This window comes from Xiphophorus maculatus, chromosome 6 (genome assembly GCF_002775205.1).
Source record: "Xiphophorus maculatus strain JP 163 A chromosome 6, X_maculatus-5.0-male, whole genome shotgun sequence".
NCBI lineage: Eukaryota > Metazoa > Chordata > Actinopteri > Cyprinodontiformes > Poeciliidae > Xiphophorus > Xiphophorus maculatus.
In genome coordinates, this window is record NC_036448.1 from 16,329,457 (window position 1) to 16,439,101 (window position 109,645).

At 38.6% G+C, this 109,645-nt stretch overlaps 3 protein-coding genes across 4 annotated transcripts; 2 read left to right on the plus strand and 1 right to left on the minus strand.

The window, feature by feature from the left end:
- Nucleotides 1-234: 234 nt before the first annotated feature.
- Nucleotides 235-46,054, plus strand: LOC102227841 (phosphatase and actin regulator 1-like). Of its 2 annotated transcripts, none has more exons than XM_023335837.1 (12): nucleotides 235-454; nucleotides 21,987-22,151; nucleotides 29,024-29,104; nucleotides 29,976-30,179; nucleotides 30,576-30,906; nucleotides 32,711-32,910; nucleotides 33,203-33,359; nucleotides 37,325-37,380; nucleotides 38,311-38,372; nucleotides 40,234-40,374; nucleotides 42,569-42,645; nucleotides 43,811-46,054. In XM_023335837.1, exons 1-12 carry the CDS (start codon nucleotides 343-345, stop codon nucleotides 43,824-43,826), a joined length of 1,602 nt encoding a protein of 533 aa, XP_023191605.1. In that variant the 5' UTR covers nucleotides 235-342; the 3' UTR covers nucleotides 43,827-46,054. The 2 variants fall into 2 exon arrangements, with proteins under 2 accessions (XP_023191605.1, XP_023191604.1); XM_023335836.1 differs by lacking the exon at nucleotides 235-454 and adding an exon at nucleotides 18,626-19,221.
- Nucleotides 46,055-48,235: 2,181 nt separating this feature from the next.
- LOC102225687 (PH domain leucine-rich repeat-containing protein phosphatase 1-like) lies at nucleotides 48,236-99,319 on the plus strand. Its single transcript, XM_014472538.2, has 17 exons — nucleotides 48,236-50,132; nucleotides 78,808-79,004; nucleotides 79,856-79,981; nucleotides 82,125-82,273; nucleotides 87,627-87,773; nucleotides 89,498-89,725; nucleotides 90,193-90,395; nucleotides 90,719-90,779; nucleotides 91,836-91,931; nucleotides 92,532-92,687; nucleotides 93,430-93,630; nucleotides 94,061-94,223; nucleotides 94,309-94,439; nucleotides 94,655-94,768; nucleotides 95,637-95,831; nucleotides 96,474-96,702; nucleotides 96,784-99,319. Exons 1-17 carry the CDS (start codon nucleotides 48,530-48,532, stop codon nucleotides 98,101-98,103), a joined length of 5,319 nt encoding a protein of 1,772 aa, XP_014328024.1. The 5' UTR covers nucleotides 48,236-48,529; the 3' UTR covers nucleotides 98,104-99,319.
- On the minus strand, nucleotides 99,317-106,817 carry mep1b (meprin A subunit beta). Its single transcript, XM_005796107.2, has 14 exons — nucleotides 106,677-106,817; nucleotides 106,544-106,562; nucleotides 106,399-106,449; nucleotides 106,252-106,295; nucleotides 106,090-106,168; nucleotides 104,355-104,472; nucleotides 104,008-104,186; nucleotides 103,258-103,476; nucleotides 102,936-103,088; nucleotides 102,160-102,375; nucleotides 101,585-102,052; nucleotides 101,316-101,495; nucleotides 100,415-100,565; nucleotides 99,317-99,778 (listed from the first exon to the last, which is right to left on the minus strand). The coding sequence occupies exons 1-14, from the start codon at nucleotides 106,749-106,751 to the stop codon at nucleotides 99,550-99,552; spliced, it is 2,181 nt and encodes a 726-aa protein (XP_005796164.1). The 5' UTR covers nucleotides 106,752-106,817; the 3' UTR covers nucleotides 99,317-99,549.
- Nucleotides 106,818-109,645: the final 2,828 nt, after the last annotated feature.

Sequence of the window (109,645 nt, forward strand, 5' to 3'; positions counted from 1 at the left end):
ATTCTTATTATTTATTGTGACCGAATCACTTCATTTTAGTGTTTTTTTAATTCTATTTAAAGTAGCTGATTCCCAATCACAATATTAGTTTATTTACTACTACTTTTGTGTTTAAAAAAAGAATTTTTAATTTTTTTTTTTTTTTTTTTTTTTACTTTTTTATCATTTCACACCAACGCCTCTTCCTCCCGCTCCCTCTCTCCCTCTCTTGCCTTCTTCTCCAGTGCATGTGTACTCCCTCCTCCTCTTCATCGATCGCTGCCTCCCAGCGCGCGAGTGGCCGTGCGGCTCTGCTTCTGTCCCAGTCGGCCAGCAGTCATCTCTGGACACTGGCTCAAATTGATGGCGACCACACCGGCCAGCAATTCAGACCGAAGACCGCTCAGGAGGCTCCGCTCCACGAGCGACATCCCATATCTGGTTGAAGCCAGAAGATCTTTCAATCTGCGGACAGGTAGGAGCACATGCCCGCCCTGCGCTCTGATCCTCAGTGTTAGACGCACGCCAGATTTCGCGGTGTCCACTGGGGTAGTTGTCATGGTTCAATACGCCCCTGTTTTAAGCGAGGAAAACGACCGCATCTTATTTTCCCCTCGTGGACCGGTGTTAACAGTTGTGCGGTGAGGTTTATTCCTCCAGAAATTATCAATGGGCAGCGACGCTTGTTGGTAATCAGAGGGGTAGTGACTGAAATGTTATGCAACTTTATGGACCGACACTAAAGGCAATTTGCTTCCTCAGTGCAAAAATAAATAACACGTGAACATTTCTTTCTAATCGCGTGAACAACGGTTTTGTGTGGATTTTGCTATTACCGCCACTGTTGTTGAACGCAATTACATAATACGAAGAAGCGCTCCAACGTGGCCTGCAGTGGCTCAGGCTTGTGATGCATAAATCCAGAATGGACAAACGAGTTCTTTTTATGTTTTTATTTCCAGTTATTAGTCATAACTGTCAACATTCCCCACATTTTAATTTCAGTTTTCAACTTGCAACAAAGATACGACAATAGCTCTCTGTGTCCATCATCCATGTGTGTTGCATACTCTGTTACCATGGTGACTTGGCATTTTATGCTGACTGAGTCAACAGGATTCAGATCTTTTGCACTACAGTGAAATTGGGACACATGCTGCAGCCAGCAGCGTGTTTTAAATCTCATGGAAGTCCTTCCTGTGATTTACTCAACTCAACCAAAATTTAGATTTTTTTTGACACATTTAAAATTTGTTTTTCTATGCTTACTTATTGTATCTAATAACTAAGAATGACATTATAAATATGATGCTTCTTCTTTAAAAATGTCCATAATAACCTGTACCAATTCATCACATGCAAGAGGTGCTGTGTCTACATGCAGCAACAGTACTATGCAAAATATTCATAACTTTTTCCACATTTGTCACATTACAGCTACAGACTTTGTTCCTTGCACTATATCCTAGAATTGTATGTGTCCGATGAACACAAAACATTGATCTGTCATTGATCTGAAATTTTGAAAATCTTGTGGTGCCCGTACGGATTCAATGCTATTAAAGCTGAAAGTACCGGTATTTGGAGTTTTGTCTGTTCAATTTAATTAAATTCAGTTTATTTATATGGAACATTTTTCAACAAACGTCATCTTAAGGCACTTCATAAAAAAGTAATTTCAATTCATTCATACATACATTGCAATAGATCCTTAATATGAAACAGTGCGCTAAGCTCAGTTTATTATTCAAATTAGTTTAAACAGTTTTCTTTCTAAGGAAATCCAGCAGTCTTTGAAGCATTCTCTGCGCCTGGAATTTAGCAACAGCAGACAGTTGCGTTGTGTCATTGACTTTACAGCAATTTCTCATATTGAGCATGCATGGAGCGACAGTGGGGACAAAAACCTTCCTTCAACAGGAAGAAATTTTCAGTTCTCCAAGAGCTATCTTATTAAAACATAAGATTTTTATTTGTCATTAGGTTCCTAGAACATAACAAAATAGCAGTGTTACCCTCAGTGATAAATAAATGAAATTATGAAACATATAAATATCTGTTGCTAAAGTCTCAATCAGTCCTTGCTTAGTGCAGCAAATGGGTGTGAGTGTGTCTGCATAGGCAGAGTGGATGGGAGCTGGACAGATGGATTTTACAGCTCTTGGGAAAAAGCTTTTTCCCAAGAGCTTTTTGGTCTTTTCTGAAATGGTAAAGGTATTTCTACATCTTTACCATTTCCCAAATATAGCTATTTCAGTTATAAACTTGATCAAAAACTAAAGTTTTAGTCCTTGTCTTCATAGTCAGGGTGTCTCCCTCATAGACTAAAACTGAGAGCTGGTTCCACATGAGAGGAGCCTGATAGCTAAATAATCTGCCTCCCTTTCTACTTTTTCAGATTCTAGGAACAACCATTAAACCTGCAGTTTGAGAGCAAAGTGCTATAATGGAACAATGGAACATAATGGAATAATCAGATCTCTGATATATGACAGAGCTTGATTGAGGGCTTTAAATGTGAGAAGGAGGATAATATTAAATTCCATTTTGGATTTAACAGGGAGCCAATGAACGGAAGCTAAAACGGGGAAATATTATCTCTCTTTTTAATTTTCATCAAAAAATAGCATTGCAGCATTTTGGATCAGCCGAAAGCTTCTACCGTAGATTTCAGAATATAAGCCGCCACTTGTTTTCCCACATTTTGAACCATGCGGCTTATAGCCCGGTGCGGTTTTCCTGTGGATTTTTCTTTAACCGCAAGGGGGCTCTTTAGCAGGAAGTGAATCATTGGAAGTCAAAATTGGAAATGAAAGTAGAAAGAGATGTTTTTCATTATAAACAAGTACATGCTAGCAGCAGGCACGACGGAGAAATGTTTTCAAACTCATACCCCCTCATCATGGAAACAACACAAAGAATGTTCATATGATGCAGCTTTTAAGTTGGAGGCTATCGATAGCCGCTGCACGTAAGCTCGGCGTGAACAAATCTATGGTTCCACGTTGGAGACGCAGGGCTGCGTCCTTAAGCAGATAAATTGGAAAACTAAGAGTGGCGGAGATACCAGCGGTTTATAGCCCGGTGGCTTATACATGTTTCCAGTTTTTTGTTTTTTGTTGGGTTTTTTTTAACTTTGTGGGTGCGTCTTATAGTGAGGTGCGCTCTATAGTCCGGAAAATACGGTAATTACATTTTATGGACTTTCTGATAGTAAAGAATTGCAGTAATCTGGCCTTAAAGTTACAAATGCATGGAGTAGTTTTTCAGCATCACTCCTGGATATTGGAAAGGATGCCAATAATTAGCTTCCTACCTTTGCATATTGAGGGAACTTCTCTAAGTCTGGAATTTGACTCAGCCGTTATCACATACATGTGCTCTGATCCAAGCCATTCCATTGTGCTTTTCCTTAAAAGGGAATGTTTCTGGGGAGCATAGCTCACAATTATGTTGCCAAAAGTTTCTCTCACCTGAACTGTGGTTCTCTAAAGGGCCTTCCAGCTTTATCATGGGCCTTTTGGCAGCTTTTCTGTCATTTTAGGTGGACATATTCTAATATTTTGGCATGTTTGCAGTTATGCAGACCTCTTTCCATTTCCGACAGTAGATCACATAGCCCTTTATGAAAATTTCCAAGCTTAAAATATTTTTGTTATAACCTAATCCTGCTTTGAAACTCTCCACAGCGTTATCTCTGACCTGTCTGATGTGTTGCTGCCTGGTGTATGTGCAACTTTATGTTGCTCGATTTCATAAAATCCCAGTAGTTTGTGGCAAAATGTGAAAAAGGGCTTCTGAATACTTTTACAAGGCACTGCATGTACTAAGCAGAGCATGATTCTAAACATTCCCAAAAGTTTAAATAGTAATTATGTTCAAAAAAATATGCAGGTTCCAAGATAAAAGATTTTAGTTCATCATTTGAAATGCTGCATAATGGAATTGAATAATTAACTAATGATTTTGTGTCAGGTATATTCTCTTGTCCTACTGGGAGGACAATAATCTGAATTTATATGATCGTAAATAAGAAGGAAAACCTATGGCTCCTGTGCAGCTTTTCATTTGCCAACAATTTGTCAGCTGTTTTAAAAGCTCCTGTGACTGCTTCATGAGCCTAGGCATCAGCTGAAAGGATTTGTGCATTCTTGATCAATGAATGAAAGGATGCTTCGAGGCTAAGCACGCTGGTGCCAGGGAGTGTTTTGCCTGTGGAGAAACGCTGCTGTCGATTACAACAGACTGTCATTTGTCTCTGTGCTCCTGTTTTTGTTCCAGTTTTCTCTGTGCTCCACAACTAGCTCATGCGAAAGCGTTAGGATGGTACGGGGGCGATTTGTACAACAGCTCGCTTGACTCACTTCCACCTGAAGAAGTGGAGCAGGATTTAGCTTGCTTATTGCCAAGGAAACCAAAAGTCAAGTGGTTATGTGGTGAGGTGCTTAGCAATAATAAATAACCTAGGCTGCTGGGGATGCAAAACAAGAACCAAGCAATTAGTTCTCAGAGCAGGGCAATTGTTTTGATTCCTGTTGATGTTTTTCTTTAATGATGCTCATAAATAAGTATATTTGCCATTGTAAAGAGTGCAAGAGATGAATCCCATCTCTTACAGACCAGTTAAATATTTTGTTATTAAATCAATGGTTTTTATGCATAATAGCATCTTCATAAAGAGTAGACCATGTACATTTAATACCACACCAGTCGATTTATGACATGCTTTGAGTAATTTGCTACTGCTTACATGATTTATAGTTAATCAGTCAACCCTGTAGGAGCCTGCTCCTTGTGACAACACTATCTTCCAAGGCCGTAGCACAAATGACAGATATCCTGTGGCTTCCTAATGAAATAAAAGAGCATGGATTTATTGGAGTAGCCTGCTTAGAGTCACCACTAAACTAATTTGTTCAACAGTTAACCAGCTCTGCACACAGACATAAAGACATAATCCACCCTAATGGAATCATTCAGTGCACAGCTTTCAACAATTGTGTGATTTGCCGTAAAACACAGAAGGCCGGAGGTGAGGATGGATGGATGACCTAGTTAACGTTGTTTGATTTCAATCATCGTTAAGCATCGTAAAGCTTTATGTCATTAGCGATCTCACACACAAACAAGAGCATAGCAGCTGAGAGCCTACGCTCTATGTGGAGCTTGCCAGGAATAGTAGTTTGTTTTTTTCTCCTTTGGGTGGAGGGGTTGGTTGCTGAAATTAAGAGAGATTGGCAATTGAAATAAAGTCAATATGCACTTTGCTGAGCACACAATAAATGTGCTTAAATGCAAATTTCCTGTTAGTGTGCTATGGGATGCATGCTGATGCAGCATTTATTTTGACGGTGAGGTTGTCTGAGTGTTCTTATTTGTCTATTTGTCAAAAGCTCATCTCAGCAGCAATGAGATTTCTGTCTGCAGACTCATGTTTTACACAATAAATTCAACAAAGGGCTCTGACAAAAGGACTAGACATTTATAGGTTTTGAAACAATTGTTTAGGTTTTATATATAATTGAACCAGAGGTTTACATACACTTTATGAAACCCTAAAAAGCTTAAGGAACTGCAACCTGTGGGGATTAGTTCACGACACGATGAAATTTAACTTGTGTTACTATAAATCCTGCTTTTTCCCCAACGGCTGATATTTGTCTTTTAATCTGTTAGACTTTGATCATATATCATTCCACAAGCTTTTCACAATAATTTGCTGGAATTTTGATCTATTCCTCTGGATTGAACTGATGATACAGAGCCAGTTTTGTTTACCAACTTGCTCACACACAGTTATTTTTAGTTCTGCCCACAAATTGTCTGTCAGTCTGAAACCAGGGCTATGTCATTATGGCCAAACACTTAAATTTTAATTTAAACAGCCCACAGAAAATGTTACCCAAAATGGAGTGCTGTGTTCCTGGATGCATTTCTGGCTGCATTTCTAAACTGTAATGGGAGTTTTTTATGGTGCTTTTTGAGCAAATGCTTCTTCCTCGTTGAGTCGCCTTTGGGGTCAAGCTGGTAAAAGACTTATTTCACTGTGGATAAGAAAACCCTATTAGCAGCTTCAGCCAGCATCTCCACAAGGACTTTTGCTTTTGTCTGGGTATTGATGCACACATTTTTACACAAAAAACACATGTTCACCTCCAGAACACAGAACCCATCTTCTTCCTAAACAATAAGATGACTGGATATTTTTATGCTATTAACTTTAAAGTAATTGTCTGAACAGATGAACTTTGCACCCTTTCGGACAGAGATCCACAGTTCTCTCCCTTATATCTTGGCTGATAACATAAGTTGGTTTCCAATTATTGTCGCACAAGGAAGCAGTATGTTTGAGGCTCCGACTTAATATTTATTTACCGGTGTGCGATCAATTAAATCAGATGTTGTGAGATAAACAATTAGAAACTTACAAAGTTCTGACATCATCATCTGGGCTCTTCCACATGGTTTAAAATTAGTATAAAATTCTGAAACTGAAAAAAGTAATATAAAATTGTTTAAGGATACTAAATACAATTACCGTAATTTAGGTCATTTTAAAGTAAAGATTTCGCCTAACTTATTCCCAGACAGTCAAAAAGCCCTTGTGTCTTTTTCATAAACGCACAGTTTAAATCGTCCGTTTAAACTGTGTTAAAACTGTGTTAAGACTATATCGTACAGCATTTGAAAACAGTGAATAACAAATGAAACAAAATAAAATGATCTTTTCAATTTCAGTCACTTCATTTTGAATTGTTTGGGCAAGAGCGCTATCTTATTTCAGTGTGCAGATAAAATGAGTAAATGAAGAAAAAAAAAGGTTTAATGAATGACTCGTAGAGTAGTCTGCTACATAATACAACATAATTTGCGCTTGCTGGACCATGACATTTTACAACAAGCAAAAATGTTACTGATCATGATGGCTCACACGTTTAGCAAAAATAACATTTAGAAAACAAACAATAACAGATGCAAAACACTTTCCCAGAAAATTGAACAACATTGCAATGGCATTGAACAGCAGACAGGGAAAAAAAACAATATTTTACAAATTACTTTTGAAAATAAATCACAGAGCAAAACGTATCAAATAGTGTCCATGAAAACGAGACTTGGCTTCTGTTCATAACTTTCTATTCTCATCTGAATTATTAAAGGGACCATATTTGGTGTCAGTTTGTTTGTGTGCCAGCTGTTCTAAACATCTGGAACATGAGGGGGTATGTGCCAGAAGCTGGAGCTCCCTCATTTATAATATGCTAATGCTGGGCTGCATACAATGAGGCAAAGTCCCAACCCGGACTTGGCTGCTTTGGGGATGTTGTAGAGATAAAATAGCATGGTGTATTACAGGAATGTGTATTTGCATGCAGGCATACTACATGCATACCTTGTATTCCAATTTCTGATCAGAGCAATTGTTGATATGAAACAAATGCAAAGAAAGATATAAACCTGGAATGTGTTACATGTGTGTTTATTGTAATGCAGCCACAACAAGCAGGGGGAAAAGAATCTAAACTCCTCTCATTCACCACCCACCTCTCCCTCCTTCACTACTTCTGTTGCAGTTCCATCATAGAGTGAGCTTGGCTGCCTAAAAGAAAACAATCAATACACACCAGATGCATATTAGGTCATCGTTTCATAGCACTCTGTGTTACCCAGCACTACAATACCGCATACAAAATTAGCTGATGCACAAACTAATCTTGTGTTTTGCGTATATCTGGTCAGATCAAATATCTGGTTTAGGAATACAAATTACAGTTACAAGTGTCTAGGGTACAAACAGACTCTAGTCATCAATCCAAGCTGTCAAATGTTTTTTTTTTCTCAAACGGAAAGGGAATTTCTCATTACGCAGCTGAGCTGGAGCCAGTTGAATTTGTAATGTTTTTAGCTGTTTGTCGTGACACTGGATGCTGTTTGCAAATCTGGTGAACAAAGTGGCAATAATTAGAAGCAAGACATGTATACCAGTTGTCAGTTTCTGTTTCAAATTGTTCCTCCTTGTCACAAAGCACCTGACTGGCACTAAAAAAGATGATCATGGGACGGACAGAAGCACAGAAGCCAAGCACCCAGCATCCGTACTTGGCATCAAATAGACCTTCTTGTACTGAAGCATCCTGAGTTTGAATAAAACATGAGTGGGAAAATCAGAGTAAAAAATAGCAGCACCACATCAAGGACCCTTGCTGCTCACAATTTCAATCAACCGTCTGTGCCACCTGGCCAGAACATCTACCAACCCCTGTAGCAAGATGGTTAAAGCTGAGAGGCTGTTTAGTACGTGTTGAGGGAAGATGTTTGGCTGTGATGTGCTTTCTACATGAAGGACGATATGTAAATGGTTGTTTCTGAATGCCTCTGAAAGCAGCATGATGGCGTACTTATGGCTCATATTTATAGAAACTATGAATGCACGCTGAGCAGAAAGAAGAAAAGAAGGCTGAAATGCTGCAGAGAGAGCATCATATTTTACTCTCTAATGCTGCTTTCAAGTGCTTTAAGACAACATGCATTTTATTTACTCTTGTGAAAAAAGACATTTAAATGTTCAATGACTGGGAACGATGTTAGATATTTTCAGTGAGGGCAAAATGTATATATTGTTTGGACAAGAATTTCATGCATCACGCAGATGATGAATGTTTAAACACAGGCATTAGTTGCAGGTGTCACCAGTGCAGTTCCCATGGCGCAGTAGCTCTTTAGGACCATTCTGCTGACTAAGTGCCTTCTCAGAGTCAGACTCCCCTCAATGCAGCTGCAAACCTGAGACGAGTTCAATCGAAGCTGCACTGCAGCATTCAGCACTCCCTCCAAACTGTGCCATAAATCCCAGGATTCATTTGGGAACTAAAACATTTGGGCATAAAGCCCTTGACCGTACCTAATGCATTGGATGGTACTCTCTTGTACATGTTTTTTTTCTCGTCAAGTAAAATAAAAATCAAACCAGTTTTGTTGTGTGCTCATACACTGGTAGAAAGGTTAGATATAATTGGCAGGAATGCACTATTAAGTTTGTTTTTAATGATTCATAGATTTTTGGGGGGGAGGTGGGATGATATACTGTTTAAAAATTCAATAAATTTTAAAACTAAAATTTGGGTGAACTACTTGTGATTTAATGTAAATTTCCTCAAATCTACACGAAGGGTTGTGCCATGTAAACAGACTCAGATATTTACATTCAGCCCCGCTAATGTTTATATAAAAAATACCCTAGAAAGTCACACTTTGACTAAACCTTTTGTAATCTGTGGCTATATTGGCACAGTGTTGTTTGCCAAGCCTCTGGAGTTTTATTACAGGAGGATAAATTAATTGTGGTCACAGAAAAAAAATAGCTCATACTTTAGAAATTGTAATTGACAAACCAACCAAAGCCTCATGTCATGTGGTGATAGGCATAATAGTTAAAGCAGATAAACCTCACAACATCAGTGAAACATGTATGAATGGAAGATCAAGAATAGCTAGAGTTAGCCCGCTAGTTAATTGAAAACATCTAATTTAGACAAAGTCTGAAAAAAAATTCAATTCAGATACTCTAATATGAATTTAATTTCACGCTGTTCATACTTGTAAAGCCTTTAGCGAGCCTGAATAAAAACACATCTGCAAAGAAGTGTGAGCCAAAATTTCTTAGCAATCATGTTAAAGACTCATCGCTACAAACTCTTATTGCCAGCTGTTGTTTCTGGCAAGGGCAGTGCAACAAGTTAAAAGGTTTAGGGTCAATTACCTTTTCAAACAGGCCCTGATTTTTTTGAAAAGTTTTTCCCCATAATGCATCAAATCATTTGAAAACTTCCTTTTGTGTTTACTGAGGTTATATATCCAAATATGCTTGATGGCCTGAAACAACTGAGTATAACCCCTCCACCCCCCAAAAAAGAAAGAAATTTTTAAGGGAGAAACACTTTTTAGACAACTGTAGTTAAAAATCTTACACAATATTTAATTGCTCAAAGTAGTGCAGCAACTCCTGTTTGTCTCATTTATTAAAAAATAAAATAGCAATAATAGATCAGCAAACAAATATATATATTTCAGTTATTTCCTTCAGAAACGAGGCTCTAAAATATATATAATTTTAGAACTTGGAGATTAGGTTGGAAGCATCTTCTTAATGGATGTGGGAGGAAAGTATTGCAGTGTAAATTATTATGTTGTAATAACTGAAATTATGAAGATATATTGTAGGAGCTACAGGCCATTTCTAAACAGAAGGAAGAAAGATTATGTAATGTCACCTGTGCCTGAAACAAAGAGCGATATTAACTTTAACTTCAGCAGAGCAAAATGAGGTCAAGGGAAACCTGAACTTCTCTGAGATTTTGTTCCTCCCAACAGTGTGGTGCTTATTAAGCAGAAAAAAATTAAATGTCTGTCAAAGAAACAAAAGCATCTGTGCAGATAGAGACCGTCTCAGAGCAATGGTGCAGTTCTGCCTGTCAGTATAACTATGTGGCCGAGCTTGCAGGAGGTTGCTTTCATTTTTCGCAATTTCTTGGCTTTTGATTTTCACTTGCCTCCTGTCAAGTGATGTGATTGCATCGAGATTTGGTTGCCTGGACGCAACCTGTTCAGAAGGCTGTGGCTGCAGAGAAAAAGGAAGGCAAGCATTGTTCACTTTCGACTTCACTGCACCTTTCATTATATGACACCAGCACAGACTGTGCTTTCCTAACAGAGATGTTAATTTCCTCCTTTCCGAGTCAAGCTGGTGCCTGTGATTCTTAATCACCTCGCCTGAAACTCTCTGTCTAAATTACACCAATTTAGCCAAACGGGCTTAGAATTTAAAATGACAAATACTCTGCTGTAAGTATCCTTACACTGGACACCAAAAATATGAGAGAAAGACTTTTAATTTATAGATCAAATCAAAAATTTAACAGCCTGAGACTTTAGTCCTGAAAGTTGGTTTTTAATCCCTAATAGTTTTCAATATGAAATTGTTTCATAAAGCTGCCATATAAGCAAACTTGGTAGATTGGTTGCTTGTTTGAATTTCAGTAATGGTAACCTGTAAAATTTTAAATAACTTAGAAAATGGATGATATTCATTATAGATAAACTTGTGAGTCTACGTAGATTGTGAAGTTTATGCAAGCCTTGGGGCAACACTGCTCTCTAGTGGAGTTTTTTTTTATATCACTTCCTCCTGTATAGACAGACACAAACAGACAAAGCTCACCAGCTTTTTAATAATCAGATAAAAATAACTAAAAAATAATGGTAGTAGGAAATTGTCCTTAATTTAAATTTTTTTTTTTTGCAATTTTCCTAAACTTCATCATTATCCATTGTCAATAGATAACGATAAAAAAAAGATCTCAAACAGCTTGATAAGTCATGACTTGCAAAATCATTTCACCAGAAACTGTTAATGATCGGTAAAATGTTTTTTGTGGGAACATTAAGATCCCGATGGAGTTATAGTAACAGTAGGTTCTTTATCTTCTTTATTAGCTTTTTGTATCAAGCAGTTTCCAGTAGTAGACAACAGGCAGTATCACATTTACAATACTATTAAAGCTCTTACAGTTTGTTTTATTTTTATGTTGTTTTACTAGCAGTTTATTTCTTATAATTCATAAAGCCTAGATATGGAAAACATGTTTTGGAAGGACCAACATTGTATATATTTTTTTCTTTTCATAAAGTAATTAGCAAAACCTTAACATTGCTTTCTTCTTTTCTTCAGAACAACATACAAGTCACATGAGTTAGAGTATTATCGTCACATGAGAGAGGTTCTAAGCTAATCCTTCTTTCACATGTTGAGATTTATTCCCTCTGCCATCTGTACTGTAGTGTGTCAAAGAGTTGCAGTTTCACTTTCTCCTTGCTGCAGAACTTCACTCAGCAGGAACCTCACTGCCTTTTTTTTAACAATCTGGACATTGCACACATTTATTTCAAAAAGGTGTGCGTTGAGTTGTATTTTTTTCCTTCACTAATTATCTGGTTTTTAACACTTGCTAAACCTTGTCCACATTCATGGCCTTACAAACGCATTCATACCTGATATACTTTTTTCTCATTTTGAAACATTAGAGCATAAAATCTTGTTGTTATTAAGTTGTGAGATAGATGGATGGAAAAACTCACCTGGATCTAATTTTACTCTTTACAAAATAACAGTCTAAATTGTGGCATGTATTTCCTTACAGACACAATCTGAAGTGTGGTATGTATTTCCTTACAGAAATACTTTCCCACATTTCTTCAGAATTGCAGTGTCTTTAGCTCTTTTAGTTTTTCTCTTACTTTTGACCAGCTTTTCTGTGCCTTCTTAAAATGAACCCCACAGCATGACCCCGTCACTACTATGTTTAGTCTTGATGACAACATGTTCAGGGTGATGTGCAGTGTTTGTTTTCTCCTGCATGTACCCCTCTCCAGGCAGGCCATAAAGGTTACATTTGTTTACAGTGCTCTCTGAGATGTTTGAGCTTTGGAAAATTACTTTTCTACTCCAGCCCTGACTTTACCTTTTCAATAACTTTATCCCAGTCCTGTCTGCTGTCTTACTTGGTCTCCATGTTGTTTGATTACTTTCTAACAAGCCTATGAGATATTCACTACTTGATTTATTTTACTAAGAATAAATTAAAACAGGTGGACTCTGTTTCCTAATTAAGTGACCTCCTTATACAGTTGGAAGCACTTATGTAATTTTATTTAGGGGTATCAGACCACATGGGGCTAAATCTAAGTACAAACTACACATTTTTGATTTTGTTTAAGGAAGTTTTATGAACCATGTATAATTTTTCTTCCATATCACAACTATGCACAACTGTGTGTTTTGCTATCACATAAAACCTCAATAAACGAGACTGAAGCTTTTGGTTTAAGGCATACTGAATGCTTCAGGAAGGCACTATACCATATTCTTTTAACAAGATGTATGACCTGAAACAAATGTATTCTGTGTTATGCTTTTTTTGTGTTGTATGAAGCTCCCCTGAGAATATATTCTTTGCCTGCAGATGTTGCTTTGAAACTTGGCATTTACCTTTCTGGTGATGCATGTACTTTTGAAAGTATCAAAGTCTTCCCTGGAACAGCATTACATTTGAGGACAGTTGTTAGTTTGGTTTCTCCTCTGTGTTTTTCAAGATATCAGAGTTAGTAAAATATATTCCCTGTAAGAGGAAAATGCACTGCCGTTCCTTCTAAACCACACAAAAGATTTCAGTCGCTGCAAAGCTGGTTCCAGCTTTCACCAACTTGAGCCTTGTTGTGTCTGTTGTTTAGCATTGACTGTACAATTTATTGAGTAGGTAAGAAAAAGCCTTTCCACAAACAAAACCTGATCATTTCAGGGAAAACTGGATGTTGTTGTTTAGAGAGTAAGACACAATTTCACTTTTTTATTTATTTATTTTTTGCTTATTCTAGTGCAAATCTTTACTGTAGAATGCAGTTTAATGTTCTTCCTTCTTTTTAAGAAGGCTTATTTTTATTATCATAATCAAACTTTTCTCTTTTTTAGAGTAGGGTAGTGTAGTCATATGAACTCTAAATTACCTTTTTGCAGACATTTCCCCCTCTCTCCAAGACATTTGAGGAAAGTTTACATAGTGATATTAATTTGAACTTATATAATTTTATATTCCACAAATAATGTTGCTGAGATTATTAAAAACATATTGTTTATTAACCTAAAGCTGTGATGGACAGAATATGACTACTTAAATACCTGCCAAAATATTTTGTATAGTAAATAATTTTTTCTGTTAGCTTACTCAGGAACATTTTGAAATTATTCAAATTAATTCGAATTAATTCATTAGTTTTATCATTCAGAGTTGGCCGAAAGGAAAACTACTCACTGAGTTTGTTCCTTCTATTGAATGAATGACTAAATACAGTTATTTAGTCATTTATTTATTTATGGACAGAAATGCTCATTTTAATGTTTAACTTTTTTTTCCTGAGTGTAAATTTGTTTTCTGATTTTTCTAAGTAATTTAAAATAGAACAGATTTTCAATTCCATTTTCTCCGATTTTTCTTTGTTTGTTGTTTTCTTTTCAGTTTTTCTATTCTTCTAAATAAGAACTTATGTGGGTACCTAAACAACATTCAGGGCTCACAGTTGAGTGATTAACATATAAAGGGATTTGTTAAAACCACACTTATTTAGGGAACATTTTGCACAAAACATAGGGTATGAGTGTCATACCAACAATTTGAACCTGCAAAACTGATTAAAAATTTCTCAGCAGTTTCTGCATTTTTTATGTTTTGTAAAGCACGGAATGTCTGTCCCCAAATTAGGATTTCTAACATTTTAAAACTTCCAAATTAACGTCAACTGTATTTGCTACAATATTATCAACTATAGCCACTAGAGGGCGACATCTTAACAGTCAGATCCATATGCTGAGCAGCACCGCAGTGAGCATCATTTCACATTTTCTGTGCTTTTAACTGTTTGTAGCAGAATAACTGTAGCACAGAATATTAATGAGATATTTGTTATTTAATCAACTTTATTATTAATGAATATAGTTTTTTTAGATTATTATTCCTCACAATCAGTTAAAAGTCTTTCACTGAACTATATACAATTTCAATTAATGGACTTATACACAAAAATGAAAAGTTGCTTGCATTTATATGAAAATGAAGAAAGTCACATTCATATTTAGATAGACTAAAACAGAAAGACTAAAGCTCTAAATGATAACAGTACTGAAAAATTAATATCCTTCTGCTTATTCCACTGGGAAGTAATAGTCAAACAGCTAAGCACAGTCCCTAACAGTTAGCAACAGCATTTTTGTATTTTTCTGTTGGTGTCAGTGGTTGAGCTGAATAATATTCACGGTGACTAATAATGTCAAGAGAGAGAGATGTTGTGCTGATAAAAAGCAGATACATTTTATCTCCCAGTTATTTGTCATTTCTGCTCTACTTGTTCTGTTTAGCTTCTCGTCTGAATAAAAATGTCCAGATTTTTGCAAGCATTTCCATCTGCTTCACATAATATAAATCTACTGTCTGACAAACTGAAGCTGACATCACAGAAGGTGGAGACAAAACCATCATCAAAAGGCTGTGAAAATAGTCATATTCTGAAGATAAATCTATATTCAATATCTTTTTATCTTATGTCATTTAGACTTTGTCATAGAATTGTGTTATATTCTTACATTGAGTTAGACAGAGAATAACGCAGAGAGCAAATGACAGATGGGAAGAGACAGAGAGATAGCATGGCGAATGGGTACAGCAGATTTATAGTGACAGGCTGCTCTGTCGGAAGTTGTAAGATTGTTTCACCCAAAACCTGCATCACAGCCATGGAAACCAGTTAAATCTAGAATCTGTCCTTCAAGTAAAATACATGGTAAAAGAACACTGAAAATCCTTATGCAGGTCAAGTAGGATTAGCTGCAACTTCTTAGAGACTTCCTGGAAGACTAAAAGTACACTTAAAGTTAAGTATTTGACTGTTATGTATCTGATCAGTGATGTGTTAACAAAGAGAGTCCAGTGACATGGCAAGCTTCCAGTTATTTTATGAGACTTTTTGGAATAGATACATAATGTGACTATGTTCCTGACCAAGGCATTTGCAGCTTAATGGAATAGTTGGTATCACTGGTACTTTACAGGAAGAGGTTCTTGGGTTTGAATCTTAGTCTTGTTATGGATTCTGTGTTTTCCTCTCTCTCTTTTATCTGCTTACACGCACACTGCTACAGCTAACACAACCATGTTTGTGTGCGACTGTCGCCAGTCATACATAAACATACTGAAACTGATTAGACTACCCTTTAGGGAGGGTACAGATTACTTAGAAGAATAAAAGCTAAACTCGCGCTACAATCTTTGCCTCACTTGGTGTTACCCCTAAGGAGTGCTAAGTGACGCCCAGCGCTGGATGTTGAATGCCACTCTATATCTGTTGCATTTGTATGACTTGTATGGCTTGAAACATTTGGCTATTTTTAGTCAAATCTCTTAACCAAATCTCATTATTTCTCAAGATAACAACACTGAAGCGTTCTGGTAGGGTCTTGAAACTGGCAAACAGACCTGGGTTGTATACAGAGATAAAAATGATTGAACTACAACAGTCTGTATGAAGCCTTGGAGTTTGCATGTACTCCCTGTAAATGTGTGGGTTCTTTCAGGCTATTCCTGCTTCCTGCCAGAGTCCAAAAACTAAGCTTTAGGTTAATTAAACCTAAATTGAATACTCTAAATTGTCCTTACTCTAAACTGACTACTATGTTGCACTAGCCTGGTTGTTTGTCCTGTGTGTCCCTATGTTGTGATAGACTGGAAACCTGTCCAGAGTGTACCCTGCTTTTTTGCCGAGTAATCACTGGCAACAACAACCAACCTCCTTTCGGCCCTGCAAGAACACCCAGATATAGACAAGGAATAGATGGAAAAGCATTTTCGTCATTCTGGTCAAAAGAATACACATTAAATCAATTTCGTAACCTTCTCAAATAGTTTACAAATGAGCTCTGGCTTAGAAGAAGCTCCCTTTTTCACAAATTTCTGAGTTTAAAAGTGTAGCAAGACACAACATATCACCTTTTTTGTCATAAAGTAGGCAACTGACGGCAAGTCAATGCAAGCACTGCATTGCAATGTGATGGGAGTAGATGTGTGTGCCTCCACCTCATTTCAGAGAGAGCTTTGATGCCACTGGAATAAGCTGGGGCTCATTGTGGGAACATCAAAGACACTCCCTCCTCCCCCACAACAATCCCATCTCAGCCCTCAGTCCATTATCAGTCACTGCTCTACAGGAAATGTGCTGGGATGTGCCCTGGGGGTCCCATGTCTTTTGCATTGTTAATGGGTCATTAATGGACCGTTAATATTTGCAAGGCTCACAAGAATTTACACAAAACGCTTTTGGAATCAAATTAGTGGGTATTTGAAATTTTTGAAGAATGATATTATTCAAAGTCTCTTTAGTGAGGGGTCTATTATTTTAAGATTAGTAATTTCCCATTCGAAATGTTAGTGCTATTGTTTCTTATGAGCCTTTAATTATTTCATTTATACATTTTGCCTTTAGAATGGCTCCTCATATAAGTTTTAGATACTCAGATCGTGGAGCATCATGCAGCAGATGTAAAACAAGCATGGGTGTAAATAAAAGCAGTTCAAATAAAATAACCATCTCATCGCCTTAATTCTTAAATTACTTGATGGTTCTTATTGGATCATGCTCCCGCAGGATTTATTGAATCTAGTGATGAGATTCTCCATTCGCTTTCCATATTTCTATATCAGCAGTATGCTGTGATTAAGTAATTATACACCAAAATATAGAACGACAGTCAGTGTCATAGTAGTACATAGTAGTATGCAGTAGTATGTATTCTACTGAATACATTCCACCTGAATGTATTCAGGTGGAATACATTCAAACTCTGCTTTTCAATAACGTGTTTTGAAGCTGTTTGTTTATTGCTAAGAGGAAATGCAACCATTGATGGTAATTTTACCTCTTTAGTTCATTTCTTTGTCATTTTGGTTTCAACATCAACAGCTCTTTGTAGATTTTATACACAGGGCATTCGAGAATGTTTGCCATCCTCAAGGTGGATTGTCATAGTTTGCTGCAAGGAAATTTGGTAATGTGACTCAAATAAAAAATATATATGTACAGCATCAATGTGTGCAATATTGGAACTTTGCTTGAATGCAATATTTGACAGTATAAGGAATTTCAGGTGGAATCCATTCAAACTCTGCTTTTCAATAATGTGTTGTGAAGTACCTAGATGGTCCTTTACCACTGATCAAGATCGAAAAGCTCAGGGACAGTGGTGGAGATAATGTGATGTCGGAAATAAAAGAAGGAAGAGAACGAGATGTGGGTTAATCATAAGCGATATCACCATATCAAACAATACAATATCCACATGCTGATGTTATAATACTGTACTGTGCAACCATACCACTCAGAAATACAAAACTATACAAAATGGTTGAGTACATAGTACAAACAGATTTTCTATGAGAGTAAAATGGAAGGAGGTTGAGGCAAAATGTGTGGTTACAGGATGAGATGGATGAGAAAGGGTTAAATGACCTTTGAACTGTTATAATGATTTGTATTTATTGTGAAGGAAAATGCAATAATGCAGCAGGAAATAAAAAATATATTACAAATAACAACAAAGTGAGACATAACAGGCAATTAAGCAGAAAAGGAAGATTTTACCATGCATACAAAGCATTCATTTTAAATTGTTTAAGTTATTATATTTGTTTATTTCTATGTTTAAAAAAAACAATTTCTCCAATTTTTCTTTTTTATGTATGTATTTATTTTTGTCTGTGCTGATTTATGCAAATCAGTGAGTGTCAGAATTAGGTTTATTCATGTCGTCTCCTGAATGTGGTGATCGCTGTAATTTGTTGTGCTGACGTTTTGTTAATTGAGAAATAATCTTAGTACTGATTTAACATAACAGAAAAATGATCACAATATGTAGGATGGTGCAGCTTGGCGACCTGTACAGTAGATGGAGAACAACCAACTTTTGCTCCGTTCACACAGGGTTGTTACAGGAGCGCACTGCGCAGCCAATCAGCTGCAGCCAGTGCTCACATCCGTTAATCGTGGATTAGCCACAACCTACTGCAGTCCACAGCACAAGGAGGGAGAGATAGTCACTGCCATTCACTACTCAGACTCTCTTATTATTAGCTTTCTTGGATCTGCCAGCAGCTGCGACTTTGCGCAACAGAATCTACCCCAGAGCACAATACGGATCTCAGGTAAAAAAGGTGTGGAATTACGGAAGAGCGATCGACTCGGGATCCACGGAGTAGGTCAGGTTGGACTCGAAAGATGGCCCTTTAAATTGAATCCCCGCATCGTAGTAACATCGCTCCGATTTTATTTTTTTTTTCCTCGTCCGTATGTTTAAGACGGCAAATTACGCGGCGGTGGATCCCGCGTTTACCATCATGCACGGCGCTTGGCTTCCCACGGGGTACCGAGAAAACACGCCCGTGGCGGTGGAGAAACCTAAGAAAAAGGCGTTCAGCCTGGTCAAAATAATGTCTCTGAGTAACAAGAAGGACCGCGGCCAGAATCCGCACCAGCAGCAGAACCACCACCACCACAATAACAACATGCCTTTCACCATCCACTGTCAGATCGGGAAGGAAATCAAGCACATTTGCAGCAACTGCAGCCGTGGAAATAACACGCAGGACGGTGAGTAGGCTTGCGGGGCTTCGCCCTTAGCAAGCCGTGCGGTTTGACTGCACCTCAAGGCTCTATAGGGGCGTTTGATGGGCAGATAGGTCTCTCTCAAACAGTTCATTGCTTTATTTAGAGTGGCTCGATTTCTAATAATGTCATTAAAGTGAAAAGAATTTGTCTGAGTAGAGGACAACTTCACGACTGCTTTGCTTTCCAACAAAAATAGACATTCAGATGAAGTAATTTGAAATATTTCAATAGTTTCCCCTCCCCTGTTTTACTCCATAGAGGCCATGCAGCTTTTACAGCCTGTTTGCTTCAAGCATTTCCTAATTCAGTCATTACATCATCACTCAGCCATCTTGGTAGGCAAACAAGTGTTTTTAATTAAAAGTAGACACATTGTAGGACTGCAACAGGGGAAGAGTGTAGTGTGGATCTTGATGAAGACAAAACGGGAGAAAATGCTGGGGTCAGTGATCGCCTGTCTTGAAGGAACCTCGGCACTTTAACCACGTTACTAAGAGATAAATTGTAAATTTTTCCTCAGTCTCCTTTCATTTTGCAGATACTCTGTCTCATCTGCCAGGATCTTGAACAGATTGTAGAACGTTGCACCATCACAGTGACCGCTCAACGTGTGGTCACGTGTTTCCTACTTGAAAATTCTCCAGTTTGTTTATTTGAAGACCTCTTGGGTGGAGAATATATTTAATCTTAATCGCTTTGAACTCATTTCAAACCTACTCTTGCACCCAAAGTGTCATTCATATTACAGTGATGAAGCCTTTGAAGGTGTTTGATGTACCAAGCCATCACTCGGACTTTAGTGAAGTTTCTAAAACAAAAAAGAAAAGAAAAAATGGCACACCATCATGTGGGTATTTAAAGTCACTCTGCTTCAAGTTGTTATCTGTCTCTAGACATCTAATGAAGAAAATTTTAAAAATCAGCACCCATTGTGAAGTTATTTATAGATCAGCAAACAAGTGAGATTGCACTCGGTATCAATCTGTTGGAGATATGTGTACACTGCATTACTGTCAGATTATTTATCCAGCCATCCCTTTTCCTGAGGGATAAGGCTGGAAAGAAACAAATTCTTTTATGTCAAGATTAACTGAAAGAATGTCATGGATGAAATCTGATCTTGCTAGAGGTCATCTTTTATAAACAGAGGACTAACTCTTAACCTTTTTATTGCTCCAATTTTTTAGGACATTGATATTTTGTTATGAATACATCTAAAAATCATACCTACATAAAAATAAATCCAGTTAGTTAACCAATCTATTCAGCAACCCAACTATTTCCCAGTATAAAAATAAATGATTGGCAGTGTCTGACTTTAAGGTTGTTAAGGTTAATTTGTGTAAAACAAACAAACAAACAAAAAAACCCCCAAGATATTAATCTCCATTAGTCGATTGAGTTTGAGTTGATTTATACCCTACAAGAAAAAAATGCCCAATTACAATCACATTTACTCTTTGGATTTAGTGAAATAAATTTTTCTGATTTAAATAAAGTTTGCTACTCAGGTGGGAAAACTGTTCACACAGTAAAAGCTCGCTTTGAGTTCAAACAGATGTTTTTGGGAAAATGATGAGCAGCAGGTGGATTTTTTTATTATTATTATTTTCAAGAAATCCAAAAGAAGTCCTGTTTAAAGTTTGCTCCAATATTTGTTGCGTACATGCCAAACGTGGAAGAACATATTCTTCAGATTAGACAAAAATGAAGCTTTGTTGCATGCTCGCAGTCATTTGCTGCAGGGTTGCTTTTCTTGGGGTGGGACGGTAATTCTGGTCAGAGGTGGTCTTTTTAACTGCTGGGTAATCTTGTTAGAAAACTTATTAGAGACTTCAAAAGACTTGAGACCAGGATGAAACTAACAGGACAACAAGCCTAAATATTTAGATCTAAAGATATTTTTCTAAGAACAACCCAGTCAAAGTCCAGACCGAAATACAATTGAATTTATGTGGCAATAGTTGCAAATTAAGTGGCAGGCATCTTACAGCAATTTGACAGAGCTTGATATCGTGAGCAAACATTTTAGTCTTTAGCTGCTCCAAAAGGCTTGGAGCTCGATCTATAAGAAACAAATGCCCAACAGAGTTTTGAGGCATGTATTCATAAATAAAATTAAAAACCATGGATCATAAGGTTGTAATGTGACAAGCTTTGAAAACATTTTTCATGGTGCTGTGTGTTATCATGTACCGCTCACATTTTTTCAGCATTTTGGGTCTGGCCAAATTTTTTTGTCTCATTAGTGTGGTGGTTTGTTGCTCTTTGCAGTTGCATCACATTTATGTGTAACAGTTTGCGTTGGTACAAAATGCTGTACATTCATTGCTTTTGATGTCAGACAGTACTTTAAAGTCAGAAGGCTGGGCTTCATGAATATTTCATGAAGAGCTGAAAAATTCCCTCCGTAATGAGCTGCTTGTCAGTCTGTTTAGTGTGTGTTTTTTTGGAGTGACACATCAATTGCTCGGAATGGGGCGCAGCCTCAAACTGTTTGTACTCGGAGCACGTTCTGCATAATGATATCTGACGTGCAGGTTTGTTTATGCTCTTGGTTCAGTCTCATTAAGTTACTACAGATTTCAGGAAGCCACTCGGCACACGTTTCCCACCGCCAGGGCCTTTTAAAAAGTGAAAGAGTCTGCTTCTTCCAATTCCTGGTTCAGTGTGCACAGCGGTTTACCAGAAGATAAGGTTGTTGTTTATTTATTCATTTATTTATTTGTTTAATCATTTATTTACAGCTGAGGAAGTAGAGCGGCTGTCTGCCATGCGCTCCGAGTCCCTGGTTTCTGGCACACACACTCCGCCCATCCGTCACCGGAGCAAGTTTGCGACTCTTGGCAGACTCCTCAAGCCCTGGAAGTGGAGAAAGAAGAAGAGTGAAAAGTTCAAGCAGACATCTGCAGGTGAAATATTAGTATTCTTCATTTCATTCGATGTGTTTTTTTTATTGCACAGAGACAATAAAGACACAAAACAAAGCATGGATAGCGGCATTGTTTTATTTTATTTAAATGTGCTCTTTAAAATGTTTTCAGATATTTACAACTCGGTGATTGACCAGGCAGCGCAATTGAAGGACACGGTGGCCTCATTTGTGGCTGTGTTTATTTTTATGGCCAGACGCATCCTGAAAGCTTCTGTCAGTGTGCTTGAACCTTGCGAGGCAGTTTGTGAGGCTGCACTTCCCAGACTGGTCACAAAATTCTCGCTTTTGCAGATTCTGAGCAATTATTCTAATTCCAGGCTGAACAGGACAAGCTGTTCTGATTCTGGATATGAAATTTAGGGTTCCCCAGAGTGAGTTTGCTGAATGATTCAGCCTCAATCTAATTTGATCCTGTTCTCTGTGATAACAGCTTTAATTTTGATTTCATCGCTTTCCAGCAAACATGAGCCGGATTTTACTTTTTGGTTCACTCTATTTTTTTTTCTGTAGATTTCTCTCTAGTTCATCTTAACCCCTAGACACCCCAATGCATCGACCAACTTCTCTTTCTCTGAATTGTCGGGCATTCAGCTCTGTACAAAAAAGCTGATCAAAAACATTCTGCCGCTTTAGATGCTTGACTGTTTTGAGGTTTTGCTGTATTACACCAGAGAGCCTGCTTGATAGAACAATGATGGAGTTGCTGTAAATCCTCATTGGTGCATTTATGCTTGCCCTGTGATAACAGCATCTCCCTTTTGTGGTGAGGGACAATAATCAAGAACCAAGAAACAAAAGATGCTTTTTATTCATGGTGTTAATGCACAGTGGAGCTGAGAGAAATGGCTCTTTTCATTCTTTTGTCATCCACTTGTTTTGTTTGTATAATGCTGCCGTTGCCAAATAATTTTGGTGCCTCTATTGTTCACACTGAATCCTCTTTCAAAGCCAGTGATAACCTGCCACGTCTAACTGCACTGCCTCAAAGTAAAGTTTCCATGATGTTTTCAGTGATAAGTGGTCTCCCAAGTAGCTCCCAAAGCTCAGGCAGCTGCTGTAGTCTGTCTGTGTTTCTGGAGAGACAATTCCCTGTCACATCCGTTTTAGGCCGAAGCATGAAACTAAACTCTTATAACCCCAAATAAAAGGAATGTGACTTTTTTTTTTTTTTTTGCCTCTTGCAAAAAGCAGCGACCAAAGCTGGCTCTTTCATCTATAGAAAAAAAAAAGAAGTTAGAAATGGCATGAAACACATTTCCCCAGAACTTACCGTATGCATTCCTGGAACTTTCTGGGTACTGTCCTGAGACTTTCACAGAAATTACATTCTCTGAGCACAGCGGCTGCTTTCTCAGAACTAACTAGTTTTGAACGTTCTGCAATATAGGTCACCTTAAACGTCAGCTTTATGCATAAAATAAAATGACCTGTATGCTTCATGGAGGATTGAGTAATTCTGAAGCAGCTGCCTGAGCTACTTGCTTTTGCTGTGCTTTATCACTGGAAACTTTACTTTGAGGCAGTGCAGTTAGACATGGCAGGTTATCACTGGCTTTGAAAGAGGATTCAGTGTGAACAATGGAGGCACCAAAATTATTTGGCGACAGCTGACGGCAAACAAAACAAGTGGCTGACACTCCATTATGAGAGAGAGGAAGGAGAAAAAGAAAATGGGGAAGAGGGGAGACAAAAGATGAACATAGAAAAATATGAGGGACCAAAACAAAAGAACTGGTTTAAAAAAAAAAAGCCCAAATATTGGCAACTGTAGCAGTGGTGACCTCGATTTTCATTGAACATTGAAATATGTCTATCTTTCCGCAAGAATGCTGCTAAGAGATTCACAGTATGATGACCTTGAGTAAAAAAAAAGAAAAACCCAAAATATGTAATTTCAATAGTATAATATGGAATTAATATCCCTTATAGTAACTAATAGCATTTTACCAACTGTTGGTTCCTGAGGAAAACTGTTCCTCAATGGAAAAGGTAGTTGTGTTGTGATCCAGAAGTTGAGGGTTCCCTTCCTGCTTCCTCGGGTCACATGGCAATGTGCCCCTGTGCAAGGCATTACTCCATAGCTCCGATCATCCAATCACTTGCTCTGGCACTTTATTAAATATACTTTCTGCTTTGCTAATGGAATGATTAAAGATTGCAAAACTTCTGAAACCATAACCTAAATTATCTGTCAGTGATATGTGGGAAATATTATGTTGTTTTGTTCTGTGCTGTTCCAGAAATTTGACTAAACTTTCCGTTTTGTTTTATTTGTCTTGGGCCTACTAAGACCTTAATTCTCTTACTTTGTACTGATGGTAACTTTTTGGTCTGTTTGCTTTTTAAATTAACAATGTGTAATTTTTCATGTTTCGGATGTCAGTGTTTTTTGTCTTCATATTTGCCCTCAAAACGTAACTGTTTATAAACGATTCTTGCTTCAGCAGGGAGCAAACCAGCCGCTGTCTATGCAGATGTTGTTATGGATAATTGGATGCTGATCTCTATAGAGGATTATAGATGTGGCATGATATTAAGTAGATGAATTCCAGCACAGAGTGACTGTAGTCTTCACCTCAGGAAAGGTGGAGAATGGGTGGACTGTATTATGATTTTGACTCGTAGCGCTTTGCACATTTTTCACAGTAAGCTTGTATCAGTAATAGATCTAAGGACTCATTAGACCAGGCATCTGGTTTCTCTGATGTTATCTTTGTGTCGTATTTTTAATCTCATTAGCAGATGAACAGCGTCTCTCCGAGGGCCACGTTTCACTAGATTAAGTAGTAAATTTCAATATAAAGTACATATTTTGTATGTACAACCTGATTATTCATTATACATATCAAAAGCTTGGCAGGACTTCTGTAGGTGCAGAGATCTTGTTTTGACAAAACTTCTCAAGATTAGCGCTTTTGGCTCACTGTTGATGAAATTCTCCATAAAAGTTTTAATGCCGTTTTTATAACGCTCACTTTGAGCTACTGAGCCTCGGGGTTGGTAGAATATGTTCTGACTATCTGGGTCACTTCACAGTTGAATATCCTTGCCTTTTTTTCTTCTAAAAATCCAAGTGCAGCACTGAAATCAATAGAGGAGAAGGTTGGATATTGTGGCTGCATTTATTATGCTGTAAGCAGAGTAAGTAAGTGTCTATTTCTTTCGCCTTAGAACAAATTAAATAGACTAGGCTTCTTTTGACCTCGAGACCTTTTAGAGACACGGTATCCATCTAACATCGAAATTATTTACAGCTTAAGTGCAGGTTACTTTTTTGGGGACGGGGGAATGGAAACTCACTGTTCAGATGACTGAATGGGTCATGTTCAAGTGTTTATATATGCTAAAGAATGCCCAAAATAATTACCCAAGTCATTTGTCTTTAAAAGATGAATTTACCAAATACTACAAAAAATATATGAAAACCATCTGGATTTGAAGGACAATGAGGGGGAAAAAAGAACAACAAAAAAAGTATCTCTCATATTAATGCCTCTCAGCAAATCAAAAATATCAGTTTATCAGTAAAGAAAAAAAGGTTTCCTATGAGTTATTTCAAATATAGTTTCAATTGTGTTCATTGACGCATACAGCGTGACGATAATGTCATCAATTTATGTTTTTATGCAAAACTACTACATCCATCAGAGAAGGAGGAAGATAATTTTATCTCTTTTAGGGAGTCCCCTCCCCCCCAAAAAATAACTAAAAAAAATCTGCAATCAAGAAAAAGCAAAAACCAGTCTTGCTCAAGAAAAGACAGATTGCTATGGCTGATTGTGAAATTGGAGTAGAACGCTCTCTACTAGACCATCCTGATGATATTGAAATGAAAATCTACCTTTTACCATCTAATAATGAATGTATATTACGTAAACCGTTTTAAGGGGATAAGGAGAATTATTTTCTCTTCATGCTCAGGTGGTGTTAGATGGGTCCGCTTCAATTTGACCAATTGTCTCTTTTATTTCTGATTGCACGTGGTTGGTCTTTCAGATCTGAGGATCTAATATTCTCACTCAAGCTTTTGAGTTAATGGTATTGCATAAGTGTGCACATCCCTTGCTCATCACAGTTATGTCATGAAACCTTGGATAATTGTTTTCCATTTAGGATGGGAAAAGAAGAATAATCCTTGAATGGATGATTAAACTGCCTTTTTAATAGTGACAATTTACCCCGGATTTCTCCCTGTTTGGTTACTTACTGACAATGTTTTTGTAGGTTTCATAATTAGACGGCAGTCATACAGATCAGGAAAGTCAAACTCTAAATTCATTTTGTGCAATTTCAGTGCCAGATTGCATTTTCCTTCCCTCAGTTCAATGTAAGATTGGATATCAGAAAAATCCAGTGGAGTGACTTTGAAAAATACTAATAAATAATATAATAATCAATTGTAAATACATTATTTATTCAAATTAATATCATCTTTACCGTCACTTACTTGTTTATTTCACCACACTGTGCCTAGTAATTATATCCAAAATATTTAAGTAATTGTAATAATTTCCTGCCTGTTGCCATCATGGTCAGTGTCAGTATTTGTTGATTTGTATTGAAGTACAGCTTGAAACCATGGATATGATATGATTCCTTTCTCCATGCAGTTCCTGCAGTGCTTGAGGAAAGTAGTCTGGTGAAGTTGCTGCTTGCACAATTAGTCTAAAAATTGTGCTGTGTTGATTCTGGGTCAACTCTTTGATAGCTCTGTTTACTATCCCCTTGATATGCATGACCTAATGTTAAATTTGCTCCCTCATGTGGGGCATAATCAATTTTTAATGTGGTTGCTTGCAGGAAAAGCTCAAAATAGCATCTGCAAAAGGCACAATTTATTTGCATTTCAAAGACTTCAATTAACCACGTTACCAGGTTCCAGAAGTGGCGGGGTTTTTATTTTATGCACCATACTGAAGGTATTCTGATCAGTTTCCTTTTTAAAAATGGGGAAAGATTAGACGGTTATGTAATAACTAATTTCACAATTGTCTCCGATCTCAGACTGGCTTACGTTTGAAAGCGTTTACATACATTGTGATGTTTGGCATGTTTTAGCTACATATAAAATCTAGCCCAACATGTTGTTTACTAGTAATATGGATCATTTGAGCTTCAGTGTTATCCAAATTATTGTCTTGCAACCTTGTCTGTCAGACTTTTGTATTTTTGAATTTCTTCTGGAGCTTTTGCCCTCAAGTCTGCTGTGCAGTGACAAAACGAAGAGATGGTCAGGGTGCCGTTATTGTCACAAATCAGCTCAGTAGTGCAACTTGCCGTCGAACACAATGGCATTGCCAAAAAATATCAGGCAGAGTTAGGACTCTTGAATCAAAAGCACAGATGACGGAAGCTGTGATCCTTCTCCTAAGCAAAAGCCAAAGTACAGAAGCCTGGTGGGTGTCCTCTATGGGCAGTGTTGTTGCACATCCTCATTTCTCATTCTTACCTGGTTCCTATTCAGGGATAGATTTGGATATAATCACCTTAGGTAGCCGAAAGGACAAGTGCTGAATTTTCTAAAACCCAAAAATAGAAGCAAAGCAGAGATCAGAATTTTGTGGCTTGTCTCCAGTTTTTGTGCTTTGCCCTACCAGTACCAATTTTCTCTGTTTCAGATCTATAATTTAGGAAGAAAGAAGAACGGTGATAACTGTTATCTTTTAGTTAGCCCTTCTGCCAAGTGTGGTCATTATTTATTTATTTATATTATCAGAATTAATGTCACCATGCATGTAAAAAACGAGTCACTGTAAAACAGTGTTCTACTAATATATTTTTAAAATAAAGAAAACACAATTGTGGAGATTATATTTCATGCCATTTTTAGCATCTAATATTTGTGATTAGCGTGGCTTACATTTCTGAAATGTTTGTCTCTGTGCATGGGGTACCATTAATGTACTGAAACCAGTGAATTAACCTGCAGCTATAATATGTGAAAACAATTTAACATACGAGCGCAATTGACAGTGATGAGATCTTCCTCCTGGCTGGCTCTGATTGGTTGTCTATTTATTTATATATGTACTGTATATGTAATATTTTGTCCCACAAATTATCTTTTATATACTCTCACAGCATAGTGACAGTTTTAACAAACTACATAAGAAACATTTTGATTAAGATTACCTGCTGCAGCTTCAAGCTTTTCTGTGAAGTTTGAAAGTCAAAATGTCTTATTGTTTTCTTAGCCTCCTTTGATACAAAATATTTTCTAAAAAAAATAAACTGCATTAGCATTTGGCTGAATAAATAATAATTAGTAAGTATTTTAGCAGTGTTGGCGACAGACCAGCTTCACTGACTTTAATTGCTCTGCTGATGATGTGATAAACCTTCATTTCACTGATCTCTGCTGAACAGGTCAAATCTATTTTTCTGCCTGCTAAACTCCTTAAAAGCACAGTAAAGCATACTGTGTTACCATGGCGACCACTAACAATGAGCTGCAGCTCTAGCATCTTTCTGCACACATCCAATACAGTGATGTTTGACATTTTGAAAGCACTCATATTTTGCTCAACAACGGGATGCAAAATATCTTGTTTCTGTGCGTGTAATGGTACTGCAAGTAAACCCTGATTTTGTGAATAGATTTCTTAAAGTCAACAACTGGACACAGTCGACCAGGCCTTCTATAAAAAATAACTTTTTAGAGAGCATAATCAAATAGAAATGCTTGTAAGTGAACTTGCGTATGATTGATGTGGACCTGCTTGTCTTATAAAGTGCTTTCTAAAAGGCGCGAAAGCCAACTGAATTAATAAACATGCAAAAGATAGTGATGTGTTTATGGATGGTGGGAATTCACAAACATTTAACTAACTTCTCCTTTTACACTCCCAGCTTTGGAGAGGAAGATGTCCCTGCGACAGAGCAGAGATGAACTCATCAAGAGAGGAGTTCTGAAGGAGATCTTTGAAAAAGGTGAGTTGAATGCTGAACTACCCTTTTATTTACCGTGTCATAAGTCCTCGCTCTCTGATCTTCCCTTTTAAACATTTGACATGGAGCATCCAGCGATATAATCTTTCATTATTAAAATTTTGTTGGATTTCAGTAGCCTGTATTAAAAACATTCTGTATCTGAGTCGAACAAAGTCTGTGCCTTAGGGCTTTAAAGGAAAAAAAAAAGAAGAAGCTGGCAAGGCTGTAAAAGTCCACTTGCTCTTGCCAAAATGTGGGGAGAGAAGATAAGAAAATTTTCTCTTTTTTTTCTATACAATTAATTCAAATTTCATGCTGCAGACAGGGGAGAGTCGTCTCAGTGAGACTAAAGAGAGTACAACCAGATTCTTTCTCGAGAACATGTCTGAAAATGCTTATTAAAGATTATTGCAAACATTTAGAAACAATTGCTTTGAAATCTGCAGTTGGAGACTAAAGAATAATAATACAATTTGAGATTATCCATTTCCCTGCCACAGTTTCATGATCTGTTGTATACATGATTAAAATGTTTCAGGAATTGTTTAAGCTCTAGAAAGTTGCATAAAATTCATGAGAACATAGAATTTAGTTTTTGAAAAGTGTGTCCATATACTATGCAGTATATAATCGCAATACTAGGTCAGGACTGCATAAATTACTTCTTCAATGCAGCCTGATATAGAGGGAATCGGCCTGTCACTTTCCTGTGGTTTCCAGGAAGCCCAGGTTGCCTTAAAGGGGAGGAATTATGTACTTTCCAGGCACATGGTGCAATTTAATAGCACAGTCTCACTGTTAACCACTGCAGTAATGCATGTTTTCGATGATAATATATGCTCTGTTTTGTTGTTTTTCTCTCCTCCTTTAGCTACTGTTGAATTCCGATCCTCTATGGATGGCAGTATTTGCCCTCAGGAACCCTCCATGAAGACCTCTATGGTCCTGCCCACCAAGAAATCTGTATCTTTTCCAAATGACCATCAGGAGACCCCAGCCAAGCCCCCACTTTACCACAAGCAGCCTCCTGCCCTGCCTCCAAAGCCTTTCTCTAGGATCCCAAACCATAGCACAGGTCAGTCGAATGTTTCCTTGGGATTTGCTGCCTTAATTATAAGCTTGCCTCGTCATTATAAGATGACGAGGCAAGCTTAACAGTTCATGACCAGTGACTGCTCGTTCCTAATGCTGTACCTGCACCACACATGCTCATAGGATTATAGTAGTCTCATTAAAGTCCCCTGCAGTTAACTCAACAGGGCTCTCACTGTCATTACCAATCTGTTGGTGCAGGAAGAGCCATTTTTCTGGCCTAATTCCCACTCCCTCTGCATTGACGTTGGTAGCCATGTATGACCATTTACAATCTTTGTTTATCCCTCTTTTTTGGCAGTTTTTAAGAGATTTGATTCGACCACATCCTGAATTTTATGTATTCCTTTTTCTCCTTGTTATTTTTGTTTTGCTCAAGATTCTTGCCAGCCAATGAAGTTGCCCTGCATGCCCGGGGCAAAGCACTCCCCACCCTTGCCTCCTAAGAAAGTGATGATCTGCGTGCCTCCAGGCGGGCTGGACTCCTCGCCGTCACCTTCCCTAAACCCCCTTAGCACGCTCCCGCCAAAGTGCGCGCCTCCCCAGGGTTTGTCGTCTCACCACGGCACGCTTCTGCCCTCCCAGCTCGTCGGGCTTCACCAGAGCCACGGCCACCCGCTCCAGCTCCAATACGGCGGCCTGCACGCCCCCAGCCGCATCATAGAGGAGCTCAATAAAACCCTGGCACTATCCATGCAGCGGTTTGAAAGGTCAGCTTCTGTCTTGTTAAATCTGTCTGGGGGGAGGAAAGGATGGATTAGGAGTTGATGTTGGTCTAACTTCCTGTATAACCTGATTCACAGTGTCTTAGTTGGATTTGACTGAACTTTGCTGAACATGTGTGCTAACTGAAACATAATTTAAAGCAAAATGCCAATAAGTCTGTAGTCCTCTAACTAGCATTAATCCTCTCTAAAAAGAAAAAAAAATACCCCACAACATTTATTAACTGCAGAAAAAACAACAACAAAAAAACAGTTTTCCGGTTTTGAATTTTTCTGTCCGTTTGTTGGCACTGAGTTCAGTGTTAACTTATTTTCCAAAGTATCTTCTGTTTTCATTGAGGTCGCATCCTGGCAGCTCTGTTGCTCTGTTGTACAGGTCTAAATCAGCACACTGCCTCTCAGGGCAGCCTGCCCTGGTTTTTTTTCAGTGAAATGTGTGTATGTGTGGGCACAAGCGCATGGAGTAGGCGTCCCTCCAGCAGTTTGGCCTGACATAACATGACCAGCTGCTCTTGACGAGAGCCCAGCTTCTTCATGTTTGGAGAAGAGTGACACGGTAGTAGATTGGACATTATGTAACCTCTTGCATTAGGATCTCTGTTTTTTCACCAGAGCTGTTTGGGCAGGGATAAGGAAGTAATGCTCCTGACAGAGCTCACAATTAGTCTAAAAGCTTGGAGTGGTTGCATAACAGTGGCTCATCATAAGAAGCTTCAACCAGACTGTTTATTAATCATTCTGTCATATATGCAGCTGGTTAACCTGTGATGCCTCAGGAAACGGAAGTTTATTCTTCAGGATTTCTTTTGAATTACTTAGACAGGTTTTTACCTAATTGTGGCAGAATCACATTGGACTGGATTTTATGTGTTAAGTTTTTGATTAGGTTGTTTGGCTCATGAATCTCAGGGCTCTTAGTCAGGAAAAGTTAAGCAAAGTGTTTTCCAGACTTGAATTTGTATGGAAAAAGAATCGGAGCATAGAAAAAGTTAGTATTTCCACACTTTGCCTCCTGTATTAATGTTGAATTTTTCCATATGCCCATTTCTTTGTCCATTTGTCTTTTTATTCATAGGTCTGTTTCTTTGTCCTGAGCTCACATTATCCTTCTGTCCTTCTGTTTCTGTTCTTCTGTCCGTCCATTTCTCTATTTGCCTGTTTGTGCCTGGCCATCTTTCCAACTGTTTGTCCTTTTCTCCAGCCAGCAATCCATTTATTTGTCCTTCCACCTCTCGTGATGTTTGTTCCTCTGTCCATTTGTTTGTCCGTCCATTGATCCATTATCCACTGCTTTGTTCATTTGTCTGATGATCCATCGTTTTGTTTGTTTGTCCTTCCATTTGTTACTCATAGTCTGTCAATTTGTCTGAGCCATTTTGCCTTTCTCTCATCGGTCAGTTTTTTTTTAATTTTCATTCGTCAATTTATCTGCATTTATTTGACTTCCCAATGTCCATACATCTTTCAGTTTGATTGGACGGCCTTTCTGATCACTACAGAAAATGTCTGCTGTATATTCATAGTCATGTAGTGATAGCATGAAAGCTTAACAAGCAGTATGTTGTATTTCAATGTGTTTTTATTTATTTTTTTGTTGAGGCTTTCTTACTAACACATAGGTTTAATAAATCGAATAAATAAAATCAAATATAAGGTTTACCAAAGAAATTTAATCTTTTGTTCATTTAACATGTCACTCTATATCAAAAATGCTTTTCTTTAATAAGACCAGATGATTAAACTCTAATAAAAATAAAATTTATAACAAAATTTCCTTTTTCATCCATAGCTCTGCTTTACTGGGCAGTGTTCAGTGTGCTCCCTTGGACAGGAGAGAAGTGCCATCAGTAATAATCGAGTATGAAGACGACAAGGAGAATATGCCCAACGAGTCTGATTATGAAGACCTGCCCAGTATGTACAAGGATGAAGAGGATGATGTGGATGACGATGAGGAAGATGATGAAGACGACGACTCCATATTCACAAGTGAGCGAGGCTGTAGTTTATATTGTTCAAGTTTTTAAACTCGGATCAATTACAAGGGACATTTAAGGCCTTTGTAATGGGTCGGTGGTGGTAAGATGTTATAATCAGGATAATTATATATGTTTTGAAATTAAAATTTGTGTCACCCTCCCTTCTAATGTAAGAGCAACTATGGGGTCTTTCAGGAGAAAGACATTTACTACTGAATGTGCTGTGTATACCGTAAACTTTTACGTTTGGGCTCAAAATGAAAGAACTTTAAATCATTAATATGGCCTTTTTATTTTTAAAGGTACTCTGGCTAAGAAAGTGCTACGAAAAGATTCTCTGGCCATCAAGCTGAGCAATCGTCCATCAAAAAGAGAGCTGGAGGAGAAAAACATCTTGCCTATGCAGACAGACGAGGAGAGGCTGGAATCAAGGCAGCAAATAGGCACCAAACTCACAAGGTGAATTGTACTCTAACCTAAATACAATTACTTTACACTTACTACAACGTTTTATATGATTTCAACTTATGGGCAATGGCTCACTTCAACTAAAGCAAGCATTTTGGGTTAGATTGTGCTGACAGAACTGCGATGGGATCTAATACGGATCGCGCTCTGTTTTTTTTTTTTCAAACTCTATTTTTATCCTTTTGTTTTTTCATCTTGTCTTCTAAACATTTGATAAGGAGACATGCTTTATCTCGTTAAGAAGTCTCTGAAAATGGAGCTGACCTAATTTCAGTGATGCATCCTCCCTCCCTTTTTGTCTCCTTCTCTTGTCTTCTCTCCAGTGTGTGCTCACTATCTCTCTCCTCTTTCTTCCTCCTGCCTGACTTCCTCCCTCGCTCACTGAATCACCACGGTGATGCATGTGCCAAACTAGCTCCACTCCAGTTTTTCACAACAGTGAAATGAAAATCTTTTTTTTTTTTTTTTCTCATACCAGCAATTTTACAATCTCACATGATGCTGGAGCTGATTCTTTAAACCACACAAATGAGTATTTATTTGCTGAGCTCATACGGTGGTGTGAAAATGTGTTTGTCCTCTTCCTGATTTCCTATTGTTTTGCATGTTTAATTTAAATATTAGTCAAAGACAACATAAATAAACACTAAGTGCAGTTTTTAAATTATGGTGTTTATTATTAAAGAAGAAACAACTTATAAGGTCTTCTGTGAAATAAATAAAAAATTGCCCATATCCCCTGTTAAAACATAGCTTAAATGTGGTTTATCACACCTTTATCACCCAGGCAAGATTACTGCCCCACCTGTTCTCAACCAATACATCACTTAAATAGGACCTGCCTGACAAAGTAAAGTACATCAGATGATCCTCAAAAGCTAGGCATCATGCCAAGATCCAAAGAAATTCAGTAACAAATGATAAATGGCCTCTATTGCCTTGTATGGCGTTTCACAGTACCTGCAATCAGTCACCCGTTCATGCACACACTCACACCCTGATGTGGTGAGCTACCACGCTGTACCACTGGGGCTGCCATGCACCGGCGCCATTGGGCCCTCTGACCACCATCAGCAGAAAAGGCGTGTGAAGTGTCTTGCCCGAGGACTCAGCAATGGAGACAGACAGAGCAGGGATTGAAACTCCTTGATATGGACCAAATTCTCTGAGGAGTATTTGTAATACCGTGTTGAATCTATGCCTCAAATAAGACAGTTCTTAAGGCAAAGTGGGGTGCAAAGACAAGCTGTACCTAAAGGAGCTTGTCTAGAGTTTATTGCTCTGAAAGTTATGTAAGAACATGATTATCCTTTTATCTTTTTTTACATGACTTTGTCTCCTCAAATGTTTGAATTTCTGATAGCCTTTCTGTTAGCTCTAATAAAGGCGTTTTATTTATATTTATATAGCGTCTGATTTGCCCTATGCTGGATCAAAGCAAGCTTATGGTATGGCTCTTGATGATTTTAATTACTGCATTGCGTTGATGAATTCTCATACATTCAGTTGGACACCGGTTCAGTAGGTTTAGGCATGCCCCTGTCAAGTTGCTGTTAGGTTTCGCATTTAATCTTCTAATGGTGTCAAATGAGCCACCGCTGTGTTGAAAGCATTTGAAAAGTAAAAACTAAAAAAGGTTCTGAAGTTATTTGTATTTTATTCAGTTTGGGACCAAGTCGAGGTGTTTCATTCTAAATCTCATTGTCAGTTGTGGAAGAACTTGCTCTGTGAATGTCAACTACTTAACTTTCCAGGGACTTGCTGTCAAAAATCTAGAGAATAAATACAGGGAAGAGAAAAGAGGGAGCCAAGTTTTTCTGAGCTGCACTTGCCATACTCATACTAAGTAGGGCACTTCTTGGCCTTAATTGTATCTAAAATTAATGTTGTTGGATGTTGGATTTTGGCTTGAGGTTTAGCACCTGATTACAATAGTGTTTAACTGAAGTTAGATCTGATGACTGCTGAGATATATGCGTTTGCTCATGAAACCAGGCAGAAATCATGTTTTCCCTTTGAAATAGGATGTTATTCCATTAGATTTACCTTTTGAATAGTCACCTAAATCAACTGAAAAATGGAAAACAACAATAATGTACCCATTAGTCACCTACACCATGCTTCATTGTTACTAATGGGTACGTGGTTGTTTAAGCAACAATTCTGTACCCATTAGAAAATGCAAAAAGAGAATGCAGACATATGATCAACATAATGATGATCAGCAAAACAAAATTTGATCGCTCAAAGCATGCAATCAATGATTGGTTGGTAGGCATCCGCCAAGAAACTGCCCCCCAGGCCCCTTGTACCATTTCACCAGTAGCAGCAGCTTCCATGGGTCGATGGATTTGTGCTGTCGACACCAAATTCTAACTACATTGTCTGCAGCCTCAGCAAAAATAAAACTTTATCATATGCAGACTAAAGTGCATATTTTCAGACTTCAGCTGTTTTTAGTTTTATTTCACTTTTTTGGTGAGCTTGGGCGCAGTACAGCCTCGGCTGAATGATCTTAGCCGACAGCAATGGATCTGGACGTGCTCTTCCACTGTTGCAGCTCATCTACTCAAGTGCTAGACATGTGCATTTCGAGAACCTGAACTGCTCCATTGTCAAGATCTGTTATCTGAGGATTAGCAGACATTGTGTCTGCGGGAATTAGCCCTGGCTGTTCTGCTCTGTCACTGTTTATGGGAGGCTTTTTTTCCCCTACTGAACTTAGTTTTGCAATGTGTTGCTTTTGCCTTACACTGAGAGTGGATGAAAATCAAGATGTTTACAGATTCAAACCAGTCTGACATCAGTCTTTTAATGTGCTGCTTGTTTGAGAGCAAAAGAGAACAAAGGTCTTGAACTTCACTTTCACATATTGTCAGATTCCAACGACAAAATTGTATGAATTTTTTAACAAATTTTCTTGTATGTGATGGGCCAACATAAAGCAGAAAATAATTGTGACGTAAAAGAAACTAATGCATGCAGTTATGTATGTCCTTTTGTTTACATAGTAGATTAATCAAAGTCAGACGGGAAGGAACAAATCTGTTAGCAAACGTTTGAAAGTCTTGTCACAGATTCTCAGTTGGATTTTGGTATGGTCTTTGACTAGGCCATTCTAGCAAATGGATACAAGTTGATCTGACTTTATGTTTGGGTTATTGTAGGGTTAGAAGGGTAAACTCCAACATCAAACTGAAGCCTTTATTTCAGAATTTCATTTTGTTGAACTTGGTCAGTTTTCTTATAAGCTCTTCCCATCTTCTCTGTCCCTGCTGAAGAAAGACATGATGCTGCCACCACTATGTTCCACTGGATGGTGTATCTCTTTACACCAGGCTGTTGTTCAGTGGTAGTCAAACATAACATATGCATGCTAAAGGTTTACTTTTGATCTTCATGGGTCTATTCTGACCCTTACATGCCATGTGGTAAAGTAAACAATATTACTTTACCACAAATAAAGTAATTTGTCTTTTCTTAAAACAAACCTTTGTTTTAAGAAAAGGTTTGTTTCTGTCCCTCAGATTTCCCCACATGAGTTGTCAATTTTCTTCCAGAGTTACCATGGGCCACTTGGCTGCTTCTGTGGTTAATCTTGAATGGCCAGTAGGTTTAGAAGGACAACCATGTCTGTGTATGTTTGCTATTTTTCACAGCTTCCTTTTTCAGAAGGTGAACATGAGTATGCTCCATAAAATATTCAGAGCAGAGAATATTGTTGTTTTTTAATCATGAGCCACTATTTAAACAAATCCTTAACTTTATCCTTGTCTACTGTGTTCCTTGGTCTTCATTAGCATCTCTAACAAACATTTGAGGTCTTTAAAGAACATCTGTAGTTATGCTGATATTAAAATACTCACATCTATTTCCTTAGTGACACCTTTAGGGGGGCGGGGGGTCTGAGCTTTTGTAGTGGGTAATGTTCTGACAGTGCATGTGTTTCTTGTCAGGCGCTTGAGCCAGAGACCAACAGCAGAGGAACTAGAGCAAAGGAACATCCTCAAACGTAAGTGTTAGAATTTTCCCCAAACTGTGAATTTTATGAATTTGTAGATTCATAAAAATAAAATGACGTCAACATTTACTTTGGCCATCAGTGAACCCCATTTTTCATGCAGTTCAGCAGTTTGACATGGTTATGCGATTGACAAACATTTGCTGCTTTGTTCCTCCTTGGTCATTCGTTTTGTCATGAAGCAGGCATGCAGCAGGACTCCCTGAGAAACCGTGTCTACAGAGACCTGTGTCTTAGTTCAGGCGTACACCGTATCAGCGAGAAGCAGCTCTGTTGCCTGGGACTTTGCTGCTTTCACATCAAAGACAAGCTTACCAGCAGTTCCTGCTTTCCCAGGGGCTCCTGCATGATAGGCAGAGCACAGAAGGAAAGCACAAATGAGTGATAAATCCATTGCTTCTGCACACACACCAACACCAAGGTTAAACAAACGGCTTTTTTCTCTGTTTTAGTAAGGAGCCATCTAGAATACAGAAGCAGCGACAGCAGTGCATACATGTTGAGCACTAGTACATGTTTGACTGGCGGAGCTTTTGCAAACAGGGTTCCAGGAGGATTCTTGTTGACGGTTGTTTCTGTAACTGCCTCCAGAGTTTGATGTTTTTGTGCATGTGATGTGGTGAAAATCTACAGTGGACCACTCGCTAAATTAAAACTACTGGCCCCGTAAAACACAGAGAGGACTTGAAAGGAACAAAGCAATAATTGTCTCCCCAAACCCAAGTCAAACAGCATTACGGTCAATAACTGAACTATTTAAAGCAAACACTGGAAGTATTTTCCAGTCAAGTGTCATTCTAATGAGCCGCTTTCTATAAATAGTGTTTATATCCCTTCAACAGTTTCATTAAAATCCCACAAAGAGCCTCCTTTTTGTATCTGCCTGCTGTAAAGTAAACCAGCTTCTCTTAATCTCTGCAGCTCGCAATGAGCAGGAAGAGATGGAGGAAAAGAGGGAAATAAAACGAAGGCTGACACGAAAGGTGAGTCTGAAATAGCTCTGAAGGTGCAAACTCACACTTGCTGTTCAAATCACTGAAGGGAGCAAATGAAAGGTCAGGATAAATAAACACTGAGAACAGTAAAAAAAAATCTTGTCTTTTACAGGGCTGGGATTATGGGGTTTTTTTTTTGTTGATGTTGTTTTCCTATTTTAGCTTTTTCACAGGAGAGCCTTGTGTCCTTGCTGCCCTTGCTCCTTCAGCATGTTGGCTTCCAAATATTTTGACCCCATAGAGAGGTGTTGTTCCCCTCAATGTTGTTTATACAGCAACACTTTCTGCTCACCAGCAGACACACTGCACTGGAGTAGAATCTCTAATGTTGTTGAGCTAAGATGCTGAGCTGAAATAAAACCAAGTTAAAGAAATATTAATCAATTAGCATTTTTAAGTGAATCTAAATGTTTGGGTTTCCAAACATGGTATCTAATAAATGAAATGTCTACTGTAAGAAAGTGTTTGAATTAAGTCAATGTAATATTAAAGTGGAGCATAATTATACTTTTAAGGTTAATTTAGTACTATATAGTGACAAATAACTCTGAATTCTTCTTTGCAAACAATAGTTGGGAAGAAAAACACTCCTAACTGGTGGTGTGAACACTTTGCTCCTTCAGAACCAGTTAAGTGAAAGGAAAGTGAAGCAGTAAGAGTTAAAAAAAAAATACACTGTCCTTTGAAGTTGACTAACCCGGACTAATGTTAGTCAGAAGTACTTTGGTGAAAAACTCTCTCTGCAATGAAATATGGTGGTGGCTGCCCTTAAGGATTTGGGGACGTTTTTCCCCAGCAGAGACAGGGAAGCTGGTCAGGACTAATTGGAACATGGCAGGAGGTAAACACAGGCCAGTCTTGAAAGACAACTCTTTAAGGACTGCAAAAGGACATGAGACTGGTTCAGGTGTTCAGCTGCCAGCGGAACAACAACAACTGAAAGCATGCAGTCAGAACTAAACTGAAATGGTTTAAATCAAATTATTACACATATCTGTTAGAATGGACCAGTCGGAGTTCAGGTACTAAATATTATTGAGAATTTGTCACGGTTATAAAAATACACAGGTTCTTTAGTTGACAAACTTGAGGCTTAAATTTCCCTTTGACCTAGAGTTCTGCTTGTTATTTTAGTCAGCACGTAGTTCTGTAAATAATAAAAACAAAATGTGAAAATAAAAATGTATTCCTTATTCTGAAAGGGATTCCACCAGAAACCTGATTTCTAAAAACACCGGTTCCTGTTCTGCATTAAAACTTCTGGGAATCTTAGGGATGAATTCTTAGGATGATTGTTTTGAAAGTTTAAGTTGACTTGGATAAACCGTTTTATTAATATCAGTGAAGTGTGTTATCATTTGCAGACTTTTGAATAGCAAGATATATTTTTACATCCGTTTGAGTACAGTAACAGACCATAAACAGTCATTATTTCTCAGGTAAAAGATGTTGATTACGATGCTGAAGAATACTGTAGTTTTGCAATGTTTATAATGTAATTTTTCTAGTTGGTTGGTTTATAACCAATTAGAATAAAAGAATAGCTGAAGTATCCTATTCTTTTATTAACCGAATTCTATTTCTTAAATACCTGAACTTTCGCCTGGTCATTTAAGGTGATTAGAAATTTTTTCAAATAGATGTTTTTAAAGATGATGCACAGGATTCAAAATTTGAAGGTCTTGTCCAAAATAGAATGATTTGTAGAACTCTGTTATCCATATAATTCGCAAGTCTTCCTTTTGTGAGCTTGATTATATAAAAAGTCTTGAGGTCCGTCTAATCCAGCAGCTTCAAATAGATTTACATTATTCTGTTTCATAAGATTTTTTTTTTCTTCCTGTTCTAGTTGAGCCAGAGGCCCACTGTAGAGGAGCTGAGACAAGCCAAAATTCTTATCAGATTCAGTGACTATGTAGAGGTCTCGGATGCCCAGGACTATGACCGGCGAGCCGACAAACCCTGGACCCGACTCACGGCAGCTGATAAGGCTAGTATTACTTTGGCTATTTTAATTAAACTAATGTAATCTTTTAATTTTTTTTTAACCTAAATTTCATTCTGTTCAAATTGAAGTTGAGCTTCCTCATGGCTGCTTCACATGATGTAGCCCCTGACGCAGGCGAACCATGACTCAGCTAGATTTAATGTTTCTCCTGTCTTGTAGTGTCATGTTCCACTTCAGCTGTTTTGTTTCTGAAAGCGAGTAAACATCCTGAAGCGGTGCGGCTGCTGACTGTCCACCGATCTACGCCGCTGACTTTTAATGAGAGCCAGACTTGTGCTGAGCGCATCTTTTGCCTTCTTTCAGTTTGCTGACTCGTGACTCAGAGTTCCCCAGGTCACACCTGAGGAACTCTTGAGAACATCATAGGGAATCAGCATTTTTATTACGCAACTAAGTCCTTTACATAAGAGAATAATTGGATAAACCACGCTTCGGGACCCCTAACCATGCTGCTGTTCTGCTGACGTTTTCCTCTCCTTTTTCTTTCATTGGGTAAAGAATTTTTGTTCTGCTGTCCTCACTACTTGCTCCCTGAGGCTCTAGATGTCCCCCCGAGTCATGTTAAATAGTAGAGCAATAACATCACCTTGCTGGATTGCCGTCACACATAACATTTTAAATTGGATTTAAAGTCCCCCTGGCAAACCGATTTATGTCCTGAACTTTTCCACTGCTGAAGACGTATCTCATAAAGGCAGTAATTCAGCGGACATGGACTTCTGACGCAGTAATACGGTGCTCAGTATGTGAGCTGGGTTCAGAACTTCTCAGAGGATGGATCATTAGCAGAGGGTGAGGGCTGATGTGATTTGCTTAATTAACAAGCATACTGAAACCACTACTGAACTACTACTGCTGAAACCTAGCTTTGATATTTGCTTTTATGCCATTGTCTAAGAACCACAATTCCTTAGCACAGTGGAAGTGTGCGCCCCACACTTTGGTTCCCAAAGTGTGGGGCGCACCCCCCAGCGGGGCGCAGTACTATTGGAGGGGGGGGGCTGGAAGCAGTATGGATGAATGAAAAGAAAAAAAACTGTTACACAAAATGTTTCACTGTAAAGATGGTTTGTAGTGTGTTTTGTTGCAACCTGAAGTGTGACATAAACTTCAAAGGAGCTTGAAAACAAAATTTGTGTATAGGTTTATGTCTGGTTGAGCGATGTGTGTGCCCAGTTGATTTTTGTTTTATTCTTTTTTTGTGGGGAATTTTATTGTAATCCATGGGAGAGGGGTGGGAGGTGGGGGGGAAGGGAAGCTTTGGGAACCATTGGGGGAGCCCAGAAGAAAATCTTTGGGAACCACTACCTTAGCATAAATGTGATGTTTAGGAGCTGAACTCAGAGTCATCAAAATAAGACCAAAAAGTAAAATGTATTTCATAAACCTGCACACACAAGCATTTACAGTTTGGGTGACCTGAATTATAAATTGACTGAGTTTACTCATATGATTCCATCTCCACATTCAAAACCCCTGAAATATATATATATATATATATATATATATATATATATATATATATATATATATATATATATATATATATATATATATTTGTGTAGGACCACCATTTTGCATCTGAAATTGTACTAAAAAAATACATTTGACATTAATTGATTATAAAACGCCACATGTATTGGCACTGTTAACAATTCTTATTAAATAAATGTAATTCGCAAACTATAAGTTGATCAAAGTGTTGAGAAACTTGTAATTAGTAATCAATGACTTACTGTTTAACAAACCTACACTTATTATATAACACTGAGGCCCATTTGCCTTAGCCACTGTTAAAAATAGGAAAGGGGAGAGAACATGACATGCCAATGAATCATATGTGTGTGTGAATGAATGGCTGTGGCTATTGTAGAGGGTCTACATTTCTTTGTGTTTTTTAGGCATGTTGAATTTCCTAAATGTATTCATAGAGGCATAATTGGACCAGAAAAGGACTGCTTATCATATTAGGGCTCATGATTGTCTGCAGAGGGAAAATATGTGGGTCTTATGGTGTGTGGAAAGAGAACTCAGTGGAATTGTTCATGGCCTTGAGTGAAGTATAAATAATGCATGAAGTGCACAAAAAAGTGTTGGAATACATGGCTTAGAGACTGCAGGATTTTTTTTCTGAAAAGCTATTGCTACTTTTCTGAATATTATTTTATGTCTACAGGCAGCAATCAGGAAAGAACTCAACGATTTTAAGAGCAACGAGATGGAAGTCCATGAGTCCAGTCGTCATTTAACCAGGTAATTAGAGGAATTAATTTTGCATCTGACTTTCCTTACATTATTGCACCCCTCATCCCTATTGTTACAGTATCTTGTAGAAGTATTTGTTACCCTTGAACCTTTTCAGACTTTGTTACATTTAAGCCATAAACTTTACATTTTAAAGTGTGGGATCAACACAAAGTAGGGCTTGATTGTGAAGTGCAAGGAGAGGTTTATACAACAGTCAAAGTTCTTCACAAATAAAAATCAGAAAATTGTAGTGTGCATTTGTTTTCAGCCCTTTGTACTTGAACTTAAAAACCCTAAGCAAGATCTTGTGCAACCAGTTTCTTTCTGCAGTCATCCAGTTGGTAAATGCTCCACTTGTGTGTAATGTAATCTCAGTATAGTATTTTGTGAAAGTGTGTTAGAGGTTGTGGGGCTGTTTGATGCTGGATTAGGTTACAAAACCATCTAATAAGCTTTGGATGTCTCACACGACCATGCTTGTTCCATTGTCTGAAAATAGAAAGACTGGGTCACTGCTGCAAACCCACCAAGATATAGCTGTCCGCCAAAACGTGCTGCCCAGTCAAGGAGACCATTAATCAGAGAAACGGCTAAGGGTTACTCTGGAGGGCCCTTACAGATCTATAGCTCAGATGGGAGAGTCTGTTTGAAATTCACAAATCTGACCTTTCTGGAAGAGTGGAAAGAAGGAAGCAGATTACCACAATCCATGTAGGGGATACAGCAAATGTGGAAAATGTTGTGCTTGTCAGATGAGACCAACCAGGTCTGAACCTGTTTACAGGGATGCTTTTTTATTATTATTTCAGCAGAGACAGAAAAGCCAACCAAAGATGACTGGGAGATGGCTGAAGATAAATGCAGGACAATCTTGGAAGAAAACGTATATGGCTGTGTTCTTTTGCTGCCTCTAAGACTACAGTGACAATGGAATGGATTAGATCAAAGGATAAAGTGTTACAAAGGGGCCCAGGAGTCCAGTCCTAAATCCGATAAGCTGCGTCAAGTCTTCCTGTTAACTGATGCTCTCTGTCCATTTTAACTGGGCTTATTCTTATTCACTTCACTTATTCACTTTTTCTACTTTGTGTTGATGTTTGTAGTTTTGGGTAATGAATTTGAGCATAGTTTTAATAAAATACCTAAAACATTTTTTTATTTGTTTTTACAGGTTTCACAGACCATAGTAGACCACAACTGTCTCAAGCAATCCAGTCTGCTCCTCTGGAGAACCTTAAGTGCTGGACAGTAAAACGGTGCCCGTCTCTTCAATAAGGCCATGTATTCTGAAATGCCTTTTCAGGATTTACACATCTGAGTCAGCGCTGCACACCAAGATGCTGACAGCCACTGTTCAGTCCCTTATAGTAGCACAAAACAACTCTAGGTAATGCACATTGCCCCTGTAAGGGGCTCATTCAACTGTCTCTTAAACCTCTCTGCTGAGCTCTCAGGCTGGCGCTCAGTGGTGTGGAGACTGGACAGCCGAAAGAGTCCTTGTTTGCAGTTGATTGATACTTGCGGCAAACCTACTTGGGTTCATCAACAACACCAGTTTACTTGTCTCAGTGGACATGTTTTTAATCCCCTCCTCTCCATTAGGCTGTCACTATGAACTCTTTTTAGCTCTTGTGGACAATCCTGAGTGAGGATGGGGAGTTAATTGTTCCAAGCTGATTAAGTGAGAAGAGACTCAATCTCTACTGTTCCTGCTGGGATTTTAGAAAGAAACATAAAGGAGGAAAAGCCTCCAGCATTAGAATCATGTGCAATTTTTTTTTCTTTCTGCTTTTCCCAGACTACAGCGCCCTCTGGAGTTCTGTGAGTCAAATGTAGTCCTGCTCCTGCTCCTCCATATGTGCAATTCTAACTGTAACCAGCAATGCTGACATCTAATTGCTAACTGTGAATTTGAGAGTCTGGACAATTGCTAGACTCTCTCCAGATGTATATTTTGTTGATACACAAGAAGGAAAGTTAAATTTAGGGAATTAAAAAAATCCTGTTTAGATGACTTTTATTAATGTCTTATGCATTTTACAGTTAAATTTGCAGCTCACAGAAATGTTCTGATTTTAATGTACAACAATCTTGTTTTATTTTTTTTTAGTTGGTCAATTTTTATGTTTTTAATAGAACCACTTCAACCATGAACACCTAATTTAAATTTCTACAGGCATTCCAGCGCTTTGAAGAGAGTATTAAGTGATTGCTTGCCACTTTTCTCTTTTTTATTATTTTTTTTATGTGTGTTGTTTGCTTATGTACGTTCATTCTTGGCTCGAACTGTGCACTGTATTATACACTTTAATTTTATACTCTTGTCCCTGAAGCTTTTAACAAAGCAATACCCTTTGTAGAGAGGAGGTTCAGATGAATTCTCTCCACACCATTTGTATGTTTTTTTTTTCTTTTTCTTTTTTCAGTGCAGACACGTTTCTGTCTTCAGGGTCTAGCAGTTTGTTTTATATGGATGTTTCCTTCAGAGTTTTTGCAGAACAATTTTTCCTTATAGGACCACGTAAAATCTGCCTGGATAGCTTTACCAATACGTTCGGACAAGGTGCAATGAAAGTGTCATGGTATGTGATGCAGACTGTATTTAACGGGCTCTGACTTTACTCAGTTCTGAGTGACCATTTTGAAGACCTTTTACTGCTTATGTACTTTGTACTGTTAAGAGTTCAGCTTAATTTTTTTTTTGGATTTGTAAGTTAATTTTTGTTTTTCTGATAACTGATCCCTAAGCCAGTATTTCAACACTTATGCTTTTTGCTTATTTTTTATTTTTATTTTTTATGCTGTATTACTTTAAAAGTTGCGAATGAAATTTTCATCAGCAGCGGAGATTAGAATCTGTTCATATTGTGATTCATCTCTGTAAAGGAACATGGGTTCTGTATTATTTTAAAAACTTAAGAAGTGTTGGGTGAACTGATGGTATCTGGGGATGAAAAACATTACATTTCTTTGTTCTGCATGTGTTTTATATGCCAGAAGAGGGGTGTTGCTCCAGTCATTACTCTTATCAAGTGGAAAACAATCCTGATTTGATTAGGCCATCTCTTCTTACACACACATGCAGTGTTTTATGTTAAATTCACTTTCTGCAGAACTATAGTTGGTCCCCTTTTAAAAAAGAAATATTTGCAGGTTCAGAAAAATGGAACATTATAGAAATGAACATACACTATTTTGAAGTTGTTATATCACGACCCGAGCCAGTGGATCAAGCATGAGGTTTGGCATTTTGCTGGAATCAAGGAACATGATATCAGCAATAATCGGTTTCTTTTAACAAGTTGGCGGTGAGACTCAAAGTAGTCTTGTTTTTGTTCTTTGTTTTTTAATTCCTGAAACGCAGAATACCATGTAAGGAACACATCATGCCAATAAAATTCTATTTCTGAATGCATTTAAATAGTTTGACTTGTCATTTTAAGGTATTTAAAAGCCTTAACTTTTAGGCATTTGAATGTACTTTTTAAATTTATTTTTCCTTTGGGACTAATGGAGTACTTTTGAATTATGTAATACATTCTATGCATACTAATGCTAATTTCCAAAAAGCAACTTGCAAACTAATTGCATACTCCATTAATGCCAATATTGATGAGTGGCATAAACCTAATGACCTAGATTTAATATTTGCATCACTAAAGGAGTAAAAATACTTGAACCAGTGAATTACTGATTCTAATTGAAAAATTAAGTGAGGAATCTTTCAAATCAGAAAGGTGTCTTTATTATGGCATGTCTGATTTTGACAAATGTGAACACTTGACCCAGCAGAATAGAGTAAATGTGCTTTGACTAAAATAACATTTAAAAGGATAACTTGGGATATTTATCATCAATAAACATTGATAAATGTTACCAACTAAGGAGGCTGTTAACACACTGGCATTAGACATTGCTTGCATTTCAAATAATTATTCAATGAGTTAAACCTGAGGCATTCCAGAGATGTGGTAGGGGACAATTACAACACATCAGGTGTCAATAATTTAAAACAAGGCTTTAATATATTTTTGTTATACGTCTTAATCCCCAGTTCAATGTTATAAATGGGAGGTTAAATTATTTGCTATAAATAATGCCTTGCAATATTATTCTTACCACTTGTTCCAGATTTTGCTTGTTGCAACCACTGAGCAAAAACTTCAATGTACAGCATTTAGATTTTATGTGAAAACAGTGCATAGTTAAGTGGAGGAAATAGTGCAAATATTTAGTTTATGTTTTTACAAGTAATGTGAATCCAGTGCAACCACCCCCATGGAGAACTGATGGTGGCAGTGTCATGCTGTAGGGAATGTGCTTTTCAGCGGGGACATGGAATCTGATCAGAGTTGCTGGGACAAGATGAGTGAATCTAAGTCTGGAAGAAGTTCTTTCAGAAGGGGTTTTGAATGAAAAACATAAATTGTTTTGCTTCTCTATCAAAATTACGTATAACTTTGTGTTGATCCATAGCATAAATTGCCATATTTATTTTAATTCAGGGGATGTGTGAATACTGTTTCAAGACACTGCAAGAACTAGTTTGTCAAAGTTACTTGTCTCTCATGCTCTGCAAGATAGTAAAGCATTATGAACTATAAGTCTTTAACCCTAGCAAATTACAACAGGTCAAAATTGTGTGTTCCAAATGGAAGATCTTTTCATTTCCCAGCCTGAAAATTTTAGCTCATGCAATAAATTCATTAGTTAAATAGAACAGTGAGACAATAAAAATGCACAAATGTAATAATCTCTGGATATTCTTAACTACTCTGAAATTAACTACGAGGCTTTTTAATCTTATTTGGTGGCACAGAAAACGGGCTTAAAAGTGGTGTTTTTATCATGTTTCTTCAGCAAAGCAAGTTATACAAATGCGCCAAAACAAACACTAAAAAACTACTTTGAAATTGTGCTTCAGACTTTTAACAGCTTTTTTCTTGCTGAATTTAGATAATAATAATAAAAAATCCTCTCCACTAGATGGCAACAAATACAACAAGATGAGAGCGTATCTGAGCCGAGGCCTTGTGAAATGGCGTCCTGATGAGATGGTGCCGAAGTAGTTTCACTCGCCACCACTAGTCGCCACCACTAGTCGCAAGTAACAAGACACACAACCAAGTTTATTTTAGCCATGGATTGGAATGTTAATTATTTGCAATACAATGAAATAAACAGGCAGTTTTTGTTGAATTATTCGAAAATATGGGTGCGTTTTTGAACAGTTAAATAGCAGTTCGCTGAAGGCAAATTATGCTTTCATTTTCATTACAAACAAGGTTCACGCAACAAGTAAAGAAAACTATAGCATACAACTACCTCAGGCTAATGCCAAACATTTATAGGAGCTATGTTTACGCCTCCCCTCAGTTCACCGCCCTGCTCAACTGAAACGGAACAAAGGAATTATGGGAAACGTATTTCTTGCATCTTTTTCCTCAGTAGAACTCTTATTGTGGCGAACACGTTTCCCAGAATTCCCTGCGTTGTTATTAGCGACCCCATCTTGTGCCCTCCTCATGAATATATATCAGCCAGTATTTGCGTAGGAGGTCTGCCGACGTTCATTTCATATTCTAGCACTGTATTTTGGGACGCACGGTACAGTCACGTCTCCGCCCCGATCTGCCCCCTTAGCGCCCTGCCTCTTCCCAGCGAATTTAATCGGGTAAAATGTTTTTTTGGAACCGCGGAGAGCACTTCGACGGGGAAAAGACGGCGAGAAGTGAATGACAACTAAGGGCATAACTCGGCAACGCCGCCTATTTGGCGGACATTTATCACGTTGGGAACATTTTAAGGCTTTTAAATGTAGGGGGTTTCAGGAATAACCCACTGCGCACCGCTATTTATTGAGAGTGGAGGGTACTTTTCTCTGACAGAGATGGAAAGTGTGCAGGCTGTCGCCGAGGATGCGCCGTCAGATGGAGGCGCGACCAAGTTAATGAAGAAGCCCCGCGGGCCGTCTGTCGCCCGGGGGACTCCAGCGGATGATGGCGGTAGACGGTCGGCACCCTCCCGCGCTGAGACTAAGAACGGGAATAGCCTATCTCATTCCGCCTCCATGCCGGCGACTAGTGCGTCAAACCGGGCCGTGGCGTCTAATGGCCGGGGCTCGTCCAGTAACTCCAGCTCCCTCCTGTTGAGACGGCGGCGCTTGAAGAGGAACCTCTCCGCCGCAGCTGCAGCAACAACTACCGCCGCCAGCTCAGCTGTCACTGCGAAGATGAGCTCGGCCCTGTCCTCCGCGTCCCTTCACACCCGGAGCCTGGACAGGAAGACTCTGCTGAAGCACCGCTTGAACCAGCAGCTGCAGCCAGCGGATCGCGAGTGGGTGAGAGCGGATTTGCACCGGGGCTGCATTCACGTACACGATAGGCTGACGTCCTCATATCCCAGGCCAGTCCTTTGCACTATGGACAACACAGCCGGCGAGGTGGCGCTCCGTTTGAGTAAACTCTGCAGCAAGTCGAGCTCGGTGATGCGCATATTTTGTAAAGATACCTCCAAGACTGACCAAAATGGCAACTGCAATGTGAAGTGTGAATTTAATGACGATTCCTTTCATGCGAAAGACGGGTCACTAAGAAAGTGCAACCAGCAGACTTCCTTAGGATCTGCAGAAGTGAGTGGGCACCCCGGTGACAGATTGAGGCTGCTGCTTATGGAGAATGCAGATGACAGGCAAAAGCAACAGGAAGTTGATGGGAAACTTTTCACCCCCGAATCAGAGTCACAGGATAACATAACCTGCTCGCTGTCAGACCTGAACTCCAATATGGATATCCATAATGACGACGATTCGGAGCATAGGAATGGCGTGGACAGCTACGGATTAAACTCTGGCTCAGATGTGGAGAGCAGTGCGTTTGATGACCTGAGCTCAGGGGCCCGCCTCAGTGAGCACAGAGACTCCCTGAGTGATGACATGATCCTGGGAACAGAAGCATCCATCCTCAGCCCCTCATTTGACAGTGCCACAGAGGGCCACGACATGTATGGAAGTTCCTCAGACGAGCTGGAGCTCGACTGTCCAGTGTCTGGCTCAGGCATTGACCACAGTAATGGCATCTCAGCAATCACTGCGAGCTACACGCAGTGCAGCATGGGACATTTAAATGACATGACGAAAAACGTGGGCCCTGACAGCAGACTGAACTCACACAGTTTGGGCAGCCTGCCACCCAGCAGTAGTGCCTGCTCATTGTCAAGATTCTGCTCCACAGATATTACACCTGGCAATCAAGATTGTGGTCAAGATGCTGTGAAACAGGAGCCAACAACACTCCAAAATGGAGATTGTAGTGATACCAGCCCCACACTGTATGTTCAGCTGCATGGTGAAGCTGTGAGGAGGCTTAGTCCAGATGAGAGGCCTCTGCAGATCCAGAATGATTTTCTGTTTAAGCTTGGATTTAAGGACCCTTGGAGAGTTCAAGAGGAAGGACTCAACACAGAAATTGGCTCCCTGTTACGTTTTTATGCAGGTAAATTTTTTCATATTGTGTTTCTGCTCCAAAACCTGTTGATGATGCATTTTTATTATGGTGATTAATTATGTTACTTTAGATTCGAGATGCACTGGTCAAGTTTTTGGTAGCTAATGCTGATTTTCATTCTTGTTTGTTGTTGTTTGGTGTAGAAATTTGACTTTCTGATTCAGACTATTTAAATGATCATAATGACTACAAAGTTTATAAAAGGGCTACAGTTTCCTTCTTGGAGGCAGGAGTTTTGAATCAAACAGGAAATGAAGGAATTACAAGATTCACAGTTTATTCATCAAAGCTTATGTACCTAACTTTTATCTGATTTGTATTAAAACTCGAAAGTGCAACAAAGTGCACATGCTTGGCTTTTGGTGGGAGATGGATGCACAAAATCAAAAATCACATTGTTCAGTAACTGACTTGATGATTACTGATCAGAGAATGGGAGAAATTGTCCATTTCCAATACTGGGATGACTAATTACTGCATCTCTGCTTTGGATGGATGTTATTTAATATTTCCTATTCTGACTTTGTTTGCTCTTTGGTCACAATGTTACAAGTGGGATTGTGATGCAGAGGTTAGCACTTGTCTAAATCTACCTTGCCTCAGGAACTTCCTCTGATCAATCAGCGTATTTATTTTTCGTTTCTTCCGGCTTTAACTGTCTTTGTTGGCCTGAAGCAGCCCACTTTGCTCCCGTGAACATGCATGACACTGCCACAAAGGCATTCAGCACAACTTATGGTGTGCAGACATAAGGGGCCCTTTCCGGCTTTTGGCCCATTATCATCCAAATGAAAAGCCTGAATGCCTTTGTGGTTGGATGGAGAATAGCGGTGGGAGCGGTATGGCCTGGGTGGACCATAAGCCCCCTCTGTGGACTCTGTGAGTTTAAGTCATTGAGATGCTGCGCAATGCCTGTCCTATTGGCATCCAGCACAACTACTGTCACACTTACTGCCTGCCAAGCTGAGTTAACATGCTGCTCCTCCGAAGCTCAGGAAGCCCCCTTTTTCTTCACCAGTATTGCTACGGTTGTTGGAAGAGGAGCCGGGGGTGGCTGAAATGTGCGTCTGGTAAAGATGTTTGATGAGCAATTGTTGGCACTAAAGTTTGACATATTGAGAGCTCCTGTAAGCTAAAAATGGCCTCAAGTTTTTGAGTTCGCAATCACACACTCAATAACCTGTGGTGATCCTTAAACTCCCTTGCTGGTGTGCAGGATTGATTTAATTAGGATGACATTATATGATTGGCTGTATAAAAATTCATGGAAGTTATTTGGGATGTGCATTAAAAAAAATGTCTCAGATGAAGCATACATGAGCCTGTGTAGGGAGATAAAACGATGCAGTGGGCCAAAGATGCCTTGATGCTCTTAAGGTAACTCTACAGTACATCCCATGTGAGACAGCTCAACAGCGGTCACTTGAGATAGCCTCCAGCTCTGCTACCCTCGTCAGCACCATTCAAAACCCAGGCTGCTCATTCTGCAAGTGACCTAACTCCCAAGCACATATGTGAAAGGACAATGACTAGGATTCTCAGGCACACAAGCTTGTCCTGCTTTGAGAAAGAAGGACTGATGCCCTTATGACATGTCTGTTGGCTCTTTGACCATTTCTTTATGCAGCTGAAGCATGTGAGGAATGTACGCTGGCTTCTCTAGAATGTTAGGCACGTCTGCTGAGCAGGAAGTGGAGGAAGGGGATTTTGGAGGCGGGGATGCATGAGGGTGATAGTGTGCAGACACATGTTGAGCTTGTTTTGAATGGTTGTTCAAAACAGATAGGGGAAGATACGACTGACCTCGACTGACAGCAAGGCCGGTCCCCTGTCACTCCAGAGGCCTTTTTTTTTCTCTCTCTGCATGGCCGTTCACTCTGAGCGACCTTTGATACAAGAAGTCCAACATACAAACCATGGATAATTAGCTAGTTGCTGAACGACAGTGTAATGCAAATTTTATTGGTACACAAATACGTTTAATAGAAAGGCAGTATGCTTTGTTGTGGTGCTAATATGAGTGACACATGAGGTACTCCGCATGATTAGGCTTGGAGTACTAAGATATAAAGAGCCTGTTAAATGGAACAGTTGCCATGGTGCATTATGCCAGATTGTCTGGACAATGCAAAGATCGGTTTGACTTGGAAGAGGTCAGGGCATGCTTCGAGTGAACCAATTCTGCAGAGGCCAGATGAGAAAACACACTTTGCCCCTCATACACACACTCATGCACACGCATGTATAGAAGGACGACTAGATCAAAGGGCCGCTGTCCTCTTTGGCAGGCCAATGAGGGATCCTTTCAGAACTGCCCACAGAGGAGTCTCTTGTAATGCCTGGTCAGCTTTATTAGAGAAGAAAGAAGTAAGAAAAAAAATCCGTCATAAGAAAGATTGGCTAAAAAAAAAAAGAAACTAAAAGTTAATTAGTTCATGCAAATTATGTTCCAGACAAGTCCACAATTTGACAACTATATAAAGTCTGGCTTTTCTCGAGATTTGATGTCTGTTCTCTTTTCTTTTTTTTTACAGTTCCGGTTTAATTGCCCATATGTGCAGAAACATGCAGTAGATAATGATTTCACCAAGTATTGAGAGTATCTCCTGCTTAGGTTGGTGTTTTCACCCACCATGAATAAGATTTTTAAATACAAAATGTTTCTTAGATGTTTTGAAAACAGTGCTTTTCCTGAAAAGAGTAATTAAAACCTCATACATTTCTTGACCTAGAAACCTATTTGTGTACTGTTTACCAACTACTTAAGCTTGGCATGAAAAATGATTCTTGCAGAACAAAGTGGTAACACGCAGTGGGGCTGCTCATGATGATTCTTCCGTCATGAGAAATATGTGCACTAGGACCTACATATAGCACTCGACCATAATAACACCCATTATAACCGTAAAGCTTGGTTTCTCAAAACAACATTTATAGTGCATTACTTTTTTATTACATCAAAAATTCATTGCCAATGTTCTTGACTTGAAATAAATAATATTTTAATGCTTGTTGGCTCAATGTTATTGAATTTCTTACTCAGCAAATCCCGACAATATCTCGAGTTTATTACTTTGAGCTCAAGCCAAACTCCACAGCAAACATTTCCAGGAGTATCTGGGTTAACTCCGAATGCATTTTATTTTAATTTACAAGTTTAATGTTTTTATGAATCTGAACATTAAATGACTGTCAATTTATTTACTCAAAGAAACAAGGAGAAGCCTCACACTTACAATAAGCCTCATTTACTTCCTTATGACTTTCTTTATCACTAGAAACCTGTTTAGAGTTTCCATTTTGATATCAGATCGCTAGAAGCTTTAATAAGTGCGCAGCTCCAAGATGATGCTTAGTTTAAAAACACAAATTTTGTTTCCTTTGTTCAGATTAAAATACTAATTCAAAAGAGAAATTTTGTAAAATGCAAAAAACATTTTCTCAGTGTAGCTGAGAGAGATAGATGCCATACGGCCTCATAAATAAAAGTCAGTATTCCATTTCTCAGCATGTTGTTGTTTTCAAAAACAGTCGTCATGAAACTTACTTGTGCAGATCGTTCTGAAATCTCAGCTGTGAACTCCATATTTGCCTTGTTGCCTCTGGGAATGTCTGAGGATGCAGCAGCCAGTGGCGTGATGACTTAAAACGTCTCTGCAGGGTTTAAAGGCTTAATGAAGCTCCCAGCTTTCTCCAGCAGGCTCTGTGGCAGCTATTAAGTGAAGAACCAGTCTCTCTGTCTTGTCTGTGCCACGTCGCTCCTTTTGTACAGTCAGCGTGCCAGATTGCTCCCACACTCGCACTTTTTGCACTTCTATGAAAATAATTTTCAAATTTCCAACAACAAGCTGTAGAGTCTTTTTTTTTTTTTTGTTGGCATTTCCATTTGTTCTTTGAAGGCTGCTGTCCATTGTGTTAATATCCCCTCATTTTGTTTTGTTCGTTTGTATTTTGGTATGTTGAAATAATCTATTATAAAGTCAGATGTTCGGGTGTCATTTTCTCTTAGATTTATTACATTTGAATAATCATTTATCCCCCTGTATGTGAAGAAATCTGCAAATATCCCGTGCAGAATTAAGGCTCCCTAATTCATACCTTTATTTATGCTTGCTAGGGCATGCTGTGGTGGCGTAGGGGATAGCGCGACCCACGTTTGGAGGCCTTGAGTCCTCGACGCGGCCATCGCGGGTTCGATTCCCGGACCCGGCAATATTTGCCGCATGTCTTCCCCCTTCTCCCTTTGCTGTCAGCCTACTTTCATATAAGGGACACTAGAGCCCACAAAAGACCCCCTGGAGGGGAGAAAAAAAAATAATAATTATGCTTGCTAAAAATATTTTTTAATGGCCTTTTGCAGGTATTATGTAATTATGGCATAAGATTTCACACGTTTCAGAGTTCAAGTTTATTTCTCATGTCATTTAGCCTCAGAAAAAGCAAGAACAGTAAACAAAATGTTTTTCTTGTATTTTACCCCTTAGATGTTAGATGTTCAAGTCTGTGGGACCTATTTTCACTTTTTATTGTAGCAAAGCAAATCGAAGTAATTCATTTTTCAAACTGAGATTCATTGGCCTTGGGTCATTTTCTGTGAAGAACATAAATCTGAAAAAAAAAATGATGACCACCTACTATACACCCTCCCTAAACATTTACATTACTTTCAGGGTGTTCAGGTCCACCAGACCCAGAGCTGATAAAAGTGTGTCTCTTTATGCTGTGCTTCTTTCTAGGCCTGTTTGTGTGTGGGCTTGTGTGCGTGTGTCTTTTAGTGTGTGTGTGGGAGGAAGAAGTGAAAGGGGGGGTCCTCTGGGTTTATATGTGTGCTTGTGTGTACTACATATAGAGGACCATTTTCACCAACAAAGGGAGGTAATTCGTGGAAACTGAGGACATTTTTCTGATCTTTATTTCGTTCAATTGTACTGCGCTCTACTAGTTAGGTTTGAGGTACAGTGAGAAAAAAGTTTTGGTAAAGGTTAGGATTAGGAATATACTTGCAATGGTTAGAGTTAGGAAAATGTCCAAGTTTGGCATTCAATAGCTTGTCATAAAGCCTTACAAATCAATTGCAAGATAAAAATAAATGTGAATTCATATTGAATAGAAATTTATTTTTAAAATGTATATGTTTTTGTCATAAAACAAACATGAACAAGTAGTACATTTTTTTGTAAGTTAAAAAGCAAAAAGATCAACCATGCTGTTTCTTTGGATGGAATTGGAGTGAAATGAACATGGTTTTGTATTTTAATGTGAAAAGCCTTTTTTTATGTAGAATTTGAACTGTAAAGTGCAGACACCAGTGGCTGTGTAAACAAAATATGAACACCTTACAAGGGTTAAGACTGTTTTTTATGTGCAAGTTGGTCAAATCAACCTGAATCTTCAACTGGATCTGTGCATCAGCTGAGTCAGACTTTGAGAGGATAGCATTTTCAGCTCCTGGGTGTTAAAGCTAACAGAACTGGGTTTTTTTTATATAGATTGCTTTCATGGCCAACATTCCATCCCCTCTCTACTTTCAGACCAAATCTTCCTCTCTCTCTCAATTTCTCTCATGATCGATCCACCTCCCCCTCCTCCCGCTATCTTTTCTTGCATCTCCTCCTCCCTCACACCATCTGACAGATTCCATTTATCTTTCCCATATCTCTGTTTTCCTCTATATTATTGCCTTCCATTCCAAGATCTGCTGGTCGCCCTCATAAATGTCTTTAAAAGCATTCATGAAAGAACTTGACCAAACACAGCTACTGTACCAGGAGGTTGTAAATTGTCTCTTAGTTGTGGGATGGTATGACCCTGGTCTCCACCTGCTTACACAAAAATGTACAACAAAAAATTATATGTAATTATAAGAAAAGCAACCATTTCTTTTACTGTTAAAATAATATACAATTGTTCCATGAGTTTATAATTTCTGGAAGTTCTTTATTTTTGGTTTAGATAAATAGTATAAAAATGCAATACAAACAAGCTAAATGTAGCAGTATACAGAAGTATAGCGAGTTGGTAATTGCTGATTTATTTTTCAAGATACCTTCATAGTTAGCCTGCCTGCACCCTGTTGCTTTACAGCCACTTTTAGTTTTTTGATTTGAGGTATTTCACTAATTACATCATATGTCATGATGTTCATTAATTACAACAAAAATGTTATGTCGAATAAATGAGTAACCATTTAAAAAGTGGCATCCAGTGCAGTAATGCTCAAATCACAACATTAAGTTTTCTGCATTGTTCATGCACTTTGCAGAGTAACTTTACCAGTTAATACAATACCAGCAGAATATTGTGTTTATGTGGTGCAAACCTGCATGGAAATTCATCACATGAGAAACTTCAACAAGTACGGTACTATAACGAGATTCTTGGCAATTTAAGTTTTCAAGATGATCATCATTCACAGTTTGCTTCATCCTCAGCTTGCACATTACTAGGGCATGTGGCTTGTCAGAATAAGATTCTTGCTCGTATACAAAGCTGACGTGCTTGCAGGTTGATTGCTCCTTCTGTATAAGTTGTTTTCCTCTTAAAAAAAAAAAAAAAAAGAAGAAGAAGAAAGTCCTTTAGACCAGATGAGATTGCTTCAGAATCCACGTTGGAATCTCTCCATCGCTTTCTAGCCAGCTTTTTAAAGACCTTGACTTCTTGTGAAACCCTTTGCAAGTTCCTCATTTTATTGTATTGTCTTATTTATATACAGTATGTATATATAATTACACATTATTTTTAAAAATAAATTGGCAAAAATAAGTTGGCAGAAACAGAAGGGGAAATGATTTAACTAAAGTCCTCCTTTCTTTGCTCTTAGCAACCGAATCTAGGCTAAACAATGTCAGGCTAAGCAGGCACCTCTTAGACATAGAACTAGGAAAATTAGCTGTAAGGGGAAACGGCTTCTTTGGCCTTGTGGTAGAATCCTGACCTCTCAGCTGTCTTCCAAGCTGCCCTTGCCAACTGCTCCCCAAAATCCTCACATGGTTGAACTCGTTGTTGCCCATCAGCAAAGCCATTGAAAAGGATCCCTCCATGGGGAAGACCGACTGTTCTCGACCCGAGCACCAGCCGCAGTTTGGACTGCATGCATGAGGGAGGATTAGAGGCATGCCAGCAGGGGCTCACTATCCCCGGCTTTGATCAGCAACAGCACAGCCTAATACCAGACAACATCTGCACCTCTCTGCATTAAAGAGGCCCAAAAATTCCGATTAGGGAACATGAGGCCCGCATGCCTGCTAGTGTACAGGACAGAAGTGTGTCACTTCCTGGATGGGAGGTTTTTAAATACCACCACTCCACTGGTGCTAATGCTGATTTGTTTTACAAAGCCAGGGTCTCTAGAGAGGGGTTTTTGCCCTGTTGCTTCTTAGCATTTCATTTTGTCTAACATTCCCTGAGCAAAAGCAAAAAAAAACAAACAAACAAAAAAAAAAACTGTATTTGCACTGTTTTGGTCTGCTAAATTAAATATTTAGTCATCAGAGCCAAAAAGAAGAAAAAGAAAGACCTGTCAAAAACAAAAGACAAATTATTTTTTGAGTAAACAATGATTGCTACTGAAGTGTGAGGAGACTGACGCCAACTTTGTTTGCATCATCAGGATACAGCAAGATTAACTGTTTGGGTGGAGCTTGGGCTATGTTCCTAATAAAAGAGGACATAGTTGTTAGTATGAACTGACCTAGTTTAAAGCTCATCTGTACTTCTCAGAAAATGCTGAAGTACAAGTCTAATGCTTCCTCATTGGCAGGTGAGTCTAAGATAAAAAGGTTTAAAAGGAGCTGCCATGATACAGCCATATGCAAATTTACATATTTTACAGCTGCAGAGACCTTCAGCTCACTTTGCATTTTACAGATAAATTCACATCATTCTATTTTCTTCACCTTTAATGTGCAACGTTTTTTTGATTAACTCTCAATAGAGAATTTCTTAATATCCACTAAAATGTGGGGGAAGGCAGACTTGATAACAGAAAATGCTCTGCATTGAAAAATAGTTTTTATAAAACATGTTCTGCAAGACCATGAAGCAGTTGCTTAAAGCTGTGAGTGATATGCTTGTGGTTGTCATGTTGAACCCAGACTCAATTAGCATGCCATAATTTTCTAATGCTTTTTTTGTGTTACCATTAGGTAAGTGTTTTTGGCAGCTATGTTCTCTAAATGATTACACAAAGAAATAATGTGCCAGGTTTCGGGGTTTCACATCATGTATTAAAAAATTACAAGTCAGCCTGTCTGCGCAGGCTGCAACAAGTCTGCACCTGGGATTGACTTGAAAACAGAACATGATATTCAATAACTTTTTTTAATATTTGGAAATATTTGCTGAATATATTAATATATTACCAGAATGTCTTTTATGTTTTCGAGCAAGTGCATCTTTCTTTCAGTCAGCTGTCGGGCAGTGTGTAGCAACATAATGGGAGATGGGGGGGCTTATATTAGTTACTTTATGCTCCATTCTGCTAGAGGAAAGTCAGGCTGTTCCTAAACTTTATCAACTCTTATAGTAAAAGGATTTTAAACCGAAACTGACAGGTTATTATATGACATTAGAATTGGTCACGTTTGAGAGTCAGAAAGTGGCCTTTGACTCTTCTGTAATACTTTCATAACTTATAACTTGCATAAATTACATGCTTGGATTCATTAGGTAACAGAACTTATTATAACTTTTAGATTTTGTATCAGATTATTATTATTAGAAAAACAGTCATCCTTTTGAAGGTTTAACAGTTTGTCATTAAAGTATACCTTTTCTAAAACTTTGTAAGTTAGTCTGTAAATTTAAAGACTTTTAAAACACAAAATTTATGAAAACAAGGTAAGAATATAAGCAAGGCTGTTATATTATATTAAATGGCACTAGTGTTACGTCAGTGTGTCTGATTTCTGGAGAAGTAAGTTTCAGCCAAAATATACTGAGAAGAAAGCACTCCCACTGGTCTCAATCATTAACGTGGAAATTGTCTCCTGTGGCAGCAGTTTGATAATTACCCAAGTTCTGGAAAAAAAAAAAAAACTGTGACAGGCACCTTTTGTACCAGGAAGTATCCTGTCACTTTCCGTCATCACGTGCTTTTCCTTGTACAAGCCTGTCTTGCATGGCCCAGCCTTCAACTGCAGCTTCTGTTTTTGTTTTTTAAATTGTTTATTTAAATTTTTCTTTTCTTGCATTGCTTACTGCTTGCCCATCTGGTTGAAAGCGTTCGCTCTTTAGTTTTCTCACTGTCACTCCCTTTAACTCTTACACCCCCCTCTAAGCTTCCACTGCCCGCACCCTCCCCCCCCCCCCTCCACTTCTCCCTCAGTGCCACTTTGTTCACATGGCCCCTGCATGTGACACAAAGCTGTGCCAGAACACCCCGGATGCCCGTCTCAGCCCTCCGCTGTTCCAGGCCTTGTTAAATTTTAAACAAAACAAAAGGGAAGGGAAAAAGGGAGAAAGAAAAGAAGGAGAAAAGTGAGCACGTGGGGTTGGGGGAATGTGCAGCAACATCACAAACTCATTCATTACTCGCTCTGCCCCCCATGCATCATCAGGCAAGCCCGGCACTTTGATTCTTGTGCTCTCCTGCTCTCCCTCCTTGCTCTGTGAATGTCCTGCTTCTGCTTCTGGTTGCTTCTGAATGTGGCCTTAACCTCAGATCTGGGGTCTGATTACTTCCAGGCTTGTCCTCTGGTGGTATTTAAGAGCTTTTGCAATGGCTGCTTCTTTCCCATAATAGCCACATGCACACATTAAAATCTAAAATTTCACATATATATGAAAGAAGTTTACTTTAGTTTTTTAAAATATTGGGTATTCTCATACGCTCATTACCGGTAACTTTTTCACTGTCAGAGAAATAATTTTGTATGGCTGCCTTCTGCATCCTCAAATGTCTTCTGCATCAGACATTTGGCATGTCAGAGGATCATTGAAAACACACAGACTACAATGGAAAAGGAGTGTGTGAAGCCTTACCAGCCTCTAGTACCACCTTGAAGTTTTTTGGATAAATTTATCAGTTAATATCATTGTGAAGGAATTTTGGCCCACTTTTCCCTTCAGCACTGCTGAACAAAAAAAAAATTGTTTTTGCACAACTCTCTTAACATCCTGCCACAGCATTTCACTCAAGTTGGCATCTTGACTTTGACTGGGCACCTAGATTTCTTTCATTGTCAGCTACACTTGACAGTTAACAGTTGGTTTGGGGTGTTTGCATTAATATGCTGTGTACAGACTTCTCAACTTTGGTCTCATCTTTCCAAAAGCCATTGTTCAATATGTTTTAGCTTTTTCAAATGCATGTATGCAAGCCTGCTAGTCATGCTAACATCATAGTTTGTGTGAGAAAAAGGTTAAACATGGTAGCCTTTCTAAAAACTCCCTTTTTCTTAGTGTGCAGTAATAAACTTTAACATCTGACATTCTTACGGAGGTCTGTGAAGTCTGAAGTAAAACTTTTTGGATTTTTGGAAACTCTCATTGCCTTACACAGCCAGATATTTGGGTTAATAAGCTGAGAAGTTCTGTCTTAGGAAGACTGGCTAACGTATAAGTAATGTTTCTCACTATAAAATTGTTACTTTCTAAATTTGCTTTTTAATCATTCCCAGATTGTTTGGCAAACATGACTTCTCTAAGGCTCCTTGCTGATGTCTTTTTATCTTGGCATTATACTGGTGATAATGTGTGCTGATGATCAGATAATCAGGTGTTGGTAAGAAACACCGACTGCAACCCACCCCTCTTTAAACATGAATTGAGGAGGAAGGCTGAACTCAGTTTTTAGTTCTTAATCCTGAACAACAATATATACAAACCGTACCAAATAATGTACTTAATGTATCTGATGTTGAGGCTAATCAACCAGGGGATACAATTTCTATCATTGTGATCACACATACATGTTGCAATGGAACCTTCCTGGTATTATGCTTTGTGCTGACATGCGTTATTTCAGCAACAGTTTTCCTTAATGGGAAAAACATATATATTATATAGTTATGGTATAATTATGGATCTGTTTAAAGTATTGCTATTTAGCTATGATAAGGACAATAATGGTAAATATAATTAAATTATTTATTGCTTTTATGACCTACAGTTAATCATGACAATCTTACAAAGAGGACTTCAGCTTGTGGAGTTCTGATATGAAATGGCACAAATGTTTCATGCTCATATACTCTTATGTGAGTAAAACAAGTTCAGACAGGAGCCTGAAGCAGGCTGCAACATTCTGTTTATCCCACCAGTCAAACACACGCACATGCACGCCCACAAACACACACACACAAACACACCCCCTTCTGATTTTACAGTACAGTGGTTTCTTTCTCATGCCAGCCCTATTCTAGTTCTGCATCTATGAAAATGTTGCTGCTGCGTACTTAAATGGGTCCCCCCTTCTAAGGAAACTGTCTGCTCTGTGATTTGTTGCACATACTCAGTGCACACTGAAGACATAAAATCACATTTGTAATGGTGATTATCACTATGCCACACACAATTATTTGATGATTTACTATAATAATGCTGCCCTACAAAATTGGGATAAAAAAATATACAGCAGTAAAAATGAAACTTGTTAAAGTTTGTTTTCCATATTTTAACAGATATTAAAATGAAACAGGGAAGTCTTTTTCATTTTGATGGCTAATCTCACATTGTTTCCACTTTTGATGTGCTTGTGACCCCATTGTTTCTGTGTATTTATTAAGGCCTTAGATTTTGAGTTATTGTTGCACCAGCTTTGCTGACGGAGCTATGCATGCTTAGGCCCAGTTTTGATCGCAAAAAGAGTAAGGAGATGGCACTTTGTGGGAGAGCAGCAGTTGAATAAGCGTGGGTGTAACTTCTGACATTATTTGTGTCTCAGGTTGTCAGACCTGATGCACCCATAATTAGGAGTTTTGAAAAGGATGTCAATAATTTTAGCCTGAATTCCTTTTAGTTTTAAGTTTTACAGATTAGGATCTTGGGATCGGGAGCTGGAATGTCTAACTGTCCAAAAATGATCAAGTGTGTCAATTACTGGTATCAGAAAAACAAGAATAAAAAAATAAAATTGTCATGTCTGTCTGTGTGATACAACTTTGACAATTAGATTATGTGCATCAGTTCATCTCATTTTTGACCTTTTTAAGTGATCTTCTAACTCACATTTCCATCGGCCTTTAGGCAACTTGTTCATTAGGTTATTTAATTAACAATATTCAGAAGAGCCTAATGGAGGTTCCTGCTGTATTATAGATGATAATTATGATCATCATTTTTGCTTCCCAGATAGCTTAATTTTTCTCCTTAACAAGATCTATTTTTACTACCACTTTTGTACAAGAGGATAGACTTTGGACCTCTGACCATCTTAATATTTTGACAACAGGAGGAATGATAAAAGCCTATGGTAAAAAGGACAAAAAGAAGGCTTTATAATGCCTATTTTCTTATTTGTTTCAACAGCAAACATTTTTATGAGGAGGACAAAGCCTGCCATAAGTGTGAATAAATACAGAAATAAGCAAATTACTCAATTACTATGCCAGTAAAATAAACAAAAATAATAATTTCTATAACTTTAAACTTTAATCATGTAATGTCAAATTGAAATTAAAGTTTTAATTTATATTGTCATTTTGGCTCCAATTTGCCCTTTTTTTTGGATCATTCATCAGCGTATTGTTTTAACCCACTTATTCATGCAGAGTCATGGGAGACTGCTGCTCAACAGCAGCGGCCTTTCGGCAGCAGAACCGGTACAATGGGGCCAGGTTGCAGATTATCACGGCTGGGTGATATTGTTTAAAATTAAATCTCCCAACTTTTTCATACCAGATATGATTTATGATTTTAATCATTTTTTTCTCTCTCTCTTAAGAAGACATTCCAAATGACACAAAGTATTTTCTAAAACCTACTTTTATTTCAATTATCCATTCTGGAAGTTGACATGGAGTTCAATTATTACAAGCTATAAAACATTCATGTAAAACAGATAATATGCTAATATCACTGTGAATTATAGAAACTCAAGGACCACAGACTAGGATGCAAAAAGGACCTCAGGCTGGGATTCAGACCCAGACTCCCCTTGCTGCATGGCAACAGTGATTACAACCCAGCCCGTATACCTAGGTGGGCCCCATATGGGATAAAAGAGGACAAACAATATGGGTCCCATAAGGTTTTGTCCATGGTGGCCCTACATGAAGAACCTAACGGAGGCCCAGAAAGAAAATCTATCTGGGCACACCAATGTAGGTCCCAGTAAGGATATAGCCTACCCAGTGTTCTTGGTGGGCTCATAATTCAACCATCTCAACAATCAGAGTGATGGGTTGATGTGTTTATGGACCAAAATCAGGGCAAGTTGTTAGACTGAGTGTTTGGATCTCATTCAACACTCATGTATTTGGTATTTGAGAGCATTTACATAAAATAACATGAAATATAGATGTAGCGCCACTTCCACACCATTTTTATCACCTAATTTATTTTGATAATGTTTAACCCTCTTATTCCGTCCCTCCAGCACCTTCCACATATAAGAATCTGTCACAAAATGAAGTACTTTGTGAGATTAAAATATGGCAAGAAAACATGAAATAATAATTTATTTTTTTTTAAAGTATACAAAGACTTTTAAAGCTAAGTCAATGTAAATGGTAGATAATGGCATCATATTTCGCAAAGTTTTTTTTTCTCTTTAATGCTATGGTGTAAACAAAAATGGGATTCCAGGATGATAAACATGTTGGGATCACTGCAAGCTAACACCATAAAAGTTATCCAGAAATATTTAGGCTGTTGGCCTCAAAGAGCAGTAACCGTCTGCACTACATCAAAGCTGCACTGGCTCACCAATTAGCGATCACATCTCACCTCTTTAGCCTCGGTATCAGGGGGAGGTGTTGTCAGCCTCTTTCTTATCGCTGCTCTCCCATCACCCCTGCTCTCATGTTACATCCACCCCGATGTGCTTCCCAGGGGAGTTGAATGCTGGGTGGGTAAGCCTAAACCTCTGAGAGTATTATATAGTCCTTAAGATGACAATACCCCATTCCCATCTCATTTTCTGTGTCTTTTAGCCCTTCTGTATAGCATAAGATGCTGTGCTTTATTAAAGCTGTATACAGAAGGAGACTGCAGACAGGCTGCTGCTGAATACAGGCTATTAGCAACTTCTGAGTGACAGAATGCGGAGGCTGAAGTGACACAGTGATACCGGTGATGAGCAACCAGTGTCCTGAGTGAAAAGATAATATGTGAGGCTGGGGAAGCTCTTATATTAATCCAAGAAAGGTTGAAAATATCTACAGTCTTATCTTTATGTGATCAACAGCTAACCATTTCCCAAAATATGGTCTTTAAAATTATGAAACGTTAATGTTGGTAAATTCAAATCTCAATTCAACTGGAGATGTAGCAAGAAATCATTGGTGACCGGAATACGACAATTTTCAGCTTGATCAGCCCTGACTGGTGACCGGGCCATCAGAAACTTAAGGATTTGATATTTTACCCATCAGTGAGAACATCAAAAATGACCGCTGCCCACTCATAGTAACAGCAATACTCTTCTGTTGTTACTTTGTGAAGGAGGCTCAAAGGAAGCACAGAGATGTGAGAAGCTATTTAAAAGAGAATATTGTCTAAATGTCAAGACATGTCTGCATAACATTCAGGCTGCAAGAGAGCTTGATAACAGTAGATAACAGGAAGATTTAATAGAGTTGAGCAAGGTAGATATACTGTAACCTTTTTGAGCTTTATCATGAAACATGCTCCTTGGAAATATTAGTGAAGGCTCTTCATTCCCTATGGAGATGGTTCTCCCAGTCAACAAGCCTTGGGTCTTGAGATCCTCTTCAAAAACAAACCTGAATAATAAAAAAAAAATTTTCAATCATATTCGCACTCTAAATGTCAGAAGACATAAAAACTAAATTACTTCCAACTATATAGAATAGAATAGAATAGAATTACTTTATTCATCCCAGCAGGGAAATTATTTCTTTTTTTAGAATAGAATATGTGCAAGTATATTTTGTTATCATTCTGCATTACCTTAGTAAAAACGGTTGCATACTCGAACAATATTGTCAAAATTCTCATTCACTGTTATTTTGCTAATCAGAAGCCTACGAAGAAGGTTTTTAGTTTTTTTTTTGGTCAAGATCAACTTCCATAGTGTGGGACAAAAAGAACTATAATGAAATTACTTCATTATAGTTATTTTATACATGAAAATAACTATAATGAAACAGACTTATTAATGTATTTATCTGTGTACATTATGTGCCCATCTGAGACTTAATCCCTACAAATTTGATAAACAGAATAATCTGTAAAGTTATTTTATAAGTCATTAAATACCTGTAGTGGACCTTTATTGAATATAGTTTAAGCATTGTTTCTGAAAACAAAAACTTCCTTTGATTACTTGATTTTATTCATTCGCTGATTACTCTGGAATCGTGCGAAACAATGGAAAGGTGTGCAGGATGCTCTTTCTAATTTGTATTTTCCATCTGCTCTCCCAGTAGTCTGACCCCATATGGTATCCTGCAGTGATACAACTTCATCAACATAAAGTGTAAACAGTGCAGATGTGTGCCACAGATCACAGTTTGTTTAGAATCTCCCCGCAGGCTGAGGCTCTCTCAGCACTGACACATTCCGTTTGCTGTCTTTTGGATTCACTTCGGATTTGTTTGCGTTGCACACCACATCCTGCCTTTGCTTTCTTGTCATTGCAAATGCCTGCCTGTTTGTAAGCCTGATTATGTGTCCTTAAGTGTTAGTGTGAGGGGCTGTTAAAATAAAGGCCAGCGCTGCATCATTCATGAGTGTGTGCCACCCTGTGCCTGGACTGCAGTGACCCATAGCTGTCAGCGGAGTATCCTTGAGCATGATGGCACAGGCTGTGCCGAGGACAACTGCAGAGCCTGCTGGAGTGTGGAGGCTATGGGAGGGGCCAGGGGCTGGGTGGGCCCATCAGGGGCAAAAAGAAACCCAGAGAATATAAAGAAGCTATTGCATTGTATGACATAAATGTTCTGTTTTCAAGAAAATTATCTTGTTCCTTCTTTCCCTCTCTTTTTTTTCCTGAGAAGATGCGATAATTTTCTTTTTTCAAAATCGAAACTGAAGCTGTTGCATGTGTATATATACTGCTCAAAAAAATAAAGGGAACACTTTAAGTGTTAAACACCTGTTTAAGTGTTCCCTTTATTTTTTTGAGCAGTGTACATTTCAATAGAGGGCAATAGCTTGGAGAGATTGTGTTGTAAAAGTATCAAAAGGACTCATCTATAATTTTTCAAAAGGGAGCTTAAAATAAGGATAATATACAGTAGTTTCACATTTTAAATACAAAGAAATAGTTATGGAAAAAGATATAGATAACAAATCAGAAATTTACTGCTGCTGAAACCTTTTACTTCCCCCCGCAATATCGAAACATGAGCACATAGTAAATCTTTAACTGTGACTTGTCTGTTTTGAAGAAAGATAGAAGGAGAGAACCATTGTTGCCTTGCAGCAAGAATGTCCTGTGTTCGATTCCCGGCTCGGGGTCTTTCTGCATGGAGTTTGCATGCAGAGTTCTCCCTGTGCATGCGTGGGTTCTCTCCGGGTACTCCGGCTTCCACCCACAGTCCAAAAACATGACTGTCATGTCTCCAAATTCTCCCTAGGTGTGAGTGTGTATGGTTGTTTGTCCTGCCTGTCTTGGTGTTGCCCTGCAACAGACTGGCAACCTGTCCAGGGTGTACCCCGCCTCTCGCCCGGAACGTTGGGTACCAGCTAACCCCACTAGGAACAAGGGTGTACAGAAAATGGATGGATGGATGGATGGATGGATAGAACGAGAGAGGAAGTAAAACAGACTCATTACATAACTAGGACTGTGGGTCTCCCGCGAGTTTAGTAGCGGACAACAGTAACTCAATTCACACATGTGCGGACTTAGTTCAACTTGTGTGTGAATGTGCAATTTCCTATTTTCTCATGTTCATGACCTGCTAATATCTTTTTTCCGCCATACAGTAGCTTCTATCTTTTGCTCCGCTGAACGAGCTTATTGTGCGTTTTAGCATAGAAAATATGACACGGTTTGGTGGAAAATCATCCCGGTCTTTATTCTGTGGCAGGATGTGCAGACACTAATTGCAAGTGACAGTGTCTTCAAAGGTTTTTCTGAGCTGATTAAAAAGCAAAGAAAAAATAGATGACTGTTAAATTAGCCTCACCGGGTCCTTACCTTTTCTATTGACAATAAACCAGGTTATTTAGTTTGGTTTTTGGCATGGCAGATTACAAAATCAGGTTTGCCATGATGAGATGCTTATCTGTCACAGAAGGTGCCTGACAAAACATCTGTTACACACACCAGAAGAAGCATTACAGTCCATCCTGACTGATGGATTAACTGATTTCAGTTCATTAAAGTAGGTGAGATTATTTGGTAGGTGTTGTTTTTTCAGATGTCAACTTTGTTTACACGTTAATCAGTAGAGGTTACTGAAATATTTTCTAAGCTTTTTCTCACAGTAATCAGCTTGTGTAAACGCATGGGTCTTATACGGGTTAAAATGAGATTAATGTTTAAATAATTAGGCTTGGGCTGATATGAGATTCTCACAGAATGATAACCTTGATTAAAATGACCATTGATCTACATTACTGTATTTACTTGAAAATTTAAAGCTGGATATCATGATTAAGCTGCTCATAGTGAAAACAGGACAGCAACAATTAAGTTTAATGCTGCTAAAATATTATAAGATTGATTATTGCAGTAATGTTATCTATATCTACAGTACATCGTCAATTTCATAAAGTTAAAGGGACAGTATTATGTATTTTCCAGGAACATAATGCCACTTTATAGCACAATCAAGTAACTATGTTACCTTCAGTTGTTATAAAAATGCTGTATATATTTAAAACATTTTTTATTTTGTAATTTATCACCTTGAAATCAAAAATTCCTGCTCCTTCTGAAACTTCGCCTTCAGAAATTCTTCTCAACAACGTTCTTCTATTAACCCTTTTGCAAACTTTTTACCAGCATTGCAGTGAGAAGTAGCTTGTATAATGAGCTCAACATATGTGCAGTTACACCTGGTGCTTGCTAATTACTACTGGCTAGTCTGAAAGAGCTGATAGGGTGAGTTGCGTGGTTCTCTGTGAGGTAGAAGCTCAGCAGCTTGGAAACTGCAGCTCTGAGTAGGAGAAGGCGGTGCTTGGTCCACCCAGGCATTTTGCACAGCCGAATGGTTGCCATGGGGTATTAAAAGATTTCTCAAACATACATGAAGGAGTCAAGACAACACTCCAGACAGACATTTTATGCATTTTGCTACATTACTATCAGAATAAATTGCTTTCCTATAAACTAACCGGCAGTACTCAGAGTATGTATTCTGTCAGTACAATGTGTTGCTATGGAAATGTTTCTCTTTCTCTGCTGCTATCTTGTTTATTTTATTTTACCACATTTCTGCAAACGTACTTGCTTATTCGCTCGGGACCCCTCCGCAATTTATCAGCCCCTGCAATCATAATTATATTTACATCTATGCATTCAATTAATTTGTAGCAAAGTCTCATACAAACAGATTGTATGAAGCATTTGCATTCACTCTTTCTCTTTCTCTCTCTCTCTCTCTCTCTCTCTCTCTCTCTCTCTCTCTCTCTCTGTCTCACCCTACACACAAACGGCTATAAAACGATCCCCGGAGCTCCAGTGTGTCTGTGTGAGCTTTGAGGTAGCTGATCAGTGGGCCTGTGTTTTCCAGTGCAGAGTTTCATAACAACACACTCATTACATAACGGAGGCAGGAATGGAGATGTGGAGCGAAGGCAGGAGAGAGGGGAACACACATCCATGTACGTCAGTGGACAGGCAAGCTTAAGGGAAATATATCTGTTTTCACACACCTTTACCAGGGCCCGTAATTTCCTTCTAAAGCGTTAATACTTCTCCCCTGTGTAGGAGGTTTCAGTTTGATTTTTGTGTTTTTTGTTTCATCAACCTGGTGATGAATCATGTTCATATATTGTAGCAGTTTTTGTGCTGCTGCAAGAGAATCTAGTTATTTGTTTTTTCTCTAACAAAATAATTCATAGCTGAAAAATGTGATTCACTAGCCTGTTGTGGAACTTTGTAGTTCCTCATTCATGCTGACATAAGATCTGGCTGCATACTGTACATCGTTTGCATTAGCTTCTGCTGATAAGCAAAAGATTTGCATCAGGTTGACATGAGGAGATATTTAAAGTCAGAGATTTTGCTCTGGTGTAAATACATGTTCTTTCTTTAGTATCTTCCTGCCCTTGCTCTAATCCATATTTAGGTCTACTAAATGTCATATTTAAAGTTTAAAAGCTGTAGAAACGTTAGCAATGAATTCATTGTGAACTTTCTTTGTGCTTTAAAAAGGTGCTAAACGTCACTTAGAATTCCGGAAATATGAATGTGAGACAGGGTAAATGCAATATCTGTAGGAACCGGAACAGAGTCCTTCTTCCTGTTTTATGTTCTCCTCACACTGCCTCCTTTGTTTGCAAGTGGTACTGTGATGACCTGAAAAAGCTCTGCAAAAAGCAGAGAGCTGTGTAGTTTCTTCTCCCCTGGGGCACAGGGTAATAATGGTGCGATGGGGAAGATGCTGCAGACTGTGACCTCATTTGGATTCAGGATTTGTGTCACTGGACAGAGGATTTCTTTTGTACCATATCTACGTGCACATGCGCACCCTTGTGTGATGGCATCCTTTGCAGTTACAAGATTGAAAGAGATGAGCGAATTTAATCATTCATCAAACTATTAACTGCCTGCCTCCTCCTCTGGTGGAAACGATTGATGTCTCAAAGTCTCATGGTCACAGGCAAACACATAAATTTACTCAGTCTCTGGTTTCATTGGCCACAATCATTAATGTTTGAGACTGTGGTGGGGGGTATCACCCTGGCGATGCTGTTAAAGCTGAAGGATACTCTGTGTTTCACAACAGACATCTGTATAAAGAGCACCAAGTGTCGTTCAGCTTTTCCTTGAGGGATTCAAAGGACTCTTCAGTGCGCTCTTGATAAATAAGTACTCACATACAGACTCTCTGTCAATTGTTTTCTAATTACTTACAATTAAAAAGGTATTTAGCAGAGATAATGTAAACACAATACAGCATGAGTAAGTGTATAACGTGCATGTTCATTAAGCAAGCAGTTTAAAACTGTTTAATTTACATCTTTAGCTGTGATCTGATTCAGTCTTCCAAAATAAATTGTCCATAAAATGGAGCCTGGTGGAATTATTTTTATATATGTGTATGATGCAATTTTGTGTAAATGCGCTTAAGATGCAATACTGTGGTTTGAGAAAGAAACGTCACCAATCGATTTAAGAACTTCATCTGCTTATGGTCTATAAATGCACCAACAGTTTGTACTTTGACTCAGTTTTGTATGTGTTTGTGCAGGGTTGTTAGCAAAAAAAGATGCTGCAACTGCCTTTTTTTAACTTTGATTTTACTTTGGGTATAGGGCTTTGAAAAACAAAGGAAATCAATCAAAATCTGAATTGGCAAGAAAATTGGAAATTGATATCTTCCACAGAAAACATAAAAATGTCCAGAAGGTTCTTAATTTTGCATAAAAAGTCAACAAAAATATATTTTTAAAATGAAAAAATTGTGTAGAAAACCTTTGCATTTATGTATCTAGTAGTTTGCTAATACTACTATTAGCAAGCTACTATGCTAATAGTAGTTAGCATAGCTCATTTCACTAATAGTAATTTAGTGAAATGACTAAATTACTTAAGTAATCAAGTGATAGCAGTTTTATTACTCTTGTCAGCCTAAACTGCTAGAATCTAAAATATCAAGAAGACGATCAGCATTTTACGGCTTTGTGACGCATGACTGGACCGCTAGAAAATCTATTTTAGCAGATGCTGAAAGTAAATGGTTGGGCTTATAAATTAGCATAATGTGTGCTTGTAATGTGGTCCACCATCTCAGCATGCTATCATTTTCCATTTATCACCCAACACAATCTAAAGCTAATGCTAAGCTACAATATTGCTATGGTACTGGAGTGAAAGTGGTGTAGTACCTCACTGTCAGGCTCAAATGATGTAAGCAAGCCGGCGTCTTTTCCTCAACCTTTTTGTGGGGATGAAATTAAGCTAACTAAACATACCTCAGTGTGTACTTGAGTAGTGTTTTGACTGCTGGACATTTGTTTAATTCTACCTCCCTGGCAGTCAAAATATTACAACTTCAGCCTTGTATTTTTCAATCGTTGAGGCAACCCTGCCTATTTATGCCGAGCACAACTCGATTCAAGAAAACGGATAACTCAAGATGAGGTTGTGCAAATGTGGCGTCACACTGCGATAATGTAGGAACATTTCACTAATTTCCCATGCAAATGTTCCCCATCTTCTTATCACTCTTAGGCAAAGTACAGCTTGATACATTTCACACATCAGCACATTGCCAGTCCCCGAGGGAGAGTCGGCCCCCTCTTGCTGTATTGACCTGTTTGTGTGAGAACATCTGTGAATTTTTAAAGAGGGTTGTAGGATTAGACGCCCACTAATTGGGATCTCTAATTTCAGAAAGTTGGTGTTTTTAAATAGGGTTTCTTAAAAGGTGCATTCTTGTTTCAGTGCTTCACATGTTCAGTTGAAGGCATGCATCTGCCTAAAATGTGCACAGAGAGGTAAAATGTATTTTGAGAGGAAAAACTGTGGAGCACTTTAACTGAGTGCAGTGAATGACCTGTCACCCATGATGGCCTTTGCCACCTTCTTGCGAGGCTCGGCAACCCCTGCCAGGCAGCTGGCCTTGCACGGTCTGTCACTTTGAATCTGTGTAATCACCTCAAATCAAGCATAGTACAAGAGGAGCAGTGGAGAAGTAAATAAAGGAATGGCATAGTCAAGGAAGCACATGTTTTTTCTTGCATAAAAACCCCACGTTTTGCATTTTGATGTTGCATGAGCACGCCTGGACGTCCTATGAACCAGAAAAATGAGGCAGTTGTGTCCCAGAGCTAACCGTTCCCCTTCCTAAGTTTAACACTTATCTTGTTCTTCTTTCTTCCTTTAATCCATTTATTACCCTCCAACAGCACCACACCTAGTGTCTGATAAGATTTTTTTTATACTTTGTTTTCCATCAAATGGTTGCTGCAGATTAGAAGTGAGGCTTTCTATCCTGCACGTCACAGTTGCATATATGTCGGTTGATGCTCTGTTGTGACTTATGTGGGTCATAGATGCCCTACGGTATGGCGTGCCCAGTCCTGAAACGGAGGTGTGCCAATGTCAGGTTGCATTTAGCAGGGCATAGTGATAAATCCGGGGTTTATTCTTCTCATTGTATATAGGCTCTAAAGTAGTGAAGTGTTGAACTGCTAAATGAAAGATAAATGAAGCAGACTTGGGTGTTATTTTGAATAACTCATGTGGGAAAATGAGAGACATCACTAGTTCAGACTGTTGTTTATTATTAATTGATTATATGATACATGTTACTCTAAAAGATTTTGTTTTTCATATTGTGTTTTAAAATACACAAATTAGAGGCCGCTGGAGATGTGGATGCTCGTGTTTTTACCTGTAAAGCCATGTGCCACTAGGTATTAATCAATATTTGCATATTTGATATAGAAAATCTTGCAATTTTCTAAATAGCTCAATCTTTGGACTTTGACTTGGCCATTCTAAATGAATGAATGACCTAAATACCAGGTGTCAAACTCCAGTCCTCAAGGACTGGTGTACTGTATCTTATAGATGTATCTCTGTTTCAACACACTTGAATTAAACCAAAAAAACAAAATGGCACCAGTGCTTGAAATAATGCTAGTGTTTGCATGCCATGTGGGATGTACATAACTTAGCAATCTGATTATAACCATATCGCTATTGCTTAACTTGCCAGTCAAATGTCAAAGTGAGGTTTCAACATTTTCTTTCAGATGTTTGATCTTCAATTACTTGTGTTATGTTAAAACACATAGTAACACATAGTTGTTGTAGCACATGCACTGTAAACATCAGGTTGTTCAGTTCATGTGAGCTGTTTTTAATTATTAATCATGTTAAATAAATCTAGAATTACCATAGCAACAGTAACATTTTCTTTTTTTTTTACAATTGCCAGCTGAGAACATATTGTTTATAATTAATAAGATGTTTATGCTGCACCACATATTCAAAGTAGGAAGTTTGGTCTTGAAAAAACTATTGCATCCATACATGTTGTGTTTAAAAATATTTTAATCAGAGTAAGTAAAGCTTTTAGTAAGTATTAGATTTTTTTGAGCCCATTTAAAGGAAAACAACTTTTCTGTAGCTTTAAAACATAGTCTAATTTAATTATCTCAAATGCAGTCTTATACATCCACAATGTCTTAAATTACATTTAGTGACGTCTTAAATTCGCATCATTCATTCTTTAAATCTTCAACTTTTGTTTCATTTGTTTTTATTTACTTGCAATGACTTGTTTCATTTGTTCTATTCCCTGCTAAAATACTTAGGTCTTTGGTTTTTGTTTACCTTATGATAAAACTACAAGGCCCATATTCAGGTTTTCCTGCAAACTCTTGAACATAATTCTGCTTCACTTCAAGAGCTTTGGTACTTTGCTTTAGAGATTCACAACATTCTTATTATGTTTTCTAATTTTGCATTGTTATTATTTAAATAGCTTAATAAGTGGTAATTTGTGTTGTAGCAAGTGGCAAGAATGCATGTATCATATTTAAGTCTAATGAATAGAACATTCCCTCATCTCTGCTTAATTGGACTGTAAATCAAAAACTAGAACTAAGCGTTAACTAAACTAAAATTATGTGAAACCACTCATCCCAATTTTTACCTCCTCGCCTTAAGAGATAAACCACATTAAAATAACATGGACCTAATATGTAATAAGTTGTAGATTCCTCTTTCCATTTATTTACATCTGTACACTTTTAATCACTGACATAAATAGAAATAGGTATTGACTAGTTTAGTTTTCATTGGTCCTCTATGTGTGTGTATGTGTGTTTAGTTTGTATTTAAGCAGCAGGAGTGAACACACGTTATTGGATCCCGGTGTGGAAGGGAAACCGTCACTTCCTCTGCCTGGGGGAAAGGAAGGAAACTATCTTTAGTTTCTTACACACAAACACACACTGTACTCCTGCTTCTTCATAGTGTAAGTCTGGGAATAGATTGACTTCTGCACACGAACACACCCACCTTGCAGGCCCCGACTATTTTTACTTTCACTCCTTATCCATTCCCCATAGATTATGGGATAACTGACCTTAATGACTAACATCATCGGCTCTCAAAAAATTTCCAGCCTAAGTGCGTCTGTAGTTCATGAATTTTGAATATGGCAAATGCCTGTTATAATTTCCTGCCCCCTGTCGCAGGGTCATCCTGCTGTTCTCCTGCCCTCCACTGTGCACAGGATGCTCACTTGGGACTCCCACCTATCCCGCTGTTTCCTCCAGGGTGCGTTCCCACGGTCCGACTGTTAAAGTATATCCTCTAACATCCCACACGTCCATGTCGGATAGTTGTAAGCTCCAAATGTATCCGTGTCTGAATGTGTGGTCACATGCAGAGGTATTTGAAGAGGCGTAGGGGTGTGTGTGTGTGTCTGTCTTTTGTGCATACGCATGTGTGGGAGTGAGCATGCTCCAACAAAAGCCTAAAAATAGTAGGAATATGCCCATGTGACATACGGAAGCTAAAAGCTTGTGAATAATTTGCTTAACGCAACACATTCTCTCTTCCTTAGATCAGCCATGCAAATATTCTCCTGCTGGTAACCTCTGCGAGCCACAAAGTTGGAAGGGGGGAGGAACAGTCTGTTCCATTAACCCTGTTTTGTCTCATAGACCTTTGTGACATTTTGTATACAACTTGTTTTACATTGAAGGGATTAAAAGCTTTTAAAAAATTGTTTTCATGTAAAGAAGGCTTCTTCTAAATGTTATATGTTGCGTTTTTTTTTTTTTTTTGAGCAATTGCAGTGTCTTTGCCCCTTCATTTCTTTCATACTTTTGCAGCTGTCTTCCACTGAACATTTTGCAAATCAATTCTTACCTACAGGGGATGATTTAAAGTAAAATTCTATCGTTTGATAGTTGTCTGCTGGAAAGAAGTAGCATTATTTGATTCCAACAAATGACATAAAGCTGCTGGAGGTCAATTTAAGATTTTCTTACCTAATCACTGGTCATGATCTGTCATATTTCATAAATGTCAACTGGCCCAAAATTGGGTCACAACCACAGCTATTGGAAAAAGGATGGTTTAAAAGATCTTTATAAATGAATATATAATTCCATCAAAAAAGTTTCGTAATTTCTCGAACATTGATGAAAAACACTCAAGAAAGAAAGGGTACCATAAAAGAAAATAAAAATTAGGGAATACAAATTGGATAAGAGGGGAATGAACCCTATAAATACCAGTAATCATTCTGTTGATTAAAAAAATGTTCAGTATTATTCATTTGTCATCTTTTTTCGGAAACAAAAACTTGACAATACTGGCACTTAGTCTAAGGGGTTTTTTCTAGTAAATAAAGTAAATACTTGTGTCTTTGTAGTGTAAAACAGTGCTTCCCATTAGTGAAAGTTTTTTACCTTTGAATAAAGAAATTTTCCCTGATAAGATGTAAGAATCCTTAAATAAATATTAGTATAATAATATATTCAACAACATTTGCTTAAAATTTGGCGACTACCAATGACTAAGTACTGACTAAAAGTGAGTTACGGTTTTGTGGAAACACTACAACTAAAGTTAAATTAAAAAGTACTGTTAAAAATGAACAGTGGGAAAACATTTTTTTATAGACCACTTCCTCAAACTTTTTAAAATTTTTCCCAACTTTAGTTTGCTGGTTTAATCAAAATATTTTCTAGTAGAACTTAAATTGGAACTTTGCTTTACTTGTATTGTTCAGCTGTTTCTTTTTTTTCACATTTATGGTCTTAAATTTGAAAATAGAATGCTTATAAGAAAAATCATCAGCCAACACCTCTGCCTTTGTGTACACATTATGATAGCAACACAAATATCCAGTCGTTTTACAGCTTTTACCTGGAGTGGGTGGTGATAATAAAGTCTCCTCAAAAAGCAATAAAAACCTGCAGTTTCCTTCTCTGCCTTCACACCCCACTTGGTTTAGAAGTGCAAGTAAATGAATTTGGAGAGCAACAGTAGAAATCAAGGGAATTAGGACTCAAGCAAATCTTGTTTTTAATGAAGATATTGAAGGGAAATCGCTAATAATGGGGCACTGGATTTTTTTTGGTACCACATTAGAATTAAAGATCTTGTTTACATCGTTACGTCTCATGCATATTCATTAGCAATTAACTTCAATTTATTATTGCTGGCTTTGCTGGAAAAAAGTTCAGTCTTGATGCCAAGACATGTGACTTTAGCCCGTAGAGGTGTGTTTTATGATGTTTTTATTGTTGAAAATTTTGCTCCACCAACTAATTTGTTTCTACGGTTTCCACTAATGGAAGATTGCAGGGTTATATGATGTAAACATTTGAAAAATATGACATGTTGTACATTGCTGCTTTATAATATGCAGCTTGTCCATGAGATACTTAATATTTTCCATTGATTTTTCTTTCTATCTTGAGTTATTCTACATGCCCTCAAAATGTTCTAGCACATCAAAAAATAGCTGACACTTGCAGTTAAGTATGTATGTTTAGCTTTTAAGTCACATGCTCAGCATTTTGTCGAGTATCATCTTTAAAATTAGTGATTCTGCTGTGAACAAAAGATTAATATCTACAACAAAAAAAATAGATCAGTTCTTCTTTACTGTCTGTTATTGATCTGAATGTTGTGAAAAAAGTCAGGTCATCAAAAAAGGTTCAGGTTTGATCAGCTTGTGTTGACCTACCACCACATAGAAATACCTTACTGCACTACATTAGCCTTCAGTTGGCATGTGAAAGACCTGAATTATTTACAGCAACAAGACTATGTACAAGTTCACACTTGCTCACCCTAGTGACTCTGTGTTTAGTGTCAATGGAAATGTGTGCCAGCGATGAGCTAGTCTACCATAAAAAGGACTAAAATTATTTTCTGTGAAGCTCTTTGGACATCATTTTGGAGGTAAACGTCATCAACATTGAGATATATAAGTTGACTGAATATGAAAAAAACAACGTGGTTAGAGATACAGCAAGTACAAAACACAGTCTATAGATGGAATGGTGAAATTGAAAGCCAGGGAAGGGAGGCAGATCTAGGAGGGAAAAACTGATAGAGGGGAGGAGGGAGGACAGTGCGTGCCAGCCTGGGGACGTTTTTGTGGAGGTGGAGGTAGACAGAAAGCAGTTGGGTGTTTAGACAGGGTGATAACACAGCCTCAGCTGACAGAACGCCTGATAAGCAGTCTGAAAGTCAGGTTTGGCAGGGTTGCGGTGGCAAGGCTGAACTGGGTAAAAAAATAAAAGGCAGACAAATGGATAAAACTGAGGGAGCTCAGAATTTCCAAGAGCCTAATTAAGGAGACACACAACTGGAATTTTATCTGAGTCAATAATAATGTAAGATGTGCCTCACTGAATGTAAATCAGCACTGTTATATTCTGTCTGCAAAAGTAGGCCATCCAAGCCTAACATTTATCTTGAATGTTAGATGGATCTTTTGCTGTTGAACCGGTTTGCTTGGTTGTGTGGTAATAAAGCTTTTCGTCACCTTTGGCTCTGCATAGATGATATTTAAGATACACAAAAGATACGCAATACTTTGCAAAATGTCACTGAAGTCAGTTTTGTTACAGTTTGCCTACTTATTAGCCCTAGTCAGAAAACATCTGAGAGTCACAGGCTAGCCTTCTACTATTGACAGCTAATGCTCAAATGACAGGTAGCAGATATCTGGACCAACACATATGATTCCATGCACTGGTTGTTTGTATAAATAAAAGTCACATATACTGTCATTTTCACTACTTTTACAATGTTAACTACTTAAAAATAAAATATCATGTATTGAAAACTGCAAGTTTTCTTCTGAGAACTTAGCCAAAAGCTGAAAAAGAGTAACCAAGTGATATTTGGAATGCTAAACTTGGACATTAGAGCATAGCAACGTATTAACTCAAAAGTGGTGATGCCAAAGTCTCCAGCTTGAGTTCATAAAGTGAGGACTTGGTCACTAGTGAGGAGGAGAAAATTAGGATAAATCTTGTTTGAGAGGCGTAACCGGCTCCCTATATAGGAGTATATCTTCAGTAAAAAAAAGTCTCTCTTGGTTTTTTCATATATCAGGAATATGGTCTGTCATATATTCAATAACATAAATAGATCAGGGACTGCAAATCCAGATTACTTACTACCCATACACTCACTTCCTGTTTTTAAGAAAGGCATTACTACATAAACTCATTTGTAAAAAAATAAATAAATGCATATAAAATTACTTATCTGATCTGACAGAAAAGCCAATTATGATTTTAATTATGTTTTATATTGTCGATAGTCATAGGTTTCTTTTAAATACACTTTTAAATGCACTACCATGCCTATTTACCTATGTACTTGCCAATGTATTTTGTATTAAACCGGTTTTTTTCTCTTTTACAGGGAAGCCCCAAAGTATTGAGAGCTCCGAGCGGGTCCAGCTTTCAGGGACCTACAACGTCCGGAAAGGGAAGCTCCAGCTGCCTGTCAACCGATGGACCAGACGGCAGGTCATTCTATGCGGCACCTGTCTCATTGTCTCCTCTGTCAAGGAGAGCCAGATTGGGAAGATGCACATCCTGCCGCTCATCGGCGGGAAGGTATGTAAAGGAAACATGACACACATTTTCCTGCTTATCCATTTTGTTTCAATGTTTTATGGTTTATGCTTCGAATCGTAAAACGACCTGTGAAATGACCTGACGATCAGTATGTGACCTTAAGTAACTGTTCTTTGGTTTGAGTTTGATATTTATATTGTTTGTGTTTTATTAAATTCAGTTTAGAGAGCCACTGGTTCTATGTGAATGTTTTCAGCTTAATTAGAATGTATTGCTTCTTTCTAATCTGAAGTCATGACACACTTTAACCTTTTGTGCAAGAGTATTCAATAAATTCACCTTTATCCATTTACAGCCTTGCTTGCCTACTTGCCAAATAAGGTCCAAGGGTTTTCAAGAAAATAATTATCTACTTTTATGCCTGACACAAAGAACACTCCATACACCCGCCACACCCTGTTTCTAAACATTTCACACACAACATAAGACCGCATTTGTTTACATTCTGAGTGTGTGTGCTGGTGTTCCATTCAAGCTCCATTCTCAATGAGCTATTCATTCACAAAGGCCATCCTATGATCAAGTGTGACTGCATTTTCAAAAAAGATGTTTCACCTACATTCATTGTTGCCTCTGTCACGCACATGTGTTTATCAGAAGACGGTGTGCTTTGCATATTTTCATAACTGTCCTGGTGACTGAGTGAATCTACCCTGCAGGTGTTCAGTATTTTACTGCTTCAACAAAAGTCATTTCAAATTAGTCGTCCCTGTCTTAGTTTTGTTCCTTGTTTTCTCTCATTTATTTTACAAATGTGTTATTTTTTGTGTGTGTGTGTGGTCAAAGTGGTTCAAAGCCTGTTGTCACTCTTATGTTTACCTTGACTACAGGTGGAGGAGGTGAAGAAGCACAATCACTGTTTGGCCTTCAGCTCGGCAGGGCCTCAAAGTCAAACCTACTATGTCAGCTTTGACAGCTTCACAGAGCACCTGCGCTGGCACAGACACGCTGCCAAGGTACGGAGTGTGTGTGAGGGAGTTGGAAGAGGAAAAATGAACAAAAGCATGTCTTTCTTCTGCACTACAAAAGTGTCAGGTCCGTTTTGTATTTGTTCAGTTGACATGCACTGTAATCCCACTATGGAATGGCCAAGTGGGCATAAAATTGCAGACAAGGTTATAAACAAATATTTTTGAACCCATCCACTGAGATTTTTGTGTTTTTGCTGATTAAATGGAGTCCCTCAACTGAGAAAATATAAAGTACACAGCCTTTCTAAAAAAAAAAAAAAAAAAAACTCACCACCTGGATTTATCAAAGCGAACAAAGTGGAAAATTCCCATAAAATTGCTGCATGGATGATTATGTTTCAGTTGGAACCAAGTTATTTAACCCCAACTGATTCAGTGAGTAACTTTTTCTTTCAACAATGTCGGAAGACATATCACGTTGGCATGAAAAAGATGCTTGTTTGTATGTGAGGGGTCAAACTACTGTATTACCATGCATCATGCAAACAAAATATCTAAGGAGATTGCTGGAATGACTAAAATTCAATTTAGAACTTTCTAATGGAAACGCTTCAGTGGACAAAAGGTTTTGTTTTCTATCGGAAATGACAGGTTTCTCCCACTACATATTGATGCCATGTGTATTTGTTGCCCATGTTTCTTAATATTTTAACGAAAATAGCATGTCGAAAATTATTTTTACTTTTCAAAATATTTACAGCAATTACAGCAACTGGGTTGAGATATCATATTATTATCTGAGAAGGCCGAATAGCCTTCTCAGATAATAATGTATCTGAGAATATTTGGTTAATAATAAATTAACCAAAGATTCATATATATATATATATATATATATATATATATATATATATATATATATATATAAAAAAATTCCCTTCTCACCCACCGCGGGTGGTTCTTATCCTCTGAGCTCGGGTCCTCTACCAGAGGCCTGGGAGCTTGAGGGTTCTGCGCAGTATCTTGGCTGTGCCAAGGACTGCACATTTCTGGACTGAGATGTCTGATGTTGTTCCTGGGATCTGTTGTAGCCATTGGTCCAGTTTGGGGGTGACTGCCCCGAGGGCCCCGATGACCACAGGCACCACTGTGGTCTTCACCTTCCAGGCCCTCTCCAGTTCCTCCCTGAGGCCCTGGTATTTCTCTAGTTTCTCGTGCTCCTTTTTCCTGATGTTGCAGTCGCTTGGTATTGCTACATCTATCACAACGGCTTTCCTCTGTTGTTTATCCACTACGACAATGTCTGGTTGGTTCGCCATTACCATTTTGTCTGTCTGGATCTGGAAGTCCCACAGGATCTTAGCTCTGGCGTTCTCCGCCACCTTTGGGGGTGTTTCCCACTTTGATCCCGGGGTTTCCAGTCCATATTCTGCACAGATGTTTCTGTACACTATGCCTGCAACTTGGTTATGTCGTTCCATGTACGCTATATATATATATATATATATATATATATATATATATATAGTAATGAGTTTTTTTCTTTACTGTAATTGCTAATTAGAAAAATGTATGTTGCTTAATCAGACTTAAATTCATTTAACAGTTCAAAAACATTTTATAGCTGACTACTGGCACTGTCATGTGGTGTATAAAGCCATTGTCTCTAGGTGCCCTCGCACACAGTGTCTCTCTCTCTTCCCTCTCTCATTTGAACTCAAGTAGGACATAGCCAGAAAACCTCTTTTCTAAATATTAACAGGGACGTGCATGTCACCGGTACCCAAAGGGACACTCAGAATAGACGCTTGGATAAAGATGGCACGTGCTTCAGCGATGACGACAGAGCTGCAGGCTAACTCCACTCTTAAAGGCTCAAGTTCACAAATTGTAGAACTTCCTCCTTAAAATGAGAGACATTTATTCTGGCCTTTTAAATATGGTGCTTTTGGTGTCTCTGTTCACTCTAAGGAAACACAAAACTACTACTTCACTCTTCAACATTTAGGTGAATCGAACAACTTAAAGTTCTCAACGTTAGGTCAAAATCTTTTTTTTCTGTTGTTTGACCCCTATCATGGTGATATACACAACTACAGTTCTCATGTCATGGAGATAATACTGTTCAACTGTGTTTTTATTTCTCCCATTCATTTTTTACACTTTTCTTCTCCCTACTTCCTATTAGATGGTGTCCCAGAGAATCAACTCAGTTGATTTGTCCTGCTGCAGTCTGGAACTTCTTCCCCCCAACCTCTTTTATAGCCACGATCTCACCCACCTCAACCTAAAACACAACTTCCTCCCTGCAGACCATCGCCTTCAGCAACTGCAAAGGTATGATACTGTGACTTACCTACAGGAAAAATATCTAAGGCTAGACATCAAGGGGTTGATTTCTGGAAATGTATACTTTTGCACTTATCATTGATGTATTTATACCACTTCAACACTTCCACATTTTGTGAAAAAATTGCTTTTCTGTTAAGGCCTTAGAGGTTAGAGAACATTAGTGAGCGGACAGCACCATAATTATATAAAATAAAAACACAGCAGACGGGTCAGGCATAAATTTGTGGAGAAGTTTAAACTAGGGTAAAGTTATAAAACAATACTCATTCCTAAGAAGTATTGTTCACTGCATCTCCTGAAATTGGAAAGTGTGTGGCACACCTGCAGATCTATGTGTTAGGGTTAGGTATCCACCCGAAGTAACAGGCTGTCAAAGGAGAGCATAAATCAGAGAAGCAGCCAAATGGTCCTCAGAAGTGCCAGAGCAGCTGCAGAGAGCCACAGCAAGATTTCTCTCTGGAAGTAAAAAGGTCATTGAGACATGCCTCCAAACATTTGCAGCTGTAATTGCAGTGGAAAGGTGATTCTACAAAGCATTGACGCAACATTTTTTCAGACATTTTTTTGTAAAACAAAGTTTGAAAACCGTGTTTTATTTTCTTTCCACTTTGCAAGTATGCACTTTATCCATCATCACGGAAAATAAATGTTGTGTTTGCAACATGACAGTGCAAAAAAATAAAAAATGATGGGAAAGTCATAATAGGTCAAATTGGTTTTGAATTGAATGTTGTGGCTCAGATGATGAACTTTGTGGCAAGGTGAGGTTTAGAAAAGTGAAGCGTAAACCATGTGCTAAAGGAAACTTGTGATATGAAAAGATGAGAGACGAGACATTGATGGCGAAACTTCATTGAAAACAGCACGACATTGCTGTCTGATTTGGAGAGATTTGGGTTTTAGCCGCATACTTGCAAGTCATCAACCTGACCAGACTAGGACAAGAGCCATTGGCACAAGAGGACCAAAGAAGCCAGCCAGGGTTGTTGGAGTGTAGGCCAAAAGAGCCCAGAAGGATAGAAGCGACTGCAGGGAAGCTTTTAATGTGCCTTGCCTGTCTTACTCTTTCTCTCTGTGGGCACCATCTGCTGCGTGCTTATCATGGTCCCAGATTAAAGACCACAGGCAAGACACTGGATGCTACATGTGTGGTCATGTGTGTTTGCGTGTGTAGCCATATATAATGTATAATATACTGCTTGTCACTGTAACTCCGTACTGCATGTATGTATGCAAAGCGGAGAGTGTGTTAGTAGAGAAGTCGCTTGCCTGTAAATTTGGCTGCAGGCTGTAGATTTGGGGTCAGTGCATGCAAAGTCATGATACAATATGACATTTTTATGTTTTTTGTTGTGTTTTTTAAAGTTTATTTTATTTTTAGCTGCCCTAGAGAACTCTGTGTTTGCGTGGCAGTGCATGTATAATCTGACATGCTTTTGTGCCTTCCTGACAAATGGGGTCAAATTGTTATGAGTCCCTGTCATGGTAATATTAGTTTGACTCATCTTTATTTCTTTTTTAATCTCCAGGGTAATAATGACTGATGTTAAAAGGAGGATGACATGGGAGGGAAAACCGTTTTTTTACTCAGAATATGGGATGCACAGCTCCCCTGCTGGTCAAGGGAGATAGCATCTATTTTGCTTTGCCAAATCTAAGTAGGCTCATCCGCATTTGACCCAGCATGACAGAAAATGAGGTCAGTAATGAGAAAGAGATGAATAGTTTAGCTGAAAATAGAGGGATTTTGACAGAAACATGCAGCAGAGTTACTTGAGTTCCCACATTTCCCTTGAGAGGCCTGTATCAAGCAGGCAAGGTTAAGAAGTGTACTACATTGTGTACTGCCTCTGCATTTTGATATATATATATGAATATATAAAACTCAAAAAATCCAATCTTGTTTTGTTTTGTTAGTGCACCAAAGTAGATGTCACTGGAGCAGAAACTATTTATAAAATTTATTATAAAAACTATTTTTTATATGTGTGTGGTTCATTCAGGCTCCAAGAGAGCAAGACCTTGTGCAGATAACCGGAAGGCTAAACGGAACAGAGTACAGCAACATTGCTCTGTTTATCTTTTTGAATTTTTATGCTCTCGCTGTCATTATGTTAACATAATAGATTTAGAAATCTGTTTAATATCTACATTCTGAGTAAGGTGCCAAACCCCAAAACAGTTCTTAATCATTACACTTTAAGACAAAGTTATTATTGTTTTTTTTTTTTTATGACGATTCCTCTATTATATAGTCGTGTGATATCTTTTCTGCTTCTAATACAAATAGTTGAGGCAGAAATGCTAGACAAATATTTTAAAAGCTCTTATGTTAAAGGTATTGGATAGTATTTGTAATGGGATTTTAAATCTTGGCAGAAATCAAAAATTTTAATTGTATGCTTTTATACTCTACCTCTAAACCTTTGTAACAAAAAAAATGAAATTGATTCTTGGTTCACCTAACAAAATATTAATTCTCTCTTAATCTTATATTTTCTCTTCACCAGAGGATTTCTGGCTTTTCAACTGCTAAATGCTTCACCAGCTAGATGCCCACTTTGTCTTTTGGCCATTTTAGAGCTTGGCACTCCGTACCAGGGGTTTATCAGAGATTTGCCCAAAACACAGCAGCTGCTCAAAAAGCTATAAATGGACCTCTTGGCTGGACCTTTGAAACAATGAGCTAACTGACAGTTTTTTTGGTGGCATTTATGAGCATTTTATTAGTTCAAGCCAGCTTATTAATGCAATATTACCCCAGTACTCCCTCCCTTTTGGTCTAATTTGGCCTCCAATATGACACATCTGGGTATTACGTGCCAAATACCTCCAGATTTTATTCTTTTCAATTTTGGCAGGAAATATTGATTTGTTTTATTAACATTATTTAAAACTGCACTTCAAGTAATTGAGTGAGATTTTTGTGATAGATCTAAGAGACATCAGGTTCCTTTTATTATTTTCCCCAGTGGACTGTCATGAATCTTTTTGTCAAGCATTACCTCTACTTGTAGGGGCAATTAGCCATCAGTCAAATCTGAAACATCTGAAAATGTCTGAGTGTGAAACTCTCCTGTGTGTGCAGGTCAGTTAGGGGGGGAGAGTGCTATGATTGGCTGTTCCCTGTTGGGAATTTGTGCACAAAAAAGGAGACCATCATTATGACCCAGAAGCAAATATTAAATCAACACATTACCTTCTCATTTTCATATCTCTAACTTTTTGAAACATGTATGTTATGACAGATGTGGGGCAAAACTAGCAAACTGATATTGTCATTACAGAACAGCACAAACAAAACTTTATGGTTTTTTTGGGGTGAGGGGGTTGTTCAAGTAACATTTCTGTTTTTGTTATTGAATGACTTTCTTCACTGGAGAGTTAAATGTATTTACAAAGACATACATCTTACATCTGAGCTCGTATTTGGACGAAGTTTTTGTTTTGCGATCAGTTGTTGGATTCTTGATCGGCTTGTCTCTTTTAAAGAACTTAAGCATATTCGGTCTCCATAATCCAGTGATGTTGTTGTACCATTTTAAGTATCTATTCTGGAAGTAGGATATTCAGAACTAAATTTCAAACTTTACTGCTTTGCATGTTTTTGTTACAGAAATATGCCAATCTTGTAATCTCGATATTACAAGACTTTCAAAAATCTTGTAATAGTCAGTAGATTTTTTTCTCTTTAATTTTTGTTAGTATTAAATATGGACTACAGAGGGCAAAATGTGATATAATTAACTTTTTGCCTATTCTAACGCAAAATAAATCTTGAAAATTTGAAATGTTTGTCAACGCTGTATCAGGTTAGAGTTCACCAATGGTGAGACGAGCATTTCCTCTGGTAATGTAGTAGAAATGCACCAGTTGGGTGTTTTAGCTGATTTTCAGTTTCTGTTAATGTAAACCACAGACCTGCTGGCCTCAATTGTAGCTTTTCTTTAAGAACTATCCGTCTACAGACCTTTACAAACTCAGCAGCAACAGAGTAATTTGTTCTCTCTCCCAGGACTGCAGAACAAAATTACAGTTGGAGTCCGGGTTTGGGAGTTCTTGCAGCTTGTTTTTGACACTTCAACCATATAGAACTTTTTCCTGTGTGGTGTCTGGAAATTATTCTGTGCAAATGCTGCAGAATAAAGGTCATATGAGGACTTTGTAAGATTTCTGCTCTTAAATATTTTAGCGATATGAAATACATGACCAGAAGTTTGTTCTTGTTCTTGCTACCACGAAATAGCAAATTGCTCTGTTCTTGTAGGCTAGATGTCTACAATTACTGAGAGCACAAGAGCAAGTGTTTTATTGTTACAGACAAAAATAAATAAATAAAATTAAACATATATGCTAACCTGTACATTAAAACTGCAGCTTACATACCAAAACAAACCCAAATGATGCTATCACGCTGGGAGTTGCTCACATAATCAGTGCTTCATTAGCACTGCAAGGAAGGTGGATAAGTAAGAACATTCAAGATATTTTTTCTTGCTCAGCCGTGATGAATTATTTAAAATTGGAGCAGAGGCGACATTATGCTGTGTCTCAGAGAGCAGTCTCTCTATAACACAGTTTTACTATTATTTCAGTAACAAGACAATGTGACTACCAAGATCAGGTTTTAAACTATCTAGTTAGTATCTTATGTTACATGTCGGAATGACCTAACATGATATAATGGAGGAGACACAGAGAGACTGAGGCGAAGGCATGACTCTTTCTCAGCCATTTGCAGAGACTAATTTAGTAATCAAGAGGTGTTTTCTGACATAATCTCCACCAATTTCAAGCAGGAGCCGCCCTCAGTTGGAATTACTTGGCCACCCTAATCAATAGCTCTGACATCCTTATCATTGTCATGATATATTGTGTGAATGTGTGTTTAGCTTGAGTTTGGAAAAAATACAATCAAATACTTGTTATGGCAGCTACTGTGGAAAAAAAAAAGTTGTTTGATAAATAAAGAAAAGCTTATTCTGCAAAGTTCACTTTAGTTTTGTTCTCCTAAGGGCTCCTATAAGGGTCATTAATATGTCAAGAGGGGACACACTGAATGCCACTGGCCTCTGATGTTTAAATAAATAACAGACACTCATGCTTCATTTGTTTACTCAACAAATCAACATGAATCTTTAAAACTACTCTGTCTTTGGGGGTGTTGAAATTCATTGTATTTTTTTTTATTTATCTAAATATATTCAAGTTAGACTTTGCTTCACTTCCCATGTATATATTTACGAATGCGCTATTTTTTTATTGTTATATTAATCCTTACAACATATAAGAAAGCTTTTAAATTTGCCCTCTCCATCTCTGTTCTCTTCTTCTCCAGGTTCTCTCGTCTCCGCAGCCTCAACCTCTCCAATAACCACCTTGGTCAGTTCCCGTTGGCCATTTGTGACATCCCCACCCTGACAGAGGTCAACCTCAGCTGTAACTACATGGACTCTGTCCCCAGCTCTGTGGGGGCCATGAGCAAGTAAGCAAAAGAAGCAATTTACACAGAAGCAATGGAAATAAAATGTTTTTTTTGTTTTTTTTTACCAGTGTCAAAAAGCAAAAGTTACATATATAAAAGATCTAAATCTTTGGTAATGTCAGGGGCTTAATATACTTCCCCATATTTGATTTTTAGGATATTTTATATTTTGTTTGCTTTTGGTGTTTACCTTCCTCTATCTGCTATTAGTTTCTGTAGATACACTTTTTGCAACAGTGCACCGCATTTCTATTTTATTCTTTTCTGTGTCAAATGTTTGCATAGCCAAATGTGTGGATTTTAAAAGGGCATGACCTTACTCATGCAGTACCTTTGGTCTACTTATTTATTTATTTATTTTTGTATTGTGTTGTTTGTAATGATCTTAGCTCAACAATGGCCTGACCAGTGGGTTATAAGCTTGCTTTGTCTGTCAACTTTAATGCACATTTCACTTTGATAAAAGATCTTTTTTAATCAGCTATGAGTTGGGTTTGAACACATTTGCTGACAGATTTTATTAATCTCCTTAAGCTGCTAAAAATTTATTTTTCTACACAATTCTGACAAATTACCTCTATAAATACTACCAACACTTAGCTGTAATTGTCAGCCACATGCTGACAATAACAGATGGTATGAAATGCCTTAAGTAAGGAATCACAGCCCTGAAGCAATTAACTTCAGTGTCTTTTGTTGGGATTTTATGTGAAAGATCAACACAAACAATATGTGATTAAACAGTAAAAGGAGAAACATAGATGATTTTCAAAATTTCTCCCAACTAAAATTCAGAGAAATATAGTGTGCATTTGTTTTCAGCTTAGGGGTATCAGTACTCTGACACCCCTAAGTAAATTCCAAAGGAACTTCTGAATATTTTCAGAAATCATCTTATTTCTCGTACTTTTATTTAAGACACCATCCCAACCATGAAAGTTCGTGTGGAGATTCTATTTTTTGAGGACACTAACTACAGGACATTCCAGGAAGAAAATCCACCAGACGCAGCATAAAACCTGAAACTGAGTGAAGGAGCTGAAATGGTTAAGAACATGATGCTTCCTTATATTAGACTTGCCCAGTCAAATTCCAGACCTGCATGCACCTCAGAATCTGTGGCAGCACTTGAAAATTGACACTTCATTCAGTCTAACTGGGAATATAATGTTTTTACCAGGTTTGTTAAAGGTCTATTTCCAAATATGCAAAGCTTGTAGAGCCATATCCTAAAAGATTTGCAACTGAGCTTTGACTCAGGAAGGCTTAAAACAAATACATGGCATAGTCAGTTGAAAACCATGCATTGTTTCTCTTTAAGCTTTCAATTTTAGTCAACTTGGTGTTGTTCTTGGTCTGTCACATAAAATCCCATTAATCTAAGCTAAACTTTGTGGTCGTAAAAACACAAAATGTGAACGAGTTCTGGGATTACATTTCAGAACACTCCTTCATATTCAGACCTCAGTTGAAGCCAAACATGCTGGTATGCAGGGTATGAACGTTTGAAGATGAGAAGGTAATCTGCAGGACGGATCTGGTATGCCTGTAAATTCCTAAAGTGACCAGTAGGGTTAGCTATTCTGCTGCTGCCATCTACTGGACATTAAGTAAACTGATTATTGAGGCATACCATGTTGCGTGTTGATCTGATGTTGCTTGATAAAGTCCTGAGTCAACATTAGATGTGTCCTTGTCAAAATCCCTGATCGTTCCTCTTTCAGTTTGCAGACGTTCCTGTTGGACGGAAACAGTTTAAGTGAGCTGCCGTGTGAGCTGGGGTCCCTGCAGAGGCTGAGCTACTTAGGCCTTTCCTTCAACCAGTTCAGCCACGTGCCCCAGGTGCTCGAGCGCTTGGCCTCCATGGAGAAGCTTTGCATGGCTGGAAACAACCAGGAAACGCTTACCCTGCAGAATTTCAGACTGCTCCATGTCAAACACATCGATCTAAGGTAAAACAGCACAGGCAGCTCACTGTAGTTTTTACGTTTAGAAGGGATTTTCTGAATGAACTCATTGAACTCTGCCCAGAACAATGCATGACTTTGATTTTCCAGTCATTCCTGTCGCAACTGTTATACACATTGACATGCTTTAATCTCACTAATTATGGAAAGAAAAACATCAGGCGGATTCCGTCACAGAGCTAGAAATCATTTGCCTACCCATTAAGTCCCCTCTTGTCGTCTGGGGAAACGCAGAGCTGGAGTGACTTGCACTATTTCACAGTTAATGCTTCACTAAACGTTTGTCGAAGAAATTTTGAAATCAGCTGCAGTTATTACTCTTCTTCAGCTTTCATCTTGTTTTGTAAATCACACTCCTACTGAATAGAGGGCAACAGAAATCCACCACTAATATGTAAACACAATTCACAGTCTGGTCCAGCTGAAGATGAACCCCTTTCCTCCTCTGTTAGGTTGAATAAGATCTCCGTCATGGTGCCAGACGAGCCGGACCTGCTGAGGCACGTGACCCAGCTGGACCTGAGGGATAACCAGCTGACGGAGCTTGACGCCTCCATCTTCCCCAGGCTGGAGGTCCTCCACTGCGAGAGGAACCACATAACGTGTCTTAAGGTCAAAGGTTCCCTGCTCAAAGGCATCTACGCCTCAAACAATGGTGAGTGTAGTTCTGAATTAATAGGTAGAGCTTTTCCTTTTGAACCACATCCTCATTTGTTTCTCAGCTGTACCTGAATCCCTTCTCTATAGGTGTTTTATACCATAGATGTGTCATCTCAGATGTGCCACTCGTGTTCATCTGTTCTCATTCTTTCGATTTTCTCATCAATAAAACTCTCTAATTCTCCCTCTCCATGATTCCCCTTTGCTCATCATCGCTCTGCAGCTCCCTCCCCAGTCCTCTCCTCCATTTTAGATCTTCCTGCTTTTTTATTAGGCCGTCCTTGCTGTAGGTTAATGTGTTTGGATTTCTCCCCACAGAATTACGACAGCTAGATGTAAGTCCTGTGCCCTCCAATCTCACTTACATGGATATCTCGAGGTGAGTAAAAAAGTATTTGTGTTTTGTAAAAAAAGGAACTGTAATAAAATAGTCAAATAACTGATGAATTCTGGATCTATTGGATTAACGTACGTACATCCAGTATATATTCATAACTACCTAACCCATCCGAAAACAAGTAAGAATAAAAAAGATAATCATAAGTAAAAATTTGATCTTTTATGTACCATTTGCTTATTCATGAAAACAGACAGTCTTATGGCTCATGGTTGCCCAGACTCCAGTAGACAGCTGAAGTTGTTCTGTGGTTTCTGGCACAGAAATGTTAGCAGCAGATCCTTTAAGTCCTTTGAGGTGGGGCCTCTATGGACCTCACTTGATTGATTTGAGATCCCATTTTGTTTCGTGGCATTATCCAGCTGAAAGAGCCCACAGCCATCAGAGAATAACATTTCCACCGCTTTGCTCTCTGAAACAGCATCAACGTCTTTAGCATTTTGAGCTACACTAGCTTGGCTAGCCATTACACTCTGGACGTTGTCTACCTCCCTGAACTCTTTACGTTTGGCCATTTTTTTTCTGCTTTCAGCACATTAACTTTCAGGACACATTTCATTTACTTGTAAAATATCCTCTTGCCATAATGAAGAGATGATGAGTGGTCATGCTTTTAAGATCATATAACTGCACGAGAATAAAGATTATTGAAGAAGAATGTAAATGGACACTGTAAAAAAAAAACTGCTATGCCTAACCCAATAGTCAATTGTTTTACTCTTTACAATGATGGAAACTTTCATTTCAATGTTTTGACATTGACATTTGACAAAGCTCGACATTGAGACTATGTTTGATTTATAATGTTTAATTTTAAAATTTGACAAAACCAAGTGGCCTTCAGAGAGTCGCATAATGAAGAAGAGTTTCCCATCTGAGTGTAAGACAGCACTGCCAGGACTCCATTTACCTAAATCTATAGTGCTACATAATGCAGAAAAAGGACATTTATTCACTCTAACTTATATTCCATCTAAGTAACACAGTTTGAAAACGGCACATCATTCATCATCATCATCACCCCTTGTCCCCCACCAGGAACCACATGGAGTCCTTGCCAGACTGGCTGTGTGAAGCGAAGAAACTGGAAGTCCTGGACGTGAGCCACAACCTCATCACCGAGCTCCCGGCGAGGTGAGTCTCCCTCTCGCCGCAAACATGCCTGTAAATGTGGAGCAATGCCGTGTTATTCTCTCTGCCCTTTGTCAAGTGATGTATCTATCCCCCATAGAGCCTCATAAATCACACTGATAGCCGCTAACCTCTAGATGCTTTGTGAACTGGCTGCTTCTCTTTATGTAGCATTTTTAGAAGGTTAGTTCAGATGCACCTTTTACTCTTTGCCATGCTTTGCATCAACCTTGCTCTCTTGGTTTCTCTCCTGTTCTCCTCTTTCTCTCTCTTCCTACCGCTGGTCTCCGTTTTGTCTGGACATTTATTTTTTACCCAATAAGTGTCAGGATGATGAATTTCAGTTACAGGAGGCACCAGAGGCGCTGCTACTCTCAAATTTTCTTCCTTCCTCATCCGCACATCCAGCTTTGTCCTTCACTTTCCCTTTTTACTCTCTCTTCAATAACTGCAGTCTACCTCAATTTATCTATATCTGCTTGTCTGCCCACCCTACAGAATCTCAGCTATCAATCCATCTTAATCATCTATCTGTCTGTTGAAATTGCGTATCCATCACATGTCAGTGCTGACCCAGCTCTCTGGATATTTCTCATGCTGCAGGTTGTTCTGCAGCAACAGCCTAAGGAAGCTGAGTGCTGGACATAACCAGCTGCAGAAGCTGCCTGAAAGAGTGGAGCGCCCTCTGCTGGAGGTTTTGGATGTTCAGCATAATCAACTGGTGGAACTTCCCTGCAACCTGTTCCTCAAATCCAACAGGTAGCTTTAAGAATTGGCTAAAAGTGACTGGTTTTCTTTTCTTTTTTTTACAATTATGCATCCTTAAGTCAAAAAGGAGCTTGAGGGAACAGGGACTTCAGGTGTATGAAGATCAAAGACAAAACTAACTGAAGAAAACATTACAAAGGGAGATTAAATCTACAAAGAGCCTGAGAGGAAAATTTGTATTTTAACAAAGCTTCTCATTGGTGTGTTTTTTAAATAATGTATAGGGTTTTCCACTGAAGGTTTATACAAATGCAAAACTTGTTAAAAGCCAACTGAAGAAAAAAAATTGAAAAAAAATTATGTTTGTTTTGGTTACTAGAGGAACAAGAATCAGCTGATCAGCTGACATGGGAAAACACCACAACAAGCGAGCGTACTGATAACCAATCAAGATTGCATCAATGAGACGGCATCATCTTTTAACAACTTGGCCAAAAAATATAGTCAGTGAATAATCTGGTTATTCTAGTCTCCCTTGGCCCTTTGAGTTTTCTTTATCTCAAAAATATTCCTGAACCCCATGAAGTTCCCTCACATTCAGCTCAAATAAATAAAATACCTCTGAATTGCCTCTGATTAATTCTGCATAAAACTCTGATATGTGGCAGCTTGAAAGTTGGCATAATATAGTAAATCATTGGATGCGTTTCCCAGTTTAGATATGCATCTCTGTTTTTCTGTCCCATAAAAACCATGAAAATAACTGAGCACTTCTCATGTGTTTTGGGTTCAGTTTACGATGCGTAAATGCATCAGCCAACAAGCTGGAGCACCTGCCACCCTCCAGTCTGTCAGAGGAAAGCCACAGCATCCTGCAGGAGCTCTACCTGACCAATAACTGGCTGACGGACAAGTGTGTGCCGATGCTCACAGGTCACACACACCTGCGGGTTTTGCACATGGCATACAATCACCTCCAAACCTTCCCAGCGAGGTAAAGAGTTCCTTCACGAGTTCACGAAATCTGAACATGTATTATAAAGATGATTATAAATATTCTGGGGGGGTTTTATTCATAAATGAAAAATGTATAATTCCTAAAAAAGTTTAGGATATATTTTTGCTTTACTTGCATCTACATCACCATCTAACAGTGCCTGCATGTGGTCCTGGAAAGTATAACATTTAATTTGAGCATTTTCCAAGCCTGGAAATGTATAGGAAGGATAATTTAGACAGAACTCTGTACTTCTGATAAGATATGACATTTGACTGAATGTTTTGTTTTAGCACAGTCAGCACACACATGCAAGGAAAAGATCACATTATGACAGCTGACCTCATCTGTCAACTTCTCTGTTCTTTAAAGAATCTGAGGTAATTAGTTCATGCTTCAGCTCATCTGTTTCCTTTTTACCCTTCAGTAAAATGGCCAAGTTGGAGGAGCTGGAGGAGGTGGACCTGAGTGGAAACATGCTGAAGACTGTTCCCACCACCATCATGAACTGTAGACGGATGCACACGCTTATTGCCCATTCCAACTCCATCGAGGTCTTCCCTGAGGTCATGCAGCTGATGGAGATGAAGGTAAGGCTTCAGCAGCAGCTTATCTTTATGAAGTCTCTGTGGTTTTGCAGCTCTGAACCTCCATCTGCAACATTCTGTTTTTCAGTGTGTGGACCTGAGCTGTAATGAGCTGAGTGAGATCACTCTCCCAGAGAATCTGCCTCCAAAACTTCAGGAGCTGGACCTCACTGGCAACCCTCGCCTCAACCTGGACCATAAAACCCTCGAGCAGCTTAAGTACGCCAACTTCATCTGAGCACATCTTTTCATTTCCCACTAGAAGCTGTTTCTCAGTTTACTCTGTTTTTCCTTGCGATATATTATTTAGTTTTCCTTTATGTTCATTATTTCTCTGCTGTTTGTTCATAATAACCTATAGCTTTAGTTTATGTATTTATGTGCCTGAAGATAAGGGAATGATTTTGATCTGCTTTGTGTTTTTTGTCTTCCAGTAACATTCGCTGTTTCCGTATTGATCCACCACCAACCTTTTCATCGAATGAGGCATCTGGGGGGCCCGCTGTGTGGAGTCATGGTTACACAGAGGCCTCAGGCGTAAAGAACAAGTGAGCTAAATTCAGTCAAGAGTGAAAAGAACAACCTCCATCGTGTTTGTGCTGCAAAGCCTCACTAATATAATCCTTCTGAGAATTTGTGTTCTAAAAGATAACTCTAATGAAAGAAATATAGAAGCAGTGCTCTTCTAAAACATGAGCACTTGCTGCAGAACCTCTTTCTTGGTTAAAATTAGAACTACAAAGCAATGAACAAATTAAATATTTTCTTTGATGACAGAAAGGGAAGAAGAGTTACTGTAGCCTGGAAAAGTCTGGAATTTGATTTCAGTATTTCCCATGTTTGGAGAAGTACGGAAAAACTTTACTCCCTACCCCACTGTCTGAATGTTCTCCATGCTTTTCTCCTTCCTCATACACTTTCTTGTGTCCTTCTTTCCTTTTTTTGTCCTTCCTTTTGTTTTAGCTCCCATCCCTCTGTCCTTTTTTATTCTGTCCTCCTTGTCTTCATTTTTTTTCTTGCCATTCTTCCTTCTTCCCTTTTTTCTCATGACTTCTTTCTCTATCTTTCTTTGCCTCTTTATTCTTTTCTTTCTTTCAATGTTTGCTTTCTTGCTTCTTACCTCCATTGCTTCTTTTATTTCAGTTTCTTGTATTTTTGAGTTTTCATATTTAAAGTCTGCCCACTCTAGGATATATGCTGTAAATTCAAAGGGACGTTTGGCATTTTATATTTTTGAATTAATATAATGGACTGAGAACTTGGAAGATTTAAAACACATCTTTGCATGAAAAATGTTTGGGAACCTTAGCAGATATTTAGGTATTCATCCAAACTGATCATAATAAGCATTACTTAATTTTTTTTCTGTTTAGCTCTTGTCATTTCCTCACAGAGTGATTGTCTGTGTCTTTTCAGACTCTGCGTTGCCGCCCTTTCAGTAAACAGTTTCTGTGGGAGTCGGGAAGCTCTGTACGGCGTGTTTGACGGAGACAGGAACGTGGAAGTGCCCTACCTGCTGCAGTGCACGATGAACGACGTCCTGGCCGAGGAAATCCACAAGACAAAAAGCGAAGAGGATTACATGACCAACACCTTCCTCGTCATGCAAAGGTACATGACCAGCAGTAACACGCTAAGCAGTAACACGCTATGTTCTCTAAACAACTGGACGTTATTTTGCAAGCAAGTGATTTTTTTGGTGGAGGAAGAGAATTTTGGTGGTCTTTGTGATTTTTTTAAATTTTACAAGAGAGTGCAATAGATATAAAAAATGTGGTTAAATGTTGTTTTTGTGTGTGTTTAATGATAACATTGCATAACTTAAAGTTGTGTTTTCTTGAAGCAGTCTGTTTAGTCATCAGTACGTTGTTTTGTTTTGGTTTTTGTTTGTTTTTTTTCAGAGCGCTTTGACTACAGTGATGTTGGGTCACAGTCTATTTCCAAAATGAGTTTAGCAGATTTTTAAATACTTTTTATCATCAGTTTAATTATCGCAATAAATGCCACAAAATATTATGAAGAACTCTTAACCACAGCTCACCCATCCCTACCATCAAGTTGTCAGAGATTATGGATGGAAAATGAATCTGTTGACCAAACCTGTCCCAGTCCCAGGGTTTTAATTTTCGGGTTTTGAATGGCATCATAATTATGTTTGTACATAAACACTCCCTCCTGAATATTTGCAACTTAAAATCTGTTCAATAAACCGTTGTCTTCTCTCTTTCTTTTTCATCCTTTTTCCCCTTGAAGGAAATTGGGAACAGCCGGACAGAAACTTGGCGGCTCTGCAGCCCTGTGTCACATCCGCCACGACCCCACCGACCCCAGTGGCTGCTTCATCCTCACAGCAGCTAATGTGGGAAAGTGCCAGGCCATCCTGTGCCGGGACGGGAAGCCCATGTCCCTGTCGCTGCTTCACAACGTGGGCCTTGAGGAGGAATACCGTAGGATCAGGCAGCACAGAGCCATCGTGACTGAGGTAGAGGTTACAAAAAAAAAAACTGAAGGAAATCTAGTTTCAAATGTTCTCTGTATTGATTTCCATCCTCCTTTCTTCCAGGACAACAAGGTGAACGGGGTGACTGACTCCACAAGGATTATGGGCTACTCCTTCCTTTACCCTTCAGTCATTCCTTGCCCCTATGTGCAGACGGTGACTCTCACCCCTCAGGATGAGTTCTTCATCCTGGGCAGCCGCGGGCTGTGGGACGCTGTGTCTCCTACAGAAGCAGTGGAGGCGGTTCGGAATGTCCCGGACGGTCTCGCTGCGGCTAAGAAGCTCTGCACCTTGGCTCAAGGCTACGGCTGTACCGACAGCCTGAGTGCAGTCGTGGTGCAGCTCAGCGTGAGTGAAGACTGCTGCTCCTGCTGCTGCTCCGACCCGCCCCAGCCTCCACCTAGCCCCGGCCTGGGCGCCTACCCATCGTCGTCTTCTGCCATTAAGGATCGACCCTCGGACGGCTCCCTGCCCGTTCCGCCGTCTTCCTGCAGCGAAATCAGCAGCGAGATCAGCACCAGCGAGATGAGCAGCGAGGTGGGCTCCACGGCCTCGTCCGACGAGCCCCCGCAGAGCTCCTTTGTGCTGCTGCAGGATCAGCCTCACCACCCTCAGCTTCACTTGCACCATCAAGCCCAGCTGCTGTCTCTACAGCAGCAGCAGTCCCACACCACCTCCCAAACCTGCCAGTATCTCCTCCCAGGTTCAGAGCTGGCTTCCGCTCGGAACTGCTGTGCGCTCCACCCGGCCTGCCTGGCCGGCTCCTTTCAGAGGCAGCTGTCCAGCGCCACCTTCTCCAGCGCCTTGTCCGACAACGGGCTGGACAGCGAGGACGAGGAGCCCATCGCCGGCGTCTTCTCCAACGGGAGCCGAGTGGAAGTGGAGGCAGACGTTCACTGCCTGAAAGCGGAGCTGTCGCAGTTATCATCGCCCCAAAGCCTCCTACCCGTATCGTCCAGCCAGGAACGCACCTTGCTCAACCTTCCTCCACCTCCTCCACCTCCGTGCACCCCCGAGCCCCTGGAGGACAGTATCGACCTGAACCTGGCAGAGGCCGAGAACGGCCTGGAGAGAGACGAGTCGTGGCCAGGTGTGGGAGCAGGAGCTGGGGATGGTGGGAAGTTTCCGGGGAAGAGGAGGGTTAACGGTTCGGTGGCGCGTCAAGAGAAGAGTCACAACCTCATCGAGGTGGCAGCCGACGCCCCGTCCAAGAAATCAGGGGGTTACTTCACAGCTCCAGCTCAGCCCGACCCGGACGACCAGTTCATCATCCCCCCTGAGCTGGAGGAAGAGGTGAAGGAGATCATGAAGCAGCATCAGCAGAAACAGCAGAAGCCAGCCGGGACGGATCAGCCCACTGATTACTACGACACCCCTCTCTAGACGGACACAGATTCATCTCCTCTACAGCACGCCATGATTCTTCCGTTCATGCCCATGGACGGGTGGGTTTTGCCTGGAGACTGTAGAATGCACATGTGAAAGTGTTTCACAACAGGCTTCTCTGCCATGCGCCATCTCTTTGGAGGAACATGTAATGAAGCATTCTCAGAGTGAAACAAGCAAATGAGCCCTTTAATGACCCTCAACCTCCTCAAATCGCCTGAGAGGACACAAATTCCACGCGCCCTTCTCGCAGACCCGATGTTTTTTTGTTTGTTTTTGTTTTTCCAGTACATAATCAACACTAGTCTATTTGCAAATAGCATTAGCTTGTCACTGTACTTAATATGGATAACAATTCCATTGTTATTTTGTTTTGTAAGAACTTAAATCAGTGTGATCGCAGTGAAGTTGCTAAAAGGAACCTTTTGAAATACAGACTCATCTTTTTATTATCAATCGATTTTTGGTGAGTCCTACGCCATTAATACCACACCTAACTGTTTTAGATAGGGCATTTAAAATACTGTATTTCTTCAGTAAATCACAGCTCTTGGCCTGTAAAATGACATAGAGATTTTTTTGTAGAAAATTTCCAATACTAACTCCTAGGAGTTGCATACTCTTTATGGTGACTCAGTCACTTTTTTACTAATCTTCTCTGAGAGAAATGGTGATTCTTTTTCAATGATTGTAAATAAGAAAAATATTGTATACTGATGCTTTTAAAGGAACTGTATGTCGGTGAAGGCTTTTAGCTGTGGGGAGGAGTTATTGTTTGCTGTTATGGAGGCGTGCCCCCTTTATCTTATGGTGTAAACCCACAAATACAACATCACAACAGACACACACACACAACTGTAAATGTGCAATTGCAGGATGGAAACTAACATTCCGTAAAACATTTATACACTAAGTTGCAATGGTTTGCTCCACTTTGTTGAACTGTGATGTCCTGTAGTCATCACTGTATCTACTGAACACTAATAGGTATTTGCATGCACACGCAAACTATCACACACACACATACACACATGAGACATTCACATACATGGATACTCACAGGTAATTAGTCCCACCTCCCTCCTACAGTAACTGTTATCACCGGCATGACTGTGTCTAGTTCAGTAACACCAACAAGTATAGCCACATGGAAACGAGACACTACAAAATGTTCCTGTCTTTGGTATAATAAATTTTAAATTTGTGAATATAAGCGTTGTTGTCTGAGACTTTATTTTTTATTTTTTTGACATGTTCACAGTTTTATGCAACGATGACAACCTTAATTTAGAATATGTCCATTTACACATTAAAACTTCCTCCATCGCTTCCATGTCTTTGCATCAAATGACCAATAGGTGGCACTCTAAGGCAACATTAGATTTAATCCAGCTCTCCATCAACAGCTGTAATGTTTTCATTGGAAAAAAGTCCAAGTTATTGTTAGGGTCTATCATTGGCATGCACATTTTGCATGTACATGTTGCTGCTGTTGTTCATAATCTTTTTCTTGTACTTCTTCTTCACACAGAGGACACTGACTACTGTGATCACTAACATTGCTCCCAGCACAGACAGGGAGGAGGCCAGTGCTAGAGTGGTTTTATCCTGCGTGGAGCCTTTGTGCTGACAGACATTCCCGTAGTACCACCAGTCATCGCCCACCACACACCTGCAGAGCAAATGAAAGGGGATAGAAATAAGAAAATCTGACTTGTGTTTTCAGGATCCCTACATAGTTTCAAGGTTTCTAAGGGGTCTTAAAGAGTCATAAATTGTTTTAAATGTAAGAATATGAATTTTTACACCCTAAAATGTCTTAAGGGCATTCTGATATTATTCTGATATAAGTTCATAAATTACATTATCTCATGCTGAATTTTTAAAACAATTACTAATTTAAAATAATAATAATAATAATAATGGATTGGTATCATTCATTAATTCTGTTCCTGGCTAAAATAAACTCAACATGTTGCCTTATATTGTGACAAAATTCATTTTGCAGTATAACTTATCCATTCCAGCTTGTGAACCATCAAGTATTCTCTTGAAACTGTTTTTCTGTTTTTTGTAACTTTTTTAGGAAATTGAGACAGTTTTAAACTAATTATTTCCTCATAATCATGTAGGTCTTAAATTCATATGAGTGTTTTTCAGAAGTCTTACACCTGTCAATGTGTCAATAACAAAAGCAGAGTTTACGAAGAAAAATAATTAATCTTTGGTATTTTTTGTTGTATCATTTAAAAAAAAAAACAGCTTAGCACTGACTATGGTTATTTTTTTATAGTCAAAACCTGCTCACCTGCAGGAAGGCTTCCCTTGATCCCCAATGCAGATTCCACCATTCTGGCACAGCACATTTTGGCAAATATCTGAAGCATTAGTGGTTGTGGATGTGGTAGGTTTTAAGGTTGTGGAAGGCACAGGCTGGGTTTGTGTCAGATGGGCCACATCTATAAACAAAGATAAGATAAATGAGAGATCATATCCTTACATGCTTTCATATGGGCAAGGAAATGTCTTTTCAGCACAGTAGCACAGTTACAACCCTGATGATGTCACATGAGGTGCACAGATCAAACTTATTGTTTTATTATAGCATGCTTTGGATTGTTCATATTGGTTTGATCTGTATAGGCCTATGTAATCAGATCCAGAGGTGGGAGGTAGCACAGTACAAAAACTTTATTACAGTATTTTTAAGTATTTTTTGCAGTTATCTGTACTTTTCTTAAAGAACAGATAACTGCATTGTAATTATTATTACAATGACTTTACTTTTGGTCCCTACATCTGAACACAAATATCTGTATTGAACTCCTTACATTCTCAAGACTAACTCCTTACTTGTACATGTATGATTTTACTTGAGCTGAGGTAAAAGTCATAACAAAATCAAGGAAAAAATCATCCAAGCAGAGAAAAGGGGTCCCACACAGCTTATGACACAGAGAAAAAATTATGATAGGCATGGATAAAATGGGGAATAGTGATGATGGGACAGGTTCAGAAAAGCAAGCAATTCCCCATCTATTGCCCAAGAGAACTCTTTGTTGTGAGCTCCAAGATCTGTGATGTTCTGACGTAGATTTATTGTAGAATGTAGTGGTGTTGATGTGTAAGTAAATAGTCAGGATGAGTGGGAGTTGGAGCATTTTCAGAGGAGCTGACGTTGAGTTTATGTAGTCATTTGTTGCCTTTACCTTCCATTGTGAGTAGAAAGATGGCATCTCCTCCCTTGATAAAGTCTCTGCTCCTAGCTCTGAGGTGTGTGAGATACACTGGAGTACCAAAACCCGGCCCTCGGAAATACTTGGACCCATCGGTATCCGTCACCTCAGTGCCAACCTTCCTTGGATCGTCCCAGAAGAAAAGGTCAGAATCTGAAACAATGTTGAAAGGTTGCGTGAAGTTTAAACTATAAAAAGCAGCTTAGCGTATGTTACAAGGTTCTTCTCTGTGACAGCCTCACTTGTTGCCTTCATGGTTGGGTCAGTGGTGACGCTGCGCTGATTGGACATGCGCTTTTGAATGTGAGGGTGCTGATCCATCAGCATCATGGTCATCTGCTTCCATGGGCAAGGCCATGTTTGTCCGGTGTCCCCCTCCCGCGCCACAAGGTGAGCGTAGGCAGACAACTGTCCAGAATTGTCCTCTTTACCGCTGGGGTAAAGCTGCATCTGGAAAGTGTAACCCTCCTTGGAGGTGAAGGGGGGGCTAAAGATAGAGGTGTCAGGTGGGGTCGTATCCATGACCTGGTTGAAGTTTTTCACCCGCCATACAAACTCGGGGCAGGTGGTCTCAGAAAGGTTAATGTCATCCAGTGAGAGTCCTCCTGCTGCTGGACCCGAGCCCCCCTTTCTCCCTTCAAAGACAACTCTGAACTTTTTTTTCACATCTAGACTCACATGGTGCAGCTGCCACAAATCCTGAGGAGATCCTATGTGAAAATGAGAAGAAAAAAAAAGAGGATTGAAATTAGAAATCCCTTGATGGCTTCATTTCTCCAGCAGAACTGTGTGAGCAGCATGGCTTTGACATAGTCACCAGTTAGTGTTGTTATAAAGCGCAGCGTTCCACTGGGATTAGCTTCATCGTACTCCCTGATGTGGATCTTCAGGGTGTCGCTGGGATCAGCACTGTTGTAGTAGAAAAACTGCAAACACTGATACCCTCTTTTTGGATAAACAAGCCTGCTCTCCAGCACGGCTGTGTCTCCAGTGTTGGCCGTACCAGTGCTAAAGTGCATAAAGTATCCTGATCCTAGAACAAGGGCATAAAAAATTAATGTCAATCGTAATGTATTGTATTTGCACTGTGGATGTGACAGGAGCAGACTCACTTTAGCATCCCTGGAAAAGCTATGTAAAAACCTTGTACTACGTACTGTACTGTGTAAAAGTACTTAACTTAGTACTTAACTTAGTGCTGTGTAAAAGACAGCTAACAGTAGAAGAAACATCATGCACTTATTTTAACTTTTTTTTCCCCAAATCTGGGTGGAGTAGGCATGTTGGAAACGTATCATATCATCATAATGTTGGAGATGAAAGTGAAGTTCAAACTTTTTTATGTGGATATCTGGTTTAGACTTTTTAAAACATTTACAAGTACAGATAGATGTAAAGGATGAAAAAACAAAATTAAAAAGGAATTTTTGAAAATCATGTGTTGACTTTATTTTTTATTCAAGTAAAGAATGAAAATAAAAGATTATGAAAGATGCTTTTGAAATTGAATTTAAATTAAACTCTATTTAGTGTAGAAATGCTATGTTTACTTCAACAGTGTCTCATATCTCTCTAAGATCTACAGTATCACACCTGTGCATTTGCCCATGTTGGAATAGTCCATGTCAGGCCCTCCAGCAGCACTAGTGACCCTCACCCAGTCGGCCTTGTCCCCATGTCCCTGGATCATCCCACAGATATTCTCACGCTCAAAGTCACACGAGTCCAGGAAAGTGGAGCCTTGAGCTAGAAAAAATGTGGTAAGCACGTGTAGGAACAGCAATAAACTCAACATAGCGTCATTCTGTTTGTCCACATCTTTCAATGTGGCCCAACTGAAAAAAGCGACCTGAATGTTTCAATTACTTTTGTTTTTGCTAAGAAAAAAAAAGCCCTGTATGTTGTTGACTCTTACTGCACTTGTAGAGGCGGTTCAACTTCAGCAGGTCACTGTCACTGAACTCCATTCGCTGTCCGATGACATCGCTGAAAGCAGGGATCTTGGTGACGATGGTGGGCTCAGAACCGTTCTGGAAAGCACCTTTGCTGTAGTGCATCATGGAGTTGTAGTCGTAGGGCACGCCCAAAGAGCTGGAAACGGTGTCATCATATGTGTTGAAGTTGTGTTCTCTGCCTACAGAAAAAAACAAAAAAAAAAACGGTCTTTTTCAGCACACTTTTAGAAAATTCTTAAAAAGCTTGTTTATTCATAGGTGTTTAAAGATGTTCTAGAAATTGCCGACCTGTCTATGGAAAATGTACTTTGACTACATTTTAAAGGAGATGATACATTAGAAATTTGATGAGCATAGGTCAATTTCTTATGGATATACTTATCATGTTTGCAATGAAACAATCGGTGCACTAAAAGTTGCAATAAAACTCTGAAGCAGCAATACATTTTTCTTAGTTTATTATACACAAGTGAAAATTATTTACTAGCTAGTTGACTTCTGTTGCTCTGGAATTTATTTATGCATAGCACAGAAAGGACATTGCTGACTACTTTGTATATATTTCATAGAAAATATAGATGAAATACAGAGGTTTTTGTAACAATGTGTGAAACATTCTAAGAGGTAAGACTACTTTTGCAAGGCGCTGCATATGCAATCAAGATTTTACAAAAAGAATCACTTTTGTCATAAAAAAACAAAACTAGTACCTTCCAAGATGCGGTCCCACATGATCTGCACATAGTCATCGCGGTCTGACCTGGACTGCTCATGCCAGAAGCCCAGAGCATGAAGGAACTCATGTTCTATCGTAGCAATGCGGTCGCAGTTTGTTCCTATTGACAACCTCTGCTTCCCGACCTTGCGATTACCAACAGAGGAGAAGCAGCTTTGGGAAGGGGAGAAAAGCTTTTATGAACATCAAATAAAACCAGCAGTCTTATCTCAACGACTCCTTCTCATGTGCTGAATTAAAAATGCTTTAATCCCCAACAAGGTACAGCTTGTCTTACCATCTAAAAGGGTAAAAAGAAATAATAGGTTCTTCTTGTCTTACCCGTCTCCTTTAAAGATGGAAATGTAGTTTTCTTCCCCGCTCCATGGCTTGAAGTCAATGCAGGTCTTGAGGCGGTACTGTTCAAAGGCCTTTAGAATTACGCCTTTTGCATTGATCTCTTCAGAGGAGACAACACAAGCGAATCAGGTCTATTAAAGTTTAAATGTTCTTCATCATCAAAGCTACATGTGAACCTGTATATATGTTGCTGCTGTTACACCTGAGTCTGTGAAGGTAGATGTTACTCCGATTCTGACATCACTCACTGTCTGCACTTTTGGCTGTAGACCTTTTCATCACTATTCCTTCCTTGTACCACTTTTGATAGAGGAGCAGCAGGTTTAAAAATGCTCTGACTCAGTCTTCCAGGTTTTTCTCTTTGGCCTTCATCAAACACATTTGCTGTTCACTTTCTACCCAAACCATCCCACTCACTGATATGATCAAGATTTAATCAGTGTTATGTTATTAGATTACAGGAGGAATAAAACGGACATTAGACCACTAATCATTGGGGGAAAATGTGTGGAGAGGGTAGCTGATTTCCGTTTCCTGGGGGTCCACATTGAGCAGGGCCTCACATGGAACATGAACACCTTCGAGCTGATAAAAAAGGCCCAGCAAAGACTGAACTTCCTGAGGGTTCTCAGGAGGAACAACATCAAGGAGAAGCTGCTGGTGTCCTTCTACAAGTGCTCCATAGAGAGCATACTGACCTACTGTATCTGCGTATGGTATAACAGCAGCACTACGGCTCAAAGGAAAGCTCTCCAAAGGGTTGTGAATACAGCCCAAAAAATCATTGGCTGCCCTCTCCCCTCACTGGAGGACCTGCACAGCGACCGCTGTCTAAGAAAAGCACAACACATCACAAAGGACACTTCTCACCCCGGACATTCTCTGTTCACACTGCTGCCTTCAGGCAGAAGATACAGAGCAACCAGAACAAGAACCAACCGTCTCAGAGACAGTTTCTACCCGATAGCAATAACAAAACTAAATGCAATCAAAAACAACCATTAATCATCATAATTGATGTATGTGAGAATGTGGCTGTTCTTACTTTTTTTTTTTGCCAGTTGTTTGTTGATTCTTGCGTTGTGTGTGAATTGTGAGACAGTTATTTTTTGTTTTTGGGCATGTGCACCGACTGATGGCACCCTTTGAATTTCGTTGTCCTTGTGACAATGACAATAAAGATTTATCTTGTCTTATCTTATCTTATGTTCTTCACCTGCCATGTAAAGTGATATTTACATACTCACAGAAGTACTGTCTATCTGTGTTTCTGTATCTGCATCTGACAATTTTTATTTATTTATTTTTTCTCAAAACCACATAGATTCCAGTGCAGGATTATGAACAAACAACTTGTAGATTGCCAGCACACTTATGACACTTACGATAATGATTGTTGACTAACTGACAGTAATCTTGGCTCTCTATCAGCTTTAGAGCTTGGACAATAAGAAGATGGCACAACATGTTATGTTCACAGTGTGTCGTCAGTAGGGCGCCAACATGTTTTATGCACAATTATATTCTAAAACACGTAAAGTAAAACTTGTTAAGAAAATGTTAATAAACAAAATAAAGTTGCAAATATGTAGCACAGGTAAAAGATATGCACTGTTGCCAAGTCATACTGAAATTAAATGCAAATGTTGCGTAAATCTGTTTACATTAAGTTATTTTCAGGCTATATTTTACCAAATGTTTCAACAGACATTCTTACCTAAGTCATCTTCCATGTAATAGGGAACAGTTTTTGGCCACTTGTACTCGTCCCCAATGATAGAATTCCATGTTTGTGTCTGTAGTGGCAAGAATAAACCAATCTGTGATTTTACAAGTTTCACATGTGCAGATGGAAATTAGACAAAATATTAAAATCTACCTCATCGAGTACAATGTCTCCCTCTACCAGATTCAGCCCTGCCTCTGTGAACACAAAGAGCACAAGTATTATCGGTTTACAGGGTAACCAAGTGCAAACCAGGAAAAAACGGAGAACAAAGTGACCCAAACTGTTGTCTCGACATACCTTCATTGATGTCAAAAATGTCGAGGTCTCGTCCACCATCTACATCAAAGTCTGCGGAAAACAGAAATAAATAAACATGTTGAAGACATTTGTGTTTAGCATTATGAAAGAGCGAAGTCCACAGGTTTCTAAAGAAAATGCTTACCTGGTATCTTTGCAGTCGGCTACGTGATGAATAGTAAAAGGGTAGAAAGTATTGAATAACAAAGTAATTACAATTTTTTTTTTTTTTTTTACAGTTTTAAAACCCATACTATTAGATCAAATCAATATCTTACCAAACAAAGGGCGGTAACACAGAGAAGGCAACAAATGTGAAGTACAAGAATAGCATTTTTTTGTCTTCGCACCATGTTGTACTGTCTTCATTGAGAAGTAAATAAATGGCAGTGACCGTGCAAAGTTAATGCTAAGGAGGCAGAAATTACAAAGGTGTAAAACACATTTCACAAGTCAATAACTGACAGAGCCATGAACAATAAAGTTACACAACAACTTCGCTCCCCTCTGCTTTTATGCCAATAAATCTTTACACCTTAGCAAAGTACCTCAGAACGGCCAACAGAGAATATCTCAGCCCTGCAAAAAAATATTCACACACTTGACTTTTTCACATCTTGTTATGAAGTAACCAAATACTTTAGTACATTTAAATTGGATTCTAATTAAGCAAGGTAAAGTAATATATACTTGTGAAGTGAGAGAAACAGGACACATGGTGTTTAAAAAATAATAATGATAAATCTTGTTTTAAAAGTGTTTTATACACTTTTTAGACCCCCTTCAAGTCCCTTTTACCTTTAGACACAGCTATATTCCTACGCTGACAAGTTGAGGAAGGAGAACATTAACCAGAGCAGCTAATAGGTTTTTGGTAACTCTGGAAGAGCTGCACAACTCAGGCTGGAGAATTTATTGACAGCACAACCTGTGCACTCCACCTGGACAGTAGACATAAATGCCCTTTGGAGTTGGAGTGGCAAGCAGAAAGCAACTTGTTGCAAGACAATAAGTCCCTTTGGCAATTTAGCACAAGCCATGTAGTACCGGTCACGTGAGACCTATAAATGGTTCTTGGCCTCCAACAGATCAGAGGACACACCATCCCTATTGTGAAAAATGGTGGCAGCAGCGTCACACCATGTGGTTGCTTTTCCTCAACAGGAGCAGGAAAGTCAGAGAGTTTAGGAAGATAGATGGAACAAAATACTGGGAAGAAAATCTCTGGAAGAAAAAAAATAAAATAAAAATAATGCAAAGCCCTCCCAAAAGTATTGGTAGTCATGTCTGTCTTAATATTTGCTTCCAGGTTTTATGATTGCAGGATGCTTAATGTCACTGTCTCACATACAGGTCACATATATTAAATAGGGTTGGCATAAATTATAGTTTCATACTTAGGACCGTTTTTAAAGATGTTTTTATTAGACTTTTATTAGATTTTTTATTTTGATATTTTCACAGTAAGTCTACTCTTCTTTTGCTTCCATTATTTCATCTAAAGATCAAGTTTATTTTTTTTTATTTTTATTTTTTCTTTTACCAGTTAAGCAAAATATTTTGCAGGAACTGACTTTATAAACTGTACGCCTCTCTGATTTAGTGTGCTTCTTTTCATCACTATGGTTACCTGCTCATTCTCTTTCAAACCAAATGCAGCTGGTTGTTAAAAAATACTTTGCTGTCAGCGCCACCAGCACTGGAATGTCTCCACAGACACCAATGTTAGACTTACAAAAAGAGACACAAGTCAATAACAAGGTGGACTGTTTGAAGAGGTTTATATAAGTACGGTGATGTTAATGTACAAACATCCTGTAATCTGACCTGTTTTAGTTTTTATTCTGTTATTGTTGTAGGATTTGCTGTATGTAGTTGAAATTATCAATAATATTTGACCATTTGCTTTTATGTGTAGATGGCATGTGTACATCAAAAATCAGGAAATCTTTCAAAAGTTCATTTTTATCAGTAATTTACCTGTATATTCATTACACACCTGTAAGTCAATTATTCAGAAAATTTTAATATTATGTGGCACCAATTAGCAAACAGTAAGGAGTAAAAAGTCACTACAAAAGACACCGACTGTTTATAGAGTGCTTTATTCAAGCATATTTTTTGGAAAATTGAATGAAAGGAAACCTGCGACTGATAAGCTTCTTGGAGACTGATTTCATTTTCCAGAAATACTTGGCACCTACTGCCAGAGGTACAAATACTTTTTTCACAACAGTATTATTGTACTTGATCAGGGGAGAACACTTTCCAGCTGATCTGGAAGACGGACACTTCACCAGATTTAGACGGTCTCTCTTGAGGAATAGCTCTGAATCATCTGACCCAAAATTGTTCAAAACTATACGTACCCTATTCATGATTGTTTTTTTTATATAATCAAATTAATAAATACACAAAAGAACACATTGTATGCTGAAATTTTTGTTTCTTTCTGTAACAAAGCGCATATTTTGTCTGTGATTATGGTGGAAATAGGACAAGCAAAGGGAACACAATTACACAGCTATGCCACAGAGGAGACTTTGTATAGTTTGGCTTAAGTGATTACCTATTGATATTTCCTCAGCCCTGCTTTATATTCCTTAAAAAATGGGTTTACATGATAGATGAAGCCAGTGAAGCTGAACTGATGCATCTAGGTCGCTGGCAATATTTTCCTTGGAGCTTTCTTTAGCTACAGGATTTATGTATATTTTTAACCAGACATTCTTGCAATATTAACCCTCAAAAATCTGACTTTTTTCTCACTGTAGAGGTCTGATGAATCCTTTTGCAGAAGTCTTTGATAGTAACTTAAAAGGCGTTAAGAATAAATGTTAATTCCAAAGATAATGCAATGTTTTTTCAAAACCATAGTGTTTATGACCCTTGAAGCCCTTACAAAAAACTTCAAATACTGTTTCTCTTGCATCATTTCAGAATCCTGTATGTATAACCTTTACTACAGATGTTATATGGCAAACAATGCAAACAGTTTCACTCATGAGAAGCTCTTCCATGGATGGATGTCCTTTTGCTTTTGTTCAATCATCAACACTGAGGCCTGGATGTGGCTAATAAAACTAAACCCAAAAAACTTGTCAGTCACAATTGCTTCATGGTTTCACAAGGGAGACACTTACTTTTTTCTAGAATTTTTTTTCTCAAAATAAATAAAATGATCATTTGAAAACTGCATTTCCTATTACCAAAGATTGCACATTTTTGTTTTAAACTGGTTACGATC

What these genes read in the sequence shown, in the direction of transcription:
- mep1b (XM_005796107.2), bottom strand. Translation starts at nt 106,751, where the DNA reads ATGGTGCGAAGACAAAAAAATGCTATTCTTGTACTTCACATTTGTTGC. An exon ending in CATTTTTGACATCAATGAAG is followed by an intron (nt 106,296 to 106,398) that starts GTATGTCGAGAC and finishes TTGTGTTCACAG; the next exon opens with AGGCAGGGCTGAATCTGGTA. An exon ending in GAGACATTGTACTCGATGAG is followed by an intron (nt 106,169 to 106,251) that starts GTAGATTTTAAT and finishes TTGCCACTACAG; the next exon opens with ACACAAACATGGAATTCTAT.
- LOC102225687 (XM_014472538.2), top strand. Translation starts at nt 48,530, where the DNA reads ATGGAAAGTGTGCAGGCTGTCGCCGAGGATGCGCCGTCAGATGGAGGC. An exon ending in CTGTTCCTCAAATCCAACAG is followed by an intron (nt 92,688 to 93,429) that starts GTAGCTTTAAGA and finishes TTTTGGGTTCAG; the next exon opens with TTTACGATGCGTAAATGCAT. An exon ending in TGCAGCTGATGGAGATGAAG is followed by an intron (nt 94,224 to 94,308) that starts GTAAGGCTTCAG and finishes TCTGTTTTTCAG; the next exon opens with TGTGTGGACCTGAGCTGTAA.
- LOC102227841 (XM_023335836.1), top strand. Translation starts at nt 18,921, where the DNA reads ATGTTTAAGACGGCAAATTACGCGGCGGTGGATCCCGCGTTTACCATC. An exon ending in GATCCCAAACCATAGCACAG is followed by an intron (nt 30,180 to 30,575) that starts GTCAGTCGAATG and finishes GTTTTGCTCAAG; the next exon opens with ATTCTTGCCAGCCAATGAAG. An exon ending in ATAGGCACCAAACTCACAAG is followed by an intron (nt 33,360 to 37,324) that starts GTGAATTGTACT and finishes GTTTCTTGTCAG; the next exon opens with GCGCTTGAGCCAGAGACCAA.